The sequence below is a fragment of the Lytechinus variegatus genome, chromosome 18 (genome assembly GCF_018143015.1).
Source record: "Lytechinus variegatus isolate NC3 chromosome 18, Lvar_3.0, whole genome shotgun sequence".
NCBI lineage: Eukaryota > Metazoa > Echinodermata > Echinoidea > Temnopleuroida > Toxopneustidae > Lytechinus > Lytechinus variegatus.
Genome location: NC_054757.1, coordinates 15459499 through 15586911, shown reverse-complemented (window position 1 = coordinate 15586911; position 127413 = coordinate 15459499). Strand labels below are relative to the sequence as shown.

Here is a 127413-nt window from a genome sequence, read left to right as displayed (position 1 = left end):
CAAAGTTTGTTCACTAGTTCAAAGGCTTTACTTTTACACATTAAGCTAAACATAAATATGTAAATAAATAGATATAGCTTTCAAACAGTACAATGGTTCTCCACGTATTATTTTGTAAATTATATTTCTTTATTATTTTTTAAATGTCTATAACTTTTGGGACTGGTCAAGTTCAAAGATAGCCGTCTAGAAGCATTGAAACATTTTTTATTTATTTATTTCATTTATTTCCACAAAATTAAAATATGTACAAAGCAATATACAAATACATTTTAAAATAGTGGTGGACCAAATGAAAGCTCAACAGGCTTGTTTGGATGGCCCAATATATTTCAATGAATAATGATAAGAATAATGATTTCAATACTTATGATAGTAATACTAATAAATAAGTACACATAGTTACCTATGCTTCCATAAATGCATGTACAAATAAATATTTAACTACAGAGAGACCTTAATAGCCTGTAATCTTGAAATACTGTGTAGGAAAGTCCTCCTCATGGCAGTATCAAAATATGATTCTTAAAATAAGGTCTTTACGGTAAAAGCCAACATGGTTAGGTTGGCAGCTCTGATTAGCCAAACGTATCTACAATAATGTTTGGCTGTACTGTTTATAGCCAATAAATTTGTTTTAACCTGCACAGTACATATTCACATCAATACCATACCTGCCAAAAGTGAAGAAAAGTGAAAAAAGAGAAGAAGAAATTCAAAGCAGATCTTTCTAGAAACGTGATCGGTGGAAATTGTTCTCCAAATGGCATTCGATGCGGAGCTTGACTTGACATCCAGTGTAGATAATGACCTGCAGCAATGTGCCTTTTTTACCACCTGTATGCTCTATTGTCCTATAAATACGATAGCGATGGCGAGCATGCACAATAAGAGTTAATAAAAATACCTGATGTGCAGAGAACAATAAGCAATAGGCTCGCTATAAATCTTTTATTGACTGAATATATCAAATTAATAATTTGAATAGTCAAGTGTGTTGACTACCAACTTGTCAGTGAGAGGTATCTAAAGAGCACTAAAAGCCACGTTATTCAATGACTGAGATTGTTCGGAGGTGACAAGAAAATCGTCCAATAGAAAAACGGTCCATTATTCTCTACAATGGTTTGTCCAATAACCAGCTTAAACTAGTTACGCACCAGTGGGGGGAGTGCTTTTTCAAAAAAGGTGTGCATACTCGTGGATAAAAGACTAATAACAAAAAAATTTGCTTAATGGATTATTACATTAAGTACTGCATCCCAAATGATACAATGAACAAGTGGTCCAAAAGCATCTTGTCATCCGGCATTGTTTTTGGTCAATGTTTCGCATAGATGTAATCTGCAAATGGTATACTTTTTCATAAAACTTCTGAATCTGTGTTCTACAATGTTGTGGTCCAATATACCATTTGGTTTAATGATTGTTTTGTTGATTATCTCACACACTTTTCATGTTAACCAGGATGTGCTTAAAGTCTATCTTTATTTTTAGTAACCCCCCAAAAAATAACTTTGTGTGTCACTATTCCATTTCATTACTAAGATTATATTAAAGGTAAAGCTCACCCTGACAAAAGTTTGTTTTAAAGATACCACAAAAAATTATAGAAATTATCGGTGAAGGTATGAGGAAAATCCATCAAAGATAAGAAAGTTGGTAGAATACTAAGTATTTGATTTCTGTTGGCATGTATACAAACAGCTACCCAATTATAGTATGTTTGTGTCTCGCCCACCAGAGGTGAAGACAAGACTTGTTTTCACTTACTGATGAGGCAATTGTTTGGGTAAATTAATTTACATGTACATGATCAGTGGGTTTATTATACTTGCTTTAACCAAAACATGCATGATCTTAGAACCGTTTGACACAAGTATGCAGCCATTTATAATTGGACTCGTTATTTTACATGCTGAATTATGAATGATTATGAAATCCGTATAAATTATGATTTCAGACTCAAGATTTAAAACTGCTTTATAAATTCAGGCCAATGTTGTGTAAATAGCATGCATGCAAATGGGCTGGTTAAATGCAATATGCATGATATCTTCAAAAATGCATTATACTTTGTCAAAAAACCCAAACTGATGTACAATGGGCGTCAGAGTAGAGAATTATCTTTTGTATTTGGGGGACGCAATCATAGATCTGTCCCCCCATGAACATATGATAATGCTCTTCACCAACGTCCATGACTGAACATGCAATTGTTTGTGATACTTTAAATGCCCAAGAGAAGAATGAAACACAGGCCAATTTTATATTACTCTTTGTGTGCTTCATACGTATCAGTGCACACCTGTAGATGCGTTTTGTTCTCACATATTTCCCTATTGTCAGTATTGATGCCCCTTTGTCCGCTAAGCTATGTCTTTTTTTTAACATTCTCTTTCAAAACCACAATGAAGGGAGAGTTATTATACGTTCAATACAAGCTAAATAAAAATCTATACAATCTTCACTAGACCCAGGAAGTTCATTGAAAAAAAGAGGAGAAAAAAAATCAATAAATCCCTCTTCACAAACAATGCCAAGGTCAAGTTCGTGCTTAGGGGCTATGACTCATGACACCTAAAAGTGAAATCATGACACCTAAAAGTGAAATAGGTGCTTTAGCATTTATGAAATATACTTTGATCTGATTATCATGAGAGTAATATCAATATATAGCTTGTGTAATGAACTGCCCATATGAATACCCCCAAATCATGCCCCTGACATGAGAAACAAAATAGGAAATTGTAGTTTTATAGGAAATGTAAGAAGAAAGTGCTTATAAAAATGATATACCGTGCTTTATTACGGTACAGTCCTGGATTACATTAGTCATGCAATAAATTTATTTATTTATGTATTTGAACTGAACGATGATTCTATGCTTGTAAAGACATTGAAACTTGAAAGATATTTCCTATTTTTGAGCGAGCGCCGTGAGCGCCCAGCAGAGGCTGAACCTGCGCTATGTAATAGCCTATCATCATCAATTTTGCTGCTGATTATTTCCTTTTAATGTATTTAGACAAAAGTTATAGACCTAGCCCTCTATATTAAAGAGGGAATAATACCACGTAGAAGAGTTCACTGCTAAAAATGATGCAGCACACAGAGGGTTTATGGCTCAATGCACAAAGAGATAAGTTTACAGATCCAGTAGACTGACTTCAAATGGTATTCATGAAGTAAGGCCGGGGGTCAGATGCATAAAAAGTAGTTTATGCTATGCTTAATTTGCTTGATTCCGGATGCATTAAATTGAGCAAATGCTTTTGCTAGTAAGTTCAAGCAAATGCTGACTGCTAGCATTCTCTTGACGATTAAGCTATTGCTTAAAAGCTTATGCATAAAGCAAACATTTTGCTTGTGCATTTATAAACACCCAAGTTGTTTCAAGCTCCATCAGAGCAGCTTGATCAGGGCCTTCACGTCTTTTTAAATTATGTTTATACACCTGAGAGAGAACCCCAAGTTGGACTGTAGCCTACATGTACATGTTTTCTTCCTAATAAGCGCAAAGCAAATGCCAAATATATGAATTTATTTATTGGTCTGAGGAAAAAGATTTTATAGGAGAGAAGTAGTAATTTGCACTGCCACACCTATGCGTTAGAGTCCTGCCTTATGTGAGTCGTTTCTTGCACCAGCTTGATGTCGCTATTAATTGTTCAAACCCCTAAATTGCTTTCTATAGGCAAGAAAAGGGTTCAAACATTGCAAAGGGTAAAGCAATTGCTGCAGCATGATCCTTTGCTTGGCTAGCTATTGCTTGTGCTTGAAGCAACTGCCTACCAGCAATTGCAACTTTTTTTATGCATTTCACCCATTACACTGACAAGTGTCTCCAATGGGAACAGAGCATTAATAGTCACATAATCATCATAATAATAATAATTATTATTATTACATGTATTATTTTTGATATATTCACATACATGTATACCAATCCTCATGTGGCATGACCATTTTTATTTCATCCTCGCTCTTCCTGAACAAAAACACACTGACTTTAACTACACAACTAACATTTCATAAGATTCCACACTTGGCATTTCAAACTTAAACTTTATAGACATTGTCACACCTCAGTATAAGCAATAGAAATTCAGGTGCTGACATGTAGATGTATGTCATCAAAGTTTGTTCACTAGTTCAAAGGCTTTACTTTTACACATTAAGCTAAACATAAATATGTAATTAAATAGATATAGCTTTCAAACAGTACAATGGTTCTCCACGTATTATTTTGTAAATTATATTTCTTTATTATTTTTTTAAATGTCTATAACTTTTGGGACTGGTCAAGTTCAAAGATATCCGTCACAAAGCATAGAAACATTAGGTAAGACCCGGATGAAACTTATACGTAGAGAAAAGAATATACCCTATTTCCACTCAAACTAGTATGAGGTTAGTATGCTATACTAACCTTGCACCCTGAACCCCAATTAGCCCTGGATTTCTATGCAGTCCGCAAAACATCGCTATTTACAGAAATATTTTCTGAAACTGCTGAAGCCCCGTTGAGTTGCCATACAATCGTTTGTGTTTTCTTAATTCATAAATGAAAATCAAATAAGAGCAAACTCACTTACCATGGTCTGGAAAGTGACTTTGCATGTCTCTTAGAACTACCTAAATAAAAGGAAGTCTGCTGATGGCGCTAATCAATTTCACAACCTTGATTCAGCTCCGCAGTAATTTATAGCTGTGCCCTAATTCTTTGAATGCGCAATTCTTATGATTACTTGATTAAATATGGGCACCAATACATTAAATACCTTCAAAAACATTATCTAAGATTATTATTGGTGATGATAACACTTTTTTGCAAATAATTCAAAATCATGACTCATTAAAAAAAATTGAATGTAATGAACCCTTGAGTGTCCTATTTCCTCCTATTTTTAGGTTTAAATCAATTATTCCTTCTCTCCATTAAAAAAGAATAAAGAGAGTAATAAATGCATCCAAATAGCACTTCAGTAGTTGCTGGCTATAGCCTGATTTCAATGAATAATAATAAGAATAATAATTTTAACACTTATGATAGTAATACTAATAAATGAATACACATATTTGGGTCACTGAATACATCCCATACTTACCTATGCTTCCATAAATGCATGTACAAATAAATATTTAACTACAGAGAGACCTTAATAGTCTGTAATCTTGAAATACTGTGTAGGAAAGTCCTCCTCATGGCAGTATCAAAATATGATTCTTTCTTAAAATAAGGTCTTTACGGTAAAAGCCCACATGGTTAGGTTGGCAGCTCTGATTAGCCAAACCTATCTACAATAATGTTTGGCTGTACTGTATATAGCCAATAAATTTGTTTTAACCTGCACAGTACATATTCACATCCACACCATACCTACCATAAGTCTGATTATACACCAAAGCCGGACTCTATTTTATGGAAGAAGAGAAGATATTCAAAGCAGATCTTTCTGGAAACGTGATCGGTCGAAATCGTTCTCCGAATGGCATTCGATGCGCAGCTTGACTTGACATCCAGTGTAGATAATGACCTGCAGCAATGTGCCTTTTATACCACCTGTATGCTCTATTGTCCTATACAGTGCGTATCAAAAACAGTTTACACTTGCCGATGGCGAGCATGCACAATAAGAGTTAACACTCGCCGATGGCGAGCATGCACAATAAGAGTTAATAAAAATACCTGATGTGCAGAGAACAATAAGCAATAGGCTGGCTATAAATCTTTTATTGACTGAATTTATCAAATTAATAATTTGTGTAGTCAAGTGTATTGACTACCAACTTGTCAGTGAGAGGTATCTAAAGAGCACTAAAAGCCACGTTATTCAATGACTGATTGTTCGGAGGTGACAAAAAAATTGTCCAATAGAAAAATGGTCCATTATTCCCTACAATGGTTTGTCCAATAACCAGCTTAAACTAGTTACGCGCCAGTGGGGGGGGGAGTGCTTTTTCAAAAAAGGTGTGCATACTCGTGGATAAAAGACTAATAACAAAAAATTTGCTTTATGTATTATTACATTAAGTACTGCATCCCAAATGATACAATGAACAAGTGGTCCAAAAGCATCTTGTCATGCGGCATTGTTTTTGGTCAATGTTTCGCATAGATGTAATCTGCAAATGGTATACTTTTTCATAAAACTTCTGAATCTGTATTCTACAATGTTGTGGTCCAATACTAGTATACCATTTGGTCTAATGATTGTTTTGTTGATTATCAAAACAATAATTGACATTTGATGTTGTGATGTGTCATTGCCACTTCAGTATTACAAAAAAAATATTTTTTAAATGAGTGAGCTGATGATAATCAGAGTTAATTATAATAATATCTATGTTTTAGTTCAGCTTGTCTTTGCATTAGTTAAAATCATACCAGTAAACCTGCAGGCATCTTATTCTTGTTAACACTGGAATCATGGTGTGGGGTGAATTTGACAATGGAAGATGGAAATATGGTGGTCTATTCTGTGCAGTGTTCAAATATATTTATTCAAATGGTTTTTTAAGGTAGAAACAGTTCACCAATGAACAATGAATTCATTATTGTTTAAAACTGTTTAATCTCAGTGTTTTTTATTTTCACATTTATTATGTGTTTTTGATGTAAAATACCATGGAGTTATCTTTCTGTAGATTCTTACATTGCTTGCTTTCCTTCTCCATCTCGCTGTCCCCCTCTACCTATATTATCATGTATCTCACCCTCTTCAGCTGTATTTCAGTCAGCTAGTGCTTCCTGCCCCCACTCTCAAGAAGTTATTTCTTCTTTTATACTTTGCTATGATAAGTCTATGACATTGATAATGTTATGTGTTTTTAAAACCAATTTGGAAAAACATCTAGTTTAATATGGAGACAATAACTACTTATCTTACGTTACATGTTCTGAAATACTTTTGTGTTTTATCATGTGAAGTGTAAAATATTTCAATTTTTCAGATTTGGCAAAAGATGAAATAGTCTTTATTTCATAAAATATAAAAGAAATAGTGAAACTGATATCAGTCTTCTCATTTGCCTACCATGTTTGTTTGTGAAAATAAAAACTTCTGAATGTGATTACTTATACATCTGATTTTGATGAGGTTTCACAAACTCAATATTTTTGGCAATAAGGTGTCAGTTTTTTGTTCATATTCTCCATCACAATTCATTCTTATTCTCTTTCTTCATTATTATTTTTTATTTCTTTCTTTCCTCCTTCCTTCCTTCCTTTCTTTCTTTTTTTCTTCTCTTTGTCTTTTTGTCTTTGTATTTTTCTGTTATACTTTCAGTCTTTTCTTTCTTTCTTTCTTTCTTTCTTCATTTCCCTTTAAAAGTGTGTAGCTCTTCTCTCCTTTCTTTCTTTTTCCCCTTTTCGTGCTTTTTAATTGCCTTGATTTTCAAAGATAGTTTTGATTCTTTAGTCTGAAAACATGAGTTGTGCAGATCCAATAATAAATTATTGCATACTTTTGCCAAATGGCATTAAATTCATAATAATTACTATAAGGCTATTACCGGTCCACTGTTCTGAATTTCTAATGAACAAATTGTTGTTGTAAATCAATTTACTTAGTCAGTGGGCTTACTAAATTTTGCTTTTGTCATATCATGCATGAATTTACCAACCTGTGAGTGTGACATAAGCATGTATACGCTCATTACTTGACTCATTAATAAAAATGATGAATAATTCAAGTATTACATCTTTGTTAAGTATTGTTTCAGACTCTATTGATTGAAAACCACTTTTGTGAATTCAGGCCAACATCTGAAGCATGTAAGAGAACCAAATGCAAGTAGTATATTTCAAATTAGCCTATTTATCTTTGAATTTCAAAGAGAAAATATATCAGATATCTGATATGCTGAGCATGCAATTGTTAAAAAAGTTATCACGTGTATTGTGTAATGCACAGAAAGTAATGAAACACGAGGCAATCGAAGATAAGTTTACAGAACAGTGATGACCTTTATTACATGAAGTGAGGCATTGCACTGACAAGTGTCTCCATTGGATAACAGCTTTTATAGTCACAAATATGTAGTATACTAATCCTCTCTTATGTGGCATGACCATTGTTCTTTCATCTTCTCCCTTCCTGAACCAAAAACACACTGATGTTAACCACACAACTGCTCACATGAGATTCCACACTTGGCTTTTCTACCCTTGAACTTTATTGAAGTACATGTCAATAGAATACTTTGTAACACCTCAGTATAAGCAATATAAGGACAATTCCATGTGTGTTGTATGGGACATTTCAACAACATTATCTAGTCTCTTAGATGATTCTTGAACAATAACAATTACTTTTTGGCAATAATAAAGTTATATTGAGTAGTCATGTAAAAAAACTGATAGGTAGCAAAAAAAAACAGTAAAGGACCAGTGCATCCAACTGGTACTGGTACCACTTGATTCCTGTTAAGCGAACTGGTTTCAATATGGAAATTGGAATACTAGAATCAACTGGAATCCAGTTGGTTGTAGGTTGAAAAATGTTGTGAAAATGGCTGATTTTTCTAGCATGGAATCACCCATAAATTGAAAACTTAAAAAGTCTGTAACCAAGAGGAACATTCAAATTGCCAACTGGATATGAACACTTACTGTAATGATTAAAACACTTTTTGTAGAAATGTATTTAAAAATACAAATATAGCCAATTTGACATTCCATTAATACAGTAATGCTACATATTATATTTTGTACAGATCTACAAAGACTACATTAAAATACAAACAATTATGCTTAAATGTCACAATTTATATGCCTTTCCCTTTTCCTACTTACATAGTACATCATCCAATAGAACATAACAAAAAAAAAAAATAATGATTGAAGAAGCAATTTTGTTCATATTCCGCAGTTTACTGATAAAACAATACTTAATGAAATCATGAATAGGAATGTACACAGGCCTATACAAACAAACAAATTAAACAGGTGTTTCCACTACCCACAAACATGGAGGAAAAATATTCACCCCCCCAAAAGGGAGAAAAGGTAAGAAAGATAAGGATACTACTTGTACACATGCCTTGATTTTCCACAAAATGTTATTTAAAATTTAATGATGAATAACATTCACAGCGGCTCCAAACATTGTTAAAAGTGAACACTCACAGGATGTACCCATATGGGCCCAACAAGGAATGATGAAATAAATACAAGGTGATGGAATAGCGCCCTGACCGGTGTAAAAACAATCGTATATCAAAATAAAGGTAATGATTCATACAATACAAATATACTAAAAATATTACATATTTCTCCTTCCATTAATTAAAAATATTAAATAAAAATCAAAGAAACTGCTCCTCCAAAGTACGCTTCGATTGAGCACCCCCACGTCGCCTGGAAATGATGACGTCACATTGTGTCTGGAGGGTTGTGATTCCGTAGGTTTGTGTACAAAAGCATTGGGTATTTTCTTCAATTTCCATGTTATGAATCTATTTTCTTTTCGTTTTCAGATTAAAATGGCACTCAAAATTATTCACTGTTCAAATTATTGTAAACCTACAACTATTCACTACCTTTTTTTGTGATTTCTTTGTTTGGCTCTTATTGGGCCTAAATTGCTATGTCAGGAAAAGTTGTTATACATAATCTAAATGCAGATAGAATTGAAATCTGCGCCAAATAAGCAGGAAATAAAATATGGCAAAAACTAGTTCAAAACTGTAGATTTCATAAATTCAAGCTTGTGGGAAAAAATATATGTGATATCCCTCTGTGATAGGAGTGAAGAGAATGAAATGCGTTATCTGGAAAGCAAAAAATTCACCCAGTTTTTCTGTGTACAAACCTATGGAATCACGACGCTTCTTACACAATGTGACGTCACGGTCTCGAGGCAGGTGAAAAGCACAATAAAGCCTTTTTTCTAAGCGGGGTTCAAAGCCCGATAATTGGAATATTCTTAAGCAAAATACTCAGCTGAGAAGCGGTGAAAATGCATAAAGCATACCTTGCTGTATTTAGTAGCTTATAAGCTTTTGATTGGTATATAATTTGTCAATTTCATTTTCTGGTCCGGTCTGTATCTTTAACATTGCACATAGAATAGAACTAAGAGCATTTACAAGTGAATTTAAAACAAAGAGTTGGAAATCATATCTACTAGCAAGTGGAAAACCTGATAGTGTCAATTTAACAAATCAAAGCAACTAATTAAACTACACTTAATAAGGACCAGTGATGAAAAGCTTCTTAAAGGTACAAAATCCAGTACTGAATTACATTTAATGAAGACGAAGGGAAAGACTACGGTTGGAACAAAATCTATTCTTGTACTGTTCCTGTCAATCTTCAATTTCTCTAACTGTAAGCATACAATGCATGTCACAAATAAATAAAAAAATACTGTCTAATTTTATTTAATTTTTTTTCTCATCTCTACCGTCTTTCCAAAGTGTACATGTAATAGCGTTTCATTAAAAAGATGAAATATTAGGAACTACCTTGAACACTTGTTTTAATGCATAGGAAGTACTCTTATTTCCAAATTTTTGGCTGACATTACAGCCTCTTACAATTTGCCCTATAAACCTGAACAATCAAAATTGTATGTTAAATTAATCATTTTGCATATCTGACAATTTGATTGTTTTACTGATCATAAGATATACATGAAAAAATCACTAAAAAGGCTATTTGATCTGTACTTCCTATTTCCACCACAATATGGCTCATAAAATCATCTTTAATGTGAAAGAAACAACCTCTCCTGAATAAATATGGAAATATATATACAAATAATGAATGTTTATGAGCGCAATGTACAGGATGCTTCATGAGGTGAAAGATGAAAAGATCCAATGAGGTGCAGCCGAGTTGAATGGATCAGTCATTTCATCTTTCACCGAATGAAGTATTCTGTCCATTGCACGAATGAAGGAACATTCATTATATGGTTTATATGACACCTAAAACTAGATTATTTTTCATAGGAAATTTATCAAATTCAATGCAAAATAATATGCAGTCCGAGCTCAGTCTGTTGATGGTATGTCGTGTACAATGCACGCGTGCAATGGACAAAATCGTATGGACCCCAAATTGCACGATGAATGGATCCGAAATTGCATGACCGATGATGTCATTGTAAAATGGTCCGAATGATCAAAATCATACAACCAATCAAATGCCAAGGATTTATTAGGTGTCATATAAATATGTATGTTACACTAAATATTCATGAAAATAAGTTATTAAATTCCATTTAAGGATTGTTTACAAGATAAAGGCAAAGAAGATAACAATTTAGTAATAAGATTCAAAGAGTCAATGCTAAGCTGAAAGTCTTTGGAAGTCAGGTGACAAGCTGTCAAAATAATATGTTGTACATGCCTCAACTGCAATACTTAAGTATTTTAAAACAAGGAGAACTAGAACCCAGAACATGGTTTAAAATTGCTGACTTTGAAATAGGTAAAAAACAAGCCAGTGAATTTAGGAGTCATGTAGGATACATACACACCATGCAAAAAGTACATCCAAATGATGAAACCACCTAGAGATGGTATACTGTCATGGTAACACAAGACCCTGGGCTTAATGTAGGTAAGTGCATGGACCAAGTAGTAGATCCATGGTAAGAACCAATCAGATGAGTAATTCACTTGATATACACAGAGTAGACAAATAGTACCATACCCAAATACCAATATTGCTGTTGTGACACTGTAAAGAAAATATTGATATGATTTTAATTCAGCTCTCATCATAATCTGCTTGAAGTAACCATTCTACTGGTAAACAATTTGGCACGAACATGGAAGGTAATTTTTGTTTCCTTCACAATCATGGTTTTGGAAGCCCATAGATCAAAAACATTTGGGTCTATTTCATGCAAAAAAAAAATGCAAAAGCTGTTTGTAAGTTGCAAGTGGATTAACCCTATCCAGGGCGGGGGGGGGGGGGGCCCTGAGGTGCCCCCTCAGCGATTCGCGCAATATTTTCGCTTTAACTTTTAAGTCTTGCACAACTTTTGAGACCAGTTTTGCATCACCCATGTACGCGGTTCAGAAATTACGCAACATTATGTAAGTGCTTGTCAGACCAAAAACTGCTCAAAAACGTGATTTCGTGTACAAAGTCATTGGAAATTGTGTTTTCAACCAAAAATCATAAATGTATGATTTTTTTAGTTTTGCTGGTCTAAATGTATTTTTTTTGCTGTTTGTGATCTCAGAAGACTCCCCAACAAATTTCATTGAAAAAAAAGAAAAACAAAAGGTAAAAAAATAAAGAAATACATAAGAAATTGCAAAAAACAATATAATACATAAAAAATTGATCTGATATCGCAATGTTTTTCCATGTACACTTGCTAAGAACACCACAAAGGGTTTCTACACCAAAAATTAGATCAAATGGAGCTATATTAAGGGAGTAAGAGGGAAAAGTATGATTTCTCATACTAATTATGCATAAATTAGCATAATCAATAGCAATTTGCATGAAATAAATTACTATACAATTTTGTAGATTATCTCTCAGACAATCTGCGTGTTGATTTACGATGCGATCGTGCGGTGAACAGCGAAGATCTCAAGAGGGGGCCTGGGAGGGGCCCCCACTGGCCATATCCCAAATATATACCCCGGCCTAGATAGCGTTAATGAACGACTGGAGACTAAATAGTCAATTCTAAATAAATCAATTCCAATGAAAAACTGGTGTGTAAGATAAGTGAATATATTCATTTGGCATTTGGAACACATGCATATATATATATCTGAAGAGTGGGAGCAGCATTCTTGCTGTTCCTAGGAAGCAGATCTGTATTGCATGAACTTACACTAATTTCTACTTGTTTTTTTATTGCTCCTATATAGTCGAGCACTCTTAACATAGTGTTTTGCACTATTCATATGTGGCTTAATGTATATATTTATTTATCTGGAAGCTCTCCTTATTGAGACATGATATTTGCCTGAGATTAGAGCATTGGGTACCTTTTGAAAAAACATTGGTAACCTTCGAAAAGAAAGCATTAAAACTTCACTGTTATCCATTTGGAATTAAGGCCTCTTCTTTGACTATATCTCCTCAACATTTGCAGAAAGAGGTAGGTCCTGTTCTGCTTCTATCACTTGGCTTGTAGATGATGTATTTGTTTTTTTACATTTATTGTACAACCAGTAACATAGCACAACAATTAAAAGAGCTAAAATCAAAGTAACTATAATTGAAATATATTTTAAAAGGGATTTATCTTTTCCACCTCGGTTGTCGTCACGATCATCATCTTGCTTCTCAGTGTCAATGGTGGTGGTTTCAGTGCTAACCGGCTTCCCATCTCTACTAATGCGATTGTCTGTGGTCATGGTAGTAGTAGAAGTAGATGTAGGAGGTGGAGAGGTGGTAGGTATAGAGGTGAACCAGTATTTCCTTGTGGTGCATGATATTTCGCCACTTGTAAAGTTCAGACAAAGTTGGAGAGGAATGTGGTCCTCCGATCTTAGGTCTTTCACAGTCACATTGCTCACTACTTCTGCCCACTCATTTTCTAACTCAATGATGAAAGTCACATTTATCAACCATCTATCTCTAAACTGTTGTGCATGCTTGTCTTTGACAATCTTCTTTCCATTTGCGAGGAGGAGGTCCGCATTCCAAATTGTAACATTTCCTATCTCTGCTACTAATTTCTGAGCCAAATTATTCTGGATCCGAAGTTTTGTTATCTTTGACACAGTTTCTCCTGCTGGCCCACTGACATCCCTATCACTTATCGTGCAGTTTTCTAGTGGCTTTACTGTGCAGGGAGACAGCTCTGTAGGCATGGTGGCTCCCACATATGTAATTCCCACAATGACAAAAATAATAATTATCCTCATGGTGAAGGCCTGGAATAAAGAATATAACAGATTAATTTGTAGAGAATTGCAATTTATCACAAACTCAGAGTGCACGCAATGTTTAGGTGTTGAGTGAATAATTGAAAGTATACTTTTCATTTATGAAACAACCTGATTGTAAATAAATTATTTTCATCTTTTGAAAAAGTTACTCTGTGTATCTTCCGTTTCTCTTTTTTTTATTGTACAATGAATACAAAACTTCAACAAAATGAAACCTTGACAAAAAATCTCTTCCCAGTGTACTTTTCGAACTCAATCTTAATTCATTTCAAGGGATATTGTGCTTTGAAAATTAAAGATAAGATCAAATTAGGGATTTCCATGAATTCAATAAATTGCAGGTACATGTACCTTTTATGTATAACATGTGCACATGAAAAAAAATCAGTTCAATTAGATTCAAGACCTTTTACCAGACTCAAGGAGTGGAGGGGGAGGGGGGGGTAACAGTGTGTTCACATACATGTACAGTTGAACTTGTGTGTAAGAACATTTGTGCATATAGTGTTCATATCACTGCCCGCTACTTTACAGAACTTAAAAATTGTAACGAAATAAAATTGTACGTACTACATGCTTCAGGTAACAACTCGACAGAAACAGTCCCATTCATACCGTTTTTTGTTACGATGAGTGCTTGTGGTACAGCAAGGTAAAAAGGAACAAAGATATTGAATACCTGCCTTTATTCCCATAAAATACAATTATGTTAACCCATAGATCTATTACAAAGATTTAAAAAGTTTATTGACTTACTAATTGTATTGATATTTGATGGGACTTTTCTTCCTGTGATCAATGACCGATGTGCGGCTGTAAGAAAATGTTAGATATCGATCCTCTGGCTCGTTCACTTGCACAGCTCACTCAGCGGGAAAAAGATATAGTTCATTGGCTGTGAAAATGATTGAAGTAAACAGATTTTAAAATATAAAGTCTGTGAATTATTACCACAAAAGATTCTGTTTGCATTTTTATTAAAATATTTCATGCAAAAGATGCAAAAGAGAAGTAAGTTTGTGACATCACCATTCTCATTTGCATACCTTCATTACTTGAGGTGCATACATAACTGTTTTGATCAAGCAAGAGTATGAAATTCATTTTCTTATTTTTCTGCCAATTTTAATGACATTTTCAGTGTTATGAAAGTATGATATTTAAAATGTTAATTTAATTAAGTAATGTAAGAATGCTGTTAAACTGGGAGGGGGGGGGGTCAATCTTTGAGCTGTCCAAGTTTTATAGGTTGGCCAGTATACTTCATATAACTATTGAATAAGGGGTCCTACTTGTAATATGATATCATACATATTGTGCCATTCTTATCAGTTATCAGTAATATTAATTCAATATGAAAATGTAGATTGAATTGCAACAAAATGATTTGTTATATAAGGTTTGTCATGTAAAAATGTGATAGAATTGCAATCAATTATAGGCTACGATTAATTCTAGTTTGGAACCCTGAGCAGCAATGCTGATTTAGAGTGTCCTCCATAAATCATGTTATAAGATACTTTTTTAAAGTTGATCATTTAAACTTACTATTTACTATCAATAACTGGGATATACCCATTTGATTTGCTAGTTCATTACGATTAACTTGCGTGCCGAACATAGAGTACACAATTTTCCTGCGCGCGCGCTGCATCTCCCTATTAACGCACTATCCCAAGATCATCGCGCAATTTGGGGTCCATTTCCTCTTTTACTTTCGCCTGCTGTCGAGTTCAGTCGCAAGCTAAGTACACTCCCAAAATTGCAATTTTGTTTCTCTTTTTGGATACATGTATTGTGCATTTCTTCCCTTATTTCAATCTTATTTCTTTAATTTAAGATTGTTGTAAGCTTATCCCGTCGCGCGAAGCTTCCGTGATATTTTATTTCACGTATTTTATTCCTCTTCTCGTGAGTTTGATTTTAAGATAGTTTTCTCAACAGGCGGGTTGTCTTCGCTTCTCCGCCCCATAGCTCCGCTCCTTCCTGCGTGTCGCGGGCGTTGCCTTCGCTCCTCTTGTATTCTTTTAATTCTTTTTATTCATTGACTTCTTCGTTTATCGACTCACGTCGTGAATTTATTGAATTATTTCTCCACAGATAGGTTCTGTAGGACGTCAGGAGCGTCATATTTTCAGTCTCGTTTCAGATTCTTTTGTTCTTGTTTCGAGTTAGTTGATTGTTCTTTTGTTTCAATCAATCCTTTGTTCTTGTGTTTATTAATTGAATTAATTAGTTAATTAATTATTTGATTAATTACTTAAAAAAAGAAAAAAAGAAAAAAAAAATTTCAGACCTTGTCTTGAAAATTTTTTTCTTTCACAAGAATACTTAAATTTTTTTTTTTTAGAAAGCCGTCTTCTGTTAGCGTTCGTCGCCTTTGGTTCGGCCTTCCTTCTAGGGAAAGCTAGTTTCGTTTTTCCCCTTTTCTTTTCAGGTCAGCTGCCGGTCTCCGCACTTTATAATTTTTTTTCTTAAACTTCTTGTTTAAAAAAAAAGAAAGGGAATCTTGTTTTCTTTTTTCTTAGCTGATCTTCACCTCAAAAAAAAAAAAAAAATTCTTTTGAACAGGTGGACACAACAACAACAAAAAAAAAACTTTGTGTTTCCTTTTTATTAGGTGCTTCCCCCCTTTTTTCTTTTCAGAATTTTAGCGGAAGCAGTTTCTTTGTTGTGTTTTTCTAACGGACTTTTATAGGGACAGTGTCTCATAGTAATTCTTTAATTATTACTGTTCCCCTTTTTTCTGGGATTTACCTTGTATCATCCTTGTGAGATTTAATCTTTTGCTCTCAAAGTCCATTTTTTGAGGTCTCTTGACTTCTGGGGTTGGGGTTTGTTACCCCCCTACCCCTCCTTGTTTCTTCTCAGTTTTTATCTTGCTACTAGATCACTCTACGGCAGCATGAGCCTTTCGGACTCGTTCCCTGAAGAGCTCCAGTCGGCCGCTGATTCGGTGTCCATCACCGGGGTCTTCTTCCCCACCAGTGGTAATATAGATAGCGAGAACAGAGTCAGAGCCCTCGTGGGTTCTCACAGGGGTGGAACCGTGGACGCGCGTTCACGTGCCCCGCTTAACAAGGGTGGAACCGTGGATTTGCGACCACGTGCCCGCACGGTGATAGCCGAGGCTTCCGTCCCGGAGCCTGAACCTCTATCGGGGAGCGTCGCACTAGTAAAGAAAACGGCGACTCCTCTAGGGCTGTTAGACCCACCGGCTATCGGGTCATCTAAAGACCGTGGGGAGAGCACGGGTCTCTCCACCACTCGGCAAAGACTAGGCTTGATGCCGCATAAGACCCCGCAAGGGAGCAGCGGCAAAGGGCTGCCAGCCCCTTGTCGGAAGAGACAGCTGAGTCCGACCGTGTCGGACTCTCAATACAATCTGACACCGTCAGATTCAGCTGACGCCTCCTCTCGCTCGGCTAGCGCTCCCCGTGGGAGAGCTAAGGGGAGGAAGACAGGCGCAGCCCAGTCTCTTGTCCCTTCTTCCACTCCGGCGCCGGAGCAACCGAAGAAGAAGAAAAAGAAGAAGACGAGATCCACGGACATAAGCCCCGCTCCGTCGGGCGGTCCGTCCTCTGATTCTTTTGATGGCCAGGCCTCTCAGCTTCTCAAGCTACTCCAGAGTGCCTTTCAGCACTGCGGGTTATTACCCCAGGCTTGTCTGCTTCAGCCGACGGTACTGCCAACCGAGTGGATCAAGCAGACACTGGCCATCCAACACCTCGAGGTGCCTCTAGCGATTCTCACGAACCGCCGGCTCTCGATCCCACTCAGGCTACGCCCGTGAACGCTCAGGTTCGGCCTCCTCCGGGGGTCCGTCCCCGCGAGCCCGGCCATGGCACACATCGCCACTCGAGCTTCTCACGTGCGCCTGCTTCCCTCGGGGCTCTGCCCGCGAGGAGACGTGGGTTGGTTCCCCCTCTCTGGAGGCGGAACAGGCTGTTTCGGGGGACGAGTCCAATCTCGATCCACCGGGTAGCCCGGCTCCCCAGCCCTTGGCTAGCACAGCCCAGGACGCCATGGAGATCCTCCATAAATATCTCCCGCATATCTATCCGGCTAACGAGCCGTTAGAGGGAGATACGGGTTCTCTTTTCTTCTCGCAGCCGCGGAAAACCGCCCATGGTATTCTGCTCACTAATGATTTCACGGCTGCATACGAGAGGGCGGCGGCTCAGGCCAGCTTGCCCGCCTCCCAGGGAAGAAAACCGGTATCCTTTGGTAAGAGCTTTGCCTTCACAAAGGATGACACTGAGGCGTTCTTTATCCCTAAAACATTTTCCCCCAGCTTGACCGCATCGGGGCACGTTTGGGGACCCATTTCTCCTCCAGCCATTTTGCTTCTGTTGAGAAACCGGATGTTAGGTATGAGGCCTTGACTCGTTCAGCCCTCAGACTTACAGCCTTTCTCGGATCCTTGCTCGGTCTCTGAGCACAGTCTGGGCATTGCGTCCAAGGACTTGCTCGAGTTCCTCCCTGGCGTCCCCCAATCGAACAAACACTTGTTCGGGGGCGAGGTTGCATCTCTTCTACAAGAAGAGATCGATGGACGCAAGCAGGCCTCTGAGCTTCTCAAAGATCTCAAAGCCACGCTTCCGACGGCTCCACCCATGAAGAAGTCGGCCTCCAAGGCTCGCCCTTCCTCTCGTCCAGTGGTGCCCCCATCTCAACCCCGTGCTCACGCTCCGCCAAGTCGCAGAGCTCGCACTAGACCTCCAGTGAGTGCCTTACGTGGTTGTCGGGTTAGAGGCAGCCGGCCAGCCTCCAAGGCTCCGGCTAATCCCAAACAGTCTCTTTGACGGGTTTCCCCGAGCGCTGGGACCGGTCGGCGGTCGTCTCCATCATTTCCTCCCCGCATGGGAGGAAATAACGGACGACGCATTCATCTTATCCGTCGTGCGAGATGGCTACTATATCGATATAGAGGCCTTCCCGTCCCCCCTCTTCATCAGCAGTACATCGAATCAGAGATTTATGCACTGCTGGAGGAGGCAATCGAGAGGGTCCCAGACAGTCCTCATCTCTGTCTCTCCTCTATCTTCGTCGTCCCCAAGTGCTCGGGGAAATTCAGGATGATTCTGAACATGAAAATGATCAACGAATTCATCCAGCTAGACCATTTCAGAATGGAAACACTGGCTTCGATCCTTCCGTCTCTGAAGGCATCAGATTGGGCCGCCTCCCTAGATCTCAAAGATGCCTACTTCCACATACCCATTCATGCCGCCTCGCGGGACCTGTTGGGATTTCGCTTCAAAGAAGCAACTTACAAATACCGGGCAATGCCTTTTGGCTTACGCCCGGCACCCAGAGTTTTCACTCGGGTGGTCACCGCAGTGGCCGCCGACCTGAGAAAACGAGGTCTAAGACTCTTCGTTTATCTCGACGACTGGTTGCTGGTCGCAGACTCAAGAGGCCAAACTTCTGTCCCACTTATCCCTTCTTCTGCGGGTCACCCAGAAGCTGGGATTCATAGTGAACTGGGAGAAGTCGGATCTCTTACCTTCTCGCGTACCCACTTATTTGGGCGCGGTTCTAGACCTGCCAAATCAGATCGCCAGACCAAGCCCGGACAGAGTTCAGGCAATCGTCTCTTTAGCTCGCTCTCTCAGAGAGCGAAGCTCTTTGAAAGCTCGCACATGGTTGAGACTTCACGGGTACATGGCAAGCCTCGTCGACATTCTTCAGGATTGTCACCTGCTTATGAGACCCTTTCAGAGATACCTCTTGCGTTATTTCAAACCAAACGCAGACTCTCTGTTTCTCCGGATCCCCTTGTCTCGGGAGATCCGTCTCAACCTGGCCGCTTGGACGCTCACGTCCTTTGTAGCGAAGGGCAAGCCATTCCGTACCCCTCTCCCATCAGCCGCTCTGACCACAGATGCGTCGCTTACGGGATGGGGCGGCCATTGTGCAGGGGAGATTGCTTCGGGTGTCTGGTCGCTCCATCACACCTTGCCTCATATCAATGTGTTGGAGATGAAGGCTGTCATAAACTCCCTTCAACATTTCCGACACAGGTTAGTCGGTCGAACGGTCTTGATTCGCACAGACAACAAGTCGGTGGCGGCGTATATCAACCGCCAGGGCGGTACCCGATCAAGCTCCCTCAACGCCCTCGCTGCGGAGCTTTGGAAGTGGTGCCGCCGTGCGAAGATCGTTCCAATTGCCTCGTACATTCCAGGCAGCGACAACCTGATAGCCGATTTTTTGTCCCGGGGCCGGTGCCTACCATTCGAATGGTCGCTCCACCCGGAGATATTCCAGTCTTGCGAAGCCCTCTGGGGGGCCCCTGGAAATAGACTTGTTTGCCACGGCTCTCAACCGGAAGTTACCGACGTTCTGTTCTCGTGTCAACGAAACAGAAGCAACTTCCCTGGATGCATTCTCCATTCATTGGGGGGATCGGAGGTGTTATGCGTTCCCTCCGTTTCATCTCATACCCCAGGTATTGAGGAAAGTGAAGGAAGACCAAGCCTGGCTTCTTCTAGTGGCCCCCAATTGGCCAGGGAGGTTCTGGTTTCCACAGCTCCTAGAACTGTTGGAGGGGGACCCGTTCACTCTTCCCCTGAGGTCAGACCTAGTATCTCAGCCTCTATCTGGGATCTTGCATCCTCGGCCGGCGGTCCTCCACTTGACCGCATGGCCGTTATCGGGCAGGACGCGAGAGCTCGATTCTGATCGTGCCTCTGAATTGGTGATTCAAAGTCGGAGAAACTCGACTCTTGATCTTTACAATTCTCGCTTGGGCCGATTTTCAGACTGGTGCGCCGCGCGGTCTGTTGACCCTCGCAGCGCTTCTCTTGCCACCATTGCTGATTTCTTTGTTCACCTTTTCGACATCGGTCGTTCGCTTTCCACCATTAGAGGTTTCCGGTCGGCCATTGCCGCCTTTCATTCCGGATTCCCAGATGGTTCCAACGTCTAATTCCAGTCTTCTTTCTAGACTGATGAGAGCGATTTTCCTCAAGCGACCTCCGAAGAAAAGTCTGGCTCCTTCCTGGAGCCTCCCGGCTGTGCTTAACGCCTTGGCTAAGCCTCCTTTTGAGCCTCTGGCCAAGAGCTCCTTGCATGATTTGTCTATCAAGACTGCCTTTCTAATCGCTGTAGCATCTGGTCAAAGACGCAGCTCTATTCACGCTTTGTGCATTTCTCCCGGTCACATCCGGTGGGAACGGCGTGGAGTCCGCTTGATTCCAACCCCATCCTTCATTGCCAAGAACCAGACTGCCACCTCTGGTTCGATTGAGTTCTTCCTAGCACCCCTATGAGATCTTTCCTCAGTTTCTGAAGACAAGGTCTGGTGCCTGGTCAGGGCTTTGAAGTGGTATCTGGATAGAACGAAGATGCTTCGCAACTCTGATCAGTTGTTTGTCACGTCACGCGTGCCGTATGCTGCAGTGTCGCGAGACACCATCTCCCGCTGGATCGTTGATGCGATCAAGTCAGCTGGTGATGATGCTCTCCTTTCTGACACTAGGCCGAGAGCCCATGACACTCGAAGTATCGCCACTTCTTGGGCTCTTTTTAATGGATTCGCCTTGGACGACATTCTAAGAGCTGCCTTTTGGCGCTCTTCTAACTCCTTTACTTCCTTTTATTTAAAGGACATTCCTTCGGGAGAGGCCTTATTCGCCTCCTCTGCCCTCAAGGCAGCGGCCCCCATGTCTTAGTCTCCCTTTTTTGCGCACTTTTTTTTCTAGACATGCTTCCCTTCATGTTGAATCTGTGTTGGTCTAGCAAATCAAATGGGTATATCCCAGTTATTGATAGTAAATTATGAAAATACTTCCATGTTTTTCTTATTTAGGAGATAACTGGATATACCCATTTGAACCCTCCCTCCTACCCCTCGCCTTGTGTGACAACATGTCTTTCTTGCGGGCTCATGAGAGGAAATGGACGCCAAATTGCGCGATGATCTTGGGATAGTGCGTTAATAGGGAGATGCAGCGCGCGCGCAGGAAAATTGTGTACTCTATGTTCGGCACGCAAGTTAATCGTAATGAACTAGCAAATCAAATGGGTATATCCAGTTATCTGGTAAATAAGAAAATCATGGTAAGTATTTTCATATTTTATACCGAACTGGAATGATTGCAGAATGTAAGAGGTTGCTGTTGACACCATCATCATATTTAAAATTTTAAGAAAAAACATATTGACAGCTATTCTCGATAAAAGTCTTTCAATCATTTTCATGATTGCGTGTTCATTGACTTTTTTAAAAGGAACTGACTGATCTTTTACATTTGCAATTTTCTGGTAAAGCATTTTCTGCTATTTTTACAACAAAGTTTACTTCAGGGTGAACTTCCCCTTTAAGAAACACTTTTCCACCCCTTTCCTGTTTGATCAGTTGTCAATCTGGCTTCAATATTGATGTTATTAAATGTTTTTGAAAATAAGAAAAACTTGATTGTTGATTACGTCTGATTTTAATGAGGCATAAAAAACTCTAGATTTTGGGCAATAATGTCAGTTTTCTGTTCATATTCTCCATCACAATTATTTCCTTGTTATTTTTTCCATATTATTCCTTTCTTTTATTTCATTCTTTTTCTCTTTCTTTATTTCTATCTTGCTTTCATTCTCACTTTTTCTCTTTCTCCTTTTTTTATCACTCTGTCTTTCTTTCTTCATATTTTTTTCTGTCCTGTTTTCTTTCCTTTCTCAATTTCCCTTTAGAAATGTCTGTGTAGATCCAGTCACCCTTCTTTCTTTCTTTTTTTTCTTTGCATAATTGTTTTTCATGCCTTTCATGCCCAGATTTTAAAAGGTAGTTTGAAATCTTAAGTCTGAAACAATGATTTGTACAGATCCAAAAATGATCACCAACTTTTGCCACAGGGCATTAAATCCATACTGATTACTATAAGGCTATATTCAGTCCACTGTTCTGAATTTATAATGAACAAATTGTTTATGTAAATTAATTTACATAGTCAGTGGGTGTACTATATTTTGATTTGATTTTTTGATTTGATTTTTTGATTTGATTTATTTATTTCCGTTTCACAATAGTATAATGAACATAGCAATAATATAATAAACATAACAAAACAAGGTCGAAAATACTACGAAATATAATATGTATACATAAATAATCATAAATTTAAAGAACACAATTGAGTAAATAAATTTATCTGAAATGACATTTGTATTTGAAAGTAAAACGGAGGGGCTTGCCGAAAAAAGCAAAGCTTGTACAGGAGGCAAGCCCCTAACTGAGTTTCAATATAAAACTACAACAAATAAATATTGGTTCGTAATAATAAATTTGTTTAAAAATAAATTTGCTTTTGAAATATGCATGAATTTACCAACCTGTGAGTGTGACATAAGCATGTATCCGGGCATTGTTTGACTCATAAAAAGGATGAATAATTTAAGTATTGCATCTTTGTTAAGTATAGTTTCAGACTCTATTGATTGAAAACCACTTTTGAGAATTCAGGCCAACATTTGAAGCATGCAAGAGAACCAAGTGCAAGTTGTATGATATTTTCAAATTTTGCTATTTAGCGATGCATTGTTCTTTGAATTTCAAAGAGAAAATATATCCAATATCTGATATACTGAACAAACAGTCGAAAAAAATGTTATCGTGTGTAATGCACAAGAGAAGAACAAAACACACGGCAATTTAAAGGACAAGTCCACCCCAACAAAAACTTGAATTTAATAAAAAGAGAAAAATTCAACATGTATAACACTGAAAATTTCATCAAAATCGGATGTAAAATAAGGAAGTTATAACATTTCAAAATTTCGCTTCATTTCACAAAAACAGTTATATGAACGAGCCAGCTACATCCAAATGAGAGAGTCGATGATGTCATTCACTCACTATTTCTTTTGTTTTTTATTGTTTGAAATATAAAATATTTTGATTTTCTCGTCATTGTCATGTGAAATGAAGTTTCATTCCTCCCTGAACATGTGGAATTCCATTATTTTAACATTTTGTGCTTCAGGCAAGGAGGTCCTAATCGTCAAATTCGTAAAAATTGAAATATTTTATAGTTCAAACAATAAAAAACAAAGGAAATAGTGAGTGAGTGACATCATCAACTCTCTTATTTGGATGCAACTGGCTCGTTCATAAAACTATTTTGTTAAAAATAAGCAAAACTTTGAAGTGTCATAACTTTTTTATTTTACATCCGATTTTGATGAAATCTTCAGCATTTTGCTTGTCTGATTTTTCTCTATTGATTCAAATCAACATTTTTCTGAGGTGGACTTGACCTTTAAGATAAATTTACAGAGCCAGTGATGACCTTTATTACATGGTGTTCATTAAGTGAGGCATTGTGCTGGCAAGTGTCTCCCAGAGGGTGTAGCTTTGATAATACAGTACATGTAGTACACCAATCCTCTCTTATGTGGCATGACCATTGTTCTTTCATCTTCTTCCTTCCTGAACAGAACTGGTCGTATGAGATTCCACACTTCGCTTTTCTATTCTTGAACTTATTGAAGTTCATGTCCATAAATTTAAACACCTCACTATAATAATGTAAATTGAAAACTTAAAAAGTTTGTAAACAAGTGGAACATTTAAACTACCAAATGGATATTAACTCTGTTATTGTAATGATAAAACATTTTTTGTGCATGCAACAGATGCAAATATGGCTTTGCAACTTCCTACATATAACTAGTAGCCACTCCATGCATGGCGAGCACATGCATAGTGCTCTACCCATAGGCTCTGACCTACAGTGCCACGATCCCGTTCCATAGATCGTTTTTACACACCACGCGGTATATAGTTCCCATGACCCCATACATTACCCTTTTAGTCAGTATACACCCCCATTTTAGAGTTTCTTGAGGCACACCTCCATCAAAAAAATAATTTAAGTACCCCCCCCCCCCCCAGGGCTGGAAGTCAGTGGGTAAGTGTCACGCTGCACTCAGTTGACAAATACAACTTGAATAAAATCTTTAGAGTTATTTTGAATAGTATCAACATGCAACCTGAATAGAATCGTTTGCACTATTTGATATGGCTCGATAAATAAACATAGTCCCATTCATATCTTTTGTTGTTATGGCGTATACACTTGCAGTGTTGTATGATGAAAGAGCAATGAAAACATTGAATATCTGTCCTTTGAAACAAGCAGTAGAATACAATTTAGGATAATACGTGTAGATAATAATAATATATATAAACAAGGGTTATTCAAGTTTATTAACTTACCTGTTGTATTATTGATCTTTGACGTGCTCGATGTGTACTTTACTGTTGCTCGATTGTTAAGAATATGACATGATGCATTGATCTGTCCAGCTATCTGTATATATCTCCCTCTCAGTGCGGCAAAAAAATATGTTAGAATGCATGGTATTGAAATTGAACTGATGTTATTGTTAACAGATTTTGAAATTAAAAGAGTGGATTATTTCACATTTTATTGGGACTAAATTGAAATATTTCATGCACAGTTTGTAAAGAAGATACAAAAGAAATAGTAAGTATGTGACATCATCACTCCTCATCTGCATATTTCTTACTTTCTTTATAGTTAACCATAACTCTCATTTAATTGCTGATTTAGAAGAAATTACCATAATTATTGTGGGGTTGAAAATGATGCAGGATATATGGGGATATAAATGTTCAAATGAAGAAGGAACAGAAGCTCAGTCACACATGAACAAAACTGAACCTAACTCGATGAAGTCTGGTAGTGTACCATTTTATTTGCTGGGCTTCCTTGCCTCAGTAAAACTCAGAATTTCTTTACAAAATAAGCATTTCAAATTACACAAAACCATCCAATGAAAATAAAGAGAATGGAAAAGCCAACTGAAAGTTGAAAAACTCTTAGACTAATTCATAAAAATAACTAATAAGAGATAGAGGATGGAGATGAACAAGATATTGGGATGAGTACATAAGAATGTCGAACAAAAGAATCAGATGTGGGAATGTAATGAATGAACACATCTGAATAGGAAAGGAATGACTGGAGAAGTAGGTTTGTAAACAAATTTTTCGGCATTACTCCTATGTGTTTAAGATCACATGCTTGATCTGTAATGAAAATCAGAAATCAGAAAAAATTAGAACCAGTGGGATTCGAACCTGCCATCTCCTGCTTTCCGGGCAGCTACTTAACCACCAGGCTATTATGGTTCAGAGCTAAATCACGAAGAACTGGAAATCAAATACCCTCGATCCTCTTCTTTCTGACTCTTTAATATCCAAATGCAGTACGCCATGGACAATAGATGGTAAAAAAAAGAGGCTTTAGTAGCAGGATGCAGGAAATTATAATTTGTCGACAAATTTTTCGGCATTACTGCTATGTGTTTTAGATTGCATGCTCGATATGTAATGAAAATCATAAATCAGAAAAAATTGGAACCAATTGGATTTGAACCAGCCATCTCCTGCTTTCCGAGCAGTGACTTAACCACCAGGCTATTTTGGTTCAGGGCTAAATCATGATGAACTGGAATTCAAATACCCTCGATCTACTTCTTAAAGCCTCTTTATTTCTATTGTCCACGGCAGACTTCATTTGCATATTATACCCCTTTCATAAACCTATCCTCCAATTAGCCGCCTAAGAGTAATGCGGATAATTCAATGAAAATTGCGTTCATAAACTCCGAAAATAATCTGCACTATTTTTACGAGCGCCCGTCCTGAAAAAGGAGAATAATTGTCATGGCAACCGCACACACCCCCTCCGATGCGGTTGCGTTGGAAAAGGGTGACCTTGTGACTGCTCCATGGCAATTATCTGCATTACTTTCAAACTGCGTTCATAAAGTCAAAATCTGGTCCCGATGATGCTATTATGCGGATAACTATGGTCCTCCTCCGATTTTACGACCAAATTATGCTGCTATTAGCCGCATAATCGGGTTTATGAAAGGGATATTAATTAGTCAGAAAGAAGAGGATGAAGAGCGGAGAGACATTGAGGTAGGATATCTTTGTGAGATAAGATCGATTCGATAAGATCGATTGAGATACGATTGATTGAGAGATTAGATCGATTGTGAGAGAAGATCGATCAATAATTCTCTATCTGTCATAGAATACTTTGAGAATTAGACTTGTACTGTCCACACTTATCTCAATTCAATTGAACATCATTTCAATCATCTCACATACATATAAAATCAGTATAACACTTTTGTTACTCCTATGTATGAACACTCGGGTACCCAAATAAAATTACATACTGTATGACATTTTTACTGGCCTTGCATTACATATTGACCAATATGATGACGTTCTGGGAATAATGCCATTATACTAAGGTATAATTTCTGAAAGGAAATTGCTCATTGAACCCATATATGCACTGAGAAGTAGCAATAGGTGTACAGCGTAAGTGTTATATTGTGTTGAACACAAAAAATATTAATGATTTCTGTAATCTCACGTTTGTGATCATAATTCATACATTCCCACTATGACCAAAATAATTATATTTCTGTACAGTAAATAGACATTTGTAACAATGTATGATTTCATTGGGTTTATGGTCAAGAAATTGCTCCAAAATCCACCAGAACTTGTGAAAATCTTAAAAAAAGAAAGAAGAAATTTATGTAATGTGTGTGTGTGCTATTTTTTTCCTGCATTACTATTACATGGTACATGGGGCACCATCCCTGGTGCCCCATCTTTAAAGATGTGTAACTCAAGTTTTATTTATCCTATAGCAATGAAACTTTCTACATTATTAAGCAATGAATTCAGCTCTTAAACGATACCAAATCTATAAGCATAACTCCATTGGTTTAAAAACTATCAAGGAATGACTAAGGAACTTTAACAAAATATATTTCAGAAACTTTAACAAGCACTCAGTATATAATGCATAGTGGGTATGTGCCGCGGAGGGGACCCCCATTTTTACGATCAAATTTTAGTTCCAAGAGGAACAAAATTTTTCTCTTTCTTTTTCTCTTATTGAGAAAAAGAACAAATAAAGCCGCTCCAATACATAACATTTTCTTCTTATCGAGAAGAAAGAAATCCGCTCCAAAGCTTTGCAATTTTTTTGTTATGCCGTTCCAATCACATTGTGATCTGCTACAATAAGCTGCAATTTTGGTGAAAAGCGGCCGCAGAGCACTGTCGATCTGACCATCGCCTCAGCTCTGCGCGAGCGTAACCGGCTAGATGCACCATACACGCATGACCGTTCCATAGGGATGCATATGCACTCACACGCTGGCGATCCGTTTCAAGGACCCCCGTTTTCACAAGCATTTGTAGTTCTGAAGCCCGTTTCGAGGACCCTCATTTTTACAATAAGCCCGCTCCAAGGCCCCCGTTTTTTGTCTCGCCCGCGGCACACCCCCATTTTTTGGTTGAGTGCCCCCCCCCCGGCACAGAACACCACACCAGTAAATAAATGGTAGAGAAGACATATAAACGTTTATAAGCAAAATCGTCTCTTCATGGGACAGAATGTACTTGCATTTGACATAACATAGACAGCATTAATGAAGATGCATTTTAAAAGTTTCACAAATTTATCTTATTGTTTAATTAGTGGACTACATATGTTTTAATTTTTTCTATTATTTGTTTATCTTCTGCATTGCAAGAAAATTTATTAGATAACTTAATGAGAAAGAAATTTTGACAATTTTCTAAATCAGAAATATACATCATATACGGATGGAAGAGTTGGAATGATGCTGGGACGGGGTTGTGCTATAGACCGCAAAAAATGGAAAGAAAGTATGAAAGCCTTATGTGCCATGGGGCACGAATGGGGATAGTAGTAGTAGAACATAAAATGAATTGGGTATATGGATTGCCATTGTAAGCAAGTAGGCTTGAAAATAGCATCTGGCAAACCAAAACATGTAATGATATGAAATGTATTTACAGTTTAGCCCAAAAATACAAGACAAATGAATAAATTCAGGTAACTACAGTCTCAAAAGGTATAAATAGTTCTTAAATTAAAACTCAAGTGGTAAATTGTAGAATATCTCATTCAATGTAGACTTATTCGCATTCTTTTCATGGGCATAGTGTTGGTCCTCATTCACACTTGATGCGTGTGCTAGTACGTGGTTGCCTTTTTCAAATTGTCATCACCAAGTGAACAATTTTTAATGTGGACTTGGGGGTACTTTGCACTTTTCAAGCATCTTTCCTATGAGAAAATAATGTCAAAGGAGTTCTTTCCTGACATGGTTTCCTAATTATAATGATGGACTCCACAGTGAAGTCTTTTATCATTTTACTTTCATTTACATAAAACAGTTTGTCAACCTTTTTTCTACAGTTCAAAAACGCAGACCAACAAAATCATTAAACTTCAAAAATGGGCTGCGAGCATTATTCTAAATTGCAACATGTACACTCCCTCTCAAGAGATGTTTATGGAGTTGAACTGGTTACCATTTAATCAACGTTTCAAATACTTTGGATGTATCTTCATGTATAAATGCATTCACAACTTATCTGCTGACTACTTTGGGAAGTTTTTTCTCCAACATGTTGAATTTCACCAAATTAACACCTGCCAAGGTTCTTAGTCAGCAAGAGGCGACCTAGTAAAATGTCACACAGAATACAGTAAAAACGCATTATGCTATGACGGCCCTTCCCTTTATAACAACCTACCAACTGAAATAAGATCTCAAACTATCCTTGCATCATTTAAATTTCATTTGAAGAAGCATGTAGCATTATCTAATCATTACCCATAATCATTCTTCTTTTCAAGCCGTACCTCAATCATTTACATAATTAACATATGACCCTAGCTCTATTTTGATATTGTTCGACTCACAACTTCAGCTTACTTTCTTAATTTTACTGGTTTTGGCTCATTGTAATTGTACCAATACACTTCTTATTACTTTCACGTCATCTGCTTTTTAAATAATTGTACTTATATTGTTAATTGTATATTTCCTTATTTCCTTCATAGGTACTTATTTATTTTGGGCTCTCTTATGATGATGCTTTGTAAATGAATTGTCACAATTGTTATAGTATGTATACACCGTCACAGGGCCCCATGGGAGACCAACACTTTGTTGAATGGGCTTCCCTATTTTTAAATAAATGAATCAATAAATATATAAAAAACAGAAAATCTTGAGATAATCTGATTTGATCATGTGGCATGCAACACAATGCACACTTTATCAGCAACAGATTTGTGCACAACATCTACAGTAGAAATCAAACCAAACATAATGTTTAGTGAATTGTCATGGTAGTTAGCATACATATTTATGAATCATCCTTCCTCTCTCTCTCTTTCACTCTCTGTGTTTCTTTCCCCTATTTAGTCACATTTGTCAGTGCATGCACTTGGTTCTATTATGATTGCAATTCTGGTCAGGACTCTACTTTTCTTCTTCTTCTTCTCCCTCCATTTCTTGTACTTGTTGATTCTCCTTTAACTTCTTCCACTTATTAATTCTCCTGCTAAATCAGGGTTGAATTCTGAATCGCAGAATATGATCAAAGTTGCAGCTTTGAATAGAGGGAGACGACAAGGGAGGATCTGTGAAGGATGTTGTAAATTTCACCACGCACTAGTCGATGGATAGGAATGCAGAATCCTTGTCTAGCTGGGAACCTCTGTCAGATGGCTTTAACACATCCAGCTCTTTTTCTTGCCCGTCTTCATATTCCTCAGCTATAGGAAAGGAACCTGTGAAGCCAAAACAAAAATATTTTATTTTTATTAGATGAATTAGGAATCGTACCAGGCATATTATTTTTAGGATGAATAGTGAGATTAATAATTTTCATGTTGGTGATGCACGAATCCCAGGGGCAGGAGTGGGGTGGAAGTACCAGGGCAGGGTTGGCATGTTTTAAGCGGTGTGTTTCAAATAAAAAATGTTTTAAAATGTGTTTTAAAACACCTGTTTTTTTCATTATGTCATACCCCCGTTTGGAGAAAGAGCGCAGTTCAGAATGCAAACTGCGGTTCTAGACCCCAATTTTCATTTGAAATCTCAATAACCTGTACACTGCAATGCTCCCATAAGTAGTGTGATTCTCAATTTTCACTTTGCCATTTTGTGCCCATAGCCCCATTGTACTTATCTTCTTCCCCTTTTGGAAATAACAATTTTTCTATTTTTGGGGTTTGAACAAAATTCTGTAGGTATTCTGAACTCTTTGTATGATACACAATAAAGTAAAAAAAAATCAGACGTGAGAACAATATGCACGTACATCTCTTTGAATTCTGCGTTGTTTGAGCCATCATCTCAAAGTCTTGCCGAAAGGAAATTGTTCGTGTTTCAATCTTCTTCATCAGGTCTGAGTCTGGTTCAAACGAAGAAGGTCTAGGTTCATCTTGTTGGGAAGTTGATCCGAGCTCCATCTCTTCTGTTGGTTTTCTTTCTTTTGTAAGACAAGCATCAAGTTCTGTGTTTGTAAAATAATGGTGAAGATAATAATTATGTTAACTGGCTGACTTCATATTTCCATGATGAATATGTCTTTATCTTCCCTTTATTAACAATTGTGAAATATTATATCTCAAATAAATAGTACTGACAAAATCAGCATATAATTTTTTGCCCCCCACTCAGATGGTTTTTCTAAACTTGCACCCAAATATTGCTAATTTGGACATTCATAAAAATGAATTAAAAGAAAACAGTAATAAAAAAAGTTTTTTCATACATGCATGTGATGCATCCAATTTTGGAACAAATGTTATAGTTAAGACAATATCTTGCAGATTATTTAAAATACAACTTAACTTCTGTTAGTATTTTGGAGTTTGTATTTATATTTAACAAGGAATCCCATTTGCTGTAGATTATGGAAATTCCAGTGTAGGTCTACTTTTTATTATACCTAAGGCATTATATTATAATATTCTAACATTCTGCATTCTTTTTGGATATAATTCTATAATTTCTGATTAGCAGATTATGAAGGTACTTTGATAATGACTAAGTTGTGCAACAGGTATATTCTCCTACAGAACAGAAGGATATGTTCACTTTGCCTAAGTACTACATGTCATTAGCTAAAAGTGTGAAAACAGTGGCTTTATTTTAAAAAATGGAATGTGGAAAGCTTGCATAAGGAATAGTAGCCCCCGATCAGTTTTCAATGCTCATAACAAGAATACTTTTGTCTCTTTTATTTCAAACAATGAATATACTCTCTGCACACTTGTATAATGATTTATATTCTCTATTGAAATTAATCAATTAGAAAAAAACTTACTATGAGGTAGTGCTGCAGCCGAACCGCCGAACCGAACGGAAGTTCGCCGAACTTGGCACTTCCGAACCGGACCGAACCGAACCGAACTCAAAGGCCTGGTTCGGAAGTTCGGTAAAAAAAAGTATGTTTGTATGCAATGCGTGAATGTGATGACTACATAGATTTAAGTATAAAATTAACAAAATATATATTGGTTAGTGATTGTGCACAAAGAGAATTCCACTCAATATATTTTTAAAATCCACTATGATAGCTCCCATCTCGTCTTTGATTGAACTGTTATCAACTTAAGAATATTTTATTAACATAAATATATTTTTTCTTGATAAAATGAGGGGGCATTTTGAAGCTAAACTCGGTATAAAAGTGTGGTGTATTTACGTATTGCCGTAATCGATCGTGATCGTAATCGGACCTAATCATTTTGTATTTAATAAAGAAAAAGAACCAGACATAAATTCATTCCTCGTAAATGACAAAGTATGACAGTTTCGGTCTCGTGTTTGATTAAATTTTTATCATTTTCATTTTTTTTTATAAACATGAATAGGCCTGGGAGTAAACATCGATTGATCGAATGGTTCGATTGGCATGCCGCCAATCACCAATCGATTAGCAAAATATACACTAATCGAATGTTCGGCAGATCCCGATTATGACGTTGGCATAACTCTAATACCCAAGTAATAATGATAAAATGACAAGAAAACAATGATGACAGCTGTTTTTTACAGGTTTAAAAATTATGTTACCGAGGTAATGTTTCAAAAATTATCAATGATTGTATCACATTCACAGTTACATACCAACATGATAGCGCTCCGAAAATGTTAATCCCACCCGACCTTGCCCTCATACACAAAATAAGTCATTGTGTGCGTGCACAATAATAAGTAAACACATAACCAGCTCACTTGAGCTGATTGGACCTTCGGATAGCCAATGAAACTTTGGGAAACAAAGAAGCGGAAGGCATGTGGTTCCCTTTATTATCAGGAAAGGTCATGACTTCAGAAATAAATTGACCCCTCCCCATCTGTGTGTGTGTGTGTGCGTGTGAGGGAAAGAGAGAGGGAAGGATAGGGGTGGGAGCCGGAGAATTTCTTTCATGTTTCAGAACAATGCAACCTTTTTTATATCCCCCTCAACCAATGAAAACTACATTCCAACACGCGCCCGCCTTCACCAGTACTTTCTCGACTAGTCTCCAAAAATAGACCCAGTTATACATGTAGGTTCAAATGATAAAAAAATCATAATTTTGAAAGGTATTTCAAATGAAATATTTTTTTTAATACATGTGTAGCATCGTGGGCAGTGCCAGAAGTGGAGGCGGGGACATGGTGTGGGCAAGGAATGAAATTTTTCAAGTGAAATGCTCCACCTGGGCTCAGTCTCAAAGAATATACTTCATGAATGAGTTGTTTACGTCTTTGGACTCGGCGAGCTGATTCATTTATATGCAGGGGTGTGGCACTTGGAGGGATGCATGCATAATACCAGGGTACCAGTATTGATTTAGGAAAGATTTTCATTGGAACAATAAACTGAAAGATTTAATCTCATTTCATGAAGTTTCTTTTGATATAAAAAAATCATGGAGAAGGGGGAAAAGGGCCTCATTTATGCTAAACATGTGACTTTGATGGAGATTTCTTCATGGGGGGTCACCATAAAGTAGGTCAACTATTGTGACTTAAAAGACGTGATTCCCGACGAACAATCGAATCATTCAATTATTTTTCCAGGAAATAATCGAATGGTAATAATAACAATCGTCCCAGGCCTAAACATGAATATATTTTTTCCTTATAAAATGTGGGGACATTTTAAGCTTAACTCAGTTAAAAAGTGTAGTTGAATTACGTATTGCTGTAATCGGATGTACATTTAATTGAAAAGACATAAATTAATTCCTTGTGACTGACAAAGTAATGGTAAAGTATATATATTCCACCTTCTGAAATTTCCATATTAATATAAAAGATAAATAAATAAGAGATGAAGGAATGAGGGTGAAAAAAACAAGATAAAAATTCAAACCAAATCAACGCATGTTCCCTGATCGATGTTCCGGAAATGGTTGGTAAGGAAAGTTGAAACAGGAAGTCCAAACAACCTGCTCTCGGTTGCTATTATACAGGTAAAATTCGTATTCCAAACTTGAAACATTTTTCCATTGTCAATATTTTCTTAAAAGTGGTTTAATCTGGCCAATTACTGAAAATGAAATGATAAATTATCAGTTCCGTCTTAGTTCTGACGATCAACGCCGAGTGATTTCACAACACTAAAATACGCAGTACAGTCCCATGTACACATTTTCGTGTTAGAAATATGTTTGAAATCACGTAGCGCCGATCTTTCTGGACCAAGAATGGACTGATATTTTATCTTTTTAAAGTAATTCATTGACCAGATTTTACCACTTTTCAGGAAATAGGGACTTTCTAAAACACTCATATTCTTTGGAATGTGAATTTTACCGGTATAATAACAGTTGAGTGGAGGTTGTTTGTCTACTATTTCGACATTCCCGATCAACACTTTCCAATTTGAGAAGCTGCGTTGGCAATGACATCGTAATCGATCATGATCATAGCTACATGAAATAATCGTGAAAAAAATATTCTGATCTTTGTAATTCTATTTCTGTCCTGATTCTCTCGTTATCAATATTTTTTTCTTTTGATTTTTTTATTTTCATTTTAAAAATGAAAGTAGAAATGACTTATTTTTTGTTTATTAAAACAAAAGAAAGTTCAACAATTATCTTAACTATTCTTTTTAGAAACAAAATTTATTATTAATACATGACAGTTCATCCAAGAGATTACTTGTTTGTAGGTCGGCGATCTTTATTTTTTATGTGTTAAATTTAATTTGGCATTTATTGCCGAACCCCGAACCGAACCAAAGTTCGGAAAAAAATTGCCGAACCCTGCCGAACCGAACCGAACCCGAACATGCCGCCTGACTTGCAGCACTACTATGAGGTAACATCTATAAGTCTACCTGACATAACTATATCATTTAGTGTATGGACATATTAAAATTACAAGCAGAAAGAAACCAACAACATAACTTGTTGGAAGTACAATCTGATACTCGAAAATTGAAATTGCCTAAAATTGGTTATACAGCAATTTGTACATGTAGCTCCATGATTGCATGTCAAATTGTGAAGTATTTTCACACAATAATCATTACATTTATCCCTATCATTTCAAGCCGAAATTAAAGAATAACAATGTTTTTTTCAATTTGTCAATATTTTGAATACGTGTATATATTTTTTTAAATACATAGGAGTACCATTGCAGTCTCTGGGGGACCACCTCATTTTGATTGTGGTGACACTGACAAATCTTCAACAGATTTCAGGGGTTATTTATTAATTTCATTTTTTTTTTTTTTTTTTTTGGGGGGGGGGTCAGAGGGTTGACTTAAGATGTTGTATGGTCCAAACATGTGTGATGATTATGCAACATGACCTTTTTGTTATTGTATTGAAATTGACAAATTTGAGATCATTTCTCAGATCAGGAGCCCATTACGGGACCCAGATTGTGGAATGTTTTTTTAAATCCATATTTGAATGTTGCCTAAAATTAACCAAATTTGATGGTCCAAAAATATTCTAGACAATCTCTTTTGATATTATATCACTGCTATAATTATGCTGTCATGATTTGAGGTGGTTTAATTTATTTTTATAGCTGATCATATTGCATTTGAATTAAGTCTAAGAAAAAAAGGAATGAAAGAAGAACATCACATAAGGACATAATGGGTAGCACTTCTTTAGGGCAGCAGTTTGATTTTTGTGCAATAACAGCTTACACTGTCAGGGAATACCAGTGTGTATGTATAGTTCACATCTCATTCCTACATGTATGTCAATAGACATTATGCCATGACTTTGCAGGGATAGGTGTCGTGTGGGCGGTACCGGAGCGGCGGACGCAACATCGGGACTGGCCCCTATGGTTTCGGAGTGCTGCAGTTTGGGGTGTGTGGTTCCGGACAGCTGTTTCTTGGTTGGACGGGCGCATTAGACTATTGGTCGCATACCCGATCGGGTTGGGTGGCTGGGAGGAATGTGTTTCCCTGGGAGTGATGGGTGTGACAGGCTTGTGCCATGCCCATTGCTCCCACGGGATACATTTCTCTTGGCGCCTTTCTTGTCGTGTATGCGACTGGTGGTTTTTCTGCGCCTGTCCAGCTCGGAAGTGGCTGTTTTGGACCGAGCATTTCTAGGCTGTAGCGCTTCGGAGGTGTGGGGGTATGTCTCGGAGTCGCGTCCGTTGCTCTGGTGTTACCCATTTCCAGACCTGTCCTCAATTTTAATTTTAATTTGCATTATATATTCATGAGTTATCTTTTATTATTCTAATTTAATTAGTTTGGAGGCTTATGTTTGTATTTTTAAGATTTTTGTACATTGATAGTTTACTTTTAAATTTTCATGTTGTTCAAAATGGTCTTTGTATATATCCAATTTTACATGTAACAAGATCTTTACAATGCAAAACAATGTAAATTTAGCCTTTGGGCTACCATGAATTTTTTTTTAAATAAAACCATTTATCTATCTATCTATCACTTACCTGAATTTTCATCGTCTTCATTAGGAGACTCACACTCAGATGTATGCCTTTGTCTTTGAGATGGATTTGGCCTTGTAGCTTGAGAATCTGATTGAGAAGCATTGAACTTCCTTTTTATTAGCTTATAAAGTTTCTGTGGAAGAACAGGGTTACCTGTTATCGTACACAGCATGATAATCCATCCAATGATTACCATTATTTTTATGTCACGAAAACCATTTTGGATGTCATTAGCAACTTGATCATTATGTGGAGGCGTTGGGCATGGACTGTCTGGTGCACCAGTGGAAAAGGAGTTTGACTCAGTGCTTGAAGACGTGGTTTCTATCAATATGTCCTCCGGTGATGCCAATGTTGTGGATGAGTCGGATGGTGGTGTAGCGTTCTTCTGTAGCTTGAACATCATAACATCTTTTGTTCTATAGGTTGTTCCATTGAACAAAAACTCCCAATGCGACCAATATTGGTCAGTTGATGTCACATTCTTGACCAGAACTGTGATCCTTAGTTTGGCAATATTAGGATTTTGTTGGGAAAAACGGTAATTCACTTCCCATCTTCGGCTGTCCTCCTCTTGAATGTAATCATGTTTCAACATTATACCATCAAAAATGGGAAGTTCGCCACTCTTCAGTACAATATCCTTCAAATGTAGGTCATTAGCCCATTCATTTGGTAGCAAGACTTCCAGAATATGATGTGCCATGTTCTGGTTGAGTATTACTTCTTGGGTTTGTTCAGTCAGTGTGCATGGTAGCAAGTCTATGCCTTTGCTACACTTCAGAATTTTCTTCTTTCCTGGAAGCAGAGGAGAGCCTGACAATGTCATACATCCTGCGACTATAATAAACTGCAAGGCGAAGTTGAAATCCATCATATTGTCTCTTTGTCTGCAAGGTTGTCGTCTTGGATGAGTGCTAGTACACAATTTTATAAGGCAATGTTATAGGCCTATATAATCTATTCAAATCACAATGGTGCTTGATATCAATAGTCCATGAGTCAGTCAGGTTTCAAATTGGACTATGTTGGTAGCTGGTTTTACCTCGTACACACCTATCATCTGTTAGTCTTGGCTCCAGGCATCAAAATTAGTTGTCAAAAGTTCAGCAATTGAAATGCTGTGGTTGTAGTTATGAAAAAATCATAATCCTGCCCTTGAACACCATTCTCGATGTTATGCTTGACTTATCACACTTTTATTACCGGTATACAATGATTATTGAAGAATTGCATACATGTACTTTTGGCTCAAAGGTCAGAAAAATCCTCAATGGGTAGTAGAAAAACTAATTGTGTTCGAGAACATGCGCTTGATGAATGATTAGTATTGATCATCTGTGACATCGCCCTCTTTGACAGTCAATCATTGACATTATTTTGAATTTTAAAAGTTTTCATATTCAAGTTGTGCAGTGGCTATGTTGGAAGAGAGCCCTAGCAGTCCTCACAGTTCATAATAACTAGTATTTCTGAAGATGATGATTGATCCATTGACTACAGAAGTTATGATAGTCCATATATAAACTTAACAACTTTAATTGTGAACAGATTTTGTGAAAGATCCCAGTCCAGATGAAGTATTTAGATAACTTTATAATCTTGTGAAGTAAGGAAAAGAGTGAAAGGGATGCATAGTTTTGAAAAAGTATTTTTGAGATTCACACCTGGAGTGAATTTCCAAACAACTGTTACAATGTTCAGTCTTGAGATATCATTTGTATTAGATAGAATGATTATTATAGTGTAATGTTTGTTAGATATGTTTGCTCTATATAGACAGAGGTTTATTTTTCAGGGATATCTAAAGCTTTTATCGGCCTATGATTATACCCACTTTCAAACTTCATTTGGCATGGGTTCATGTACATGTATATACTGTAGAAATCGGTGTACTTTCGGGCAGTCGGTCGGTTGATCAGTCCGTTGCAAATCTTGCGCATCTTTCTCTCAACTACTTTCAATTTTCAACCAATTCTCTTGAAATTTTGACCACACAATGGTCTTGGGGTAGAGATGTGCAAGACACATTTTTTGTACGTGTTGAAAATTGTGTTGCCATGGTAACGACATAAAATGCCAAAAATTAGGTGCAAATTTTGCGCATCAAACTACTTTCTCAATTTTTAACCAATTCTTTAAAAATTCTCTTGAAATTTGGACCACATTGTTCATGGGGTAAACCGGGGTGGGGGGGGGGTGCACAGTCAAGCACTGTACACAGCATGACCAAAGTATTTCCAATCACCCCCTAGACAAGTTTTTCTCGTTATGCAAAATTACCCCCCGAACAAGTTTGTCATGGTCTTCAGTTACACATTTTGGCCCCTAAACAAGTTGTTGCCAGAATATGACCCCTAAGCAAGTGTTGTCTACTTGCAAACAATAAGCTTAAATCCTGGGAAAAAGCTTGGGAAAAAACATACCCTAACCACATTTTGCTAGTCCAAAAAAAGGTATGGAAAAACATACCCTATATACGTTTGACTCGTGATTGACCATTGACCAGTCTTTCAAAACCACCCCTTTTTTGAAAATCTGTGTTTTGATAACAAGTACATGTATGGTCTATGTCCAAAACTGAAAAAACACCCCTTAAACACGTTTTTTGGGGGGTCACGCATGTGTACAGCAATATATTTTACTGGCGCTCTATGGAGGTTAAAGATGTGCAGGACACATATTTTTTACGTGTTGAAAATTGCGTTGCCATGGTACCGTAACAACAAATTATATGTCTAAAATTGGGTACAAGAATTATCCAAAGTTCAAGTTCAGAAGCTTTCAAAGATTCTTAAATTCAGAAGGAGATGATGATTTACACATTAGATTGGCAAGAACTATTAAAGACAAGAATCAAATAAGTAGTCCTGAAAGGGAACTAAGTCACTAGAACTAGTTCAAGTTTCAAGCCAGAAACTGCTCCTCATTGCGAAAGCAAACTTAAAAACTGGTAAGATAAAAGTTTCTGCTTAGGAGTGGTACACTAACACTGTCATTGCATCTACTCTGTTGACACTCTATTTGCAATGCCATTATAGTTGATGCACAATTTTCAAGCATATTAATAAAAAGCTATTCTAATGCAGCAGGGGGGAGGGGATATTGATCTCCTCCAGTGATAATTCTAGTTTGCAAATAGGGTGTAAGGGAATCTTGTCATTACTGATATTGGAAAATAGTTTTGGATGAAAGCAGTTTCCAACCATTTTACCTTGTATTGTGCAAGTGTGATGAGTGGTTACAAAATAATTTCTAAGAAAAAAAACAACAAATAATTTTAAACAAATTCCATGAATGTTCTTAACCTTTTCTGTTCTGCATCAATAATTAAAAGTAGAATGTTCAAAAGGTTCTCCATGTACATGTGTTGAATGTAAATTTTAAACATTATAACATTAGTTACATCGTGGAGTGTAAGGATTAGGAAGAAATTGTCATGTTTTTATCACTTCACAATGTGTAATTCCTTTAAGAAAATAATTTAGGCAAGAACTTAATGTTTTGCAGGTCACCCCCAAATCTTTGACTTTAGATTTTGATTGATTCTCACAATGTGTTTATAGCTTGATGATTTTAATTAACAAAAATTCTACAAGCAATTTTATGAAAAGAAATAATGTGGGTATATGTTTTCTGTTTTTAAAAATTGATTCCAGACCAGCGTTTGTGCCCTCCTCTCTCTTGTGCAACCAAGTGTAAATATGGATATGTCGTTGATAAATCTGGATGTAAGATTTGCACTTGTAGGGAAAATGGTAAGTTTATCCTTTCTCTTGAAATATTTTATAACCATTTTAATTCCTTTTTTATTTTCTGAGTTTTCCATCTTTGCTTTTGGTTTTAGTAAAAAGTCAATGTGACATTAATAGAAATACGAGCGTCAGTTTTCTGAAGGTGGTGGTGGTGATGGTGTCCTCAACATGTAAATCGTAACCAAGAATAAGTTTTTGAAAGTAGAAAGACCTATTTTGTGAAACTTGACCCTAAGGATAATCAGGTATCCCTAATTATTTAGCATGACTTTTGGGTCAATGAACTTTGTCATCAACATATTTTGAATTTTCATCATCCAAAACCTGCAAATAGATCAATGTCACTGGATAAAGGTAAAAGGCAATAAGAGTTCAGTAAACTGAATGTACTTTAAAAAAATAACTCAAACTGATGAATTTGAAGTTTTAAGATAATCTTAAAATTGTTAGGCAGTATTGTGTTAGTATATAATAGTGCATGTTTCAAATGTAAGAAGAGTATAATTTCATGTTGCTGGAGCAAGGTCAAAGGTCATTTCAGATGAATTTACTTGGATAAGAATTCATCATAAAAACCCCCATTTAATTGAATTAAATGAAACTTCCGCAAGATGGCTGTTACTGATCATAAATGATATGAAATGAATGACAACTTATAAGTCAAGACAGAGGATTATTTGAAGTCAACAAACTAAGGTAGTTTTTTATTAGATTTATCTTTTTCTCTTTTGAAACCTTATTCATCTCAATTCTTTTTAATGTCAGCACTGTTGCTCTATTGAATTTGCATAATGCAGGCAAGACTGCCAGAGGCATTCCAATTTCATTTGTTTCTCTGAGTTTAATTGTCTCCCTTGTTTCTTATTATTACAGTGTATTGCCAGCAGATCACACCATTCAACTGCCCTTTGACATGCAATGATGGATATGCCACTGATGTTCATGGATGTGATATCTGCATGTGCAAAATACAAAGTAAGACTTAAGAAAAGACTGAAAATTATTTATCATAAAATGATTGCTATTAAGTACATGTAAGTGTAAAATTCATATGCTTTTATTTTTATTGTTTCTTTCAAACACGTAATGTCTATGGTGAGTTGAACTAATGAAAGCTAAAAATGTACAATATAATGAATTTATAGCTACTGTGTTGTCTAGATTTTCATCATGAATGATTAATTTCTTTAATAAATAAAGGGCCACACCTAATGTTTGTATAAATGGGTACCAAGGTAGCATTGGTGTATATGAGGTGTATCTGTGAGTATCATTTACGCCCCAAACATGATATAAATATATTTTTTAAGAGCATTCAAGATTCCAGGCAGCAACATATTTTTGTGATTATTTTATTCCCAATAATCTTATCCTTACCAGGGGCCCTAGCTGTTTCATCAATTTATATTATCATTTGCAAGTTTTGCTCTCAAAGGATTTTCTCACTGCCAACAATCACCTTGTTAAGTACTATAAATATCATTTTGATACAGAATTTTTAAAATTGATCATTGCTTAAGAAGTTCAATAGTCTTGTGAGTGATATTAGTTCCCGTATATTGGACATTTCTTATGTTTCTTCTGCAGAAGACTGTACAAAACTCCTTGTAACACAGTTCATTTACTTTTATTTTAAGAAATGATGAGTAGCTTTACATGTAATCATTGACAAAATAACTTTTTTCTTTTAAACAGGATCAGCATGCAATGACACCTGCCTCTCTCCCATGATGCACTGTGCCTTTAGCCTAGCAACAGATCACCTTGGCTGTGAGATATGCTCTTGTAAAATGCCAGGTATGAATTTGTACCCATTGCCTCTTGTATCATATTGCAAACCCAATAATGTTGTGTTAAAATAAAGAGCTAAATCAGCTCACCTTTAGATTACATAATAACCTCATGGTAATAGGTTTAGTTGTAGATTCCAAAGAATAATGTAAAATGAGATTAAACTTTGTCTATCCATGGTTTTTCCCAATTCTAATGTGTGAAAGTCAAAATTCCTGAATGCTCATTTGTCCCTCTTTCCCAATTTAATTATGAAATTTTTGTGGGCTGGTCAAATGATTCACAATAACTAAGGTTTACAGCGATTTACAGTGACACAATAAAAGAGTGACAGGAAGAACCTTACAAGAAACTGGAATTCTTGAGGGCAGCTTCTTTCTCAGTTCCCCTTATTCATCCATTCATCTATTCATTTCCAGTTTTATTTAAAACAGGGCCTCTCTCATCAAATAAACAGCTACCGGTGAGGCCACTGAAATTGCTGGTTTTTTTTCAATATCCATTTCAATATTCAATATTAGTTCCATTCTTTTTAAAGTACATATATGGGATTAATGAGGTTATTGTATCATGTTGTATTTTCTTTACAACTTCAATGCTGTGTACTTATATACAATGAGTGTGCTAATCAATATTTACAATTATTGAAGAAAGACATGGTTTTGTGTACTATAGCCCTGTTAAGCATGTATGCTATTGTTGTTAATTTGATTGGCAGTATATTTTATGTTACGTGGCCCAAAGTTATTAGGCCTATATTTAAGGTAGACTTGCGGGTATTGCAAGGATCTCATTTATATAGAGAGAGTCTGTTGGTTACCTATTTGCTCAGGTATACAAATCATGCTTAAATCATACAAATCATACTTATACATTGATATATTATGACGTTTCTTTCCTTTCTAATTTGTCTTTGTGATGAATTCAACAGTTGCCAGTGGGTTAATCCTTGCACCTGACACCAAGCCCAGGGATTGTGTGGCTCTCTCTACCCAGTCATGTGACTTAACATGTGATCATGGCTACAGAACAGACCAACATGGATGTGAGATATGTCATTGTATGAATCAATCAGGTATACGCTTTGAATGAGGATAAAACAAATAAATCTATTCACATAGACTTACATGTACTTTTATAAAATGGAGAACAGTTTCACATCCGATTTTGGATGCTTCTTCAGCCCGTCTGAGTGGGCGGGAAACTGTCGTCATCACTTGGCGCCAAGGCGCAAGAGTCAAGCTTTCATTCTTAATAGATATGATTTTTCAAGTAGTTGATACACGGAAAGGTTGAAAAGGGGGCGAGATAGAAAGAGGAAAAAGAAGAAGTAGAATGAAAAGTATATTAAAGACAAATATGAGAATTGTAGATGTATAATACTCCTATCGCTCAATTGACTAAATGCATAACCAAGGTTTGGATGCTTCTTCTTTCTAGGAGATTCCAGGAAATATGGTCTGGCAACAATTGCTTTGCTATGAATTCCACTAATTTCAACCCTGGATTAAACATTATACCCTACTCTAAACCTAATATAAAACCCTACTGCATCCCTAAACCTAAAACTCTACATTCTAAGACAAAATCCATCCTGGGGTAATTGTTGCAGGTTGTTGTGTGTGCAAATATCTTTGTTAAGGAATAATTTGGATGTATGAAGTTCTAAAAGCAGATTGTTAATAAATCATTAACATTAATTCCATTTTTGAACATTATATTGGTGATTTTTAACTTTTTTTAATATATGTATTTCTGAAAATTTAAATTCGTATGAAGGAAAATATCATGTTACAAAACAATTGACCATGGCAAGTATTTGTTAGAGTGTGTTGATGTGAAATGATGGAAGTTCTATCAATTCCAATATATTAAAATGAGTATTGGCATTTGACATTTGTACCAGCAAACACATTTCCATTGTATAGTTTTCTCAAACAAATGGTTGTTATTTGGAGTTGTAAGACAATGATAAAGGCTACTGAACTTTTTTAATTCTGCCAACCTATTTATTTATGCTTTTACTTTGGAATATTGGTATGGTAAATTAATCAGCTGAAAGCAAATTCTATTTCTCCACTTCTTTTGAAGATGAATCGCTTATAATTTTCCTTTGTAAAAAGTTATTTTGAATCTATGGCAAAATTGTTGTCAAGGAACTTGTTTAATATGATCCCACGTATGATGATCTTTAGCCTATACATGTAGATGTGGTGATGAAACGAGCTCACATTTTTTTCATTGTTTCTCATATTTCTTAAGATGAGTGTCCATCTATGGTCAGTTGCAGGCTCCAATCTAGATGTCCTTATGGACTGGCATCAGATCAACATGGCTGTCCAAAATGCGCATGTAAACATCCAGGTGAATCATTATTGTTCATCATTCATGGATCTTCAAATTATTCTCAAAGCCTTTTTACCTATGCCTTAATTTTCTATGAACCTTGAACACTCTACCGAGTGGATTTGGCACATAGATTAATGATTTCATCATTAACGTTCACCATTCATCATGTTTTCAAGGATCTCAAAACAAATTTATTTACCTTTTAGTATTTTCTTTATGTGCCTTGATTTTATTGTTTACTTCTGCAATTACATAATTCGTATAGAATACATTTTCCATAACATAACAAACATAGTATATTGATAATTTTTTTGGCATGAATAACTAAATGTACTAAAATTATCATTACAAACAAAATTGATCTCATACCAAATTAGTTAACATTTACAATTTGCAGGAGAAGGATTGTCATCATAAGCAGATTGCTTGAAAAAAATGACAACCCCAGGTTAAAACTCATTGATTAATGTAATACATTAATACAGCAGAATCGATACACAGTACATTTTATGAAAAACAGCAGTAATCTAATTTGAGCATTGAAGATGGAGATGATAAGGATGAAGATGACGGTGAAATGGTGAAGATGAAGGTGATGGAGAGGATGATGATGGTGATGATGCTTTAATGACACAACGACACAGAAATTTTACTTCAAATATTCTGATATCAACATGGATTTAACGTTTGCTTTAAATGAGTAAAGGGACGTGGATCTTTTTATAGATTCTGGCAGAGAGTTCCACAAATCAGGACCATGGTGTCTTATGGATCTCTGCGCAATAAGCAATTTGGGGTTGATTAAATGGAAATTAGAAGAGTTCCGCGTAGGGTATGAATAGATAGATGTGTTCATAGTATAAAAATTGTGAAATGAAGGTGGGAGCATGTTATTTACGTATTTGAACATAAGCAGTAAGCTTTGAAATGAATTTATGTCAAAAATAGTTAGAGTCTTTAGTTTATGGAATAATGGATTTGTGTGTGATAAATATTGCGAATTAGTACAAATTCGAATTGCTTTTTTCTGTAATAAATATATTGTATTAATTTTAGTTTTTGCACACGTTGCCCAAACTATATTGCAGTACGATATATACGGCAATATCAATGAATTGTAGAGTAAAACGAGTGTAGTATGAGGAATTATGTTTTTCATTTTGTAAAGTACACCTACGTTTCTGGAGATGTTAGTAGTTATACAACGTATATGTTCATTCCAATTTAAATTTTCATCTATTGTGACACCTAAAAACTTTGTTTCTTTTTTCCTTTTGAGTGGAATATTATCTATGCTTATGTCGTATGGAAACTCAGTAATATGTGAACTTGTATGCTTAAAATACATAAAGTTTGTTTTGTCTATATTAAGTGATAGCCTATTACATTTAAACCATAAAGATAGTTTAGGTAATTCACGATTAAATGTATCTACTAAAGTTTCTAAGCTAGTGTGTGAACAAAAAATGTTTGTGTCATCGGCAAATAATACAAATGATAATAAAGGCGTTACAGTAGTCAAATCATTAATATATATAAGGAAAAGTAGGGGGCCTTGAGCACATATATTCATGATTTAATCCTTAATTTTTCTCATTAACACTTATTGTTCATCATGTTTTCACAGATCTTCCCAAAACCTATTTTTCATTTCTTTTCTAGTTGCCTTGTTGGGTTTGGTGCTTTAAGTCACATTATTGATATTATTACCTTCAATCTTGATTAGTACATTCTTTTGTATTATTGTGCATTCTTCTGTATTATTGTACATTCTTCTGTATTATATCTATAGAAGCGGGTGTTCATCGGGCTTGTGGTTTAACATACCACAGAATCATGAAAACTAGGCTATGTAAATACATGCCCAATGAGTATAAAATAAATTATGATTTCATAATTTGGGATAAAGTTTAGTTTCTCCTTGTTGTTTTGATGCCAGTGTAAATTGTGTCATGGAATTAACCTGTTCTTAACAATTATATAAAAAATGGAAATAATTTTTTTACACATTAAGTGATTGATGCCTGTGCACAGTGGTATTATAATGTTAATTGTTGATGTAATGGTATTGAATGAATTCCTTGATCATTTCCTTCTGTCTTCTGAAAAGGATGAATTAACAGTCTAGTGAGGTAACAAACTTATCAAAACTATATTTCTTAATGTTTATTTTCAATCTACCAAAAGAGTTGTGTCGGGTACTTCATCCTCTGCATTTCCTAAAAATCTGTCCTGGCAATTTGATGAATTGACCAATGGCTTGCAACTCATAGTTTGCAATGATTATCTTTTTGTCTTCAAACAGGTGTATGTGACCCACTTCCATCTTACTGTGATCTTGAGTGTGAAAGGGGCTATTCAACGGATAAGTTTGGGTGTGAACAGTGCCTGTGCAAGAAAGCTGAAGGTAAATCAGGCAATTTTTCTTCCTTCTTTGTCCAATCATATATTCTTTGGTCATGTTTTCATGTCGATATTGGGGTTTGGTTTGCTTTAAAAATAAAAACGATATTAAAGCTGAGGTGGTTAGTTTCAGCAAAGAATGAATTCAATTAGAGGTAACAACCTCATCATGAATTTGTATATGGATCTGGTTCATTTACATGAACCTCACTGCGAAATCATGAAATATAGGCTTGAAGGAGTCAGTTGACTGATTTCTTTTTCAGAAAAATAGATCAAAATTTTGTCATATTGGATGTACAATGTAAAGGTGTAAACATGATATAATTGATAGTGTACAGCCCCAAATTATAAATTAAACTGAAAATGTAATAATTCCTTTTTCGTTTTACTTGTTCATTTTAAACATCAAATTCTTAGTGTATTTTTCAAAGCTGATATGGCATCCAATCTTATCAATCAGCCAATTAATCAATCGATCGATCGGTTGGTGGGTCAGTCAATCAATCAATCGATCAATTAGTCAGTCAAGCCATCAATCAATTGATTCAATCTGGCCATCCGTCCATCAGTCAGTGTATAAACTCACTTTTTGTTGTGCATTCTGTTCTTTTTCAAAGACTGCCCTGATCTTCAATCTTGCCAATTGACCTGTCCTTTTGGACTAGCCACTTGCCCTTGCCGGTGCGAGATCTGCAAGTGCAAGCTTCCAAGTAAGTCAATTTTTGTCTCGCCCACCAGAGGTGAAGGCGAGACTAAGGGATCCGAATGTTGTCTGTCGTCCATCTGTTGTCCGTCCGTCGTCCGTTCGTCACAAATCTGATAACTCCACAACCATAAGTCACTTTTCAACCAACTTGGATGGTAGATGGACTTGGGGGACCTGCATGTTATGCTGCAGTCGGGCTCGCATGGAAAGGTCAAAGGTCATTTTCAGGTCAACGTTAAAGTTTACATGAAAGACTCTCTTATGACAACTAACTCCGCAACCATAAGTCATTTTTAACAAAATTTGGATAGTAGATGTACTTAGGCGACCTGTATGTTTTGCTGCAGAAAGAGGTTGCATGTTAAGGTCAAAGGTCATTTTCAGGTCAACATTTAAGTTTACATGTAAGGCTCTTATGACAAGTGTTATTCCATCCCAGTCATTTCGCAATGAAGTTTTAATAAAAATCTGTTGCGTACCCTCGCAAATCACAATATTTCTGGTTATTTTCATAAGTGGGCGAGACACAAAATTGCTTTTGCCTTGTTTATTGAGTTCAATCCCATCCAATCCATGCAGTTTAGAGTGTCTATAGAGGAACACCATTTTTCTAAGGTGTAATGTGATCTCTGTTCACTCTTCAAATTGGCAACAATCACATTCTTTTTTTTTATTCATTAATATGCACCTGCAACAAAAGTTTAGATTAACCAAAAAATTTAGATTTTGTTTATTTTTCAAAACAGTGATGTCATTGTTGTCATTATGTTGCCAATATATAGAGCCTAGAGATTTGCTTCACTTGAGCAGCATTTATGCAGGAGCACCTCAATAATCTGCTGCACTGAACCCAGATGAATTAATTGAAGATCTTGCAGATTCATTTACTTGATTACATTGTAGGTTGGAAAGAGATGTCAGAACTATAATACTAGGGAAATCATATCCAAGTCCTTTGGAAGAGCATATATGTGTTATATATATCATAATGTGATATTGATGAAATTTATTTGGCTCACAGATTCTTACACGCTTCATGTTCTCTCTGACCTGACTGCTGTCCCTATCTGGAATGAATCTAAAGAGACTGACATCTCTAATAGTGTTGTATGTCCTGAGCTGAACTGTCTTGAAGCTTGCCACTTTGGTTATGCAGTAGATCCCATCAGTGGATGTCAGTCCTGCCACTGCAAAACCAGTGAGTTTAACATCAATGCTATCAAGTTTCAGCACTTGGGTCAATAATAGATCAAGGTTATTTAGTATTTCAGGTAAAAAATGTAGATAAAACTCAGTTATCAATAAAAAAAAAATGCATTGTGTGGTATATTTCAATGAGCTCTCAAAGAAAGAAAGTGATTCTTGATCTGTAAGATGCATCTATCTTAATTGCTTAATATCAATCTGTTTAGTTATGAGCTAGTATATATTTAAGAAAATAGTATATGATATTCCAATGTCACAAAGTCAATACTGCTGCTCTTTGTACGAATATGAGCAAGTAGAATTATCATTTATTAGTACCTTTTTTGCCAATTTTTTGTATGCCTATTTCTGACACAATTCTGTGTCTCCATTGATTTATGTCTCCTATCCTCTTTTTTTCATCTCTCTTTATGTAGGGTTGCGATGTCCATCCCTCCTTGAACCGATGGTTGCCATGGAAACACAATGCGAGTCCAATGCTGATTGCAGGAACCCTCATCAGCTATGTTGTTTTACCGGTACTCGTTTCATGTGCATGGATGCACTGGATGACAGTAAGTAGGATGGACGTTACATTGATTATCTGCTTCAAGTTTAATACATCTAACTTTGATTCGGTCTGAATTAGCCAAAATTTACGATAAAGCATCAAGTTTCTGGTTAGATATTTCTCCTACTATAGAGAGGGTTAATGGTTGCTGTAAATTCAAGGACACTTGCATTTCTTATTCTAGTTGGTAAAAATCCTTAATTTTGAGACCACAGTCCTGAAATAGTAGAAATATACTCACATGAATCACCTTTCAAAGGTTAAATATTTCCTCAAGTCAAAGCATTTTTACCAGATTTATTATTTGTAGAAGTCAAATTTCTTCTGAGTCAAACAGCTTTGTTTGGTCCCAATATATTTGACTTAGGAAATGTTACATGTATATGTAATTGCATACGATGGATTTTTGAGATTTCACCTTACATTCTATTATGTCATATATGAATTACAATAAAAAAAAAATCAGTTTGAAATATTTTGGTCTTTTGCATTACTTTCAGTTTCATGATTCCACATTACCTGTATCATCAGTCAGTTCTTTTTTCACACTGCAGGTTGTACAGATGACTATGGCAGGGTCCACAGCCATGGAGAGGTGTGGCACGAGGACTGTGACACACAGTGTAGCTGTTTCCATGGTAACATTAGACATATCCATTTCCAGATCCCATCCATTCCTGAGGGTTGCCAGTATGAAGTAACGCCTGGTCATTGTTACTACAGCTACACATGTGGTGAGTTAATTTCAGCTGTTTCTATTTTTTATTTTCTGGAAATATCTTTGTCAGGCATCAATGTCAGCAGTTTGAGAGGCCTGTGTATCTCTATGAGGATTTTGCATTATCTTCTGAAGGCAGCTTAGATAATTAAAAAATAGCAATTTCTGAACAGTTAATTTATTATATTGTATTAAACCCAAGGACTATATTTTTCATGCAGTAGAGAAAAGTCTGTTATGTTCAAATATAGCACAAAACCCATTTAAAAAATGATTATTATATTTTATGTTACAATTGATTTTGAATATTCAATGTGTCTTCATTTTCAGGTGATGTGATAGAATGTTAAAGTACTACTAAATGAATTTACAATATCATAATATTATAAAACACCCTCAATCATTTTATTTGGCAGTGAATGGCACATGCCAGGACACAGAAAACTCCTGGTCTATTGATGAATGCACTCAGTGTTCTTGTCGCTTAGAGGATGTTACCCCTGTCTGTACCCGCCTTCCTTGCCCAAAGGTTCCCAAAGGATGTCATGTAGCTGCAGTAGAGGATTCATGCTGCCCTGATATTGTTTGTCCAGGTATTGCCCATAAACATTTTACTACAGAATTCTAATTGCCATTAGCTTCGTGCCATTCCAGAAGCCAATTGGTTAAGCAGTTTGAGATCTGTCATTTTTTTTTCATTTCATGTTACAGAGTCAAAGATAATGATGTAATTAGTAATAAAATCTATCTGCTGTAAAGTAAGCCTTCTCAAATTCATAAGAATTCTTAATTCTAATTTCAGATATTAAAAGAATTTACATTGGAAATATGTACTATTTACAAGCGTACACTCATCAAAATATCAGTTGATTCAATTTCCAATTGAATATATTTGACTGCACATAGCAGAGGAAATAGTTTGGTTACCTTCAAATTAAACAATACCCTTTTGAATTCCTGAAGGGCTACTATGGATATGGATTACGATAGATACAAAATGCTGTTTAGCACCAGAAGAATAAAAACCATGGCTCTTATTCAGGACATAACCCCCCCCCTCGATTCACCAATGGGCAATTCCATATAATGATCAACCTTTTTTTTACATCTGACCTCCATCTTTTCAATTCTCGCTTTACTTTATGAACTGACCAAGTCATGGTCATTTGACAGACTGTCAAAGGAATAAGAAACCAGAGACAGGAGACTTCATGAAGGTCCCTCATATAGGGGGTTCGGATGTACATATTTTATGAAATTGCCCGAATGTCTTTCATATTGTATGAATTCCTCAAAAAATATTGATTCTCTTTGTTCAGGCTGCAGAGATGCTGGAGGTCACCTGAAGGTTGAAGGTCAGATGTGGAATGACAACCTTTGTACTTCTTGTGTCTGTGAGGAAGGTCAAAGGTCTTGTCGCAGGATGACCTGTGAGATCCCTCGTCCTGAATGCCAACAAATATATTTGCCCAATCAATGTTGTCCTAAAACCATTTGCCCCGGAGGTGAGAAAGTTAGATTGGTGTTTTTCTTCATTATTTGATACTGCCAGAGTCTCACCAATGAAACTGATTCCTTGGGCCAGATTCATAAAAGCATACATCTATTGTAACTCTGTTATTACACTCCTACCATGGAAAGCTTAATTGTGATTGGCTGCTGACTCCTATTACCGTAATTGCCATAATGGCAAAGTTACAATAGTTGTAAATCAGATCGCTCAGAACTGTTACATTATTCAAGAATTATATACCATTGTTCAGTTTGGAGTCTGTTTTGTTGGTGTAACCTCGTTTATTACTTGAATTGGATGGGCCCAAATTCAGGTTTTCAAGAATTTAAATATTAAGTAATATGACATTTACATGTATGGCCCAGCCTCATGTATGTAATGCAGGTTATCACTTTGTATTCAATGTTGAAGGTCATGAATACAAACATAAAAAATAACAAAATTTATGATAAAAGAATTATGAGTTTATTGTTCATATTCTAACCAACAATTAATATAACATATTTTTGATTAAAGCATGTAATAGTAAATATATATGACAATTGTAACTTCAAAACCAAAATTGCTTCTTAACAAGCATTGTGCTTTCATCGCAGTCAAGTAAAAACCTACCACATTCACCACAGCCACAACCACCACAACCAAAACCACAAAGGGAAATATATGAAGTGACTTGAAACACCATCTTAATTTCTTTCCATACAGTAACTTGTCTTATTCTAATCTCTCTAGGAAATTTAGTTAATGATAATTTTTTGTTATATCATAGAAATCTTAAAATTGTCTGCATTACATGTAATTCAACATTTTTTTTCTTTTTGGGTGTTTATCTTCCATGTGCACCATATTAAAAACAACATTAATTAAAGTTCAGTATTTTTTTAAGAGGAAAAATTCCATGAGATTTGAGATTTTGTGAATGTTCATTAAGTAATTATTTTCATTCTAGATTTCAAGAGACCTTGTGAAGCAATACGCTCCCTGAGGAATCCCTTGCAGCTCCTGGATGATAGCCCCACTCGCCAACCTGGTCCCTACATCCCTTCCTGTGTTCCTGAGAGCGGTTACTTCAACGCTACCCAGTGCTACCCTGCTGAAGGTCTCTGCTGGTGTGCAGATCACCTTGGTACAGAGGTTCCCGGAACTAGGACAAGAAATGGCATTCCAAATTGCAGTAAGTGGAATCGTTAGTGGTATTGTGGGAGAAAGAAGGAAAGATAGATGTGAAGAGGCATTCAGTGATGAAGATGAAAGAGAAAGATGCATGTGAACAAAAGTAGATTCATTTGAAGAGGTTATCATCAGGACAGCACTACAAACCCTCACCTTCACATTTTTCCTCACCCACACACTTACGTTCACATTCTCCCTCACTCTCACATTCTCCCACCACCATCCCTCACATTTTCCCTCACCCCCAAACCCACTCTCACCTTCCACACCCTCACACCCATGTTCACATTCATCATACCCTTACACTCACCTTCACAATTTCCCTCACCCTCAAACCCACTCCCACCTTCCACACTCACAATTATGTTCACATTCTCATCACCCTCAAACCCAATCCCACCTTCCACACTCACATTTATGTTCACATTCCCCTCACCTTTACACCCACGTTCGCACTCTTCCTAACCTTTACACTCACTTTCACAATTTCCCTCACCCTCAAACCCACTCCCACCTTCCACACTCACACCCACGTTCCCATTCTCCTCACACTCACATTCATTCTTACCCTAACACTCACCTTCACAATTTCACTCACCTTCAAACCCACTCCCACCTTCCACACTCACCCACGTTACTATTCTCCCTCACCATTACACTCACCTTCACAATTTTCCTCACCCTCAAACCCACTCCCACCTTCCACACTCACCCACGTTCATATTCTCCCTCACCATTACACTCACCTTCACAATTTTCCTCACCCTCAAACCCATTCCCACCTTCCACACTCACCCTCTCACCCACGTTCACATTCTCCCTCACCCTTACACTCACCTTCACAATTTTCCTCACCCTCAAACCCACTCCCACCTTCCACACTCACACCCACGTTCCCATTCTCCTCACACTCACATTCATTCTAACCCTAACACTCACCTTCAAACCCACTCCCACCTTCCACACTCACCCATGTTCATATTCTCCCTCACCATTACACTCACCTTCACAATTTTCCTCACCCTCAAACCCACTCCCACCTTCCACACTCACCCTCTCACCCACGTTCACATTCTCCCTCACCCTTACACTCACCTTCACAATTTCACTCACCTTCAAACCCACTCCCACCTTCCACACTCACCCACGTTCATATTCTCCCTCACCATTACACTCACCTTCACAATTTTCCTCACCCTCAAACCCATTCCCACCTTCCACACTCACCCTCTCACCCACGTTCACATTCTCCCTCACCATTACACTCACCTTCACAATTTTCCTCACCCTCAAACCCACTCCCACCTTCCACACTCACCCTTTCACCCATGCTCACATTCTCCCTCACCCTTACACTCACCTTCACAATTTCCTTCACCCTCAAACCCAATCCCACCTTCCACACTCACCCTCTCACCCACGTTCACATTCTCCCTCACCATTACACTCACCTTCACAATTTTCCTCACCCTCAAACCCACTCCCACCTTCCACACTCACCCTTTCACCCACGTTCACATTCTCCCTCACCATTACACTCACCTTCACAATTTCCTTCACCCTCAAACCCACTCCCACCTTCCACACTCACCCTCTCACCCACGTTCATATTCTCCCTCACCATTACACTCACCTTCACAATTTCCCTCACCCTCAAACCCACTCCCACCTTCCACACTCACCCTTTCACCCATGTTCACATTCTCCCTCACCCTTACACTCACCTTCACAATTTTCCTCACCCTAAAACCCACTCTCATCTTCCACCCTCACTCTTACATTCACTTTCTCCCCCACCCTTGGTTCATAGGCCCCCCTTTCCACCCTCCCCCATGCTCTCACATTCTCCCTCACCCACATACCCACCCCCACCTTTCAACCTCACATATGCTATATCCTTCACCCTCACACTTACCATGCATTCTCCCTCACTCATACCGTCACATTCTCCCCCACCCCCATCTTTCAAACTCCCCCTCACACTCATATTCTCCCTCTCCCTTACTCTCAACTTCATCCCCTGTACCCTCCCTCACCCATGCTCTCACACTCTCCCTCACCCATATACCCACCCTCACATGTTATATTCTCCTTCACCCTCACTCATACCGTCACATTCCACCCTCATCTTTCACACTCATATTCTCCCTTTCCCTTACTCTCAACTTCATCCCCTGTACCCTCCCTCACCCATGCTCTCACATTCTCCCTCACCCACATACCCACCCCCACCCTTCACTCTCATCCTCACATATGCTATATCCTTCACCCTCACCATGCATTCCCCCTCACTCATACCGTCAAATTCTCCCCCACCCTCATCTTTCACACTCTCCCTCACCCATATACCCACCCTCACATGTTATATTCTCCTTCACCCTCACTCGCCATGCATTCTCCCTCACTCATACCGTCACATTCTCCCCCACCCTCATCTTTCACACTCCCCCTCACACTCATGCTCACATTCTCCCTCTCCCTTACTGCCAATATTCTTCTAATCATGATTTATTCTTTTCACTATCATCTTCCCATTAATACCATGTATTCTTACTACTCTTCCCCCAGGGGATTACGGATGTGTAGACCTGCAGGGCAACTATCATCGTGAGAACGACACCTGGAACCGTGATCAATGCACCACATGCCAGTGCATCCAGGGCATACTGGTCTGCAGGGGTCCCCGGTGTAGGAGCCCTCCCAGGGGATGTGATGTGTTTGAAGAAAGGGAGAACTGTGAATGTCCACGGTTCATCTGCACTGGTTGTGAGTATGATCCAAATCTTTCCCAATCTTATCCAGAAACACTTTTAATCAAGCAGCATGAATTGTGCAAGGATTTAATGAAGTCACTCTTAATTTTCAAATTTGTTGTTGATTGTATGATGATTGTCACTGAGCGATTGCCAGAGGGCATAGTTCAGTCCGTGGTTTCCAAGCTGGTAGATGAAATCGCTATACCATAATATGTCAAACTGAAAAATGAGGTCACTGTCATATGTCAAGATTAATACGTCATCTGTGGAAGTTAAATTGTCATTCAGTCTGCATCTGTTTCTTCTACTTTATATTTGGTCTCATCCCACATGGTCTACTACCCACTTGGTCTAATTGCCATATAGTCCATTTATCACTTTGTCTAGTTTTCACAGGGGCTATACTTATTTTTTCTTATATCCACTTGGTCAAAAACATCTTTGTCTTTATGGTCATTCCACAAAATAAAGAATCACAAGTAGACAAAAGTGGCACCAATTTTAGACCAACTGGGCAAAGACAAAATGAGAATCAGACACAATGGGTATTAATCCAAGTGTTGTATAGACCAAGCGACAATTAGACCACATTGTAAGACATCTATATGGGTGTTTATGGTTTTAGCCCATGTGGTATTAGACTATCTGAGCAGAGGCCCAACTACCTGTGAACCAAGTGAATACAAACATTGTTGAATGGGGGAAAATTGCCAAAGAATGTTGTTGCAGCCATGTCTTTAGTTTCACCAGATAAGTCCGGGGGGGGAGGGGGGGGCACTTACATTGATGAGTGGATACCGTGCGCGACCCAAAAAACACATAAAAAGGATGTCTTCTTCAAGATAGGGTACATAATGTGATAAGGGTGTAAAAAACACAAAAATATTGAAAAAAGGGTATCTATTTCGCTCGGAAAAATATACGTGTTCAGGGTCAAATGTGCAGGGAGGATAAAGCAAAATCAAAATGTTTTATAAAGGATGTCCTTTTTGCAGCCACAACACTATGTGTTTAGAGTCCGATTTGCGCGAGGCGTGGGAAGTTGGGGCTGAACTAAACCAAAATAATGGTGTGTAAAGGTAAAACCGACGACCGACGGACCTGTCACATAACAATAAAATATCGCTGTACTTGTTTAGGGGTTCATTTCAGGAAATACATGCCAAGAGTATTGTTTTGTTTCTAATACTTATTAAAGGGTGCATTTTCAGAATATGGAAAATACATCGCTGTACTTGTTTAGGGGCTCAATTCTGGGAATACTTGCCCATAGTATTTGTTTCCAATACTTGTTAAGGGTAGGGTTTCACACGCCAATACTTGTTAAGGGGTGCATTTTTAGTAAATGGAAAATATGTGTTTAGGGTGCTTTACAAGACCCCGTGGTCGCGCATGGTATCCTCTCGTCAATGGAAGTGGCCCCTTCCGGGCGATAAGTATGTTTTGATATTCATATGAAGCTGTTCCCTCCTGATGAAACATATCTTTGCATTATTATTTAGTCTGCTTTGATGACCGTCACAGCATCAGACGTATCGGTGAGTTGTGGCACACGCCCGACTGCACAAGAAGCTGTGAGTGTGGAACTAATGGTGTGATAACTTGTCAAGACACAGCGTGTCAAGAACCTCTGTTGATTCCTGATGGCTGCTTCCACGAGAAACGATCACCCGATGATTGCTGCCCCTCTGTAGTTGTCTGCCATGATGGTATGTAAACCTCTGTTCTTGACCATTCAATGATGGAGGAATCTAATTTTACAATACACAATGTAGCTGAATTGCAGTCATGAAATATTTTTGTGACTTAGTGCTTACAACCACATTGGGAATCACCATTTACACTAATCTTGAATCTTTGACAGTCACTGCAATAATCGGAATATTAATATTTTTTATATATTCAATGTTACGGACTTTGATATATTCATATTATATGCAGATGATACACATTAATATAAACAAGCTCAGAGGTCATCTCAGATAGTTGCATTGTACGATACAAGAAGACAAGCAGTAAAATGTATGAACCATTTTTTTTGTGTCAAATGACTGAGTCTGTCACCTGTACGAATTAGTAGGAAGGACACGCCAGTGACCAACACAGATTAAATGGTGAAAATGATCTGTCTTGACTTGCATCCTTCCTCCATGAAGGTCAGAGATCGCCAATATCATCTGAAGTAAAGGACGAGAGAAGATCATGACAAGATCATATTCTATTGAAAATAGAATATTCTTTAAAAAATTTGATGTGTGAAACAAATTTTTTACTGATTATTCAGTCATAATATCCTCCCCTAGACTTGTCAAGCTGCCCAGCAGGTACACCAGCGGCCAGTTGCTTTTCTGATCCATGCCTGGATGCTACCTGTTATACCCATCCCAATGCCATCTGCCATGCAAATTTCTGTGGTGGTTGCAACGCAATCTTCTACGATGATCAGAATACAGGGCCTATACAATGCAGAAGACAAGCGGACTCTCCGTACAGAGGTGAGGAGTAGGTGTATTATTTCAACCATCACTGATTGGTTAAATTCACACACTGTATTTTGATTACTCTATAATTACAGATTGTGAGTCAATCTATTGATAAAGTGTCTGTTTCTCTATGTAATCTGATATGTAGTTCGCTTCTGAATTGGCAACTAGAGCCATAGATAATACTTTATTTTCATTATCATTGTGATGATGATGATAATGATGATTACTATTGTTTTGCTTATTAATAATATTATCAATATGATCATTACATTATCAATTTGTCCTTTTGCATGAAAACAGTTCATCAGTATGGGACTCACAACATCAGCTGCCATGCTTTGCTGGAACAGACAACTCCGAGTGACACAGCATATTACCCTCGATGCACTGGACACGACACCTATTCAGCAAAGCAATGTGATACCCTCGGCTCATGTTGGTGTGTAAACCCAGATGGAGTGCACATAGCTGACAGTGGGATGGCAGCAGATAGTACCGAGTTATGTATCGCAGGTGGGTCATGCACCTAATCAGTGAGAAAAAGGATTTTCTACACTCTTTTACTGTCGATCTTTTTGGATAGTTTAGGAGACCAGGGGGCATTTCACAAAGAGTTGAATGATTGAAGTCACACTTAAATTCACAGTTGTGTGTGGTATTAAAGGCATCACCACATTGGTCAATTCAGGCTACTGTGAAATAATGCATGAGATTGTGTGTTACAGACCTTTTGTGCATTAGCATGTCTGAAAGTTACTCTCAACTCTTGGTAAAACACTCCCTTTTCTTTTCTAAATTTGGACTCCTGAAAAAGCATAATTCCCACAGGCTTCATACAGGAGTCAGCAGGTTTTTTTTACAGCCAAGTTGAATTACATGTAGGTTCAATCTCAGTGTAGACTCAATTTCATAGTGGGCTGGAATTGAGAACTCACATATTCTGAAATCCAATGACCATGACCAAAACAGTGGCAGTGCAGTCAAGCCCCCCCCCCCCCCCCACCGGCCCAGGCCAAGAATTTAATACCCAAGGCCAAGGCATGGAAACCAAAGGCCAAGGATGCTTTGATTCTTGTGCAGTGTACCATATTGACCATTACTCTTAACCATTCACCCAATAATAGTCAGAATTCATGCATAAATCAAGCAGAAATTAGCATAAATGAAATATACAGTGGAACTTATAATTGTTGCTGGTGACATCTCTTATTAAAATGCAGATCCAGAGTCAGACTTTTAAGGGGTGGAAATTAGTCCTCAGAATTTGACAAGCCCAAAATAGGTCATCAGTCCAAAATAAAGGATGTTTCGTCGCCTGAAAAGCTTGACAACCAAAATACATGTATGTTTTTATGGGGTGCACCATTATATTTCTAAAATTTACTGGATGTGCCCACTATTCCTGCCACCCCCTTGATATCCGCCAATATTACAACATAAATGTGCTATACCCACTCCCTCAACGTTAGGGGGGTGCTCAAAATGGGGGCCCTTCTTGATTTTTTTTCATTGTCTCACCTGCGAAGCAAAGTGAGACTATAGGCGCCGCTTTTCCGACGGCGACGGCGGCGGCGGCGGCGGCGTCAACATCAAATCTTAACCTGAGGTTAAGTTTTTGAAATGACATCATAACTTAGAAGGTATATGGACCTAGTTAATAAAACTTGGCCATAAGGTTAATCAAGTATTACTGAACATCCTATCAGAGTTTCATGTCACATGACCAAGGTCAAAGGTCATTTAGGGTCAATGAACTTAGACCATGTTGGAGGAATCAACATCGAAATCTTAACCTGAGGTTAAGTTTTTGGAATGTCATCATAACTTAGAAAATATATGGACCTAGTTCATGAAACTTGGACATAAGGTTAATCAAGTATCAATGAACATCCTGCATGAGTTTCACGTCACATGACCAAGGTCAAAGGTCATTTAGGGTCAATGAACTTTGGACGAATTGGGGATATCTGTTGAATTCCCATCATAACTTTGAAAGTTTATGGATCTGATTCATGAAACTTGGACATAATAGTAATCAAGCATCACTGAACATTTTGTGCAAGTTTCAGGTCACATGATCAAGGTCAAAGGTCATTTAGGGTCAATGAACTTTGGCCGAATTGGGGATATCTGTTGAATTCCCATCATAACTTTGAAAGTTTATGGATCTTATTCATGAAACTTGGACATAATAGTAATCAAGCATCACTGAACATTTTGTGCAAGTTTCAGGTCTCATGATTAAGGTCAAAGGTCATTTAGGGTCAATGAACTTTGGCCGAATCGGGTATCTGTTGAATTACCATCATAACTTTGAAAGTTTATTGGTCTAGTTCGTTAAACTTGGACATTAGAGTAACCAAGTATCGCTGAACATCCTGTGCTTGTTTCAGGTCACATGTCCAAGGTCAAAGGTCAATGAACTTTAGCCGAATTGGGTGTATCTGTTGAATTACCATCATAACTTTGAAAGTTTATGGATCTGATTCATGAAACTTGTACATAAGAGTAATCAAGTATCACTGAACATCCTGTTCCAGTTTCAGGTCACATGATCAAGGTCAAAGGTCATGTAAGGTCAATGAACTTTGGCCATGTTGGGGTTTTTTGTTGAATAACCATCATATCTCTGTAAGTTTATTGGTCTAGTTCATAAAAAGAGGACATAAGAGTAACCATGTATCACTGAACATCTTGTGCGAGTTAGAGTAGTATGCAAAGTCAGCACTGCTACTATATTGAACTGCGTGATGCAGGTGAGACGGCCAGAGGCATTCCTCTTGTTTCATTTTCATACAACATCCACGTTTCATTTTCTTTGATTTCACATTTGTAGCCCCCTGTCGTCAGGAGCTTGAATCCAACCGAGAAAAGTTTGAACTGGGCCAAACTGTGACCTCCAACCCTTCATGTGACCTCCAGGGCATGTACCTACCTCAGCAGTGCACCATAGACGGTACCCAGTGTTGGTGCACTGAACCGGATGGTACCATGATACCCAACACCAAGACGCAGAGTGGAGGGTCCGTCACCTGCTGTAAGTGGGCTCCTTTAACATCAAGCTTAGCGATGATCTTGGGACAGATTTTTACAATTGATTGCATTTCACTGTGTAGGGTTATTCAAGAAAATCAGTGCCTTGATCAATCATTAAGCTTTTTTATGGAGCACAGGTCAAGCATTTCAAAAATACCAGGAATACCAGCTAGGAAAATTATCTTCTCACCTATCAACAGCCAATATTATATTTATGTTAATTTCACATGTGTGTACTGATCAATAAGAAGAGATTTATGACTAAGTTTTCAAATCTATTTTATTCACCCTAATAGAGCATTTTCTGGGCCGCAATATGAAACTTTGTGTAAAGCAGACGTTTTCTATTTACTGTGTCATCTTTGTGGGCTGTAATTTGTCTGGATTTGTATTTTTAGAGAATAAAAAGTACAGGTATTACATACCGTAATTAAAACTGAGACACTCTTCCTTTGGGCATGGTAAATATCCACATCAGTGCTCTTCGTGTCGTGTATGATTAATATGTTCAGTGACTATAGCCACTGATTTTACTGGGAAGAGCATATGAGTGGGTACATATAATCATAATTGGTGTCTTTCATTTCTTTCTTACACAGTGGCAGCTTGTGGTAACAGGCAGGCACTAACCACCCAATCGTGTAACTCAGTTATTCCATGCCCTCCCAATTACACCTGTCACTTCATGACACCTTCCAACCATGGAGTCTGCTGTCGACCGTCATAAGGTAAGCTTTTTTGTTAATATGAATATATTCATTTGTAAAGTAACTTAAGATTGCAATCTATTTGTGATATGTTTTATAGCATAAAGAATCGATCCAGTTTGATTAAATTCTATCTATCAATAATGTACCAGTCTCAACCTCATTTGACTTTTTGGGGAGTGTAAGAAAAAAGGCACCATTCTCTTCAGATCTTGGACAATTAGTTCAGGGTTTCCACCTCGAAATTGCTAAATTGATGATCTACAATCCTTCACAGGTGTAACAAATAGAATGTGCTTAATATTAGAAAATGATTGTAGTTTTTTGTCTCACCTGCGAAGCAAAGTGAGACTATAGGCGCCGCTTTTCCGATGGCGGCGGCGACGGCGGCGTCAACATCAAATCTTAACCTGAGGTTAAGTTTTTGAAATGACGTCATAACTTAGAAAGTATATGGACCTAGTTAATAAAACTTGGCCATAAGGTTAATCAAGTATTACTGAACATCCTATTAGAGTTTCATGTCACATGACCAAGGTCAAAGGTCATTTAGGGTCAATGAACTTAGACCATGTTGGAGGAATCAACATCGAAATCTTAACCTGAGGTTAAGTTTTTGAAATGTCATCATAACTTAGAAAATATATGGCCCTAGTTCATGAAACTTGGACATTAGGTTAATCAAGTATCACTGAACATCCTACATGAGTTTCACGTCACATGACCAAGGTCAAAGGTCATTTAGGGTCAATGAACTTTTGCCGAATCGGGGTATCTGTTGAATTACCATCATAACTTTGAAAGTTTATTGGTCTAGTTCATTAAACTTGGACATTAGAGTAATCAAGTATCACTGAACATCCTGTGCGCATTTCAGGTCAAAGGTCAATGAACTTTGGCCGAATTGGGTGTATCTGTTGAATTACCATCATAACTTTGAAAGTTTATGGATCTGATTCATGAAACTTGTACATAAGAGTAATCAAGTATCACTGAACATCCTGTACGAGTTTCAGGTCACATGATCAAGGTCAAAGGTCATGTAAGGTCAATGAACTTTGGCCATGTTGGGGTTTTTTGTTGAATAACCATCATATCTCTGTAAGTTTATTGGTCTAGTTCATAAAAAGTGGACATAAGAGTAACCATGTATCACTGAACATCTTGTGCGAGTTAGAGTAGTATTCAAAGTCAGCACTGCTGCTATATTGAACCGCGTGATGCAGGTGAGACGGCCAGAGGCATTCCACTTGTTTTTTTACGTAGTCTGTCATAATTGGACAATTTTTATTGACTGTGTCTTCTATATACATGTATGTACTTTTTTTTCTCTCAAAATACAGGTTTATGAAAAATCCGAGTCAACAATCAACTTGATGTCTCATTTCTTTGGAGTGGGAACTTTAGCTTATTTTGTTCAGATATACATAGTTCCTGTTGCAACTTGAAAGGAAAGGACTGTTTTAGTCAGTGGAATTCTTTATATTAGCACAAATTGTATGTTTTTTTTTCTTATTTTACACGTATTATGAGTGACCTCATTTTGTAATATTCTCAGAAGTTTGGCATCTATTTGTATTAATATACATACCACATTACTGTACTATTCTTTGTACATAGCAATGTCAGCAAAATACCAAGGAATTTCAGCAGTATAATAAAGCTATTAGGAAATTTCTTGAGTAGATCATTGAGCTAAATATAAGTATGTCATGTGAATATACTTCAGGAAAATATTATAAGGTATTGTAATATTAACAAGGATAATATACGAGTGATGTTGGATTGCATTGGTTGTTGCTCTCTTAAAACTGATATCAGCTGGAAATCAAAACTGAGAAACCTGATTTGAAAATAGTGAATTGAATTGTCTTTCTTTGTTCCAACAATCTGCCCAAGTCAATTTTTTTTTTCCATCAAACTTTCATCCTGCAGATCACTTAAAATTACCGAGAAGTATATTGCATCAAATGAAATAGTATGACATGAAAATGTTCAGACACAATTATTCTGTTTCTGTTGGTCACTTTATTACTGCATTACATTAATGCAAACAGGTCATCAAGAGTTCAGCTTCTTTTCTATGCACTTTAAAACTTACAGTTATAATCAAGTAAATGTTTTAAAAATGAAAGATTAACTTTTAGGAAGTCCCATTGTATACTGCTGAGAAGATATTATCAGAAACAAGTGCTTGTTTGAGTTATTGATCAATTTTTCAGCTGGTTTCTTGGTGTACCTTGCTAGGTTTATAAGGGTTTTAGGGGGCATCTCAATCAGTGGAGAATGGTGGCAAACATAGCAAGTTTGGTATTTTTCCAGGTTTCAAAGAGTTGCAAACATGTTTTTCTTTCCAAATCACATTTTTTTGCAAACACTTGCAATTGTTTTCAAATTGGCTGTATGCCTTTCAAACGGTTCTAAGACAGTGTCACTGAAATTCTTTTTGATTTGCCAATGCTTGCAACATTACCACATGACCCTTTTACAAAATAGAGCGACAAAGCAAAATATGCTTCAAATGTTTGTGAACTTGCTATTTAGTAGCTCTTGATGTTGCAACACTAATCAGAAAAGATGGCAAATCCAAATGGGTACAACTGCAAATATTCATTGACATAAGTCCTCATGAAATACTCCCACATTCTTTTATGTCCCTCCTATTGCATGAACAACAAAAACTTTCATAAAATACTTGAAATTCAGTTTGATTTCATCACCTTGTTAATTTTGGAGAGTTCTTGAGATATTTATAACAAGCTTTGCATGGACAAATAAGCCTGAAAATAAAATTCAGAATTGGCTGAAATTAGCAGTAACATAGATGTACATTATGTAATAGCCTGTACTTGCCTTTCTTTTGTTTTGTACTTGCCATTTTTTATGAACATATGAGTAACTCAAATAAAGTTGCCAACTATGGTATGAAAAAAAATAATGGATTGAAAAAACGTCTTTGATTATGTTTGTCTGTTTTAAGTATTAGGTAAGCCACAATGTCATAGAAGATTTGCCCTTTCCATGAAATATCTTAAATTTCCTATTAGCATTTGAAACCTGTTAAAGTGGATACAAGGCACATGAATGGACATCCAGGATGCAGACAGTTGGTGAATATGTACAACAAATTACAAAAGTATATTACATTTACAAAAGACAATGAGAGAGACTTGACCAGTGTCATAACTTTTTGACCGTCGGTGTTGCTTTGACCACTGCCTCTCTGGGTTTGTCTTTCCTGAGTTCCCATATCTGTAAAAAAGAGAGAGAGAATAATATACAATTTTATATTTGTCAGTTTTTGAGCTTTATGTTTACTAGGGATCACTCATGCATGTGTAAGAACTCATAAGTGATACCAGATGTGTCATTTGTCAATTATATTTTTTATTTAAGATGAATCATCGTCAATTCTTGGTTTCAATTTGCTCTGGGAAGCACTGTATATGTTCAACAGTACATTTTCTTGTGTCACATGGTGGTGTTATAATGCCACATAATGTTGATGATAGTGATGATGATGATAGCGATGATGATGGTGATTGATGATGATGGTGAAGATGATGATGACGATACCTAGGCTGATATATGATACAAATATCAACAGGTAGAGCTCTTGAGACACTCCAATGTTTAAACAGCACTCTTCTGCTCATTCATTCCCCTTCCCTTGCCAGAATTCAAGAAATTTCTTTTAACCAGTACCCCAAGACCAGCTACAAATGAGCAACAATGCTGCTCCAATTGCAAACTCTGCGATCTAAATGAAACCTAGTTTGTGAGATAGTGCTAAGAAAATTTATGATACTCACTTGTATGTAAGCCTCTGAGAGTGTGATCAACTGCGGGAGAATATCTGCTACGTGAAGGTCTTGAATTTCAAACCACTTCCCTGTAGGCTGTAAGAAAAATAGATCAGAAGTTCAAGTAACTCTTCAAACCATTAAAAAATTATTCATAGCAGTGTGTGTGTGTTTGTTATTTTGAATAGTATGTCAACATTGAAAACATGAGAGAGAGAAAAAAAGCCAAATCTGAGTTTTGAACCTCAGACTTCATATATCGTGGGTCAGTTGCAGAAAGAGTTGCATTTAAACGCAAGTCAAAAAATCAATCATAAGTCCAAAATGCGCTATTGATTGGTTGAAAATCAAGTTGCTCATGATTTTTAGAGTTGCGATTGATTGCAACTCTTTCTGCAACAGGCCCCTAGACAGGTAAAATAGTTGGAAAACTCACTGCTTTTACCATGAAATTCTCCCCTTGGCCGCATAACATCAAGTTAGCAATTGATCGTGGAGCTGATATGAATAGCAGTGTGTCACAGCCAATCTATCACAGCCACTCTCCCCCCCTGCCCCGTTTGGTGTTTCATAAAGCTGTTTGTATAAAGTTGTGAATGACATTACGTGCCACTGATGACCCTTGCTTGTGTTAAATGATAGAAGCACATGTATATCCTATGTATTGACTTTAAAATAGCACCCAAGAACATGTTCAAGTTGTGTGTAAAATTCATGGGAAGCATTTCATTAAAAAGTATTTTCTCTTAACCAATCAGATGCAAGGATTTCACTAGCTTACAACACCAGTAAGTGAAATTACAGACATTGTCTTATTTTTTTCATAAAATGCTCCCCTTAACCCATTAACATGAAACTGAATAATTGATTAAGGGGATGGTGTATATAATTGATCATACACATTAATCAATGCAATTAGTCATAAAACTCAGCCCCTACAATAAGCTTCATGTCTTAGTGCCCAGGATTGGATTGAGAAGGAGCTTACCCGATGTAGTACATGGACTTTAAACGTCCCCTTGCCCCTGCCTGGTTCACCTTGATGGACGATGTTGGCTATCAGGTCATAGGTCGTGTACTTGTGGGCTGCTAGTACTTCCGGGTCATCCGGTAGCATTTCTGCAAGATCAATGTTCCTGTAGTGGCCAAAGCAATGCAAACATGAACTTCAGATTCATGCCCTCTAAAGACAAGCCCAATCGTGATGTAAATCATATTTGAGCATGTTTCATATTGGCTGAAGAAGTTTACCAACATACCGTTTATACAATGTGATACTGAATGTAGTTTTTTTTTTTTCTTTCATTAAAAGTTCTAGAAGATATATATATTTCAAATTGTTAAATCTTATCAAAAAGTGTACTCTGCGCATGATCAGAGAAAGGTCATTCGTACTAAAGTGACATGGTAGTTTAAAATTCAATGAGATATGCACCAACTTTGATGTCTTGATTATTCATATATTCATTTGCATTGTGTTTTTCATCTATATCAACAAAACACAATCATACATCCATGAATGACTGGTATTTCACAGTTTGCCAAGTACATTGTAAAACATGCTATAAAATGCATTCAAAGGAGAAATGTAACAACACCTTCATAGAGTTCCATTAGTGTGCTATTCTAGTCACCTGGTCTATTCAATTTCTTCATACTGCTATGTAAGGCAAGCTTACGTAAGATCTTGCTTTAAAATCTGCCTATCATAATGAAAGAAATGAAAGATCATTTTACCAAAATTGTCCATGAAGTAACTATGAACTGGTCTATTATGAAATGCACAAATTGTGGAACAAGCAAAACGCTTTGGCTCTGTAATAAATGAGGAACTCACTTTACAGGAAAGTTGACAATTGTTGGGTTTTTCTCCACAAAGAATGTATTCTTGGTGAAACGCTTCATGCATAGGATGAGGTACGGTGGAAGCTTAGTTAGCTGGTAACGTTTAATGAAGGATTCTTTGTATGTCTTGTACTCCTGTAAAAGAAAAGAAAGGAAGTAGTAATAATTAGAATCTGCTTTTGTTCATCAGGAGTCTGTCTCACACAGGGTTCACCCTAAAAAGACTGAGCTATTTTGATGCCTAAGAAGATGAGGGGAGGGGGGGGGAGCTGATGCAGACCCACCTATGATCTTGGCTGTTGATTGCAACAAAAATTGGCACGCACGTTACCCGTGGCATAATCTACAAAAATATAGGATCAAATTCTGCAAAAAATTATGCTGATTAATGTGTAAAATCAAAAGTTTGCTCATTCTAATTAACTAAGTAATGCCCCTAAAATGCTAATCTTTGGTTCACAAACTTTTTGTAGGAATCTGATCAAATGTACTTTAAAAAAATCCAACATCTCATTTATTTCCTTATGTTTTTCTATTTTTAAAAACTTTTTTCTCACCTGCGAAGCAGAGTGAGACTATAGGAGCCGCTTTTCCGACGGCGGCGTCAACATCAAATCTTAACCTGAGATTAAGTTTTTGAAATGACGTCATAACTTAGAAAGTATATGGACCTAGTTAATAAAACTTGGCCATAAGGTTAATCAAGTATTACTGAACATCCTATTAGAGTTTCATGTCACATGACCAAGGTCAAAGGTCATTTAGGGTCAATGAACTTAGACCATGTTGGAGGAATCAACATCGAAATCTTAACCTGAGGTTAAGTTTTTGAAATGTCATCATAACTTAAAAATATATGGACCTAGTTCATGAAACTTGGACATAAGGTTAATCAAGTATCACTGAACATCCTGCATGAGTTTCACTTCACGTGACCAAGGTCAAAGGTCATTTCGGGTCAATGAACTTTGGCCGAATTGGGGATATCTGTTGAATTCCCATCATAACTTTGAAAGTTTATGGATCTGATTCATGAAACTTGGACATAATAGTAATCAAGCATCACTGAACATTTTGTGCAAGTTTCAGGTCTCATGATTAAGGTCAAAGGTCATTCAGGGTCAATGAACTTTGGCCGAATCGGGGGTATCTTTTGAATTACCATCATAACTTTGAAAGTTTATTGGTCTAGTTCATTAAACATGGACATTAGAGTAATCAAATATCACTGAACATCCTGTGCGCGTTTCAGGTCACATGGCCAAGGTCAAAGGTCAATGAACTTTGGCCGAATTGGGTGTATCTGTTGAATTACCATCATAACTTTAAAAGTTCATGGATCTGATTCATGAAACTTGTACATAAGAGTAATCAAGTATCACTGAACATCCTGTTCGAGTTTCAGGTCACATGATCAAGGTCAAAGGTCATGTAAGGTCAATGAACTTTGGCCATGTTGGGGTTTTTTGTTGATTAACCATCATATCTCTGTAAGTTTATTGGTCTAGTTCATAAAAAGTGGACATAAGAGTAACCATGTATCACTGAACATCTTGTGCGAGTTAGAGTAGTATTCAAAGTCAGCACTGCTGCTATATTGAACCGCGTGATGCAGGTGAGACGGCCAAAGGCATTCCACTTGTTGTATTTATTGTTTGTTTTTTTCAAATAGAAATTGTCAGGGTTATTTTGACCATAAACAAGATGAAATAAATTTATTGTAATCAGTAAAAGGAGAACCAATGAATTTTGGCTAAAAACACTTACTATTTGCATTGGATTTCTGCACAATTCAAGTTTTTGAGCAATTTAAGGTCTGCATGCACTTACATGTTACATAATTTCAGAACCCTGTACCCGGGGGTTGCAATTTTGGTCTCAAAAGTTGCACGAAACTTGTAAGTAAAAAGTCAGCAAATGGTGTGGGAAAAGAAAATTCACACCTTGGAATGGTAGTCGGGTTAATTCAACACCCTCCCCCCTCTCCCAGCCACAATTAAGCAAAGGGAAAGACACAAATTGAGAACCTACCTTCTCAGTCTGTCCATCAAACTTAGCTAGGAGTGTTGCGAGAGGAACCTGAGGAATGATGTTCTGTTCTAATTCATCCTTGAACAGCGGAGCAGGAGGGATGTCAAGCGATAGGAAAAGGAACGGCTGGTCTTGCTCTGTCTCTGTTATATATACACATGTAGGTAAAGCCAAATGATAATCACTGTATGAAACAGAAAAGAGCTTTCACATTGGAGACCTGTGCGGGCTTGTTCTGTGAACAAGCTACATGGGGGCACCGTGGTCTAGTGGTTGCAACTCTTGACTTTCAATCAGAGGGACGTGGGCTCAATTCCCAGCCATGGCGTTTTTCTTCAGCAAGTAATTTACTCACATTTTTCTGCACTCAACCCAGGCGAGGTGAATGGATACCCGGCAGGATTAATTCCTTGAATGCATCACGCATCTTAAGCAGCAGGAGATACAGCCAGAGTAATATACATGTATAGTGCACCACTGAATAGGCCACTAGATAATCAGCACCACATAAAATGCTAAATAATATTGTTACAACTACATAATTAAACATGTAAGTGTAACTCCTCGTACCAATGGGAGCAAAATGTAATACATGTAAGTATTGACCTTATGGACAATGGTGAATTGCTGAATGGTCTACACATAATTCATCTATACTTTCTGTTTAGTCCCGTCCCACATAGTGTGAACCTACTTCATCTACTAACCATTTGGTGTAATTACCATTTAGCCCATTTACTACTCTAATTTTCATTTAGGCTTTACCTATTTAATCTTATATCCTCTTTGCCTAACACCACTTAGTCTATATGATTAGATGATCTACAAAGCTGCCCACCCGAACAAGAACATTTCAGTAGTTTAAAAGCTGAAAAACTAGTATTTTAGTGAAGAAATCAGTATTTTCAAAGAAATACCATAGGACAACACTTAAAACTGAAATGTAACAAAAAATCAGTGTTTTGAATGAAACCATCAGTCTTCTTCTCATCTCAGTTTTCAGTACCAAGTACCTGACATCAGTATTTCTTGGCAGCTCTGGATTAATCAATGCAATTCAAATGAACTCAATCATTAAACTTATAGCCTGGGAAATCAATTTAACTCTTTGTGAAACCACTCCCTTACCTTTATATTCTTCTGTCTTGAGAAGCTTGGTCCTCTCCTCATCAGAGATATCAGCAGGAAGCACCTTCCTGGTGAAGATCTTCATCCTTCCCTGGAATGTCTTGTAGACGATACTGCTGTTTGGTTTCTTGGTGCCGGCCAGTGAGGCATGAAGAGCGTTGATAAACCAAGAGAGCACTTCCACAGGATCACCTGATGAGTAGAGGATGATTATGACTCTCAGATTCACCAAGTTATACATGTAAATGTACTTATCAAACAGCATTAAGGCTGAAAGCTACATGTAGTATGAAGATTACCATAACATTATGATTATTAGTATTATTTTAAATGGCATTTCATCAAGATCAAGTTACAACAGCAAATGAACGAGTACAAAGAGGGAAGGAACAGTACAAGTCCAGCTTGCTGGCAAAAATAATAAAGTAAAAGGGCTATGACAGTGCATAAACAAAAACTGGTAAATTGCAGATTGCTGTACATGAGGTCTCTTCTCAATCCGTCTACCCCTACTTTGTCTACATCTAGTTTGTTGTCTATCCATCTGGGTGGCATTTCACAAAGACTTAATTATGACTTGCACTTAAATGCTGAGTTGTGTGCGGTATTACTGCATTACCGCATTGGTCAGATCATGCAAAGAGGACGCGCACCACTGCGTATTGATAAATAAGATTGCATATTACATATCATCATGTACACATCAGCATTAAGTGCGACTTTAGTCATACTCAAATCTTTATAAACACCCCCCTGGTCTAATTGCCACTTGTGTTACCTATTTTTACCGTTTTGTCTCATTTCTATTTAGGCTCTAGGTCTAACACCGTTAGTCTATAAAGTATAGTTTGATGAAATGCATTTGGACCAGATCTTCATTTGGTGAAGTGGAAATAAGACCAACTTGGCAATAGACTGAGACTTAGACACAGGTGGGTATTAGACCTTGAGTGAATGGTGAGAACAGAAGACAAAATTGATAAAAGATCAGTTTTAGCCACATGGTATTAGATTAGTTTCTGAAATGTAGACCAAACAGGTCAAGCCCATGTGGTATTACACCAGTTCCTGAAAATAAGGCCAAGTGAATATAGACCTTCAGTATATGAAGATACCAAATGAAATGAAGTTCTGGGTCCCACTTCATAAGGACTTGTTATAATAGCAAATGACCAATTTCTCTTAGAAATTTCTGTCAGCCAATCATATCGAATGATTTCAATAGCTTTAAACTGTTATTCAAATTTGTTATTATAACCAGTTTTATGAAACTGGCTCCTTATCTTACCTTGTTCTGTGATTTGGAATCTTTTCTTGCTGCATAGTACAATGGCTTGTAACATCTCATGTGGACTGACATGGGCTTTGAAGTTTCGCTGATTCCACATCTTACGCATTAGCTCTCCAAACCTAAATGCACCAGCGAAAATTGGATCAGACAGGCAATCAATAATATACTGCAAACTACAAGATAAGATTGAAATTATGATACCTATGCAAAATACAAGTGAAAAGAGTATATTGACTTTGTGCAGCTACAAATACCGATGCATCATAATGAGAACTGCCATGGGTATAATTACCCATAAATAATGAACTTTTTTTAAGGTGTGCTGAGATTCTTGTCTACATTTAATTATCATGCATTTTTTTTATTATGTGACCAGCCAACCTAAAAACAACTATAAATCACCAGGGAAGGTCTTCTGTAAATAGCCAAAATAGAAATGCAGTCTTCAAAAAGTGGAAATGTTAAAAATTAGCTAATCTGAAAAAAAAAAATTCTTTATACAATGAAATTTTAAAGGTGTAAGATAGAAAAAAAAGAGACAAGATACAAAAGCTACTGCTTGGAAGTTCCGCTGAGGTTGCACAGTGTGCAAATTTCATGCTTCAGTGAACTCCAATTTTCAGTCCTTGTGTTCCCCTTAATATTTGAAGTTTTCACCAATTTTTTTTCAACATTCAATCAAGTAGTTGAGTTGGTTACTTTTGATAAATTTTTGGCAAGATATATATAATTTTAAAGCTTAAGATTTGCTTTTTGCAACTTAATAAAACATTTTATGTTTGTTCATATAACATTTAGCTTTTATAGCAATGATATGAAAATTCACAGCGTCTCAAAAAAGTTTTTTCTTTGCCTCATTACCTACAATCTATAAACCAGAATCTGTATCAATTCCTCTTTATGTTCCTACAAAAAAATGAACATAGGCTTGAATAACACAATACATATTTTCTGCTATGGGGTTAGAAAAACAACAAATATCTGATAGAAGAAACAAACCTTTGAGATAAGATGCTCATGATATTACCAGGCGGTAGCTTGATATCGCTGTAGTTTTCTTCTCGTAAGAAATAATTCCTCATTGGCACAACATTAGATAAAGCCTAGAGTAAAAATGACGACAAAGAGAAGATAAAGGAAGACGTACAACACATAATATAAGAATAAAGGCCATTAGGGTAATATTAATAATAACCTGCTTTTATATACATCATTGGAACAATGTTCCTGAGTGCTTCATAGTGTTTCGAGGGAATCTTCACATTGCGTTATTTTTTCTAATGTAAGAAATAATTCCTACTAATTCCTAAGAAATAACTACCATGGTTACAAGGCTCAACAGCCTATCAAAATCAGAGATTTATTGGAAGATTCAAGTTACCATAGTAACATTTATAAAAAGGGCCACAGATGGAGGACTGTTCTTATCCTCATCACTATCACCATCATCATCTTCATCATCATAATCACCACCACCACCATCATCACCATTCCTCTTCCTCATCATCATCTTCATCATCATCCTCCTCCTCATCTTCATCATCATCACCAACATCATCATCATCATCAATTCTACATTGAACAGAAACCATCCTTGAGGCAAACTTACATGTAAGAGAACATTGCAGTAGTCGTTCTCCTTGATGTTGTTGAGTCCGACGATACCGGCCGTGTACATGGTGGTATCATAAGCTCTGCAGGCCTTCTGGTCCTTGTCTAGTAGTCTGATCTGTTTCTTGGTGAAGGTAGGCTTCAGGACATACTATAAAAGTAGAAGAATGCAATGAAAATAGAGGCGGATAATAATATTACGAACATTTATCCAGGGCACCAACTTCAGTTCCGTCTAAACATATGTGACTTGGACTTTGAAAAGCTGCTTTAATGTAGTAAAACTGCCACAAATTGAAAAAGCTTGCATTTTTTGACACAATGTAGTGCTGTAAAAAAAACAACCAATCTCACTAGCTTACTTCGATGCTTTTTATGGTGTTAGATTGTTTTTACAGCAAGTCCACAAATGCTATCTGGTTCTGTAGAGCCAATCTAGTGGAAGAATCCCCCCCAAAACAAAATAATTAATAAAAAAATATGAAAATAAATGAATAAGTAATAATGATAATAATAAAATAAAATTAGAAAAAAAAATTAAAAAATGAAAAATAAAGAAATAAATAAATAAACAGATAAAAAATAAAGAAATGAATTAACAAATGAAAACAAAGAAATAAACAAATGAATAAATAGATGAATAAATAAATAAAAATACTTACAGTAATATCTTCCAATGAGGAGTCGATAATCTCATAGTTGTCAGGTAAGCAGTAGAACTTTAGCGTATGCAGGTTAAGAAACACATGATGGTTGATGTATACACTATGTGTATATGCATGAGACTTCTGACCCCGACCTGGAATAATAAAAGAATTATAATGGTTGAGTGGGGGTCAATAATGAAGAGTCAATAATAGAAGAGTCGATAACAGATAAGTGCATAGTCAATAATCAGGAAAAGAGTACAAAGATTTACAGCCTTAAGAACAGATACGAATATAAAAGAATCACTCTCAAATTGATGTTTCTAAAATGTAGATTAGTTTTTATAAACTACAACATTGTTTTTTTAATCTAAAAAGATTACGAACAGTATAAATACAGATAAAATATGGGTTTTCTTACCTTGGAAGTATTTTCCACAAACGAGACAAGCATAAACATTCAAATGAGACAAGGAGACTGAACAGAGCTTCTCAAAATCAAAATCCAACAAGCTCCTGTATAACAGAAATAACATATTCAACACTGTGAAAATAAAAAGCACACATTAGGACCCACCCTGTAAAACATATTTTTACATTAACTATGTGTGGAGCATTGTGGCCCAGTGGATTGGTCTTCTGACTTTGAAACAGAGGGTCATGGGTTCGATTCCCAGCCGTGGCGTAATTTCCTTCAGCAAGATATTAATCCACATTGTGCTGTCCTTTAATCCTTATAAATACTTTATATAGCTCTACCAGGGACTACATGTATACAACACAGTTTCATTTTACAATTCATTCTTCGCTCATTTTCTGTTATTCTTCTTTGAATTGTCTCAATTCATTCTTGTGACTTTATTGTTACGTTAAATAGGAATTTGAGATTTTGTGAAATGAGTCCAAGATAGTGTATTATTAATCCACTCTTTTGTCACAAAGGTGAAATAATTTGTGAAAATCAATTTCTTTTTATTTAATAGCATGACATATTTATATGTAATCTAGCAAGTGATGCTGCCCCATCTCAACTCTATCTGAATATAAAACCACTATATATACAGTGTCAATGGGAAGACTATCCAAAAGATAACAGAGCTATACAGGCCATATCTTTGACATTTTTTAACCAAAGTTTTGTCACTCCAGCCCTGTTTCCTTTAATTACATTATGTACTTCTCACCTGTTAATGGTGTCCAGATAGGGGCAACTTCTGCTCTTGTCTTCTTTTGGTTGCTTTGGAATCTTAGATGGAACTGTTTAATGAAATATAGAAAATGTATATTTCATCATAAGTTGGTCACATGCATGTAAAAGATGTAAGATTATTGTCAAAATCTATCTCAAAGTTAGATTCTCATGTAAAGTCTTTTTCTCGCTCGCTTTTCTCACTGTGGACTTACAATACATAACTTTTATTTTCCACACGCGGCATGTGCTTTCATGAGAGTTGGCCCGAAGAGTAGCCTGGAGGCTTCTGGGGAGTAAAAGTGTGTGTGTGTGTGTGTGTGTATTTGAGTTTTGTCAGACGTGTATCAATCAGGTATGATTATTTACGTCTGGGACCGACCTTTAACGTCACCATCCGAAAGACGTGATCAGGGCTCGAACCTCTGCATCAATTTATAACTTCCCCACAGCTTGGATTACAGGCGCACGCCACAACGCCCAGTTTTTTCTACTGTACGTAGCCTTACTCCCCATGAAGCCTGGGGCGGGATACCATTGGCTCACACGCACCGACGAATTGGGCAACAATAATGATGCGTTAAACTGCTAGTTATGTTTTGAATGTGATTTTTTACACTTATGTCAATGGGCGATAATGTTGGTTGGCAACGTTTGGCAAAAAATTGTTTTTATAAAATGACGCTAAAATGAAATGAAATCATTAAAAGTACACTGTAGAAGAGCGCTTTACTTCCATGTTAATGACGCCATCTTGTCTCCTTTGTGATTGCATCCTAGCGACGCGTCTATAGTATAGATTCTAGAGGGAGGCAAAATAATGGGCAGTGCCTATCTAGATTTTAAAAATACTTCATTTTACGATTCATGAAATTTATGGGCCGATGCAAGTATTTTTAAAAATCTAGGTTGGCATTGCTCATGTCATGATTTTGCCGCCCTCAGCTCAATAGACACATCGCGTCACTAGGATTAATGTAATCACAAACTCCCAAAGACAAGATGGCATCAATAACATGTAAGGAAATCTCTCTTCTACTTTTAATCATTTCATTTCATTTTAGCGTCATTCTATAACATAATATTAATCCTCAAGACTACGTATTGCCTACACTGTTACAGTGGTGTGAAACTGCATTAGCGCCCCAATTGCAATGTGAACAGCCGCGCTAGCCAACTCGAAAAATAATGGAGTGGGACCAAAGCGAATCTAAATGTTAAATTAATAATGGATTTTCCGAGGATATGAGTTATATTTTTTGTCATTTTTTAGAAAAATCAAATACAAAAAAATACAGATGATAAACTCAAAGAATAGATACCGTAATCATCATCACTATCGTCATCATAGCTTGCATCGACGAGGGGTCGTTTTGCATTCTGCGTGGAAGTCGCCATCTTTTCTTTGACAAGTACAAAAGCGCCCTCGCCGTTGGAGTTTGTGCTGATTATGTTATTTTGTACACTCAGCGTGAAAATTCTAAATAATGTTTTTGTAATAATGATTTATGTAGTATACATCTGTTTATTTATTCATTTGGTGTGTTGGCAGAGATAGAATCACGTGCGAATAAAGTTTAACTACCATGACTACATGCAAGGATATTGACTCAAAATGATCGATCTCTAAGCATTTGCACTTGCTCGGAAAATGACATTTACCGGGGACATTTACATGTATATACTTTTCCTTGAAAAGTTTCACAAAGACCCAAATATTTTATGGAATTCATATGCTCTAGAAACAGTTTTGCTGTTTTTGCAATCGTTTGGCAACACAGGACTCAGATAGCAGATTCCGGACTCGGTACAAAATTTATAGAGAAAATAACACCTTGGAAATATTTAATTGTAAATTTTCTCATTTATTGGGTCTTGGTCTAATGGATCAATGAGATAAAAATCCGCCCCCCCAAAAAAACACATATATTATGATGTATAGAATAATACAAATGTTTTTGTAATATCTGACTTATCAAATCCACCCCTTTCGGAATATTTAGGCCTATTTTCATTTCAGGAATTAATTCTGGATTTTGATAGGGCCCTATCTCAACCGCGTAGCCAGGATTTAATTTTGGAGGGGGCGGTAAATGCACGCGAAGCGTGCCAACACTTACAGAGCGAGCGAAGCGCGCTCCCTAGGGGTGGGTGCAGGGAGGGGGAGTTTCCCCCTCCCGCGCGAAGCGCGAAGCTTTTAGTGTTTCATAAATTAAAATGAAAAGGAGCCGTTTCTCTTGTCTCTAGTACGTCCAGTTCGGTTGACTATATTGCGATTTTGAACCTTGTTTTCAAAAGTGATTGTGAACGCACAAAAGAGGTATACAATGGAGGAAATTAAAATGATAATAACTCCGCGCGAAGCGCGGAAGCTAAAGTGTTTTATCAATTTTTCTTGCCATAAAAGGGTCCCGAGAAAAGGGTATTCTCAAAGATATATTAAAATTTTCTTTGGAAAGATCAGATTTGATTACAAATAATATTTAGCATCAGTGCATATTTTTAACTCGCAAAACAGAGGAGAAGATTGGTAGAGGAAGATATTCCTCCCCGCGCAGAGCAATGAAACTCTGAAATTTCAAAGGGCGGACGTTTCATCAAATGTAGATATCTCTAATACCCAATCGTCTCTAATTCAATTGATTTTCTAAGATTATTGAACTTCATTACAAAGAAAATAGTGCGCATAAAGTTGAAACTTCTGTGATTTATTGAAACTATCTATCTATATAATAAAGGATGATTATTTTTTTACTTATCCTGAAGCGCTTCATTTTGAATATAAAGAAACTTAAGTGTCATTCAAAATTTCAAACTGAGGGCGCAGGACAGGAGATGAATGTATACAGGGAAATGACATGAAGTTTAATACAATTTGATAAAAAAATATTGTACTTTTTTATTTAATACGACACGAATTCCATACCTTCCTCTTTTAAAATTAGGAACCTGTTTGCCCCCAAATTATGATTGTTTATAGTAATGAGCTGAAAAGCGGGAGAAGCTGACTTTATGGAGGTGACGGCAGAAACTGATATAAAGATTTTACCCGCTCGGAGCCGACCAGACCAGAAGTTGCGCGATCAATTGAAAAAAAAAGATAACTTCATATATTTACTTCGGCCTAACCTTACTCAAATTCATGCCCTAATGTATACAATTTTAACTTTAACTGGCAAGAAGCACATAGCTGAGGTGGAAAAACAGGGTTAGAGAAAAGGTGGGGGAACAATGGAGAACGTCAATATTGTCATTTGACCGCGCGCAGCGCGGAAGCAAAATTCATATATGAATTTAGAGCAAGAAGAGTGAAGGAGTTTCTCTTTTGAGAAAAAAATAAAGAATAAAAAGAAAAAAACACAAAGCTACCTTTCTTCCCTTTCCTCCCTTCCCTTTTCCTTTTCTCCTCTCTTTTTTCCCTTCTTTTTTTCTTTTTGGGGACGTTTTGGGGGGGCGACCGCCCCCACCGCCCCCCTGGCTACGCGCCTGCTCTATCTCTCGAAACTTGATAGCCAGGAGAAAATTCTTTTTTTTCTTCTAAAGAGTATTGTTAGTGAATGGCTAGAAGATCCTGTTGATGTTGATGTACATCATAATATACAGTTATTACTAAACAACTAAACTGCGTTAAAAAGTTGTATGCATATGCACTCTACTTAACTGGTACAGGTGTATAAAACAAAGACCAATTAAAGATCGGCTTTATAGGCATTCATGCGTTAAACAAATTATTAAATATCTTGACTTCAATTACATAGCGTGAATAAAACAACGTTCTACTATCGTTACATCTTGCTTGCTTGGTTGTTTGATCGATCAATATTGATCTTAGTTTGTCGAATGGTTACTAGTCAAAATATTCAATAAAGAGGAATTAATTAAAAGTTACCGTTCCTTCAGAATAGGGGAGGCGATCCTGGGCGGTCGGGGCCGGGGGGGGGGGGGAGGCACAGTGCTCCCCACACTTTTTGAAGCACCGAAAAGTGTTTTTTTACGCAAGAAAAATGAACCCCCCTCACGAACGTGTACTGTGCCCATTTTACTCTGAGGAGGACCCGTTTTAGTGGTTCCAAGTGCCCTTTCTCATATAGAAAGTGCCAATTTTTAACCAAAATATGCTCCCTTACGAATGTGTTCTGTGCATATTTCCCACCTTTCACATGAGAAGGACCCCGCGTTTTATGTAGTATGAGCAAATGCCCTTCCTCAAATCACTGCCCCTTTTATTCATGTTTATTACTTGGCTTTAGCTTTATAATGTCAACATTTCAAAGATAGTATTAGAATATTTAGTGTTTTATTTATATTTTTTCTTCTAATTTGTCTTGTTATTCTTTTAAGTTACACGTACTTCTTCTTTACTTAAAAAAAGTCATCCCCGTCCTCCACACCTCTTCCTCAACTTCTTCCTATACAGTTTCTTATCCCCCCCCCCCCGTTTCTTTTTATCTAATATTGCATTTTCTGCATGCGCCTCTCAAAATTGCCAGCAATTATACATTCTGGTAAGAGCTAGGCTTGAAATTAAAATTCTCTACAATAGAAATTATATCTCTTTGGGAATGTTTGATTATTATTTTGGGGGTGAAAATGTGCATTTTTATATTAGTATGCCTTACCTATAAGCACAATATGAAATATAATTCGTGGTAATTAGAGGGGAAACAAAAATGCAAAAGATTATCCTTTTTAAGTGAAAAGAAGACAAGTGTGAAACTAATCCCTTTCTGCACAGCTAGCTAATTGATCAAACAATAACATGATTTGTTCAGGAATTTCCTTTTCTTACTCACATTTCAAAAGATTATGTTTATTTTCATGACTTGTTTTTTTCTTCCAAGAAATCCATGTGGATCTATGTTGGGGGCACCGTGAGGGACACGTGCCCCTTCTCTGTGTCAACGTTGTGTTTTTCTTTTGTTATTATTATACATGGTTACCCTTCTTTATTTAGTGATATTTTTTTAAGTGATCATAATTGTGATTGTTATATTTTTTCTATTTGTTTTTCCTTTTATCACATTTTTGTTTGTTTGTAGAAACTGATAAAACCTGTGTCTTCTTTTAATCTGATCGCCTGGGTAGCATTTTACGAAGTTGGATGTTCCTTGACAATTTTGATATCTGCCAATCAAATGAAAGCATTTCAGTAGAAATAGTCAGAGGAGATACCTGTCTCATTAAATTCCCCTGCATGAATTCAACCCGGTCGGAAGATATTGAAAGGAATTTTTTGCGCCACAACGCATGACGGATTCAAAAATACAGCTGGCCTTATAATGTATTGAAAATGTGTCGACAGCTTGTTTTACCCGGAATTTCGTCCTAAATTTTGGAGCTGACGAAAAAATTGCAAATGTCGCCCTTTTTTGTCCAGATTCCACAATAAAAACTACCGTTTTGATTTACCAATTTAAAAAAAAACCTTTTTGGTTGCTCTTCGTCATGCATGAAGGGCATTTGATCGGTCGTGCGTCATTGATTACCCCCCCCCCATCTTGATGATCAAAGTCTGAAGTAACATTTATCTATTTTAGGGAGTGGGTCTCGCTGTGATCTCAGATTCTGGCTTCGTTTGTTTAATTAAGGCCGTGTTTATGCTTCCATTTTTCAGGCCAGAATCAGCGTTTCCAAACGTGATTAGTGCAAAACACGGTTGCGTCCATGCTTACTTTCATATAAACGCTGTTTCAAAACGCCGATCGTAAACTCACAAAAAGGTGCGTTTGTAAACGTCGTTTGACCAGAATCAGGCTTTCTGGGGAAGCATAAACACAACCGCGATCGTAAACGTGTTTAAATGACGTCATTTGGTACCTGCTTCCGGTGAGATGAAAATCCGCGGGCAAATACAGTCGTATTGCTCCATGTTATCTCTACGTAATAACAACAATGGGAAAAAAAACTTTCGAAAAAAGGCGCGCCCAATTTGACCTCGCTTTACGATGCGAAGCCAGCTGGAGATCATGATTTGCTCTGAAAAGTTAAGCATAAACAGCACTCCCAGAACCACGTTTACGATCGGCGTTTTGAATCGACGTTTGAAATCGCTGATTCTGTCCTCGCAATGGAAGCATAAACACACCCTTTAGATATAACAAAGACTTGTTCTCTTCTGCTTGAGCACGGCAACTGATATCTACCAGGAGCAACTCCAAATGATCATCAAATTCTCACTCGATTATTGATTTCAGTTACCGTAAGAACACAATCATAAATGGTGAGTGAATCTATATTGCATTTCAACTATAGTATTATTTCAATTCAATTCAATTCTTTATTTCATTTCCATTCAAAACATAATACAGAGTAATACAAAGCAATACAAATCAAGTACAATTTTTTAGGGCATTCTTACTTCGTAAAAAAAACCAAAAAAAAAAACAAAACAGTATAATATAGAGCATAAATGGAAAATCCACTAAAAAGCAAAGCTTGTAAAGTGTGGATCCCCCTTGGAAATGAAGAAATTATAAGTAAACTATTATACATGTAGTTGACTTATCATTATATGCGTACATGCATGTATTTCACTTCTCATTACCAGGTGTATGCGTTTATATTTCTCTTGAATTTATATTGCTGCTGATGTAATTAAAATATCAAATATGTTTGACCCTGCGATTGACCAGTCTTTCAAAACTACCCCCTTTTTTAAATCGGTGTTTTGATACCCTTAAAGAGGAAGTTCACCCTGAAAAAAAACTTTGTTGTAAAAATAGCAGAAAAAATAGTAAAAAATATTGGTGAAGGTTTGAGGAAAATCCGTTAAAGAGTAAGAAAGTTATTAGAGTTCAAAGTTTTGGATTTGTGACGTCATAAACGAGCAGCTGCCCCATGTGTTATGTAATATAAAATGCATAAATTTCAAATTTTGGATGGTTCCTGATGACTTAATTTTGTTTTCTATTCATGATCGGGTGTGAAATGATTCGTCTATTGATATACAAAAGGTACAGTGAAAACCATTTTCAATTTTCTGAGAAAATGACATTTCATTGATTTTTTACCATTCGCTATGTAGGAATGCTGCTCGCATATGACGTCACAAATCAAATAATAGAAATTCTAATAACTTTTTGATTATTTGATGAATTTTTCTCAAACCTTCGGCAATATTTTTTATTATTTTTTCTGCTATTTTTACAATTGACTTTTTGTCAGGGTGAACTTCCCCTTTAACGAGTACTCGCGCGACAAACACCCCCTTGAACGCGTTTTTTTTTTGGTCACGCGTGAGTACAGAAATATATTTGACTGGCCCCCGGGATTGAAATGAATTCATATCGGGGGAACCCTGTACCATGTACGAATAAGCCCCGCCTACATGGGAGCGGCATGTTTGTCATTTTCACAATGTAATTCTGTCTTTTGTAATCGCGTTGAATACATTTTGTAAATATAATGGTTTCAATGGGGGGAAATCGTACATATATGATTTGTTATGTATCTAGTCTTCGAGCCCCGGCCTGCTCGACAATACTGAACAGATCGAGTGTTTTGGCATGGATATTTACTGATGAACTGAGTAGCGAAGTGATTACGTCACAAAACATGTTTTTTTAAAGCATTTCAGGATTTTGGAAATGTATGATTAAAACCCGCACTAAAAAATATTGTTGGGATTGGTCTATTGGGGCCTTATAGATGATCATGCATAGGCCGACATAATTAGCCCCAATGAAATCAGTGTATTATAATATTTGCCTGGTTCTAAATATTAGGAACCAGACCAATGATACATTTACTTCAATGATGCTATAATTATGTATTCATGAGGTCATATCTTGGGGTACCATGGACCGATTCCCACCATATTCCGGTGGTGGGGGTTTTACATCATGCTCTACCAAAATATGGTATTAAAAAAACGCTGATATTAGGAGTGGGCTATACATGGGTCAAAAATACTTTTTTTGTAATTTCAATATGGGAACAGTTTTTTTTTATTCCTTGTAATGTATCTCAACATTAAATGACAATATTTTTTGTCTTGGGTCCGAGAAAAAAGTGTGCCGGGCCAAAATCCAAAATGGCCGCCAAAACCACCCAAAATCACAGTTTTGGCCACAACTTCTTTATTTGGTGGTCTTTTTCTTTGGTTTTGGTGTCTATTCATATGTATTTGGGGGCAGGCAATTTGTTTTTCCTATAATTAATACTTTAAAACCATTATTTATAGAGTTAAAAGGTAATTATACCTAAATTTTTCAATTTTTATAGCCTTTTTTCAGCCAAAAAGTAGATTTTATCGTCCCGGGGTTCTTCGATATTAGATGGTACGAGGTCAACAATAGCAAGCAGCTTCATAGAGCTATATCGCTTTTATTCCTCTACTGAGGGTTTTACGGATATTTGTGAAATATATCTTAAATAAAAAAAATGTTAATTATCCATAGCGGCTATACAGTATACAATGTACTGTACATACTGCACTGCATAAATGCATTGGCCACCATGACAAGGCATGTATAAACTTTAGTGTTATACATGTAGAAATGAGCTCTTAGGTTTAGAATTAGATGCCTTAGAAATTGAAGATATGTTTTGTCTCAGAAACTGAGGACATGTTTTGTCAAATATGCTAATTCAGGGGGAGGAGAAAGGTAATTAACCCCACATCGTGGATGGCATTTACACTGTAGATATTCTGGGTCCCGTTGCATAAAAATTTACCATTATGTTAACTTAATGGTAAGTAACATGGAATCCTTGGTTCTGATTCTGTTGATCAACATTACCATGATTATATAGTTACCTGACCCCATGAACATAGGCTAGTTAGACACCACAACCAGGTAAAAAAGCCTCCAAATGAAGAAGATATGGCTACATGTAGATATGTGATGTACGTATATGATATGTGATATTTAATGTGCAATTCACGTTGCTGGTTTCATCATGTACATCAGCTGACAAGCAATCAAATTCACAATCTAATTTTAAACCTTAAGAGCTTATATCTATGACACTATAGTTTATATACAGGCCTTGTCATATGTCATGGTGGTCAATGCATGGAAATATGCAGTGAAGTATGTACAGTAACAGTACATTGTATACTGTATTGCCCCTATGGATAATTAACATTTTTTTATTTAATAAGATATATTTCACAAATATCCGTAAAACCTACAGTAGAGGAATAAAAACAATATAGCTCTATGAAGCTGCTTGCTGTTGTTGACCTCATACCATCTTATATCGAAGAACCCCAGGACAATAAAACCTACATTTGTCTGAAAAAAGGCTATAAAAATTGAAAAATTTAGGTATAATTACCTTTTAACTCTACAAATAATGGTTTAAAAGTGCTAATTACAGGAAAAACAAATTGCCTGCCCCCTAAAACATATGAATAGACACCAAAACCAGAGAAAAAGACCACCAAATAAAGAAGTTGTGGCAAAAACTGTGATTTTGGGTGGTTTTGGCGGCCATTTTGGATTTTGGCCCGGCACACTTTTTTCTCGGACCCGAGACAAAAAATATTGTCATTTCATGTTGAGATAAGGTAAAAGGAACACAAAAAAACTGTTCCCACAGTAAAACCAAAAATCACCCATTTATAGCCCACTCCTACTGATATGTAACTAGTGAACGTTAATGACGTCACACTTCGACACTGTATTGTTTTCCGTTCAAATGCATTATGATTATACAGGGGCGGACCCAGCCTTCGCCAACGGGGGGGGGGGGGCGGAATTTTTTTCAGCCTTATTTTCCCCGATCGGCCGCTCGAATATGATTTTTGCCGGGATTTTTTGTTTCTTGGAAGGGGTAGTCCGAACGGTCACTTTTTAGCTTTATTCTTATGAAACATAAATGTATAATACCATAACCCTTATTTATATAATGCGAGCGCGAAGCGTGAGCTAATTTTTTTTAAACTTATGTACTTTTTCCTAAATTTTGAACATTCTGGGAAATGTTTGTTTTCCTGCAAAAAAAAATGTGTATGCAAGTTAATAATTACTACGAACGTAAAGAGTGAGCAGAAATGAAGTGATGGAAAAGGTACTGTTAAATACTTGCTTGCGATTAGCCATGAAGACGTTACACATTTTTAAAAATCAAATAATGCGAGCGCGAAGCGCGAGCCGAAATTTTTTGACATTTTTACCTAAGGAATGAAAATTCTTAGCACGTTTTGTAACTTAACAGAATAGGTATATAATTAAACATGCGAGCACGAAGCGTGAGCAAAAAATTTCGAGATTTAGACCTACTGAACAAGACACTCTATTCAATTAGTTTTTGTAAATCATGAAAAGGATGAGTAAGTGGGGATCTTCCTTACATTAATAATGCGAGCGCAGAGCGCGAGCAGAATTTTTTTGTATACGTTTTGAACTGCTCGAAATTGTACCTGTTATGGACTGCTTGCATTTAGCCATGAAGATGTTACATATTTCAACATTCAAATATTGCGAGCGCGAAGCGCGAGCTGAAAAATTTTGACCTGTTTTACCTGAATAATGGAAATGCTTAGCACTTTTTGTAATCTTGGAATGACTCTAAGTATATAAACTAAACTTTATTGATGCGAGCGTAAATATTCTGGACACTATTCATTTTTTATCATGAAAAGGATAAGTTATTTATCTGCGAGCAGACACTTTTTGATGTTGTGATCTGAAACTGGATAATGATTTAAATAGAGAACAATCTGCGTATTTGAATTAACGTGTGTTTTAGATCTCGACCTCGAATTTGGGTATTCTAAGTACTTTATCATGAAAATCAATAAAGCGAGCTCAAAGCGCGAGCTAAAAATATACGATATTCCGATCTAACAAAGGGTCAATTTAAGCTCTGTATTGCAAACACTTTGTGGGAAAATTGTGAATTGTGATGGATCACAGTTAAAAAAGAGCTGATGAATTTTATTATTGTTACTTTGAGTTTTTACATATAGTCAGGTCCAGATTTTAAAAAATGTGCTTAGAAAAAGTGCTTTAGGCATTTTGTGTTAATGCTGATTTATCAATTGTTTTAAGGTAATTCAGGGGTGCTGAATCCAAAAATGCTGTTTGCCAAACTTGATTCCGACGTTTTCATCCTCAAATTGGCAAAAAACAAAATGGCGGCATATTTAATGCAGTTTCCCATATTAAACGATCTTTATGGGTGATTATATTTCAGAAATTGGGATCTACGCGTTATTTTTTATACCTAGGGTTGCAAACATAATGAGTCCGATTGATTCGTCAGCCATCTTTAATTCCAAGATGGCTGCCATGGTTCACAGCTGCTGATATTTAATAATTTGGCCAAATGTTTTATAATTTGGGGGCGATGATGGCATATTTACATTGTGATATCTTTAACGTGTCCGCCATTTTGCCTTGCCTGCATAGCAGAAGCAAGACATGGACGTCGCTTTTCCAATGGCGGCGATGACCCTGGCGGCGGCGCTTAACTGAGGTTAAGAATTTGAAATGTCATAACTTTTAGGGTATAGTTGTCTATTTCATGAAACTTAGGCATGTTAGGATTAAACAAAATATATTGAGACAGGTTTTACAGTTACAGAAGGTCGTCAAGTTTACATGAAAATAAAGCATGGCGTCGACAACGGCAGCCGTTGTACCATCAACTCCAAAAATAAAGTAAATCCTCAAAATCGAAATCAAATTCATCAAAAGGCTTTCAAGGCAAATAATGAATCAGGACAGGTTTACAAGATAGTCAGTGAGTGTGTCAGAGAATCAAGAGTCAGAGAAAATGACGTCAATAATGGACGTCAGGACGTTGTAACTTTGAAATGGTCCAAATTCATTATATATATACACCTTGTAGAAATACCTTTGGGGTCTACCGAAAATAGAATAAATCATATGAAAAAATCATGCTTCCAAAGGGAACAAATTATATTGGAAAAATTTTAAGGTTTATCAGCTGTGCAGTTTTGCAAAAAAAAATGATGACCTAAAAAACGTCATCATAGTTTTTATTTTTAAAAAATCTGGATGCAAAGTGCATACACTATCTACCTAGAAACATTTTTGTGTCTTTCTCACGATTTCAAGGTTCAAATAATATAAGTGAAGACGAATTACATGGATACACCATTGTCCATTTTGTAGAAAAATGAAGAACGCTCCAAAAATTACATTCCAATTGGCCACCATTGATACAAAAACGACAATACTTCATATCTCATCTAGTGCCACTATTTTGGTGTGTCTGTTTAAGAATCGTGAAAATACATTTTACAAGAATTTGTGACTTTATTAGATGGTAATGCAACAATAAGTAAATATCCGAAAAACAAATTCTAAAAAAGTAACGTACACTTTCACCTAAAAAGTTCCATAATTCACTGATAATTTCAAGACATGTCATTTATGTGCTTAGGACTATCCTATGGTTTCAAGATTACGGGACATCAGTCATTATGGACTTTTTACGACTGACCATCCTTTTTATTTGTCCCGATTATTGCAGCCTTCAAACCACAAAGTGTAGATTTTGTTCACCTAATTTTGACTATGTTTAGGTGATGGAGGTCTTTTTAGACTCATTTTGAAAGCGATCTTTAAATAATAGGTCAAATGGGCAGCTTCATACCATTGTAAATAATAAAAAAGTAGTATTTAAACCTTGAAACCATAGTGTAGACAACAAAATCATATCTCCCGGATGGATTCTAAATAGATTATGCCAATTTTTAAGTATCAGCAGCCATTTTAGACTCCTTAATTGGAAGCCATCTTGGATTTTTAGACATACGGGACCATTGATTGCTCTTGTAACTTATCCTAATGTATTACTTGACCATTTAAATCAAGGTTTAGACAACATAATCATACACCCCAGGCGGACATTAAACAAACTATGTCAGCTTTTTAGGTAACAATAGCCATTTTAGACTCCAATCTCGGAAGCCTTTTTGAATTCCTGGACATGCTGGACCTCTGACTGTCCATGTAACTTGTCGTAATTTATTACATGACCCTTTAAACCATGGGGTGAACACCAAAATCATATACCCCAGGCTGATATTAAACAAACTATATCAGTTTTTTCGGTAAGGAAGGCTTATATAGACTCAATTTTTGGAAGCCATTAAGGATTTTTGGACATAATGGAACCAGTAACTGTCCTTGTAACTTGACCCAATCTAATACTTGACCCTTTAAACCATGTGTTATACTAAAAAAATCATATTCTCCACGCGGTTATCAAACAAACTATGTCGGTTTGTAGTTAATGACAGACATTTTATTTTCCATTTTTGCACACCATCTAGGATTTTTGGACATAAAGGACCATATCATCTTTGTTACTTGTCCCAACGTATTTCTTGACCCATTAAACAACGGGTTAGACACCAACATCATATCCCCAAAGCAGATATTAAACAAACTATTTCGGATTTTAGGGTTTTTAGATTAAAACAGCTATTTCAGACTCCTATTTTGAAAGCCATCTTGGATTTTTGGACATAGTGGAGCGCTGACTGTCCTTGTAACTTGTCCCAGTTTACTTCTTGACCCTTGCATATCACCAATGAATAAAACCCAAATAAAAGACCCTAAAAAGGTAATAGATGAATTGTGAATTTTTAGGATATGGCAACCATTTTTACGCAATCTTTGATTTTCAGGTACCCTGGGGTGCTTATGTTTACTCTTTCCTTTTACCCCATACACCATTGAATGCATGTATGCACCGAAAAAGTGTCTAGGGTAGAGAAACTGCCGGTTATTTTAATTTTCAGCTGATGGCGGCCATCTTAGACGCCATCTTGAAAATAACCACTTTCCCGGATCTGGATTTTGGTGAATTTTTAGTATGTTATTCCTGAGATCAAATAATACCAAAAATCGTTGACAAACATTTTTGTTCCACGTTTTGGGGGTCAGAATAGAGTAAAAATGGGTGTAGAATGGCGGCCATATTGTTTTTGCCAATTTGAGGATTTTAATATCAAAATCAAGGTTGGCAAACAGCAAATTTGGGTTCAGCGCCCTCAAATTATGCTAAAACACTTCTAAAGTCAGCATTAACACGATTTGCCTAAGGCAGTCTACTTTTCTCAAATCTGGACCTGACTAATATCGGACCGGGACATTCTACAGTGCGTATAAAAAAAAACGGGACAGTTTTGAAAAGTCTATAAAAAAAATTGTTTCAAATTGTAATATCTATATTTTGATGTTAATAGATGCTCTGATGTCTTATCTTTGAAATGCATTTTTAAAAAAATATACTTTGTTCATGCATGAGCGAACATGGGACGTTTTTGTCGGGGGTTCAAAAAGAGGCTTGCGCCAAAATGGCAGAAATGAGAAATTTGATGATTAGACTTCTGGCCAATCAGCAGACTTCCTCGTGGATCTTTTCATTATCTTTGCCATAATATTCAAATTATGCTGTCAAATTTCATTAACAAATTTATTTATTTACCTGAATTATTTTGTTTTACCTTTGAATTTTCCTTCATATGTAAGAAAAAGAAGACTTTTGGTCAACCCAAGTAAGAAGACTTGCATTATTAATTGTGAAAATTTGTAATTATTCAAATCCTTTTTATTATGTGAAACTAATTATGTTATGGTACCTATAAATGACATGAATCCTATTTTGAAGGGGTTAATGAATCCTTCACCAAGTTTAATTATGTGATTTGCAGGACCATGGCCCTATTACAAATAGGTCCATGGTAGGACAAACAGGAAAGGATTCATGTCTTTCAATGGCAATGGTGTAGCCTATTGAGTCGATTTTGAAGGAGCAAGATATGGCAGATCGCGTAAAATGTATTAAAAAGTTGTGAAAGCGAGCAAGCAAAAAATTTCCACTTTTTATCTAAATATCAATTTTTTTTATTTTAACATAATATTCAGAAAATGATATCATATTTCACTTTCTATGTTTTCTGTTATTTTCCTTCCACTTTTATTTATTTATTTATTTATTTTTTTTGGGGGGGCATCCAGATCCCTCATCCATCAGCATGCCATGGTTCAAAGGCACACTAACCTCCTTTGTAGCACAAAATGAAAGGATTTGAAAGAAAAAAAATACATGTTCTCCCATTCTTCAGTTTAAAAAAATTGTTCTTGCCTAAAGAAGGAATATTCAAAGCTGAAAGAGAACATACTAAAAAGGAACAACAACAGAAATATTCAAGAAGATAAGTAGATTTGGAAACGAATTTTGATCGCATAATTAAAAAATTATGGCCAAGATAATGAAAAGATTAATAGGAAGTCTGCTGATTAGCCAGAAGTCCGACCATCATGTTTATCATTTTATGCCATTTTGGCGCAAGCCTCCTTTTTAACCCCAGACATAAACATTCCATGTTCGCTCAAGCATGAACGAAACTAAATTATTTTAATGGCATTTGAAGGATAAGACCTGAGAGCACCTATTGACACCAAAATATTGAGATCATAATTTGAAACAAAAATTTTATAGACTTTTCAAATCTGTCCCGTTTTTTTTATATGCACTGTATAAGGGCATTATGTCACCATATGAAAATGATGACATATATTTATAAGTTATATTTTCTTTTACTTTGTAACTTTGTTACAATTTTGGAATGAATAAATTCGTTATCAATCAATATCAATATGATGACTATCTTCCTATTTCTCTTCCTAAGCATGAGAGCGCGAAATCTGTTAATATTATGGCCTGAAAACTGGACATTTAAAGCACTTTTGTAATTATGAATAAGATGATATCTATCAATTCGAGCAGAAATCGCGAGCCGAAATTTTTGATGAACTGTCATCAAAGTAATTTGATTTAGAATTAATATTGGGATATACATAACTCACTAATCAAAATGCTAGCGTGCAGCGCTAGCTGATATGTTTTGAAAATCTGACCTGAATAGGGAACTTTTTGAGAACTTTATGGAATACAGGAAAATAATATGTACCTGACAAATCAAATTTTGCGAGCGCGCAGCGCAAGCAGAAAATGATAATATTCAGACCATATTACAGACATTTTTACAGAGCACTTTTTAAAATCAATTTGTAAATCCAAAAAAATAATGAAAGTTCAAAATATTATATCCTAAGAAATAGATTTTTCAAAAAATATTTTGTCTTCCCCTCATGTTATTTTATTCAATCATGTTCCTCCTTTTACGTTTGCCTTTTTTCTTTTCTACTCTCTTTCCCTTCTTTTTCTTTTTCCTTTCTTTTTCCCTTTTTTCCTTTTTTTTTGCTCCACCAATAGGGGGGGGGGGGGGCTCCTCGGCCCCCCTGGATCCGCCTATGATTATAGGCCTATAGCCCGCACCTGCCATGTGATAGGAGTAGAGCGAGGGGGGGGGGCTCACATTTTCTTCTAAATAATGTAAGGCATTTGAACATAGCTTGAAACTTTAATCAATCCTCTTTGTATTTACGTTTTTTTTTTTGCAAATACAGAATCTACGTAGTAAATCCACCATGCTGATATTAGTATGGTGTCTGTTCATATTCGCATCTCTCGCCGCCAATGTATCGTGCCTCACCGATGAGGAAATCAACGAATTCGGAGCAAGAACCCACATCGACCCGAACACCGATCTCCAAGGATTCATCACTATCGCCGAACACGACGACGACACCCTTGTGGTGACATCGAACGGAATACCCGACCACACCGCCGGACCCTTCGCCCTCCCTCCCGATGCCGACGACATCCTCGAGCAGGACTTCGAGTTCTACATTCCAAAGAATCCGACGTCATCGAATGCGAAGTATGAGTTGCCGATGGGGCCGGTCGGGTTGGCGCTCAATGGCGTCGCCCTCTTCAACCCGTATTCCAACGAGGGAACCGACGCCGTGATCACTGAGGGGCCGACATTCGATGACTGCGACGGCCACCCAACACCCAACGGGATCTACCATTATCACAGTAGTCCGTTCTGCGTGTTCAGTGACCAGGACGGTGTGCCATCGACCATCATCGGGGTGGCTCTGGACGGGTTTCCCATCTACGGCCCGAATGACGAGAACGGCAACGAACTGTATTCTGCGGATCTTGATGCGTGTCACGGTCGTTACGTCGACGGTAACTACCGTTACCATATCACAGAGGACTTTCCGTACATCTTGGGCTGTTTCCATGGCGAGGTCGACAGAAGAAATCTGAGACCAGGCCAAAACCTAGCAACAGTAGACCCTGGTGTATCCATGACAACGAGTAAAGCAAGCGATATTGTTCATGGGAGTGTTACCATGGTAACAATGTTGTTTTCACTATTCTTTGTTTTGTTTTAGACAGTCAGTTCTTGTCAATTCCAGTTTAGACATGGTTATCGACATGAATTATGATTTTTGTATCAATTGTTTACTGAATGTCTAATACTTATTTTATTATTAAGTGCATGCATTCTTGTCATAAAGTACTTGATATATTCACTTACAGTGCTAGTAATTAATTTCAGTCTGATATTGTTTAAGATTCTTAACATACTGGTAATAACTATCATCTATCATCTACCACCATTTTGTACATCATTCAGTCGCAAGAAGTATAAAACTAATCCGAAGGAAGTGCTATTTGATACTTTTCGTAGGTATATAGATTTTAAACGTCCTTTTTAGTTAATAAATTTGGAAATGATAAATTTCATAAAATTGACATGATATAATTACACTGTTACCGCACACAGATTTTCTCCGTCTTGGATAGGGAAGAAACATCTTGAAAAGAAAAACCACGTTATGGAGGAATCAAAACGAGCAAACTCATTACAAGGGGATTTTACATTGTGACATTTGAAGTGAAAGATCAAGTGCACAATTACGTTTCTATTGATGAAAATTTTGGAATGAAAATAGGTCTGGATTTTTTTTCTTGGGGGGGGGGGCTACGAGGTTTAACTAGGTATGGCTAATGTTTTATTGATATGGCTGTGTAAAATTAATAATCAAATGGGATAATAAAATCGTTCCTCATACAAATTTGTGTGTACCATATCACCGTCATGTGTCTCTATATTCGGAAGAGGGAAAATGAAGAAAGAAAACGAGAGATAAAAAGAGAAGGGGAAAAGGAATGTAGTAAGTGTCGGAGAGAGGATGGAGAGGTGGGGGGGGGGGAGATTGAGAGAAGGAGGGGGGGGATGCGGGGGAGAGAACAAACAAAGCGACGAAGTATTCTAAAGTGTAAACTTTACCTAATCTATTTGGTAAACCAATATTACGTTAAAGGTAAATGTTACACACTAACGATTCTAGGACATCTACACACTGGACATCCACCCCGGATATCCACCCCTAATACAAGTGCCCCCTAGGACAAATACCCCCTAGAACATCCACCCTGGATATCCACCCCTAGGACAAGTGCCCCTTAAGACAAGTACCCCCTAGGACATCTACCCCCGGACATCCTTGAGTGTGCATGCCTTAGGGGGTACTTGCCCTAGGGGTGGATGTCCGGGGGTAGATGTCCTAGGGGTACTTTTCCAAGAGGGGGGGGGTGGATGTATAAGAGGGTGGATATCTGGGGGTAGATGTTCTGGTGGAAAATTCCGGATACCCTCAATAACAAGTTGATAAATATAAATAAATACATTAAAACAAGTATGAGGCTGAACATAATGAATATTTCACAAACGTGCTTAGCACAGGCAACTTGCAAATTAGTGTTGATGATCCACACGCACTATTTGCAGGAAAGTCAGTAATTCAGCTAGTTATTTTTCTCCTATTATAATAATGGACAGCATAGTCTAATTCCACCTCGAGTCTGTAAAGTTATTGTTATAATATAGATCGAGAGCGTCTTTAAAATGTAAAAAACAATCCATAATCAAATTAAATAAACCTTTTTGATATTACATTATAATGATTTATCAATTTGATATAAATAACATTTTTGTTATAACCAATTTGTTAATCTATCCCGGTTGTTCGCTTAAATTTGGTGGCTTGTCTCTTTTCAGATGCTTGCATGTTTAAATTATGGTTTGTAAGTGGGATCCCTGTTCAAAAAATGAAATAAAGGTATGGCATTATCAACTCCCTCACTACTTGTACTGTGTATACATATATATGTCTGTTTTATGAAATTCAGCGAAATTTTAGTGTACCAATGCACTCTCTACTCTTTCGATCGATCTCCGCTCCGCTCTCTATGAAGGTTGACGTTGCATACCAGCTGATTTTACACCCGACTTTGATGACTTTGTCAGTTAAGTTGTGTTTGTTTATTTTTCGGATTGACTTCACCCTTAATTGACTACAATAATCCTTTTTAATTTTTGAACAAATATTCGGCATTACTCCTATATGATTAAAATCGCATGCTCGATCTGTAATGAAACAATAATCTAAAGCTAATACTTTAGATCGGGGTCTATATGGTTCAGATGATAGATAGGTAGATAGATTAAATGCTTTATTAAAAGACCATGGCAGCCAAAGTCCGAATTGCGATCAATTTTACAAACATGCAATTTACATAAAGTTCTCATACAAAGTATCGTAACCACTAGCGTACGTACCTGGGGGGGGGACAGTCTGCCCTCCCCCTGACGAGTCAGAACCCATGCAGGGAATGTATCCCTGCCCCCCCCCTTGACGAACTTGAAGACCCTTTTTTTTTTGCTTGTCAAAATTTTGGGCGGACGAATTTGCCCCCCCTGTGAAAAATCCTAGGTACGCCACTGATCGTAACATTAATACACAAACCTATTATATAAACTAGGTGATCTTAGAAAAAAGTGTTAGTGGAAAAAATAGAATAATGCAGTGGTAGGTGAGCGAAAAGAAAGAAGGAAACTAGACGAATGAAAATGGAAGTCACGAGGTGTTAAGGGTATGAATGGAGAGAATGGAAAAGAGAGGAGAGAAAGGGAGGAGAAAAAAAAGGAGAGAAAACAGACATCATCGACTGGCTCATTTGCATGTCACTGAGTTGTGCATATCAATGTTTTGTGAAAAATAAGCGAAACTTTGAAATGGCATAACTTTTATTTTACATCCGATTTTGATGAAATTTTCAGCATTATGCAAGTTTGATTTTTCTCTATTTATTCAAATCAACGTTTTAATGGGATAGACTATGATGACTGATACAAAAATACCAATGAGGGATGTATTCAAAGCTCCATTCTCTCACATTCACCAAACAGTTTGTGTTTGTAAATTGCTATGTGAGTGCTTTTTGGTCTGGTTTTGGTAGACGATAGGTCCATGGGTAGACAAAAGCACGTGATACCTTTATTTTGTAAACAAAAAGCACGTGACTTGCGATAAAGAGATGGGAGTTTCCCTATGTTGCGCATGCGCTCTGGGCTCGGCTTGATCGCAAGCATGATATATCACATGATTGATGATACAGTATTTGATGACTGAACACCCAAGAACACGCAAAATGTCGTCAATATTTCTCTTTATCCTGGTGATTGCTACCACTTTCGGCGCCTCTCACTCACAAGGAGCAAACTACATACTTGGTGCTGGAATCGCAGATATTACTGGGCCTGCTGCAGATGCAAATTTGGTAACGTTGATCAATTTTAATTTGGAGTTGGAAGTTGGAGTTGTGTTGTGCCGGTGTACCGTGTAGAATCGGGTAAACCAACGGGAAGGCAGAGAGCGCGACTGCGGCGCTGTCCCCGTGTGGCCGTGAACGAGGGTTGCTGCTTGCGTTGGGGCTCGGGTACTTCTTACTGAACAAGCTCTTCTTTCTTTCCTCTGTCTCATTGCCTGGGAGTGTATTGGTAGAAAATTGGCGGGAAAGTTCAGAAAGTCAGCTTTTATCATTTTGTTTTTGTTAATATTGGGTCATTTCGAGTTCCACACCTGGACTGGAGTTAGCTTCTTCTTGACTTGTTAATTAAGATAAGATAAGACTCACTTATATTATAATTGACTTTTTATTTTTGTTTCTTTTATTTCATCTTTTTTGTTTGTTTAATGATGCAATACTTTCTTAATGTTTTGATTGCTTGTGATTGTTTGTGATTTTTTTAATAAAGACATGTAAAAAAAGTTATAATTTAATTTGTTGGACTTTGACTCTTGGAGATGTTTCTGTAAATTCTAATTTGCTTTAGTTTTGGACTTTCCTTTTCCAAGATGGGCTATGCTAACCCATCACAGACAGCAGGTGGAATCTCTATTCGTCAGTTCAGCAGAGCATTTGTGATCGCTGACAGCAAGGGAGAAAAACGCTTTGTGTTTGTCAGCATTGATGCGGGCATGCAAGACCAAGGTGTTACGTTAGAGGTAAGTAAAGTATGCTCAGGAGAGGTGTGTGACTTGTTCAGAGTATGGCTTGACAAAGCTCAGAAACACATCTCTTTGGCAGAATAAGGGCATGTTTAAGTTTTAGATCAGATACTCTATCATTTTGATTCCCAGTACCTTCAGCTAGAATCCAAACATACATTAAAATTCATTCTGAATTCAACTTTTATTATTTGTCAAAATCAAAATGTTTGGAAATTTATTCCATTTGTAAGAAGAGGGGGAAACTTGGAGCACATGTAGCTGGTTTAGCCCACAAACAAAGCTGAATGAAATGTCCTCCTGGTAATAGAGGCATTAAAGTAAAATCAGACATAAAGATTCTGAATTTGAACTCTGAATTCTACTTGACCTCTTACGTTAATTTTACAGTATGTTTAACATACATATTTTGAGTACTTTTTCTTAGGCAATATTTGATCAGAATATTTATTATTTGTTCTACTCAAGTCATCATAAAATCTTTTAACTAAAACTTTACTACATAATTGTTTCATTATTTTACTTATATCTTTCAAAGAAAATTTTTCTTTTACTGTGGAGCACAAGATGTCCAGGTAAATACTGATCTACCCTTGAGTTGCAATATTAGTATTAGACTTTTTGATCAAATTTTTGTGATGTTTTGAATATCATTTTCTGAAGGTAATCTCAAGATTGAAGTCCAAGTATGGAGGCCTTTACAATGAGACCAACGTGGCGATCAGCGGAACCCACAGTCATTCTGGAACGGCAGGGTTCCTGCAGTTTGTTCTCTTTGATGTGACTTCCCTTGGATTCATCAAGGAAACCTTTGAAGTTATGGTTGCTGGTATTGTAAAGGTGAATAATGCTCCTGGCTTTTTGAGGCGGCAGGGAAACATGGTATAAATAGACTACCGGAGCGCAGACATCACAAAAAACTTTTTTATGTAAACGTTTTTGATGCCATATTTGCGGAACATGATGAAAAACATCTCCACCTCCAATTTGGTGTGAAGTGGTCGATTGATGCCCAAGATGTGGCCGTACATGTATAAATATCTATTTGACCCCATTGAAAAAAAAGTATTTATTGGCCTGGTTGATACGAATTGGACCAACTTACATTGACTGATTAATTGGGACCCGCATGCATTTGTTATTTTATTTGGACATATCTTGGGCTATCATAAACCATTTCATGTCTCATTTGGATATAAGGTTTTTCACTATGCTCTACCAAAACATGGTTATGAAAAAAGAAAATTGTTGATGTCACACTTTGATACACTATCTCAGGGAAAAATTACACAGGGGCTTTAGGCGATTCTGTAAAGAACCCTAAAAATGTTCTTAAAAGATCCCCCGAAAATTTCCATTTAGTGCAGTGTTAAAGCTTATCCAAAGTTGCAGATTTTGGCAGTACATGTAGGTGGTGAAAAGTAGCCCCTGGATATTAAAGATATATTTTTTGCCTGCACTACATTTACATGTATCTGTTTGTTTCAGAATGGGATCCCAGAAATATTCCTCAATTTAGGGCCAATATTGCATGAATTGTAGATGAGTGCAATATTGACCCTTTTAAGAGCAAATTTTCGGATATCCATTAAGAAGTGCCGTCAAATACAATTATTATTATTGTCAATGACCATTTTATCAATTTTACCATGGAATCCAACAAGATATCGCTTAGAAAGTTTTGTTTGTAATCAGTTATGAATATAGCAAAGTCAAAGCTCGAGATACCATAAAGATAACTTCAAAATGTAATACAGAATAATTATCCATGCCTGCTTTTATTATTTTTTTATATTTATGCTGATAACATGTTGCTTTATATCTTTTCAGAGTATCGAGAGAGCACATGAAAGCATGGTTCCAGGTAATATCTTTCATAACGAGGGCATACTCCTCGATTCTAATATCAACCGCAGTCCAACAGCCTATGAAAACAACCCTCAAGAAGAACGAGCAAGGTCTGTATCAAAATAATGGTTTTGACAGTAAATATCTAAAGCTGAAATTTATAATTCAGTATGTTTATGTAGTGAAATGTCTGAGAAAATGTATCATACCATATTACCTTCTGGTTCTTAAAGTCGTTTGAATTGAAATTCAATGAAAAATTAATTTTGTTACTTATACATGCTTTATATATATGGTTTAAAGTTAAAGTTTGCAAAGTCCAATGTGAATGTGTGTAAAATGTTTATATAGTAAAAATGTAACAAACGATATTGACATATAATGATATTCTGTGTTTGTAACCTAATAGATTCCATTCATGTTCAGTATGTACATGTACAGTATAACCTATTTTTACTGATGTTTCTGGAATTATTTGTATATAATATGCTCTCGATGTTTCATTACATCTGTAGTGGCTCTGTGACAGATAATTGAGACCAAAACATCTATAAAAACTCCTTTTTTCCCAACAGACTCATTTCCAGTTTCAAAATCAGAATCGTTTGAAACTTGCAATTCATTGGTAATCTTTAAAGCAGGACCTAAGGTCGAAGCAAATACTCAGTTCTTTTTAGTTCCTATTGAAATTAGAAATTGTAATATATCATGAACAATCACTTCGGATTCTAAGATGATATATTCTTGTACTGAAAGTATTAGGTCGTGATATGGTGATTAGAATTATTCAAAAAGTCCTTTTCCTTTGCCAGCTTTGGTTTAACATAGGCATGATCTTATAATTCAGTCAGGAGCAATGCTTCAGTTGCACCCTCTCCCCTTTATGATTTTTTTTTTCAAGTAGTAGAAATAAGGAAGAAAAAGAGAGGGAAATTGAGAAAAAGGAGCAACAAAGGAGAATACAGTAGAGTATATCAAAACAGGAATTCTGGGTGGTGTAACCCTCTGTTATCCCTGCTATTGAATTGAATACCCCCTCCCCCACTCATCAAAATTCCCCGATGCTTCCTCAGAATTGGTTAGAGTAATCATGATAGATTGTTTTCACTTTCACCATTTTACAGTTTGAACTAAAACACGGCTAGTTTGATGAAGTAGAGAAACTGAAACATAAATAATTATGGCTAAGAGATCTATATTTAGAATACCAAACAACTATCCTGTGATGTAGCAGTATCATTGGGTACTGGCATACATGTACAGCTATGAGATGTTTGTATATTTATTAGGTACAGTAAATGAATGTCCATGCCACAATTTGTTTTTCATTTAGAGTTCATTTAAATGTAAATGGAACTTATTGGGGTAAAAGTAGACTCTTTCATCACATTGTAAATTGCGTTAAAGAATGCAGAACAAGCAAAGTCACTAAATAGGCAAACAAAAAGAAAAGTAAGGTTTCATTTTTTTTTGTGTGTGCATTATTTCCTTTTCAAAAGTGAGTAAGATAACATCATATTGGAAGTGGATAGCATTAATTTATTTGTATATTTGTATGTCTACTTTTCAAAGAAATACATGTACGTATTTCACTCAGGAATATCCATATTTTTAACTATTGATACATATGTTGTAAGCAGATACAAAATATGTAGTATCATCATTGGGTGTTGTATCTCACCATCTGTACAGCATGTGCAGAGTACAGATGCATCAATAAAAAAGTTCCTTATCATGAATAGTACATTGTTCTAGTTTTGTATTAGTTTTTTCCTGGTATCTCTTCCTTGCAGATATAAATACAATGTGGACAAGCTGATGACAGTACTCAAACTTGTGGATGTGAATGGGAATGACATAGGGATGATCAAGTTAGTTAAAAGCCATCTATCCTTTTGCCACCAGTTTTTCTTCTATGATACTCTTTTGAAGGTTGTCATTCACATTTAATGTTTATTCACTCTTTACCAAATGTAGATTGCCCTTATATTATTATTATAATCATTATCATCATTGGTATGATGGCTCAGTTGGTAGAGCATCCCTCTCACAACCAGGAGGTCAGGAGTTCAAACCCCGGCCGCTTCAGACCAAAAGACATTAAAACGTTGGAGTTTCTGCTATCCTGTTTGTCATTCAAATGGCTCACAATCAATGGGCAATGCAAATTTTTGGAGTATTTCATTTCATGTCTATTTTGAACAATGAAATACAGATTTTTGGATCATTATCATCATCATTTATTTTAATTTCAATGAAATATTTAACAGGTATTATTTCTTTCTGCAGTTGGTTTGCAGTCCATGGAACCAGTATGAACAACACCAACAAGTTGATCAGTGGTGATAATAAGGGTTATGCTTCACAGCTCATGGAGAAACACTTCAACCCCGGTGCTTTACCAGGCAAGGTAAGCAACAAAACAACACCAACAACACATTGAATACAAATAGTTAGTAAAATAATGGTTTAAAACAATGGATTATATGACTATGGGAATGACCTAAGTCCATCTCGTGGCTCAATTGAATTAAAATGGAAAATTGTTGCGTATACTTGGAAAAAAAAAAAAAATATTTTGTGCTGGTATCTTTCTTCTTTATCCCCTAAGGGTAAGTTAGTAGCAGTGGTTGATTCTAGTAACATTGATGTATCACCAAAACCCTAAAGGAGTTTGCCTAATTATGTGCATCCTCCGTAATGAATCCAAACCTCCTACAACAATCTTCCTCAGGCATCTTCAATGTCTTCTTTATTGGGTAATTTTTTTGATAATAAAACCGTTTATAATTTTGTGATATCTTTCTCTCAATCTTCCTCCTTTACAACCAAGGGCAAATTTGTAGCAGCGTTTGCTTCTAGTAACCTCGGGGATGTATCTCCCAACACCAAAGGAGCTCACTGCATCGACACTGGACTCCCATGTGAGCGGAACAGGAGCACTTGTGGTGGGAAGGTAATGACGTAGTCACACCAGTGAAGCCAACCCCAGGGTCCTGTCTTACAAAGAGTTACTATTGATCCAATCAATCTCAACTATGGACGGCCAGCAAAGTCAACATATGAAATGCATGTTTATCTTTAAAAAAATTATAGATATGAATGTATGTTCCTAAATTTATTGATTTCTTGACAATTTGGTGTGATCTCTTTTGTATACAAAGGACATTTTGCAAATTTCCTGTAGAAGAAATTATGACACTGATGGATTTCTATAGAGTTAGTTTGATTGGATTAATCATATCTCTGTAAGACGGGGCCCCAGGGCCCCATCTTTCAAAGAGTTACAATTGATCAAATAAATCTCAACTGTATGGAAATCCATCCATATCATAATTTTTCTACAGAAAATTTTTACTATCTTCTTGGTATAAAAAGAGAATCTTTAAGAGAATGATGAATGTATGAATCATATGTAGAAAACATTTCAAACAAACTTGCATTTTAGATGTTGACGTTGCTGGCCATCCATATTTGTGATTGACCGGATCAATCACAACTATTTGTAAGACAGGCCCAAACTGACCGATTCTTTTACATTATTACTAGTGACATACCATTTGTTGGTTTGGACTCGGTTCTGTTGGTCTGGCTATAGCATAGAGGGGCAAATCCATGAAGTATTTAAGTCTGATCCCTATACTGTATGCATGGAACATTCCTGAAATGTTTTGTCTGTGTTTTCTTATTCATGAGAAAAGATGTAATGCTCTCTAATAATTTGTAAAGTGTAGAGAAAAATTTAGAACAATAGGGGCAACATGCAGAAAGGTTGATTGTTTTATGGCATTTCCCACAATAAAACATTTTCTTTCCTGCTTAGTTTTTTTTTATAGCTTTGGTGAATAATCAATAATATGAATTTAATTATAAATTATATATTTTGGTCCAATTTTCCATTTGTTCTAACCATCACTTGTTCTAACCATCATATGTTCTAATATTCACTTGCGTTAACAGTCATTAAGTCATGTAGTCCAGTGCGTAGATGGTCTAGTTTCTACCTTGTCTACTAAATTTTTGCACTTTATCAAATGAAAATTAGATTCAAGTTCATCTAGTCATATAGGCTTAAGGAGTGGGTTATAGAGAAAACAGATGGAGCCTTAATGTGAAATAGACAAAATATATATTGGTAAAATGGAAATTGGGCAAACTGTAGATAAAATGGAATTAGACCAAATGACAATTTACTTTATAAACAGAGCCATATTTTAAATTTCCACTCAGAATGAGAAGTGCACATGTATTTGCATTTGGACTGAGAAAATGGAAATTGGACAAAGTGGTTGTCGACGAAATGGAATTTGACAAAGTGGAAATCGATCTTCTTAACAAAGCCTTTTTATTTGTTTTCCATTTAGAATGAGAAGTGTATTGCATTTGGACCGGGCAATGACATGTTTGACAGCACAAGGATCATTGGTGAAAACCAGTTCAAGAAAGCTATGGTAAGAAAGGAACTTCTATTCAGCCCTCTTCTGATCTGAAAACTTTATCATCTAGGGCCGTTGCAGAAAGGGTTGCTTTTAAACGCAAGCAAAAAATATCAATCGTAAGTCCCAAATGCGCGCTGTTGATTGGTTGAAAATCAAGTTGCGCAAGATCTTTAGAGTTGCGATTGATTGCAACTCTTTCTGCAACAGGCCCCTGGTCAAATATCTCTGAAAGAATTAGATACATGTAGTACAGTATAATTGGCTGATCCCCAAATATACAGCGCTATTATAATAATTTATATTGCTTCTTACAATGTCTGGTGTCAGCAAATAGTAATCTAATCCCATTAAATGTGCTTGGATTAGGTATTAAATTATATTTGGCTGATCCCCAAATATGCTTCCTTTTATAGAAATTTGTGTTGTTCTCACAACGTATGGAGTCAGCAAATAGTAATGTACCCCTATGGAATGTGATTGGATTAGATACATAATTACTTGATCCTGAATATGCAGCTATATTACATGAATGTCTGTTGCTTTTCACAAAGATATTGTGTCATGCATGGGCGGAAATCCCAGGGGGGACAGGGGGGGTCGTGTCCCCCCACTCAAAATAGTAGGGGGGACACAATATCAAATGTCCCCCCTACTATTTTGGGTCTTTGTTGATGCTAAGAAATATATCACTGAAAATGGGAATAAAATGTGCGTTTTGGGACGAGATGACCTTTTTTTTTTTTTTTGCTTGTCAAATTTTCCAGACCCTTGTCCCCCCTACCTTTTGGGAGAGATTTCCGCCCCTGGTGTCATGAATTGCAATGTCCCCTCATCGAATCTCAAGATAGACAACATGATTGATGTTATTATTTTTTTTTGCTTGCAGGAGCTTTACAGTGGTGCTAGTAGAATGCTGACTGGTCCTGTTGGCTTTGTGCACCAGTATGTAAACATGACAGATGTTACGGTGCATTACAACTCAAGCTTTAAGGTAAAATTATTAATAAGAAAGATGAATGATTTAAGATTATTTAGCATTATTTTTTCAGACACCCTTGAAAGGGGTCTTGGACTATTTCTTTTATTCATTTATTTCACATTTTCAAATAAGGTTACCGCATCAGAAGTAAAATATTGCTTATCTTGGGAGCCTTGTATAAGAGAACAAAACAAATGTGTCTATACATACATTACAAAAGGAAAAACGTCACAAACAACGTGTCATTTTCTGGTTTAACAGACTAGAAAGTTATCATGTGGATAAATATTACAAATTTTGTTTATGGTAGTTCTTATATGTTTATATTCCATCTTGTTCGTTGAAAAAACAAAGTCCACAAGGAACACACACAAAAATAATATATATATCAGAGAACAGTATGAGAAGCTTCGAGCTATGTGGAGCTACACTTCCACCAATTGCTCTTTGACCTGATTAATATTACTCACAAATTTTGTCTTTAGCCATCTTGATGTATTTACAATCCATCTTGTTTCCTGAAGAAAACAAAAGTCCAGAAGAAATAAAAAAAAAAAACACCAGAGAATGGTATGAGGAGTTTCAAGCTGTGTGGGGCTACATGCGTCTGTCAGTTCCTCTTTGACTTGGCTGATCTGATTGCAGACTGCAATCATGTCCACATGACTCCATTGCAAGTTTCTGCTCAGACTGAAGTTGAATCGGAAGTACAGAGCTGTTTGAAATTTGGTGCTGGAGATTTGGTGCAGCAGACCGCTCGTCTCTTCTTTCGCTTTGTTCCAGTTTCTATCATCATTTTGATATGGATATCTATTTGAGACGGTGTAAGAGTGGCTGGTATAGACTCTCAGAGCCCAGAAAATCTGTGTGCCTCTCCACCCTTCTTTCTGACTTATAAAATGCTTGCGGGGGGGGGGGGGGGAGGTGGAGACAGTGCCCTTTGTGAGGTCTTCAGAAGCATGGCTGTGCAGCTGTTTCTCACCCCGATCCTATTTCCTGCTCCATCATAGGTTTGGATGCAGCACAGTTCTACATGTATATCTAACCCGAAGTTTATCGAAGTAGTGATGATGTGTTCGCTTAGGTTTTCTTTCATGTGTGTGTCTCTCAGTCGACACACTCGAGTAGCTTCTCAATAGGTTTGTTGTAGAAGTAGTAGAATGTTGGTATTTATTCACACATGGAAAAAAACAACAGAATATCCGTCCGAAGATTGAGAAATCTGATGTACATACAGAAAATAGCAAAGTACAATGATTGTCAGAAACAAATTGTTGTGTATCAATTTCACAACTAATCCCAGCTGCCCCCAGTTGAGAACCATTAGAAACCCCCAGTATCCATGATCTAATTAATGATGGAGTACTGCATGTATATTGCATCATGCATTGTAATGGTTCATTCTGGGCTGTTTGAAACATGTAGCATTCTGGGAACAGGTTTTGAGGGGTGCCCCTTTTAGCGCAGTGATCCCTGGATCCATTGGGAAGTCAATCAGCACTTTGAAGTTTCCTCTGTCAAGGGCATCTGAAGTGGCATAAGTATGTTGATGACCTCTGAAGCCCATTCCTCATACATATGAGACTTTATTGGTTTGATTCAAATGATAAATATGGGTATAAACATTGTGAATACAAATTTTGCAAATGTTGACACAATGTACATGTTAGCATAATGACATCAAGTGAAAATCAATTGTAAAAAAATAATAAGTAATAGAGAAAACTTAGGATCTCTTTATCAAGTAAACATTAATGATAAAATAACTTGCTGGCCACATAGCTTAAGAGCTTTGATGGAAGAAATAAAACCTTAGCCTGTTGATTGTGCTTCGACATTCTTTGACAGACAACTTGCTACATTTAGAGGTTGGTAGTCAGAGATGGGTGGTCAAAAAGAAGCCATCCATCCACAACTTTGAGCTTATTTTTCAAGCGATGTTTGTTTTAAGAGGTCTGGGAAGTTTGATGAAAGGACTTGTCGGATGTTTTATCCGACAAGTCCTTTTTTTTACCGGCAGTTACCATAGTAACAATGCTTCTCAGCCAATCAAATCACACTCCTCGCTGGAAGAAAGAAACATGCTTGGGAAATTTCCCTAAACAACCCTACACTATACCTTGGCTATTCATTGTGCAGATCGAATGTGCCCGCTTTGTGTGCGCCTAAAGAATATGGCTTGCCGTTTCAGCTGTACAAAGAAATCAATTGACGTATATATCAATTTGATTTCATTCACTCATTCTTTCAGGTTAAAAAATGATATAATGCACATTGAGTTGACTTAAATTTGAATCCATTTTTCGCTTTCTAATGCAGAACCTTACATATATGCAAGCAATACTAACCAAATATGCATATAAAATCGAAAGAAAACACGATACTTGAATAAAAAAATGTGGAAGGGAGCCACATACTGTATGCCGTGAGCCCTTCAAGGCAAAACTCTAGCAAGTATATAAATTCATCAATATCAAATGTAATATATATACATGTAAATATAAATTCATATGAAGTGAATAAATTAAACAAAGAAGAAAAATATAAGCAACAAAGTAAAAAACAAGATTGACAAAGTTGAGAATGTCATGTGTTATCTTAGATGCTTTTAAAATTTTTCAAATGCCAAATCCATTCATATCTACATGTACATCTCTTAAAAAAAAGAAAGATGCAATGCATACAATACAATAAAGAAAAGATTTACTCAGGTAAGTAGTCTGAGTTAATCTTACTACCTTTCTTTTATTTCATATTTTACAGGGTAAGACCTGCAAGCCTTCTATGGGATTCAGCTTTGCGGCAGGAACAACAGATGGACCAGGGGCTTTTGATTTTACGCAAGGTAAAATGGCAATGAAAATGATAATATTCAACCTTTACTTAGTGCTTTATACAGTATCGAGGGGTCCACAATATAAAAGCCCAGCTTCTCAGTGGACCTTTCCATTTCCAGCGAAACAGTGCTAATTTATTGACCTAGGTTTTTTTTATAGCAATGAATACTAATAATTAGTTTCCAAGTTCTGATTTATAAGTATAATTGTATATTGCTTGCACTGTAAGATATTGATACATGTGTGAATTGTATTTTTTTTGCTGGAAATGAGACAAAATATGAACTGAAAACGGAAGTGTTGCTTGGAAGCTTCACCTGAGTTAATTACTTTTCAATATCCTTATTTAATTTTGCAAACTTCCTGTAATACCTTGTTGATAAACTTTCATTGACCTGTGACCTTTGACCTTTAGGAGACACAGAAGGTAACCTGTTCTGGAACCTGGTAAGGGATGCCATAAAGAAGCCTTCACCTGAGCTAGTGGCCTGTCAGCATCCTAAGCCAATCCTACTTGCAACTGGAGAGGTAATTGTAATTAGGGGGCTGTTTCACAAAGAATTTATGACCATAGTGATTCTGCTTAACTACATGATTATTGTGATATTGCTATTATATAGCCCTTTTTTTCTCATTTTTAGAGCTGTTTTGTAGCTGTTCTGTAGCCATTTAAAAAAAGGCTACAAAGCGGCAAATTTTTCCATTTAGTTTTCTCCATAGGCATTTATATTTGAAACTACTACAAAATGGCAAATTGTGTCTATTGTGCACTGCTTTGCTCACTAACTGTCAGGCTAAAAGGTCTCAATAACCAAATAAAATATGTTTCCCATGGTAATTACAAGATGGAGCTAGCTTTGTGAAAACAAAATGAGTTACTAATCAGTTGTTAAACAGGGATATTTCATCCTCGCATAAGCACAAAATAAATGTCCCTTTGTTACTAATCCGAGTGTAACTTGTCACTTAGCTAATGCTTTACTAAAGAAATAATACTGAAGAACATAAAAAAAGAAAATAAAAGGAAACCTTTGATTGACAGGTTGTATATTAAGCAGGAAATACTAGACTAAAAATGTACATATAGATTATGTAAAAACTACAGCGACTACCTGTATGTATTTAACCGTGGAATACCCGGTAAGATACCTTCCATCAATTTCAAGTCAGTAACAATACATTTATGATTTTAGAATAATTTTTCAGTTATGTACATGTACCTGGCAGGTACACTATGAATGTATTAATTTGTTTAAAAATTCACCACCTGTTTTTTTTCACTCAGATGAACTTCCCCTATGCATGGTCACCTCATATTGTCGACACACAGATTCTTCGCATTGGTGATTTCGCGATCATTGCTGTACCTGGAGAATTCACGTAAGTAAATTGGCAACAAAATATTTGTATTAATTTGTATTAATGTTGACACACAGATTCTTCGCATTGGTGATTTCGCGATCATTGCTGTACCTGGAGAATTCACGTAAGTAAATTGGCAACAAAATATTTGTATTAATTTGTATTAATGTTGACACACAGATTCTTCGCATTTGTGATTTTGCAATCATTTTGTTGTACCTGGAGAATTCATGTAAGTAAATTGGACACAAAAGTATGTACAGTATTACTCATGAGGTAACATGTGAATTTGTACCATTGACAAAGAGTATCACACTGAAGATCACAAACACAGAAAGGCACAAGTGGGGCAGTGAATTATAATTGCTTGGAAAAATGCCCGGCACTTGGCTAAGATAACATGCTTATTTTGCTTTTTTTCTCAGCAATTACACAATTTCTTCCAGAAACATTTTTGCCACAGTTTTTATTCTTATATACAGTCAATTCGGTGGCCATTTTATTGAACTTTGTTTTAACTCGTTTTTAGATTGTTCCCACAGTTGGAATTTATCTTTATCCGTCATGACAAACACTCATTGATAGCAACTTTACTTTTCTTACTCCTTTTTTTTTCAGAACTATGTCAGGAAGGAGAGTAAGAGATGCTGTCACAAAGGTATGATGATAACATTTGGCCTGTGACACAAAGCCTAGTAATTGATCTCACAATTGATTTGCAGAGATGCCAAGTTCAAAGACCAGCTATGCGTGAGATTTTCCGTGAATCTGAGTGAGATCACAGACATTGTGTACAATGTATATGGGGATAGGCTGTGATAGTTGCGTGAGACAGAGATTTGAGGGGATGAACAAGAGTCCAAAATGCTTGAGTCTCACGCATAATGGGTGAGACTTGGTAGCTCTGGATTTGTGCATATAATAGCATGTAGTGAGCATTGTAATCAAGCATTAAATTCAGCCTTACGATTAATCACCAAGCTCCGTGTTATGGGGCCATGTTTGATTGGAAATCACCACAAGTGTGCATTTATGATTTGTTCATATCACATAGCAATGTATAGTGATAATAATATTTCCCGAGCACCTTTCGTAAGAAAAGATATAAAATGTTATGTAATAGTATTACATGAGCATTTCCTGCTCAGACTCTCATGATTCAAATGAATACTCTATCCTGTTGCAACTCTCAATTTGGATGAATTATTACATCAGCAACTTCTGAAGGTTTCAATTGCAAAGAAGAATAGTGTAGTAGGTTTCACGATACACCATGTATCTTTCTTGGGCAAGTGTTGGTCCTGAGAAGGACCACCCAAACTCAACGTTTCGACAACGTTCTTGTCGAGTTCAGGACATACAACCATGCAAGTTTACATCAGATTGATAATATAAATTTGTTTGTATTTTTCACAGGAAATGAAAGCCCTTGGAGCCTCGGCCAACACCACCTCTGTGATAGCCGGACTGACCAATACGTACAGTGATTACATTGTGACGTTTGAGGAATATCAGGTAAGAATACAATTCAAGACCATTTTGGGAGCAAAAACAAATAAACTATATAGTATTTTAAAGTTGTGAAGAACCATAATACAACAAAGCAAACTTCATGGATTTTTCTGCTTACCAGCTAGCTGTATTGCTTTACAAACACTCAGTTTTACAATTATCAATAATGGTCTACATTGTGCTTCGCAATGACCTGAATTATACATGTATGACGTCATTCAGTGTGGTCAGAGTTGAGATTTGGATTGATTTATTGTTTTCCAAAGTATGAATTTGACACTATACATTACTATACTATTTCATTTCATTAACTTCGGTGACGAGAATTCAGATAGTATCTGATTCGAGTCACGTGAGATCCCGTTCGCGCGCAAAACCGTCATTTTACGTTCGTTCGCTGAAATCGTTCGTACACGTGTGGATTTATTTCTTGGATTATATTCCCCGAATTTGTTGGATATCATGGCTGATTTGCCTGACAAGAAGATGAATTCTTCGTCTAGTGAGCTGTGCGAGCCTCAGGCAAGCCCAGCAAAACCTGCTAAGAAAAAACAAGTGAAAAAGAGCTCAGAACTTAGCAAGCAGAAATCTACCCCGACCGCAAAGAAGTCGGCGGCAAATTCATCTAGCGGACAGCCACAGGCTGATCCCCCCGCGGCCAACGGGCGGGCCAAGCCCGACCCGCCCGCTAAACGTCCGACAGCCGGTACGGCGAAATCACCGGAGTTGGCTCAACCCGGTTTGGATTCAAGACTTAGCAGACTTGAATCAATGTTCGAGAGGGTCATGGAGTCTATGGAACGACCACAGAGGCGAACCCACTCTCGATCTCGATCTGACGAAGACCAAGAGGACAATATCAGCATTTTCAGTGAATCTGAAGCTGACCAGCGAGAATGTGTTGAACCACGTCGCAACTTCAGACCGCGTGGCCAATCGGCTCCGGTCATTGATTTGGCTGACAATAGCAGCGTTGCTAACTTTTTATCAAGCAATGATGACGCTGACAGCGTTTTCTCTATGGACATGGCTGATCACGTAGACAGTCAGGGTAGAACCAAGGATAAGTCAGAGTTCAAAATACCAATGTTGGCCCAAAAGTTTGCCGCCCCTTCAGACATTGGACAGCCCCTCGATGAGGATTTGGCGGACACGATCACATTCATGATGGGCCAAAAACTTGACAAAAAACAGTTGGATGATGCATCAGCCCGTTACCTTTGTCCTGGAAATTGTTCTACCTTGGTTGCCCCTAAGGTTAACCCCACCATCTGGGATAACATGAAGACAAGCACTCGTCGGCGGGATTTGAGACTACAAATGGTCCAATCCTCACTTGTGAAAGGGATAACTGCCTTTGCGCAATCTCTTCCCTCTGGATCAATTCCCTCAGAACAACAAGATGCTTTAGCTTTTCTGTGTGATGCTAACTTTGCCCTCAATTGTCTGAGAAAGGACTGCATCAAGCCCGATATGAACCCTGCCTTTCACCATCTTTGTAAACCTCAACACAAAGTAACAAAGTTACTCTTCGGTGAAGATTTGGGTCGCCAAGTCAAAGAGATAACCGAAGAAAGAAAGACAATGTCTGGAATCATGAGACAAAAGCTTGGGAAAGACCAACGCTACAATCCCTACAACAAAAAGCAAGAATCCATGTCACATGGCGGTTTTCCTTCGAGCTCGACTCATCAATCGAGACGAGATGACCACTCCTACAAGCCAAATAGGAAATTAGCCTCCTCTACTGGTCAGCCTTTTTTAGGGAAAACAGGGCCTCCCCATCAGAAGGGGAAATACAAAGACCCCCCTCCACACACCTACACCCCCTCAGCTGCGGCAGGGAGGGACACAAGCAGACACCAGCACCAGTACTGGCCGAGCCAGAGGAAGTAACCAACTCACCACCTCTTTCAGACAAGGTAGGTGAATACAAAGTTGAATTAGTTGGAGGTCGACTGAGGGCATTTCTACCCATGTGGGAGAAAATTACAAATGATCCTTTTATCTTACAAGCCGTTCAAGGATATATGATAGAATTTGACATCAATAAATTTCCCCCAAGAAGTAGTAAATCTTCTTTCCCTTACAAACGAAATTCTGAAGAATTTTCCAAGATTAATTGTGAGATTAAATCTCTTGAACAGAAACGAGTCATTGAGAAATGTGTTCATGAACCTGGGGAATTCATTTCAAGAATTTTCACAAGGCCCAAAAAGAATGGTAGTGTACGGCTTATTTTGGATCTATCAGATTTGAATGAAAGTGTCAAGTACCAACATTTTAAGATGGATAGCATTCACACCGCAATGACACTTCTCTCACATGGAGTTTATATGTCGTCAGTCGATCTCCAAGATGCCTATTATTCGATTCCTATTCACCCATCTTCCCGGAAATTCTTACGTGTCATTTGGAATGGGGAATTATGGCAATTTAAGGCACTCCCCAATGGCCTCTCCTCTGCCCCACGCCTATTTACCAAGGTCCTCAAACCAGCATTATCATATTTGAGATTGCAAGGCCATTCAGTTCTAGCTTATCTTGATGATATGTTAATAGCGGGGAAAGACTCTGTGGCTGCACGCTCAGCCACCCAGGAAACAATTACATTGCTGTCTAATCTCGGGTTCATAATCCACCCAGACAAGTCCGTCTTAGATCCATCTTTCGAGCTTGATTTTTTGGGTTTCCATCTTAACTCATATAATATGCTCATTACACTTCCCAAGCAAAAATGTGATGATATAAAAGAAGCATGCATGGCTTTGCTTAATGAACAGATGCCAAGTATCCGCATGGTTGCAAAGGTGGTAGGGAAATTAGTGGCTGCCTTGCCAGCAGCCCAATATGGGCCCCTGCACTACAGATACATGGAGATTGACAAGATTAGGGCGCTTAAAAGAAATGCAGGTCATTTTGACCGGCGCATGACGCTATCTGACAGAGCTAAGGCTGAACTACATTGGTGGGTGTCCCATGTGCATTCAGTATCAAATCATATATACAGATCGAAAGCGACAATTGAAATCCGTTCAGATGCTAGTGGCCAAGGATGGGGGGCCACTGACCTGACAAGAAATGCAGGGGGCAGATGGAATGCAGAAGAGCTCAATAGGGCCGCAACAAATGAAATTAACTATCTGGAGATGTTGGCGGCAAGCCTAGGTCTTAAAAGTCTGTGTTCAGAAGTAAGGGATACACACATTTTGTTACGACTTGATAATACCACTGCAGTAGCATACTTAAACAATATGGGTGGGGTTAAATCCAAAGCATGTAATGAAATGGCTTTACAAATTTGGGAATGGTGCATGATGAGAGGTATCTGGATAACCGCTTCGCACCTTGCTGGCTGTAGGAACACGGAAGCGGATTTGTTATCTCGCAGGTTCAATGACAATATAGAGTGGATGTTGAACAAGTCAGTGTTTGCGCAAATCATTGAGAAATATGGCCGACTTGACATAGACCTCTTTGCCTCGAGACTTAATGCCCAGTTGCCCACCTATATTTCCTGGATGCCTGACCCAGGGGCATGGACTGTAGATGCATTCACTGTAGATTGGAGTGGATTCAAATTTTATGCCTTCCCCCCTTTCTGCCTAATTGCAAAATGCATTCAAAAGATCAGGGAGGACAATGCAACAGGGATTCTCATTGTACCAAACTGGCCAACTCAGCCTTGGTTCCCCTTACTTTATGACATATTACGGGATGATCCTTGGGAACTGTCAAGTGGTACACCTTTACTAACCCAACCCGTCACTGGCAGACCCCACCCTCTTAAACATCTTTCTCTTTTGTGTTGCAGAGTTGGAGCAACTATTTCATAACTCAAGGAATTTCAAAAGACACTGCCAACATTATGTCGGCTGGATGGAGAGCATCAACGAAACAGCAATATCTGGTGTACATCAGAAAGTGGAGAAACTTTTGTGTAGAATATCATTTACGATGGACCCATGCAAAGGTGGGAGACCTTTTCAAGTTTTTTAATGTTTTGTATAAGAAGGGAGCTAGCTACAGTTCTCTTAACACAGCCAGGAGTGCTTTAGCATCAATCGTGATTTTAGAGGATACGAGATACACCATAACAACGCACCCATGGATAATTAGATACTTTAGAGGTGTCTTCAACCTCCGTACTCCTACCCCCCGCTATACATTTATTTGGGATGTAGGAAAGGTTCTGGATTATCTTCGCAGTTTAACCCCGGCACACAGATTGACGTTACGCCAATTGACACTCAAATTGTGCACCTTACTTGCGTTGGCCACGGCACAAAGGATACAAACCTTAGCTCTCCTGACCATTGATAACATTAGGGTTACATCTGAATGTGTTGAAATAGCTGTAACAGATTTACTCAAACAGAGTCGGCCAGGGGATATTGGTGCTAAATTGACACTTCAAGCCTTGCCTGGTGACAAGAAACTCTGCGTTGTGCACTACCTTCGGGAGTATATCTGCAGAACCAAACCCTTGAGAAATTTAGAGAAAGGACTCTTTGTTTGCTACAAAAAGCCACACAAAAAAGCATCAAAGCAAACTTTGGCAAGATGGATAAAATCGGTGCTTAAAATGTCAGGAATAGACACTGAGCAGTTCAAAGCTCATTCCACTAGATCAGCAGCTACATCCATGGCTCAGAGGAACAATTTCCCTTTAATAGACATTCTCAAACAAGCCGGTTGGAAAAAAGAAACGACATTTGTCAAATTCTATCTCAAGCCAACCAGAAATAACCTTTCCTTTGGCAATAACATCCTTCATGCAGGATCCCAAGCCCAATGATTTGTGCTCGGGTATGTATTTTTTCTCTTATATTACATGACTACTGTGAAAGCTTTGAAATCTCACGTGACTCGAATCAGATACTATCTGAATTCTCGTCACCGAAGTAAATGAAATAAAATAGAAAATTAAATGAAAAAATGAAATTTTTGAAATTTGATTAATATTTTATGAGTTAAGGGAGGTTAGAGAATTCAGCACCCACCACTCCCTCCCTGACTCATCAGGAACTCAGTTTTAGAACCTACTGTACATGTATGTTTATTTCGTTGAGTACCCTTATTTGGGTTTTCACAGTAGTCATGAGCTTTGAAATATGACGGTTTTGCGCGCGAACGGGATCTCACGTGACTCGAATCAGATACTATCTGAATTCTCTAACCTCCCTTAACTCATAAAATATTAATCAAATTTCAAAAATTTCATTTTTTCATTTAATTTTCTATTTAATACACATTGAAAAATATTCAGAGTATTTCCTGCTTATATTGATCATCATCATCATTACAGCCATCTCTTTCTCTTGCTATACTAATATCCAGGTTCAGAGATATGAGGGGGCTTCTACGATATATGGGCAACACACACTACAAGCTTATATCAACCAGTTTAGAAATCTGACCACTTATGTCATGCAGGTCAGTAAATATCTGCATTTTCTTAGCTTGTTTTATATAATTATGTTTATTGTTTTACTTATATACTGAATACTCGATTGATGTATCTATTCTTTCTTTCCTTCTTTAATATATTTCATACTCTTCTGTTTATTAATTCGTATGTATATTCTTTGTATTGTATATTTATTCAGTTCTTTATGTATTTATTTATGAATTTTTATAAATTTGTTGATATCTTTATAATTCTATGTTTTTCTTTCAACATATTTATTGCAGTTTCTTTCTCTAATTTTTCTTTCTTTATTCATTCATTCAGTATTCAATTGTACACTTTAAACATTATTTATGTCCATGTATTAATCCAGTCATCCATAGCAATCGTTTATTCTTTCATTACCTTTTAATCTATTGATTGCTAGATGGTTATGATCAAAGTGTTGATGATGCTTTTGATGATGATGTTGTTGATGATGATGATGGTGATGATGGATATGATGTTGATGATGATGATGAGGATAATGGTGGTGATAGTGATGATGGTGATGATTATGATGATAAGGATGATGGTGATGGATATGATGAAGAGGATGATGATGGATATGATGTTGATGTTGATGTTGATGATGGATATGATTATGATGATGATAGTGATAATGATGATGGATATGATTATGATGATGATAGTGATAATGACGATGGTGTTGATTATGATGATGGATATGATGATGATGATGGATATGATGATGATGATGATGATGGTGATGATGATGGTGATGATGATGATGATGGTTAGGATGATGGTGATGATGATTATGATGATGTTGACGATGAAGATGATGATGTTGATGATTACAAGGATGAATGATGATGATGAGGCTGATGAAAGTATCAATGAAAATGCGGTTGCCAATGATGATCACAATGATCATGATAAAAGGACAAGGGAGATGACAGTTATAACGAGGATGTTAATGATAATATAATGATGTAAAACACTGACAATCATTAACTCTATTTTTACAGGGTAAGCCCATACCTCAAGGTCCTATTCCTAAGAGTTTGCTAGAAGAACAGGTGTCCTTTTTCCCTCCTGTCCTGTTCGATGAAGCTCCCATTGGAAAGAAATTTGGAGAAACCCTAAGAGATGTCGGAAGCACACCTTTTAAGAGGGTGAGTTATGGTATAGCAGGGTAGTAGTATACACAAGGGTTTAGAATAATTTTCCTTGAAAATGTAAAAAAAACAGAAAAGAGTCCATGTGCATTGCTATAGTTGAAACTAATTCCCTGGGACCAGTTTTTGTTATGACTTACAGTTGTTGTTCCTTAGCTGTTTGATTAAAAAAAAATAATACAGATATATACACTGATTTCCATCGTAATTTTATGTTCAGTTTTGAGTGCACTTTTTTAATTGTTACCTCACATGATCTACATTTAGTTGTATAGATTTTGTTTGAATTTACATTAAGCAGTGGAAGATTGCTTATTATGCCTTAACACATCTTTTCCATTGACCCCAACATGTATGTACAGTATGCAGGCAGAGCCTTCAACATGTTAAGCTCTTTTTACCTGTAAGACCTTAATGTCACCTCTCTGGCAGAAAGACTGTAGGATGCATGTGCAGGCAGTTCAAGTATTGCGTGGCTGGCAAAAGGGCATTAGCTGAAGCTCGCTAGGCAATTTACACGGTACATGTGAGAGTTAACACCTTTTTGCCTTGACAAGAATGGGAATTGACATAGTGAATGCATACTTCCTAAGGCCCTTCTTCCGCTGAGATGTTATGTTCCTATGCTGACATTGTTTTGTATTCTTTATTCTCTATCATTTAAGGGTTCTGTTGTCCAAGCCGTCTTTCAAGCGGGTAACCCACGGAATAATCTGAGAGTAAGTTAGCTTCTTGGTTGGATAGTAACATGAAAATGTGGAAAATATTGGCAACATTATATTAAGAATTGTTTCCCACTCAAATCCAAGAGAATATGGGTGATAAAAGATATCATATCCTACGTGAATTAAATCCTGTATAGTGATTGGTTCAACTAGCTTCATATGACCAAATATACTGTTTGTATGATGTGAATGATATTGAAAAAAACAAATGCCCATGAAGAGAATATGCTATGTCTTGACGTCAATGTTGGCATAGAGCACTATTCCATCATTGAAGTCACATATCATGCAATATTTCAGACACACTGAACAACCTGGGTCCTGTCTTACAAAGAGTTACTATCGATCTAATTAATCTCAACTGTATGGAAATCCATCCATGCCAAAAAAATTCTGCAGGTAATTTGCACAATCTGTGTAGAAAACAAAGAGAATCACATTGAATCTTCAAGAGAATGATGAAAGTATGACTATAAATCATATCTAGAAAACAATTTGATCAAATTTGCATTTGAGATGTCGACGTTGCTGGCCGTCCATATTTGAGGTTGATCAGATCAATCACAACTCTTTGTAAGACGGTCCTGGGCCCTGTTGTACAAAGAGTTATGGAAATCCATCAGTGTCATAATTTTTTTAAAGAAAAATTTGCACAATGTCGTTTTTATGCAAAGAGAAGCGCAGTGAAGTTTCAAGAAATCAATGAATGCATGAATATACATCTCAGCTAGAAAATATTTTGAACAATCATGCATAATAGATGTTGATGTTGCTGGCCGTCCATAGTTACGATTGATCGGATCAATCGTAACTCTTTGTACAACAGGGCCCAGGTGTCTCTATTCCATGCAATACTTTATATCACTCATAAAGCAAGCATCTGCAGAATCATTTTGTGATGTACACTAAGTGGCCATGCAATGGGTTATTTTGGACAGTATCTGTCCGAAGGTACTGATGTTGCACGTTCATATCCCATTGGGTTGTGTACTGAAAGCTGGTGTGTGTTTTACTCTATTCTTTATAACACGTAATCTTCTGCATAATGTGTATATAATTTCTTTCTTTCTTTATGTCCGTAGACTGGTAATACATTCATGACTGTGGAATACCTTGAACCTACCAAGCAGTCATGGAGTGTTGTGCACACTGATGCTGACTTCTGCACCAGGTATGTACTGAAATTGGTCTTACAGGGTTTGAAATGGGTCAGGGATTACTTCGAATATCAGGGAGTTTGAAAATACTTTTAAGCAGAAGCAAAAGTTTTCCACCAAGTGTAAAATTCTCTTCCTGAATGTCATTGTGTAATATACAATGTAATTCGTGACATTTTTCTTAAAACATAAATATCCAATTTAAATTATTTTTTTTTCCAAATAATGACTTGAAAAACATGCAGAAATGAAAATGCTTCCACATTATATACTGTTAAATTCTTGAAGGTCTCTGCAATTTGTTTTAATTTATATAGATTATCTTATTACTTGACAGTAAATTGGGTTGTGTGGTGTAGTGATTAGAGCATTGGACTTTTGAAATCATCTCCGTTTGACTATTGTCTTCACTCTGATAAAAAGAAAAAGGCCTGTGAGTAATTTCTGTCACCTGTAAAGTCAGCCATCATAAACGTAAAACGATTCCTGTCTAATTGGATAAACCAGCATGGTGTTATGCAGCAGAGAGCTGTCCTACTGAGTTTTCTACAGGAGTTCCCATAACAGAAAATCTCCAAAAATACAACTGCTTCCTACTATATTCACTTATTATTTCTCTGACTATTCCTGCAGTTGTTTTTATCTTTGAAATTTCATTTCCATTTTCTTTTCTCTGCTAACCAGGTTCATTTGGACACGTACCAGCACAGTGCTTGGTCACAGTGAAGTCACCTCCTACTGGGACATTCCAATTGACGCTACTCCGGGTACCTATCGCCTCAGGGTGTTTGGAGAATCCAAAGACCTTGCCCAGAAGATCAGCAGCTATGAAGGAATGTCTTCACAGTTCAGCGTTACTCAGTAGCTTGACTTGATCGGACTGAGGGTATATTACACAAATAATGCACATTTATGAGTGTGTTGTGGCGATGCAGCACATTTGTATTTTATTGCCAATAAACGGATTGCTTGTATTGTCAATAACATCACAAATTTAAAAGTATGTGCATTATTTGTTTTATAACACAGGTCGGCACTATAAATTTGTAGTGGAAAGGTTGTTCAAGTCCTTCTAAATTTTTGAGGGATTGCACAGATAAAGAGGTCACACCAGTATCAGCTTTCTATTATGACACATTACAGGCGTATCTAGTACACGTATCTACGTAAGCGCCAACACCAATAGCCTTTCCTTCGAAAGAACCCGTAGTTTTAGATGGCATCGCAAGTTCTGTACGTGCTATGAGTAAAATGATGCACCTGAAATGCACAGGGCTGTACAGAAAATGCACGGCTGGCAGGTTGAATCAAGTTGAATTACAGCATGGACAGGTGACTTGTTTACGCACTCACTATTGGCTGCTTCCTGGAACCTGTTTTATAAATTCACTTAGTCAACAAGCTGTCGGTCTACTTTTCAGGATAGTCTAATACACCACATGAGCTAAACCCATTTGGTCTTCTATGAATTTAGACTAGTTGATATATGACCAACACTACACTTGGTCTAATACCAACTTAGTGTAATTCTCATTTAGTCTAATACATATATTTTATTTGTTTGAAAATCATATGCTACCTCTTCATACCATCAGCATTATACCTACATGTTATTGTAAGTTATGATTTTTTGTTTGTCTTTATCTTGTAAAAAAGGATGGATGGACCACTTCTTATCTAGACCAAAATCACTTACTTATCAAAGATAATGACTTTCACCAAGTTATAAACATGTTGATATATTTTCAAATCTGTTATGTGGTTCTAATTATTTAAATAAATGTATGTGTCAGTTGATCATCTCTTTATTTGTGTTGAACATTCTGCCCTTTCACCTTTTTACCAACTCTTTATCTCATATCCTTTTTTGATTTTTTTTCTTCTGAATTTCTTTCCATTCATAGATCATCTTGATTCCTTTTTTTTATCTGATGTAATGGTAACATTTGTTTCATATTTGATGTAGTTTGAGTAAAATCTATTCAATACTTATTCATAATGTGCAATTGATTTGAAGACTGTAAGTAATACAGTTTTATTTTATTTGGTGTGTTTTTATATGCATTTGTTGTAATAATTTCTACAATTCTTGTAAAAGAAAAAAAAAATGGTTATTGTCCTTTCAAAGTGAAATGAAATATGTTTGAATATTTTGTACTAGAATTATTTTTTGTATTTTCTTACATGTACATTTGGCGCAATTGATGAAATGAAATTAATATTTGTAATAAACCATGATATTAATAATTGATTTATGGTCTTTTGTCATTACTTCTTGTGAATTGCAACGTTGATGGTTTGCCATAGACTTTCCATTGTATCGTTGATCATAAGTTTTGTTGAATGTACTGTTACAGCATCTGTATTGTTTGTTTCACGTTGATTGGTTTCATGTAAGTTTACTAGTTCTTGCGTGATCATAGTGCTCATACTTATGTTGTTTATGATGATAATGAGGATTATGATAAAAGTGATAGTAGTGATGGTGATGATGATGATGGCGATGATAATGAAAGTAATAAATAAGGAGAAGGATGATGCCCCAATATATAATGGCACAGCTCAAGTAGTAGATATCTTCAAATTTGAAAGTAAAATCGGGTTGACTAATTTTAAGTGATGTTACAAATATTTTCATCATTTTTGATCTGCAAGAAGCCACGTCCACTAAAGTGAGATAAATCAATGCAGTGACTGCGGCCAACAGGTCTAAACTGTATAGCTATGTCATGTACATGTATGAGCTGGCACACAGTTTAGCCACGTGCCCCCCCCCCCCCCCCCCCCCCCCCCCTTTCCAAGGCCTAATGACATTGTTATCACGAAATTAATAAGGCCTGTGTGCCCGACCCTTGCAGTGAATTTGTCAGTCATTTTGCATCTTATCCCTATTTTCTATCAAAAGGAAAATGACCCCCGGCCCTATCTGAGATCACCCAAGGATTCAGATCAGTTACATACCCCCCCGAAAAAAAAACTTTGGCTACGCCCTGTTGTCTGTTTGTTTACGGAAACTCCCATTATTATCAACATATAATTATGGTTCCCTTGAACTGTACGTCATAATACCCAGCTCGACGTTTTCCATTTTTTCTTGATAGTTATCGGATAGGATTACAATATAACGAGGTATTATCCACGCGTTCTCATTATCACCCTCTCCCATCCTATACCTTTAAAAACAAGCACACTCCCCTCCAGCCTACTCGCACGGTGATCAGTATTTTCACAAATTGAGGTCATATCCAATAAACTCAGATATATCTTGTCCGCTCTCACTTTCTCGAAGCGCGGGAAAACTTCAAAGATTACCCCCCGGGGTTTCGTCGTAGAATATAGCCATTCGTCACGCGCAAGACTTTGCGTGGGTAAAACAGAACGAAATGAACTACGATGAGTCGATGATATAACCCAAAATTCATTTGTTGTCTTTGCTAATTAAAAGGGATAAGATCAATAGACCTATGGCGCTAAGTGGTGAACTTGATGAGAGATAGGGAGGGGGTCGGTGGGAGTGTCCTTTTACTGAGCAAAGTTACGTCGGTAAAGTCGCAACTACTAACGAAAAATGGCGCCCCTGATGTACCGCCCTCCTTTCAAATCTTCTTTTGTGAGCTATGTGCATCTTATTCATCCATTCACTAATATTTAGCGAGACGGAAGTTTCTTTTGATTTTCATATACAATCATCTCAAATTTCCGCATCAGTGATTTTTTTTCTACGACCAAAACTTCTCCTTTCCTTCCTAATCTTTGTCCATCTTCATTATTCTTTATAATCATAATTTTATTTTCTATTATAATGTCTAAAGTTCTTTCATTTACAACCTTTTATTGATTCTTCTTCCCCTTCGTCCCCGCTCTCCTGCCCCTCCTCCTGTTTTGTTAATGGCGATGTCCTTTTACCTTTTTGTCAGAAAATGTTTGGCACTCTTGACAGTCAATGTGTTCTTGATACACAACACAGTGTAGCATAATATAAAATCATTTCGCCCATGCTATTTTTCAATACACCGTTTAATAATAAGAATCACTCGTATTCTACTGATTATAGCCCGGATTATTGGTTTATGCCACAAATAGAAGAATCCAACAAATTATTCACCCATGTCGTTCCATAGTCAGTAGTTCTATATCAGGGCCGACGATATTCCGATTTGCTGAGCATACATTGAAAATGAACTGAAATAACCCCAGAGAGTGTACATCGAAGATGAATAAACATGAAATTCGAGATGCGGTAGAAAGGGTTTAATATCTCTCTGATCAGATCAAACTGTTCTTTTCCATTTTGATTGGGACGACATCTTTTTCCTGACGGCTGATTTTTATTTCTAACGCTAATGTTCTTAATGTTGGCGCCATTCTCCAGACAGACTCGCGATATGATCTGCTTCAAAACATCAGGGTGTAAAAGTTCGAGGAATTCTGCTGAATATTGCTTATCATTCTTACCATCTATAGACATATTGTTAAAATTCATTTTCAACAATCATTTTTAGCATCACCATCGTCATCAACATTATAATCATAATTGTCACCGTCATCCTCATCATTATCATGATGAACATCATCATCGTCGTCGTCGCCATCATCACCATCATCATCATCATCATTGAATACTTTGGATTAATTGATTTAATATTAGAATAATTACATAATAGCAACTAAATGTAATACGGAGGCAATATTGCAAAACCTCAGATTTATTACATTGATACATATAGAATGGATAGAGATGATTATTTGATTCATATTTTAATGGAAAAATATAATGAGAGGGACAAGACTGGCAAGTGGGAAACGTCACGCCCATTAGAATTTAACGTTCGAAATGGAAGAAAATGGGTTCCATAAGTAAATAAAAACTGAAGGTCATGGGATTGCTCTCACCTCCGTCTATATACACCGACATTGCACCACTTTGGAAGAAAACTCAGGAAAGGAGCGATTAATGAGAACGCACCTGTTTGTGGACAGAGCGAGTTCTCATTTTCCCAATGTTTCCCCACATTCGCTTCACGGTTTGAACACGTATGTTGGCAGGTGACTCGAGGCGTGTGGCATGGAAAGTCACGAATTTGACATTTCCGCTATTTGGGTAAGGTAAGGGAAAATGTGTCTTGAATGAGACAGTTGCAGCTTTTATATACCGTCTGTGAAAAACGACAGAAAGAAACAAACAAAACAACCTTTAACGTTTTGATTGCATCATTCAAGATGATTCAAGCTCCGTGGATTGGTTTGCAGAAGAAAATGTTGCCGAGTATGGACTTCATTGAAATGTTTTATAATTTCAAATGACAATGTGGACGATTGATGACAAAAGCACCCACATTTAAGTGTTTACAATTGACTGTAAATATTTTATGCCCATTTAAAAGTGGTATACCTTAATAATGTTATTAAATATTGTCATGTCCATTTTGTGTGCAGGTGCGGACCAAGGATTCGTTTCATTTAATGATTTAATGATTACAAGAAAAATCAGTTCCAAACAAAATTGGATTTTTTTTAAATCTAAGAACTGACAAAACAAATATTAACCAGTTTCTTGAGGGGAAAAAAAGAAACAGAAAGCAACAACGATTTGATATAATAGCACTCATCTACCAATCCACAAAACACACACATATGTAAACACACCCACAATCCTCAAACCCCACTCACTCGTTTTTTCTTTCTCCGTCAATTATTTCTTGCTCATGATGTTGATAGAAACATACGCCGCAGTAAAGCTCTCTAAAATCTTAAGAACGCTGAGATTGGCATATGTTCATCGGAAAGGACGAAATTAGATATTAATACCCTTTCAACTTACAAGGACTTTAAGGTTAAAATTAGAAACATTAAATTTAGGGCAGGACTCTACTTTTATTGGAAAGCTGAGTGTTCCATTGTCATCAATTATATTGCCTATAAATAGAATGAGGATATCCACTACAGAATAAAGATCATTTCCTTGTATTGTGCACTCCTTTCCATAAAAAGGAAAATGCTTTCTAAAATGCCATTTACGAAAGGTCACTCTAAAAAGGCATGAAAAGGGCCTATCAATGTTTTATAAATTTAAACATTGACACGTTGACATAAGCGGGAACATCGAATTCATTGTCCATCTTGGATGAGCGCCCTAGCATGTTGCACATGGCTTTTGCTTGCTCCCCAATTAGAGTTTCTGATTGCTTATTTCAGGGGTTTTTAATCAATTATTATTGTACCATTCTTTTTGTAGTATTGAGGAACTACTAGACAATTTTCAGTCAGAAAAGTGCTGGTGTTCATTTATCACAAAGGATTCTTTTACAGTGTATGGACACACTTTGATTCCCACCATCCCACCTCAAATAAATCTTTCATTGTCATCTGGTAATTTTCCTTCACTCTGGAAAACTGCCATAGTTAAACCTGGTTGAGAAACAAAACTTCGTAATTTCGACCTGTATAAGTATATTGTATGGAAGCTTGTGGAAGGTGTTGCATAATACGCAAATAATGAATCGCCTCGACCGCAATTCTCTTCTTTGAATTAATCAGTTTGCCTAAAGACAGTATGATATTACTGAAACCACGCTATTAAAAATTAAGACTTATATTCTCATGGCTGAGGATGATAAGAAAGTCGCCTTCTTACTTTTATTAGATCTTCGAAGCACATACGATACTATTGATTATGTTAGCTTATTGCATACACTAAAACAACACTTTGGTATTAACGGTGTTGTACTTGATTGGATAGAATCATATTAACTGACAGATGTGAACAAATAAAATTTAATGAAACTCTTTCTGAAATTTTCTCAGTACCTTTCGGAGTTCCGCAAGGGTCCCGTCTCGGCACTCTACTGTTTACTTTATACACAAGTAGGTATCCTAAAGTATCTTGCCACTCCTACGCATGTGACACACAGGTCTATTTATCTTTTACACCAGACTTACTTGCTCATTATCAAAGCATCTCTCTTCTGGAAGAATGTGTTGGTTACATACATGAATGGATGCTGCATAACAACTTGTGGTAACTGACAGTAAAACAGAATGGCTAGTTAGTCGGTTGGACGCCAGGTTGGATGGGATATCAGTTGGCAGTTTAGTCATAGAACCAAATTTAAATGTAAGAAATATTCGAGTAATTTTGACTCGCAATTGAATATAGAAACACATATAATTAATGCGTGTAAGTCATATATATATGATATACAACCTCTGACGTATATAAATACTGTAATTTTGAAAGCATGAAAACAATTGTCCATGCATGTATTATTAGTAAGCTAGATTATTGTAACAGTTTGCTGCATGGGCTCCCCTCGTCTCAAATCGAGCGTCTTGTCATGTTTAGCGAGTACAGAACGCGTGTGCACGGCTGATTTGTAGCTATATAACCTAGATTTTCAAGGACCACCCCTATCTTAAAAGATCTACACTGGCTTCCAGTTCGCCAACGAATATCTTTCAAGATGTTGTTAATTGTATACAAGGCGCGAAGTGGCCAAGCCCCCAGCTATATATATATTTCTGAGCTTTTACAAAGAAAAGTTCACAGACCCACTCACAGCCTGTATACAGTTCTCAAGATATTGCTCCTTCACATCCCCACTCGTAATACAAATATAACTTTGGGAGTTGGTGCTTTTGCCTGCGCACCCCCAAAATTATGGAAGGGTTTGTCATATGTAATATGATCCTCTCCAGTAGCAACATTCAAACCTACAAACCTACCTTTTCAATTAATTCCCACACATTATTTTTCCCTCTTTTCTAAATTTGTTCTCAAAGCATTTCATAAGGTCTCCATTACAGCGCAGTAGAATATATGCACATAGTTTCTGCGCTAATACAAATCAGTATATTTAAAAAAAATGCAAGCTGTGTAGATATGTTTGCCAATCAAACATTTGAGGTAAAATAGCGAAAATGGGTTTCTGGTGATTAACCTAAATTTTCTTCTTTTCGGTTTTTAAATAATTTCACAGGAAATTTTTAGAAAGGGTAAAATATCATACTGATTCACAATATATGACTAAATATTTAGAAAAAAATCTAAGTCTTTTTGCTAAACAAAACATAACAACATAACCTATAGAGTGTGCAAGATCTGAGGCGACGGACAAACAAATTAAATAAAATAATGCCAATCATTTTCGCAACCTATGAAAGATATTCTGTTTATTCCGATTTCATAATACTGTATCTGTACCAATCGTTTTGATAAATGTCTGTCAGAATTATGGTGGTAATAAACTCGTCTCACAATGAAATTCACGACCTTTCTTTTAGACCACCCGTTCATCATTTTATTCATCTGAGATTAAAGTCTCGTTGTACTCCTTCCTTCTCTCCTGCCCTCTTTTCATTTGATAATGTTCTTTTATCTAAAAATAAAAATTACTTTTTATCATTCCAGCTCTCCTTCTTTCGTTGATTTCCCTCTTTTCTCCTCTCACATTTTCTCTCTCTCTCATTCCCTTCGTCCTCCCTCTGTCAATTTCTTGACACACACTCTCTGCCCCCCTCTCTTTCCCCTTCCCTCCCCTCCCCGGTCCCCTCCATGCAACTTTCTCTCTCTCTCTGTTTCTCTCCTGCGCTACCAGCAATGATGCCATAACCTTTCTCATACCTTAAACTTGATTTGCGTGTGATGTAATTCTAAATGTCACCCTATTTCACTAATTTACGTTTAATGACATAAGCAATTATCGTCGGCAAGAAGGCATTTTGGAACAATCCGAACGTCCGAAATGCCATGTAATTAAGGGATGCAACAGCTAAATCATGAATTATCAGGTGGGAAAATTGTACCGTTTTTTATAATCATTGGTCATTATATCCACGCATTCAGGTCTGTATAGGCTTCGTCATTGATTTTTGTTTAATTCATTACCCGGTTGTGAAAAGTGGCTCGCTAGCAATTATTCAATACATTCGATTAACTCGCCCTGAAAGTCAAGGTAATGCTATAGTTGCAGTGGATGTATGAGAAAAGTGCTCCGTATATTGAAGGTTACTATTTAGCGGCAATAAAAAGAGATATTACAAATAACGTGAATATGAATGATAAAAATGGAAAAATACATAAGTCCATAAATCAAAATATTAATAACAAAATGAGATTTATAGACATGACCACATGGAAACCATTATATTAATACTTCAGTATAAAGGAATGCAAAAATAATCAATCGTCAGTTTTAACAATGAATACATTATACGAATATTTTTAAACATGAATAAAGACACTTAGAAACAAAAATAATCTCACTGTCATTTCGTTGAATGAAAAAATGAAACAAATTAATAAAACCAAATCAAATGAATGAATATGTGAACAAGTAGAAGAGGATGTTAT

General features: G+C 36.8%; 5 protein-coding genes across 5 annotated transcripts; 3 read left to right on the top strand and 2 right to left on the bottom strand.

Moving 5' to 3' along the window:
- Positions 1–29453: 29453 nt before the first annotated feature.
- Positions 29454–37588, bottom strand: LOC121432201. The gene is made up of 3 exons (XM_041630055.1): positions 36712–37588; positions 31091–31285; positions 29454–30557 (listed from the first exon to the last, which is right to left on the bottom strand). Exons 1-3 carry the CDS (start codon positions 37586–37588, stop codon positions 30439–30441), a joined length of 1191 nt encoding a protein of 396 aa, XP_041485989.1. The 3' UTR covers positions 29454–30438.
- A 2781-nt stretch (positions 37589–40369) lies between these two features.
- On the top strand, positions 40370–63986 carry LOC121432013 (kielin/chordin-like protein). The gene is made up of 20 exons (XM_041629825.1): positions 40370–40469; positions 41340–41441; positions 42162–42263; positions 43189–43332; positions 44520–44621; positions 46912–47013; positions 47630–47722; positions 48740–48916; positions 49341–49478; positions 50029–50208; positions 50609–50785; positions 51512–51697; positions 52655–52879; positions 55447–55644; positions 57137–57343; positions 57938–58129; positions 58421–58633; positions 60957–61157; positions 61756–61884; positions 63207–63986. Exons 2-19 carry the CDS (start codon positions 41426–41428, stop codon positions 61881–61883), a joined length of 2781 nt encoding a protein of 926 aa, XP_041485759.1. The 5' UTR covers positions 40370–40469; positions 41340–41425; the 3' UTR covers position 61884; positions 63207–63986.
- A 103-nt stretch (positions 63987–64089) lies between these two features.
- Positions 64090–76831, bottom strand: LOC121432015 (U4/U6.U5 tri-snRNP-associated protein 2-like). The gene is made up of 13 exons (XM_041629826.1): positions 76731–76831; positions 75404–75476; positions 74641–74735; positions 74235–74371; positions 73571–73723; positions 72961–73064; positions 71959–72080; positions 70671–70862; positions 69543–69685; positions 67504–67646; positions 66655–66802; positions 65676–65762; positions 64090–65115 (listed from the first exon to the last, which is right to left on the bottom strand). Exons 1-13 carry the CDS (start codon positions 76804–76806, stop codon positions 65044–65046), a joined length of 1545 nt encoding a protein of 514 aa, XP_041485760.1. The 5' UTR covers positions 76807–76831; the 3' UTR covers positions 64090–65043.
- A 4648-nt stretch (positions 76832–81479) lies between these two features.
- LOC121432012 lies at positions 81480–93333 on the top strand. Its single transcript, XM_041629824.1, has 2 exons — positions 81480–81628; positions 91812–93333. The coding sequence occupies exons 1-2, from the start codon at positions 81626–81628 to the stop codon at positions 92646–92648; spliced, it is 840 nt and encodes a 279-aa protein (XP_041485758.1). The 5' UTR covers positions 81480–81625; the 3' UTR covers positions 92649–93333.
- Positions 93334–95704: 2371 nt separating this feature from the next.
- LOC121432011 (neutral ceramidase-like) lies at positions 95705–120315 on the top strand. Its single transcript, XM_041629823.1, has 19 exons — positions 95705–95883; positions 96462–96611; positions 97278–97454; positions 98445–98572; positions 100256–100333; positions 100752–100872; positions 101296–101418; positions 102827–102913; positions 103788–103892; positions 106644–106725; positions 107133–107245; positions 108003–108097; positions 108698–108737; positions 109496–109594; positions 114932–115027; positions 116033–116179; positions 116848–116901; positions 117990–118078; positions 118749–120315. The coding sequence occupies exons 1-19, from the start codon at positions 95713–95715 to the stop codon at positions 118927–118929; spliced, it is 2136 nt and encodes a 711-aa protein (XP_041485757.1). The 5' UTR covers positions 95705–95712; the 3' UTR covers positions 118930–120315.
- Positions 120316–127413: the final 7098 nt, after the last annotated feature.

What these genes read in the sequence shown, in the direction of transcription:
- LOC121432011 (XM_041629823.1), top strand. Translation starts at nt 95,713, where the DNA reads ATGATACAGTATTTGATGACTGAACACCCAAGAACACGCAAAATGTCG. An exon ending in AATGACATAGGGATGATCAA is followed by an intron (nt 100,334 to 100,751) that starts GTTAGTTAAAAG and finishes TTCTTTCTGCAG; the next exon opens with TTGGTTTGCAGTCCATGGAA. An exon ending in CCGGTGCTTTACCAGGCAAG is followed by an intron (nt 100,873 to 101,295) that starts GTAAGCAACAAA and finishes TTTACAACCAAG; the next exon opens with GGCAAATTTGTAGCAGCGTT.
- LOC121432201 (XM_041630055.1), bottom strand. Translation starts at nt 37,588, where the DNA reads ATGATGGATTTCAACTTCGCCTTGCAGTTTATTATAGTCGCAGGATGT. An exon ending in TGAAGACGATGAAAATTCAG is followed by an intron (nt 31,286 to 36,711) that starts GTAAGTGATAGA and finishes TTACAAACACAG; the next exon opens with AACTTGATGCTTGTCTTACA. An exon ending in AACGCAGAATTCAAAGAGAT is followed by an intron (nt 30,558 to 31,090) that starts GTACGTGCATAT and finishes TTGGCTTCACAG; the next exon opens with GTTCCTTTCCTATAGCTGAG.
- LOC121432013 (XM_041629825.1), top strand. An exon ending in CCCTGATATTGTTTGTCCAG is followed by an intron (nt 50,786 to 51,511) that starts GTATTGCCCATA and finishes CTCTTTGTTCAG; the next exon opens with GCTGCAGAGATGCTGGAGGT. An exon ending in TAAAACCATTTGCCCCGGAG is followed by an intron (nt 51,698 to 52,654) that starts GTGAGAAAGTTA and finishes TTTTCATTCTAG; the next exon opens with ATTTCAAGAGACCTTGTGAA.
- LOC121432015 (XM_041629826.1), bottom strand. Translation starts at nt 76,806, where the DNA reads ATGGCGACTTCCACGCAGAATGCAAAACGACCCCTCGTCGATGCAAGC. An exon ending in CGATAGTGATGATGATTACG is followed by an intron (nt 75,477 to 76,730) that starts GTATCTATTCTT and finishes TTCATTAAACAG; the next exon opens with TTCCATCTAAGATTCCAAAG. An exon ending in TATCTGGACACCATTAACAG is followed by an intron (nt 74,736 to 75,403) that starts GTGAGAAGTACA and finishes TCTGTTATACAG; the next exon opens with GAGCTTGTTGGATTTTGATT.